At 41.4% G+C, this 144,179-nt stretch overlaps 1 protein-coding gene across 6 annotated transcripts; it reads right to left on the bottom strand.

Annotated features, from left to right (window-relative positions):
* Nucleotides 1-30,047: 30,047 nt before the first annotated feature.
* On the bottom strand, nucleotides 30,048-132,657 carry TECRL (trans-2,3-enoyl-CoA reductase like). Of its 6 annotated transcripts, XM_061589642.1 has the most exons (14): nucleotides 132,326-132,350; nucleotides 127,819-127,870; nucleotides 121,687-121,858; nucleotides 117,665-117,709; nucleotides 116,616-116,719; nucleotides 109,559-109,674; nucleotides 106,089-106,194; nucleotides 101,247-101,319; nucleotides 95,848-95,891; nucleotides 92,240-92,297; nucleotides 88,029-88,114; nucleotides 87,326-87,371; nucleotides 79,352-79,504; nucleotides 76,697-77,600 (listed from the first exon to the last, which is right to left on the bottom strand). In XM_061589642.1, the coding sequence occupies exons 3-14, from the start codon at nucleotides 121,784-121,786 to the stop codon at nucleotides 77,446-77,448; spliced, it is 1,086 nt and encodes a 361-aa protein (XP_061445626.1). In that variant the 5' UTR covers nucleotides 121,787-121,858; nucleotides 127,819-127,870; nucleotides 132,326-132,350; the 3' UTR covers nucleotides 76,697-77,445. The 6 variants fall into 6 exon arrangements, 5 of the variants coding, with proteins under 5 accessions (XP_061445626.1, XP_061445623.1, XP_061445624.1 ...); XR_009758409.1 differs by lacking the exons at nucleotides 76,697-77,600; nucleotides 79,352-79,504; nucleotides 121,687-121,858 and adding exons at nucleotides 30,048-31,282; nucleotides 32,058-32,227 and having other exon boundaries at nucleotides 132,326-132,655; XM_061589639.1 differs by lacking the exon at nucleotides 121,687-121,858 and having other exon boundaries at nucleotides 76,701-77,600; nucleotides 132,326-132,657.
* Between the last annotated feature and the right edge of the window lie 11,522 nt (nucleotides 132,658-144,179).

The raw sequence follows: 144,179 nt of genomic DNA, 5'->3' as shown, positions 1-144,179 counted from the left end.
AGGCTTTAGATCAAGCTCATTAACAGCAGACAAGGTAGTCAGACTGCTCCCGGACTATACCATTTCTGCCTGCTGGTGTACAAATGATCCTCCAGACAGATTCTTCAAATATGGAGTTCTTGCAGTATTATTAAGGGTATTTTAAGATACCGTATATGCAACTACTTTAAATATTGCAGAACAGCAAATCCATGTTCATTATATCATTTTGTTTTCTCCAGTTTCATGCAATTTTATTTCACCAAAAGTTATTACAAAATTAAACATAGTGAAAAGGTGTCTGATTGATGGAGATAATTTGACAACCCCAATCTGGTGCCCTTCAGGTATTGCTTGACTGCATCTCCCTTCATGCCTGAGCATTGGCCAGGGTACAATGGGAATTGTAGTCTAAAACATCTGGAGAATGCCAGGTTGTGACAAATTTGTAGGGCAGTCCAATATCTCAGAGAGGAGGTCAGATCTCCTGCTCCCCTGGTGCATTCACTATAGCCACCCAATTTCCCTGCTTTTTAAAGTTTGATAGAAATATCTGTGGGCTATAGGTACATTCTTAAACTGCAAGGTTTTTTGCCTATTAGTGAATTTGATCTCAAATAGCTTTATTGCTCCTGGTATATAGTGACCCCCTCTAGTGCAGATAAAATTTAATATAGCAGAAGCACTCCTTTGGGCTGTCTGAGTGACATACTCTGCATGGGCCTTCCGGCTGCCATTTGCCTGAAAAACAACACCCAGATATTTAAAGGTCTTTAACTGTTCAATCTTATGCCTGCTTATAGACCATCTGTACATCCTCTGTCTTTCAGCGAAAAGCCATGGCCTTTGTCATGTACCTATAGCCAACAGATATTTCTGTCAACCTTTAAAAAGCAGGGAAATTGGGTAGCTATAGTGAATGCACCAGGGGAGCAGGAGATCTGACGTCCTCTCAGAGATATTGTACTGCCCTACAAATTGGTCAAAATGCAAACAGAATTTCTGTTGGTCTTTCACAGTCCAATCTACTTCCTGTGTAGCTAGGAAGAATTTGGTGACATGTGCCTCTGAGCATATGGTGAGTAGTGGCAACAACTGCAATCAGCCCAAATAACAGAAACAAGACATGTACTGTGCTGATCTTGTTTTAGCAGGGAGGAAGCAATAATATTAAGAGAGTTGATATAGTTCAGATAGTCACTTTAAATACGTTTGATTTACTTTGCAATTTTGTGGAGTAATTGTAATGTTTCCAGCATTACCTTTGGGCATTACTTGCGGGGGGCAGGGGAAGTCTTCTGCTCCTCTGATTTGTGGATGAAAATCATATGCCTCAAACTGGGCTTCTGTGCAGCATCGCTCTTCTCTCATGCCCTGTGGGTGGGTAGGAGGCGAAGAGGGAGGAGGTGGAGAACGTGACAGGGGTGGAGTGGAGAAAACAATGGATGGTGGTGGAGAAGAATAGAGTGGAGGGAGAAAAGAGCTGGAGGGCAAAAATGTGGATAGAGGAGGAGAAGGCAGCAGCAGCAGAATGGAGATAAAGAACTGTGGAGGTGAAAGATGACAACGTGTATGTGTATATATATATATACTGTGTTTTCACATGGCACACGAAGTGGCCTCCACCACCCTCTCTGGCTACTGTGCTGCATTTGCAGTATTTAAACTTTTTTGCATCTCAGGGGAAAATGTTTGCTGGGATGAGTGTCCCTTAGTTGCTGGCAGGGCAGGGTCCAGGAGGTGGTTAATTGAGAGAGATTATGCTTGCTGGCTGAGAAGGGGGGTGCACTTGGTTTGACATCCAAAGATCTGAGTAGTGGCCTCTGCCTCCCTCCCCACCTCCCTTACAATGGAGAGACCACCACTGCTATCTTAAGAACATAAGAACATAAGAAGAGCCTGCTGGATCAGGCCAGTGGCCCATCTAGTCCAGCATCCTGTTCTCACAGTGGCCAACCAGGTGCCTGGGGGAAGCCCGCAAGCAGGACCCGAGTGCAAGAACACTCTCTCCTCCTGAGGCTTCCGGCAACTGGTTTTCAGAAGCATGCTGCCTCTGACTAGGGTGGCAGAGCACAGCCATCATGGCTAGTAGCCATTGATAGCCCTGTCCTCCATGAATTTGTCTAATCTTCTTTTAAAGCCATCCAAGCTGGTGGCCATTACTGCATCTTGTCGGAGCTAATTCCATAGTTTAACTATGCGCTGAGTAAAGAAGTATTTCCTTTTGTCTGTCCTGAATCTTCCAACATTCAGCTTCTTTGAATGTCCACGAGTTCTAGTATTATGAGAGAGGGAGAAGAACTTTTCTCTATCCACTTTCTCAATGCCATGCATAATTTTATACACTTCTATCATGTCTCCTCTGACCCGCCTTTTCTCTAAACTAAAAAGCCCCAAATGCTGCAACCTTTCCTCGTAAGGGAGTCGCTCCATCCCCTTGATCATTCTGGTTGCCCTCTTCTGAACCTTTTCCAACTCTATAATATCCTTTCTGAGATGAGGCGACCAGAACTGTACACAGTATTCCAAATGCGGCCGCACCATAGATTTATACAACGGCATTATGATATCGGCTGTTTTATTTTCAATACCTTTTCTAATTGCTGCTAGCATGGAATTTGCCTTTTTCACAGCTGCCGCACACTGGGTCTTTTATCTTATGGATAAAAAGAATTATTCTACTATGTCTGTATGTGTGTGTTTAATTTTAATGTTGTTTTAAGCTACTTAGGTGCACAGTAGCCAAGGCCAGCACCTTGTAGGCCTTTTAAAAAAAAGTAACTGAAATGTAATTGTAGAGATTAATTTTGAGAAAAAGTAAAGTAATCAGTTACTTTCAGAGCAATTGTAATATTTTCCTGTACCTCAAAGCAATTTCTGACTTTAATGTCATAGTAACATCAGTGCTAATTATTTTGCTCTAACTGTGGCCTCGTGCGCTTATAGAGCCAGGGCGACTACTTCTGACTGTTGTAGCTCATGTTTAACCAAACACTGCTAAAACAGTATTTTATATTGCATATATTCTATTTTTTATTTTATTATTTATTGATTGATTATTTGGTTTATATCCCGCCCTTCCTCCCAGCAGGAGCCCGGGACAGCAAACAGAAGTGCTAAAAACAGATCAAAACATCATAAAACAGACCTTAAAATACACCAAAACAAAACAACTTTAAAAACATTTTTTTAAAAAAACTTTTAAAACATCTTTAAAAAGGAGTTTAAAAACATTGTTTTTAAAAAAACATATTAAAAAGCAATTCCAACACAGACACAGACTGGGATAGGTTTCAACTTAAAAGGCTTGTTGAAAGAGGAAAGTCTTCAAAAGGCACCAAAAAGATAACAGAGATGATGCCTGCCTAATATTTAAGGGGAAGGAATTCCACAGGGTAGGTGCCGCCATACTAAAGGTCCGTTTCCTATGTTGTGTGGAATGTACCTCCTGATAAGATGGTATCTGCAGGAGGCCTCCACCTGCAGAGTGATCGACTGGGTATATCAGGGGTAAGATGGTCTTTCAGGTATCCTGGTCCCAAGCTGTATAGGCTTTGTACACCAAACTTAGAAACTTGAACTTGGCCTGGTAGCAAATGGGCAGCCAGTGCAATTCTTTCAGCAGCGGGGTGACATGTTGGCAATACCCTGCCCCAGTGAGCAGTCTTGCTGCCACATTTTGCACCAGTTGCAGCTTCCGGACCAACCTCAAGGGCAGCCCCACATAGAGCGCATTACAGTAATCCAACCTGGAGGTTATAAAGTTATTTTTTATAACTTTAAGAAATTTAATTAATTGTCTTTATTAATTTGTGTAAACCACTTTATATAAAGGATATATAACTGAAAAGTGATAAATAGATATTTAAAATAATAAAATAATAAAATAATTGATTTTGATTCCTTTTGGGGGGGGATAGCTGATACCATATCAATACTATCAACTTATGTCAAATAGTCACACCTTTTAAAGAAAGAGATTTGTTCCTTTGAGCTACTGCCTCTTAATTTGTACCACCTCATAATGTAAATAGAGTCTCACATGATTGAATGCTCCCTGTTACCACCACCTCCAGAACTTGCATTTTAAGTAGAAAGCTTGCCTAGAAGTCTTCTCCCTGACATGATAGTTTTATACATCAAGGGATATTATATAACCATTCAGTCCTGCAATATGAAGTGGTGCAGCCCAGACACAAATTTATCTCCTTGGGCTCACTGCAAAAACAGCAACAACACCAAAGAAAAGGAGTTCCAGAGGAGGAATGTTCTGAGACACAGGGATAGGCCACTCTCCCCTTTGTGGCACTCTTGTCTCACCTTTTTCCAGTTACGTCTGAAAAATGTCAGGCCACACACCATAGCAGGACAGCACACTTGCTGGCCATTGCAAGTATTTGCGTGAACAAAGATCTGTATATATGTGCTCACATAAACAAGATTTGGTACCTCTAATTACCATGTGGTTTAATGGTGAAACAATTCATTTGGTGATTAAAAGTAATCTGTCTTGTGTGGGAACCTGGGAATGTGGTGGACGCCAGGGGGATTCATTAATGAGACCCACGGCTCCATCGCCCATGTTCACACAGATCCAGTTATTGAATGAATAGTCAATGAAAATACTCTGAAATATGTTTAGCCTTAAACTTGTACAACCCTCTAGACTAACAGTTTTAAATAAGAAATTCGTAAAAAATAAACAACAACAACCGAGCAGCTGTTTTTTGCCAATTTGCTAACAGGGGAAAATCATTACAAACTGTTCATTCTGCTCTATATGAAAACCCTTATGGGATTTATTTGCCTGGGTGGGTCAATAGTCTTGCTCATGTTTTTTATTATTGTTTATATGAAGATCCCCGACCAAATCCATCTCCTGCCACCCTTTCTCCTCCCCATTTCAAGGTGATAAATAACATTTCTGGAAGTTTTTTTCAAGGGTATTTTGGTTTGGCTAGGCCTAGAATGAGGTATCAGACCAATAGAGAAGGTTTCCTGTCTTGAGTCAATCAATCAAACAGAATTTTAAAGTCAACTAACCAGTGCACTCTCTCCCTCTCACTCTCTTTGGTAAAAAAATGAGGTGCCAGTACTCATATCTTGGTAAAAGTATCATGGATGCTGGCACAAAATGGCTGCCATGAGCAGGGCTGGCTTCAGGCATGTGGGGGCCCTTGGGCATCAGCTTGCCCTGGCCCCTCGGTGGGTGGGTGGGTGTGCGCACGTGTGCATATGTGCGCACACACCCCCACGGCCCCCCTACCTGTCTAGTCTTTACCATTGCCCTTAATGAAGATAGTGCCCACGGTTTCCCTAAGAGGAATGAAGCCTCCACCGCCATCTTTGTTGATGGCACATGTGCATGCTATGCGTGCACATCTCTGCCATCAACTAAGATGGCAGCAGCTTCAGTACCTTAGGGAAGCTGCGGCCGCCATCTTCATTAAGGGCAATGCTAAAAAGCCGGCTGACAGGTAAGTGGGGGGCGTGAGGGGGCACAGATCGGGGAAGGGGAGCGAAGGGCCCCTCAGGGGCTCCTGTAGCTCCAGGGCCCTCAGGCCAGTGCCCAACCTGGCTGCCCTTTAGAACCAGCCCTGGTTTACACAGTCTCAGATTTGGGCCTGCAAGAACTTCTCTTTGCTCCCAAGCCAGGTTTGGCCAATATGAGGACTTTGCCATAAAATCCAGGCTAGAACTATTCCAGATTGTGACACTTTAAATAAGTGCAAAACAAGAAATCATAGAGTTTGAAGGGACTGCAAAGCTCCAACCCCTTGTTGGTGCAAGAAATCCACTATGACAACATCCTTGATAGGTGGCCATCATCATTTGTTGAGTGCACTTCTAAACACTGCATATCCATTTTCCCATATGGAGTTCATTATCCTCTTTTCCCTGGATTTCTGTGACTTGTTTTGTGTTTTCTGTCAAGTGCTCATTCCTAGAAGGTGTAGGACTGTTTTGCAAGGTCATTTATCAAAAAATTTCATTTGTCCACAGTGTACATAGTCTGACCTTCGTGCCTCTAACCTATAGGTTATTCAGTGCGTCACCTTTGATAAAACAACACCAAGAAGCTCCTAGAATACCATGGTGCTTGGTAAATGTCACATGTAATCTTCAGCAAATCCAGCAATCTGAAATGGTATTAAATCCACTGCCTGGCAAATGACAGATGTATGATGTGTGGCTAGAACTGGGACAGCCAGGTTACTCCTCTTTCAATGTACTGGGCTCACAGCTTTTTGTGAGGGAAAGAAGCGTTATGAATTCACAGATCCATACACTAAACATAAAAAAGATGGACACAATCTAACAAAAGTTAAATGCCATGGGTTGCAATGAGTTAAGTGATTGATTTTTAGCTGGATTGTGCCCAAGGGTGCCATTTAGGGAGGATATTCTGCCTCCCTCAGGAATATCTAGGCTTTGGAATTCCCTTCCTAGGGAGGTAAGAATGACCCCCCTCCTTGCAGTCCTTCCGCTGACAAGCAAAGACCTTCTTACTCCAACAAGCCTTTGGAATTGAAAGCTAAGGATAGGGCATGAAGGGTGCTGCATTGCTAATGTCTATTATATTATTTTTAAACTAGTTTGAACTCTTTTAGCTATATGTGTGTATGGTTTTAATATTGGAAATAGTTTAATCTTATTTTAATGTAGACTTTGTATGTTTTTAATTATATGTATTTTTTATCTGGAAGCTGCCATGAGTTCCAGTTTTGGAAAAATGGTGGGGTATAAATAAAGACAATCATCATCATCATCATCATCATCAATTTCTGGACAAGTCCCTGGCACTGCACACTGTATAAAAGCAAAGCAATGCATTTGTCATATCAAAGGCACAATCCTTGTCCTCAGAAGGAAACAGGGGAACTGTCTGACCTGTGTTGACAATATTGTTACAGTGAGATTTGAAAAAGTAAACACAACAAATTCTATTTTAAAATAGTGCTCATTTACAATTGGATCCTGAATTTGTACAAAACCAGGTCTTTAAAACTTGCTGTGAATCCACTCCAACCCCAGAGTTGTAATTGTGATAAAATGGTTGTACAGCCAAGTGATGGAAATTCCCAACAGGTTGCTAAACTTTAATGGCTAGAATTTCCCTTTTTCTCCCACTCCAAATTCCCTCACTGCTGATACATTACTTCTCCTCTTCCTGCTGCAACAGGAGCAACTATGACAAACTGCTAGTTAAGTACTCATGTACCTTTAAGCTCCTCCTATGGTTTGTACTTTCCCTTGGTCTACTCCTCTGGGATATTGTTCCCAAATTGCCGATCAGTAAAGATCCAAGACCAGAGAGTACCCAGTTGTGAAGCCAGAGGGGGTCAAATGGGTGCACTACCTCTCCCACAGCTGTGTTCTCCCTCCAGGATTTTTTTTAATTGTATTTTTAAGTTGTGACATGAACTGGAGCACATTAAAATAGGATCCTCTGAAAAAATTCAGTGAATAAGGCAGGGTGAATGCACAAAAAAAAGCCTCATCTGGAAGAGCCCTCAAAAGTCTGGTTTCTCTAGAATTCCTCTCATTGAGTGAGGATTTCTCATTATCACAATCACCCTATAATTACTTAAGTGACCCTGGGGAAAAAAGACAGCCTGTATGGTAACATAACCCTTGAAGAGTTAAATATTAGAACTTTGCGTTATAGGCTAGAGTTAGACTCCACCCATTGGAATTCCCTTTTCTCTGCTTTTCAGTTTCAGTTGTGTTCTCTACCCAGCCAGCTATAAAGAAGCATGTTTGTTTGCCTGCAGTAAGAAGTAAGAGGTTTTTTATTATTATTTTGCTGTTATCAATATTGAGCAGAGCAGGACTGGGTGCTTATTTCTAAAGGGTGAAATACTGAGATAACTGAAAGTAATCTGAAAAAAAATCTACCCCAAGTTATCCTTTACTCTTTGAAAGCATTCACTATACTTACAATCATAATGGGTACTTTTTCTTCTTTTCCTTGAGTACTTGATGGCAAAGGAAGAAAAAAGCCTTAGAGGAATAAAAGCTCTGCTGTACACAGGACAGTTATCTGGCTGTTTGGCCACCTAGGCTGCAACTCAGGCCTAATTTCTGATTTTCCCATTGTGTGCAGCTCAGCATCAGCTCTTTTCATGGTTTCTGGGTAGAAAAATCAACCCAAAAACCAGTTAAAAAAATCCAGTTGCTCTTCACAATTAATTTTCAATCACATACTTAGTACTTTCCTTCATATATCAACCAGTTAAAAGGTTTTCCCTTGATTGTCCAACAGGAAGGGAAATCTAAAGATCAGGAACAAGACTGCAAGGAGGAGTTATGGACTTTTTGTATCCCTTTGTTCACTGTATTCTAAACATCCTTTTTTCTTATGAAACAAAAAATATGCCAGTCATTTAATTCTTGGTGTTCATACTAAATTTTCTGTTAACTTGACCTTTACATAGCCCATTATGTAAATTAACACACACAGTATGTGGAGGAGAAATCCTTTCCCTTCCTCTGACTTGGCCCTCACGTATTTTCCACCAGTGTGTGTGTGTGTGTGTGTGGATCGGCTAGCACTATGCGCCTCTTCCCCCCAAATGTCCCACCTATAAATGTGGCTGCCCCACCTAACAAGGAAGGCTGGCTACACCAGTCCAGTCCCTATAGGTTACATCAATGAACCACAACAGTTTTCTACCTTCTCCAATTTTTTCAGCATCATAGTGATTAGACATGTTTAGGGAGCAGATTTTTTTAAAAAAGCTTACACAGACTAGTTTTTCCCCTTTTTTTAAAGATAAAAAGATAGATAAAACTTTACAGAGCACACACTTCTTCTAAAGCTACAAAATAAGCAAAATATGTCTATTTGCTCAAGAGCAAAATGGAAATAAAAAGCTAGATAACTGCTCTTCATTCCCTGTAATTGTATATTATTCCCTCCATATGTCAGAGAGTAGGCTTCTTTACCAGAGGATGCAGGTAACTGCCTTCCTTGTCACGTCTTGAGTTTTGGGAGTTTGGGATAGCTGCAACTCTGTGCAATATGTAGAATCTCTGTAATTACTTCACTCCTTGATGTCCTTGAGTTTTTCTTACAAAGAATCTCTCTCTGTTGTATAACCCCTGTCTTTTACTTCACTATATTCTACTGGGAGACTCTAGTAGATTGTCTCCCCAGAAAACTTTAGAAGGCACTCTGTCATCACTCACGTGTCCTCAGTCAGGGAGCATTTGAGAATGATAATGGCCAAGACATTTTCTTTCTTTATTACATTTATTTATTACATTATATGCCCTTCTTCCCAAGGAGCCCAGGGTGGCAAAAACATCAGTGTTAAAACAATACAATTAGGAATAAAGTAACAATATATTAAAGACATCTAAAAGTAATAACATACCCTCACAGATAATAACTTGACGGTTGCCAGGAACAGTATCTTTCAGCCATCAAATGCCCGGGCAAACAGGAATTCCTCCTGTTTATTTAAATTCCTCCTGAAAGTTCACGGGGGAAGGGGGACAGATGCAACTCACCAGGGAGGGCAGTCCACAAATGGAGAACCACCACTGAGTAAGCTCTTCATTTCCAAATGAAGACTCTTTTGTCTGTGCTGCCGGTTAAGCTGAAGACACCTGAAACTGAATGTTGGAGGCTGATGACATGTAAACAGAGCACAAGACAAAAATTTAGAAACAATAATAAAATTCTCCCCATTATCTGTAGGGGAAAAGATTTTACCACAGTAATCTTTTTACCCCCTACTTGAAAGCTGAAACACCACTCCTGAAACCCTGAAGAGCCGCTGCAATCCTGAGCTAGATGGACCAAAGGTCTGACTTGATTTAAGGCAGGTTCCTATGTACTGTGTTCCATATTAACTTCCTACTCCTTGCCATTCATCACTGGCAGATTAATTGCACTCAGGGAATTATATCTGCCTCCCTCCTGCCTTCCATTCCTGAGGCAATGAGTGGGTGAATTGGCCGGGACTCAAGTGAAGCTCCTGTTCCCATCCTCAAGCATGGGAGGCATTGATGAGCAGGTATGGGGAACAGAGGAAGCATAGTTTCATCTCCTTGAAGGTGCCTCAAGGTGTTTTTTTTTCTCTTCTTCCCTTCTTTCCCCCTCAGTCCCACACTGTGTCTGCCAGAGAGGGATATTGACTTGCTAAGTGCCCCTAAGCTCACCACATAGAAAAACAATGCTGAATACTCAGCTGCAGATCCTTCAGACAGAATAACCAATAGATAATGTTCTGTTGATGTCAAATTTGCCCTTAAAGCCCCGTAATAAATCAAAATCATCATGGTGAGCAGGAAGCAGATGGTATGCAGATTTGATGTCAGCAACCCTGGGAAGTGCAGGGTAGATAGTTCAATCTCACCTGCGTTGTTGACATTTTAACTCCCATGGATGCTGTGCCAGGAGGCTTTGTCATTTCCAGCATTGGTGTTGCATTTGTGGGACAGGTCATCCTTCCATGAAGTGCCCAACAAACTGATCTTTTCAAAGGGGCTGCAGGGTCATACCCCAAATATGAGAGGGAGGTCCAGGCAACCCTCGTGAAGGCCAAGTTGTCATAGGCCAGCAGCTCAACTAAGGATACAATTTGTGGAGGATAATCCCTAGATCTTGGAAGATTACTTTTAAAAAGCAATAAATTACAGTTATAATTACATGGCCCAAAAAAGTAGTGATTGCCGTTACAATTGCAATTGCTGTGAAAGTAACTGATTAACTTACTTTTTCTCAAAAGTAATCACTACAATTACATTTCAGTTACTTAAAAAAACTGCCTACAAGGTGCTGGCTTTGGCTGCTGCACATCTAAGTAGCCTAAAACAACATTAAAAATAAGCACACACATACAGACGTAGTAAAATAATTCTTTTTATCCATAAGATAACAATGGTGGCCTCTTCTGTGGTAAGGGACATGGAGAGGGAGGCAGAGGCCACTACTCAGATCTTTGCACATCAAACCAAGTGCAACCCCCCCTCAGCCAGCAAGCATAATCTCTCTCACTTAACCACCTCTCAGACCCTGCTCTGCCACCAGCTAAGAGACATTCACCCAAGCAAACATTTTCCACTGAGATGCAAAAAAGTTAAAATACTGCAAATACAGCACAATAGCCAGAGAAGGTGGTGGAGGCCACTTTGTGTGCCAAGTGCAAACACAGTATTCACACACACACACACATTGTCATCTTTCACATCCACAGTTCTTTATCTCCATTCTGCTGCTGCCTCCTTCTCCTCCTTTATCCATGTTCCTGACCTCCGGATCCTTTTTCCCTCCACTCCATTCTTCACCACCACCATCCCTTTTTTAAAACAATTGTTTTCTCCACTCCACCCCGTCTCACTGTCCACCTCCTCCCTTGTTGCCTCCTATCCACCCACAGAGCATGAGGGAAGAGCGACGCTGCACAGAAGCCCAGTTTGAGGCACATGATTTTCATCCACAAATCAGAGGAGCAGAAGACTTCCCCTGCTTCCCCCCCCAGTAACCCCCCAAAGTAATGCTGGAAACATTACAATTACTCCACAAAAATAATAAAATTACTCCTAGTTCTATTACAATCAAAATATAAAGGAATAACCCACTCGTTCCTCAAAAAGTAATGAATTACTTCCAAGCTCTGATTATCTCAATAGGGAGGCTGCAGTATATTTGGTTTAGGGTTTTGTATGGATCTTTCCAATCTCAGGTGCAACACTTCTTGATCTTGCAGAATGCACAGAAGTGCTCCCATTACACCAGACAAGACCAACATTCCAAAACCTGAAATACCACAATGACACACCACACAATAAAAATAAGGGTGTGCGTTCAAATCCTGAGTTGAAATTAATTATTTAAGAGCTAAATTGAACTGCTAATTAATTTTTTATTTACTATTAATTCAGTGTCAGATTAATTTTATTGCTAATTAAGTTTATTTATTAGCTATTAAATCTCAAAGAGATTAATTCAAATGCCAATCTAATTTCTTATTTATTATCAAATTATTATGCTATTACTTTATACTTTATGAAGATGCCCCCTTATTTAGCTCATTGACCACATCTCTATTGTTACCAGTTAAAGGGAAAGTCACATAAGGAAAAAAAATGGAAAAATAGTATTTTGGGGGGTGGGCAGGGGGGAATAGACAGACAAAAGCATCTCCAAAGACAAACTATGTGACAACCAACCCACTTTCATACAGTCACTCTCATTCCTCCCTTAAAAAATGAATTTTATTTTATTTGTTATTTATAAAAAATAACTTATGAATTTCTTAATGTTGCATTGGGAATAAATGAAAATGAACAAATAATAAAAGGAGAGAGGGAGCTGCAAAAGTCATTAGAAAAGTCACTGTGAGAAAGAGTGCATGCCAAGTCTCTCTCTCTCACACACACACACACACAGAGGGCTCCTTAGCATACTCATGTGTTGCTGCTGCACTGCGTACTGCTGAGTGCGATTCTGGGCTTTGCTCACAGGGGCCTAACTATGGCCTAGGAATCTCCACCATTAGAAGATAATACTAGAGAAGGGGGAACCCTCCATAGCTCGCCTCAAATTCACCCAGAATTTTCATAGTTTTTCCCCCCAAAATGGAAAAAGGTAATTTTTCCAAACTAATCTAAGGGGGAACTTTAACACCTTCCAAGAAACCCCCCAATGAATACTTTGTTTCTCACTTATATGAGAAACAACATAAGATCTTGGCCAGATGACAAAATTAAAATGGAGTGACCTCTTTGATCTGAAACCTCTCAGCTCTGTTTTTTTAAAAAATACTTACCCCTTAACCTTCTAAAGAGAAATTGTGTGTGCTACTAACCCATAAGCTTATATTTCTATGTTGAATTTCCCAGTGGCCTTTCAATCCCTCCCTCTTTGTTATAATCCAAGGAGCACTGAGTTCTTAAGGGCTGAAGCCCAATGAAGGCTTATTCCTCCTGGGAGCAGCCACTTACACTGGTGCCGCTCTGGCAGTGCTTGTCTTTTGAGGCTGTCCTCAATGTGCTCTTCCAGCTTCTACATGGCCCTTTCCCCACAATGGGAGCATCAGTGTGGGACCACAAAAGCTCCCCCAAGCAATAGAGATGCATGATCTCATCACTACCACTTGTAAACACTTGCCTGTTGGGGGGGAGCAATCCTCCAAAGGGGCCAATCCTGCAAAGGGGACAGGCACACTGTTATAAAACAGTGCGCCTGTTCCCTTTGCATTGGTCAGCCAGCATAATGTGACATCACTAGTTGATTCAGTCCCCTGAAGGGAGGGAAAGATTTGTCAGTTTTGGTTCTGTTTCTCATTTTTCTAATCATACATTTGGTTCTCCACTTTTCGGCAACAGTTTGCAAACTTTAAAAAAAAACAACTCATGAACATTCTTCAGCATTTTAGTGCAAATTTCTCATAATAAATGATGTCAGTTTTGACTAATGTATGCATTTTTACAAGCAAGTTATCCTCACATTTGTGTATGTTATTTTCACCAATATATGCATTTTATATGCATTTCCCCTTAATATATGCGTTTTTATAAACACTGATTCGACAACCACTTCACAAAATACAGATAAATGCGAATTTCAAAGGACGGATATATTTCAGTTCTAATATTATTTTGGAAAGTACAAATTTGATAAATTTGTCTTTAAATGCAAACTGAACCAAATTTCTCACCCATCCCTGGTCCCTTGCTCATCTCTGGAATGGGCGGGCAAAATCCATCCCTGTGGAAGCTGCGTGACGGAGGAATGACATTATGAAATTGTTTCAGTGTTGCAGATGTTCAATCAAAGGCTGGAATTGGATATGTGCCCTGGAATGAGATGATGACAAACCCAAAAATCAAAATAATTAAAGGCTCACTAATAAATAAGGTCAAAATGGAACATAAAAGATATGTACAATTAAATCTTTGCCTATGAGAGGGAAATGCTCATTAATAAAACTGAACTTGTCACATGATGATGGTCTTCAAATAAATTTCCAACTTTTACTTGACATTTTCCCTTCTTTCATGGATAATAGATGTCACTTATTTCAGAATACCATCGTCCCATAGCTTTGTTGATTTCCAAATTGCTGCTCTAATAGCCATAATAATCCATTCCTTTTATCAGTAATGAAGAGTTGGTCAGAATAGGCTAAGATACTGAGTGAAAAGCAGCTGTCAGGGAAAAAACAGAGATATCAGAGCTCGAAGTGGATTCCACTTTCAGGCAGGATTGGTTCCCTGACAAAAACTGCATTTGCAACCCTTGCATTCAGTGCTGTTTCAATGTGGTGCTGAATGGAAACTCTGCTGCTTTCAGGCAGGATGGGAACCACCTGATGTCATATAATATCAGGTGATTAACGGGTGCATGGCCCCTTTTTGATCTAGCCCACAGGACAAGAATGCTTCCCCACTTCATATATCAAAATCAAGACCTTGAATTGGTCCTGGAAGCAAATCATGATTGCTGTTCACTAAGAAAGGAACACTGGGATCTAGGTACATTTCTATTTTTTAATGTTATATTCCTGCTCTGGATACAAACAAACAAGTAGCTTATTTATGAAGAAGAGTGAAATGATTGTTAATGAATAAAATATAAAGAAGGGGAAAGAGGGTGAGATAACAAAAGGCTGCCCACGAAACAGTTTTCTGTGTAGCTCAGCTTAGCAAAACAACAATGCCACAGAGACATTTAAAAGAAAATTGAGAAAAGCAAACATACGCTTTTTTGTCCTGCATTTGTTTCAATAAGGGTCCACTTCTTTCAGTTAATTGTTTCAAATGACAGTGTGGGCAACTAATGAGTTACAGATGTCGGACTCTGTGAGCCAGTATCAGGAACAAGCGGCTTATTTATCCATTCTTTTGGAAGGGGGAGGGGATCAAGGTTTTTATCAGCAGTGTTTTAATCAGCTTAACTTGGCAAAAATCTCTAGCTCCATCTTTCGAGCTATAATGCTTGTGCCTCTCCTGAGAAAGCAAAACAATGGCCTGTTAAAGCAAGAGGCAGCAGAGTATGGAAATCTCAACCCTAGGAAGGCATTGTCTCAAAACAAGGTATAATGCTTGTCAGATAGCATGTGCTCCTGTACATTCTTAAGCCTCATGCACTCTCAACAGGAGGCAGCCAAGCTACACAAGGCAACCAGTTCTGCTAGTCTTCCCTCTGATTTTAAAAAATAAATGAATAAAAAGCAGTTATGAGAGGCTGAAATTGGGAGCAGGCGACAAGCAGGAAGGGGTGTGCATAACCTTTTCCCTTTCTGCCTGGGGATTCCCTTCAGTGGGGAATAGGGATGTGCCAGAAATACACCCAATTCAGATTTGATATTGAATTTTCCATTAATCCGCTTATTCTCTATAGTTACAGATCTAATTTTTATGTAGTGATTTTCTGTGGCTGTTTTTGAAAACAAGTTTATTTTTTTAAAAATCTGCCTCTATTGATATTAAAAATGATAATTTTACTTTCAAATATTTGCTTTCAAAATATCAATATTAATATCAATAATTTTGTGAGGGGGGAAATGGATTAGTAAAAGCATCAGCTAGCAGACAAAGTCGAATTGATATCGGCCCGTTAGGTCAATGGAATGCTTTTGAACCGGCACCAGTCAACTGATCCTAATGGGATTTCACAAGCTTGGGGCAAGGGAGAACATATGGCAAAAGGTAATACAGAACAACATGAAAAATACTGGAAAAGAAATAAACCTTTGTCATAAATTGGGCCATGAGAAAGCTACTAATGCCCTTCGAGTCATGCTCCAGTTGGAGCATTATCAGTAATCCACTCTCACAGCTCCTCATCCAGCACTGGTGTTACTGGTGTGGAAAATGGCTTAAAAGTTATAGAACTGAGTGATCTGTGCACATTTGCTGGAGAAAGGATAGGTCTGGGAGGATTACAAAAACCTACAATTTGCATAGCATAGATCCTAATTCAAGGAACTGCATGATCATTGAGTAGGCAACCAATGGAATGACCCAAGTGTAGATGCTTCAGTGTGGGCATGTTGCTTTTTCCCACCAATCAGTGCATGTCCTCCTGCTGAAATCCTGTAATTTTTATACCACAAATGTTCTGGGGAGTGGAGGGGGGATATTGCCCTGCTTTTGTTCACTGCAAAGAATGAACAACGTGCAAGAGTGTCCCTGAATTTGGTCCTGGGCCCAGTGCTCTTCAACATTTTTATTAATGATTTGGATGAGGAGGTGCAAGGAATTAGCCCATTTGCCCCTCTCTGGCCACAGGTCTGCAGAGAAAGCTGACCAAATTTGCAGATGATTCAAAATTGGAAGGAATAGCTAATATCCTGGAGGAGAGAAACAAAGTTCAAAGTGATCTTGATAGGCTAGAGCACTGGGCTGAAAACAGAATGAAATTTAACAGGAATAAGTGCTAAGTTCTACACCTAGGAAAAAGAAACCAAATGTACAGCTATAAGATGGGGGCTGCTTGGCTCAGCAATACTACATGTGAAAAGGACCTTGGAATTGTTGTTGATCAAAAGCTGAATATGAGCCAACAGCGCGATGTGGGTGCAAAAGACAAATTCTATTTTAGGCTGCATTAACAGGTGTATAGTTTCCAAATTGTGTGAAGTATTAGTTCCCCTCTATTCAGCACTGGTTAGGCCTCATTTTGAGTACTGCGTCCAGTTCTAGTCTCTGCACTTCAAGAAGGATGCAGACAAACTGGAACAGGTTCAGAGGTTTAGAGGAGGGCAACAAGAATGATCAGGGCCTGGAAACCAAGCCCTCTGAGGAGAGACTGAAAGAACTGGGCATGTGTAGCCTTAAGAAGAGAAGACTGAGGGGAGATACGATAGCACTGTTCAAGTACTTAAAAGGTTGTGACATGGAGGAGGACCAGGATCTCTTCTCAAGCATCCCAGAGTGCAAGACACGGAATAATGGGCTCAAGTTATAGGAAGCCAGATTTTGACTGAATATCAGGAAAACCTTCCTAACTGTTAGAGCAGTACGACAATGGAACCAATGACCTAGGGAGGTGATGGGCTCTCCAACACTGGAGGCATTCAAGAGGCAGGTGGACAGCCACCTGTTGGATAGGCTTTAATTACTTTCTGGCATTGAGCAGGGGGTTGAACTCGATGGCCTTGTAGGTCCCTTTCAACTCTACTCTTCTATGATTCAGGGGGGGCACACACTCACTTGCTCGCCCAACCTCCCACTCCTCCACCCACCTGGTAGGTAGGTAGGTAGGTGGGGCATGCGTGCATGCATGCGGGTGCCAGGGCCCAGGGCTGGCTGATTCCCAAGGGCTCTGGCATGCCTGGGGCCAGCCCTGAGTATTTCTCTATTTCTTTGCAACATTTGAATCAGAAGTGGCTGTGCAAGTGCTGGAACAGTGTCTAAATGCTGTGGTGGGCTGGATGAGGGCCAATAAACTGAGTTTAATCCTTGACAAGATAGAAACCCTGTGGGTGAGTGGTTCCCATGTCCCAGAGAAAAGTAATTTACCTGTTCTGAATGGGGTTTTACTCCCTCTGAAGGAAGAGGTACAGTATATCGTCTGAGGGTGCTTCTGGATCTATCTCTGTCACTTGATGACTAGGAGCACCTTTTAGCAGATTTGGTTTGTAAGACAGCTATGGACATTCTTGGGCCACAATACCTTGCCCAATATGATCCTGGCATTATTAACCTCAAGACTGCCCCACCCTCTAGATTTTCTTTTTATTGTGCATTCATGATGGTCTGTGCTCAGGATATTATCAGAGTGGTCACACACAATCACACTTTAAATACTGCTTGTACACAAAGGTTTTGGGGTGGTCACACTGCTTAATTTCCAATCAATGTGTGTCCTGTAACTTACTGCTAAAATATAAAACATCAGAACATCAAAGGGCTAACAGTAAAAACTAAACAATAAGGTAGAGGCAAGGTGTAACTTCAGATGGAAGCTCCTGGTGTAAGGCTTCCCACCCTGGCATAGAAACCAGTGTGAGTGATAGTCTGTTTGCAAGATCAAAAGTGACATCTCCTCTTGATCTTAACATCCAGCAGCTCCGACAGTGAGGAGGGCAGAATAAACAGGCCCCTCGAAGTCGAAACTAACAGGAAAGTTCTTCTCAAAGAAGCCGAGGCGAAGGAGCCTGGGTGTAAGCACAGCCAATATCAAGGCGAAGTGGACGAAGGCTAGATGGAAGGATGGCGGCAGCTGCAGGGTAGCCTCCCGGCCCTCAGAAGCTGCCGAAAGATCATCACAACAAAACGGCATCTCCCGAGGACAGGCCGCAGCACCAAGCCCGCTGAAAGGCCACAGCCCATCTCCGGCTCCAGCCCGGCTGGGCGATCTCCACCACGAGAGGTGGTGGTGGCGGTGGTCTGGTGTAGGTAGAGTATCAAGTCACATCCCTGGGTCATACCGACAGTTGGCGTCCAGGTCCAGGTCCAGGTCAGATACGAGGGAGGCAGCATAGGAAGAAGGGAGAGGGGCTCCCCCGTATTTCCCATGTGTTCCCGTGCATTGTAGCCTCCTGCCGAGGTGATGAGGCTCCATCGCCCGTAACTGTTCTTTCTTTCTTTGCATTCATACATTATTCTTCAGTGAGAATTTTGCAAACCAATATAATAGTGAAACATTAAGTACATTTAGTGTGGCCAGATTTACCGTTACAGGCTTGATAACTAAGGGAGAAATTAATGGATGTTCAAGTGGTTGATAATCTGTTTTTAGGATTTACTATTTTATGCAGAATTTTGGCATGTTTTTACTGTTTGATGCATTCATTTAAATTTTTAAACTATGCTGAATGATTAACTTTGAAAAGCAATATTTTCCTAGGTTACATGGCTCAGTGTTACTAGAACTAAAGTGTATTCTGTTTGTTAATTTTATAAAGTACACAGGTGTTAACTGCAGTAAGAAAATGGGCATATGTCTTACAGTGGATTTTTGAAAGCACATTGTAGCTATCCCATTATTTCACTTTTACAACATTCTTTTTTTTTTAGTGACACATTTTCATTTATGTACACAGACATCCCCAATTGCACTGCACAATGATTTACTCCATTAACCCATGGCTCAGAGCTGATTTACCTATTGTTCCTCTGGTGCTTAATGATGTTGACTAAGGTTTTAGCAGAGTTGCTACAAGCAACAAACCCCTACCTAGCAACTGAGTCTAGCAGATGGAAGCTTTTCCTGTGGAAAAATAATTGGTTTCTACAATCAAGAAACAATTTGCTAGCGCTTAGAAGGGTTTGATGAAATGCTAAAATGATGTCAACGAAAAAAGAAATCTTTCCACAAAATAATGAACAGATTATGCGTTTTACAAAGCAATCGTCTGAAGAAAATCCCACTGAGTTAAGCAAGACTTGCTCCCTGGTAAATGTGAATATGACTTAATGTTCAATAAATTATCTTAACATACTGGACAATGTTGTAGGAACTTAACGAAGGACAGTAATTTAGGGGGGGCTGATTTAACCGTAAGGATGACTGTGCTGCAGTGTTGAGCCTAGTCAGAAGGCACCTCTGCTGTGGTACAATTACTTGAGAGTTTTGGTGCTTGACCCTATTCCTCAGGAATTTCAAACACTACCTTAACCCAGGGGCATCACTACCGGGGTGCAGGGGATGCGGATCGCACCCGGGTGACACCATGAGGGGGGTGACACCCAGAGCCACCCCGCCCTGTGCCGTTGCCCAGCAAAGGAGCCGAGAAGCGCTCCAGGTAGGTCAGAGCAGCCAACTTCTCCTCAGAGGCACGCAGGCGGGCGGGCAAGACTGGGAGCAGCGTCAGCAGGGTGAGGGAGGTGCGCCGGCATTCCCAGGCCTGCTTCTCTGGCTGGGTGCCCCTCCGGCATGCACCCTCCCGGGGCATGGATGGGGGTGGCTGGCCTTGTGTGCACACGCACTCTCAGCACAAGATTTGGAGGCTCGTCAAGGGGCCCCTGGCACCCGGTCCAGTGCGTGCCAAAAGCAGGTGCCCGCTCGCTGGTGGTGAAGCCTAGACAGGCCTTCCACCATCAGTCTGGAGTGTGTGGTGATCCCTATCCATGCCCCTGGGAGGATGCATGCCAGAGGTCTGCACACACACCCCGCTCTCCCACTAGTGACGCCGCTGCCTTAACCAAACTCCGGAGTTGCCATTGTGATGCCTTTGAGGACTTCTCCCAATGACAGTGAAGCTTCTGCCTGGCTCCTCATTCACTAAACCCATTGTCATGATTGTCATGAGGTGTCCAGGGTGGTTACCTTCCAACCCCTTTAAGGCTACATAAACTGTGGAAAGAAGAAATTGGAAAAGCAATGTTTTTCAGGCTCAGATTGGCACCACTTGAACAGCTGAACAGAAAGCAGGGCAGCAGGAGGGGAAGAGGAGCAATCTGGGAAAGCGTGGAGATGAAAATGGAGTGACCAGGGGGAGAGAGAGAGAGAGAGAGAGAAGGTGTATGCACACACGCGCACACACACATCTGTGGTTAGGCTCTGTCTAACACACATATACACAGCTTGTTGTTGTTATGTGCCTTCAAGTCGATTACGACTTATGGCTAACCTATGAATCAATGATCTCCACTAGCATCTGTCATGAACCACCCTGTTCAGATCTTGTCAGTTCAGGTCTGTGGCTTCCTTTATGGAATCAATCCATCTCTTGTTTGGCCTTCCCCTTTTTCTATTCCCTTCTATTTTTCCCAGTATCATTGTCTTTTCTAGTGAATCATGCCTTCTCATGATGTGTCCAAAGTAGGATAACCTCAGTTTCATCATTTTAGCTTCTAGTGAAAGTTCTGGTTTAATTTGTTCTAACACCCAATTTTTGTCTTTTTCGCAGTCCATGGTATGCACAAAGCTCTCCTCCAACACCACATTTCACATGAGTTGATTTTTCTCTTACCTGCTTTTTTCACTGTCCAGCTTTCACATCCATACATTGAGACTGGGAATACCATGGTCTGAATGATCCTGACTTTAGTGTTCAGTGACACATCTTTGCATTTGAGGAACTTTTCTACTTCTCTCATAGCTGCCTTCCCCAGTCCTAGCCTTCTTCTGATTTTTTGACTATTGTCCCCATTTTGGTTAATGACTGTGTCAAGGTATGCTCCGACCTTATTTGCTATTTTCATTGCCATGATGCTACACCTTGTTGAGGGGAAACTTCCCACTGGAATGGAAATCACATATCAAACAGCTTTTTAATCTCAGTAGGCTGAAAGCAAAAAGTAAGGTAATTACAACCTCCGTCATAGAACTTCAATAAGAAGATGATAATCTCCGAATGCTGCTTCTGAATGCCAGATCGGTCCATAACAAGATCTCTCTCATTCACGATTTAATCGTGGATGAGGGGGCTGATCTGACATGTATAACCGAGACCTGGGTGGGTGAACAGGGTGGAGCTAGTCTCTCCCAGCTGTGCCCACCTGGGTATTTGGTTCAGCATCAAGGTAGGTCTGAGGGCTGGGGAGGGGGTGTTGCTGTGGTCTATAGGAGTTCCATCTCTCTCTCCAAGCACCCTGTCCATTTAGCTACTGGCCTGGAGTGTTTGCACCTTGTGTGGGGTCAATGGGACAGATTGGGAATTTTGTTGGTGTACTGCCCACCCCACTGCCCAACAGACTCCCTAACTTAGCTGACGGAGGTGGTCTCGGATGTATTGTTGAGATCCCCTAGACTTCTGGTGCTGGGGTATGTCAACATCCATGCCGAGGCCGCCTTATCCGGGGCGGCTCAGGACTTCATGGTTTCCATGACAACCATGGGGCTGTCCCAATATACTATTGGCCCAACGCATGTGGCAGGGCATACTCTGGACCTGATTTTTGCAACTGGACAGGATGAAGGTGATCTGAAGGTAGGGTGTCTTACATCAGCCCCTTTGTCATGGACAGATCACCGCTTGTTGAAGTTTAGACTTACAGTGACTCTCCCCCTCTGCAGGGATGGGGGACCTGTTAAGATGGTCCGCCCCCGGAGACTAATGAATCTGGATGGTTTTCCAGCTGATAAGGCTGGCGCTCCTGTCAAAACCCTGGTTGAACTGTGGCACACCGAAATGACCCGGGCAGTTGACATGATCGCCCCTGAGCGCCCTCTCCTGGGTAGAGCTCATACAGCTGCATGGTACACTCCAGAGCTGAGAGCGATGGAACAGCATAGGAGACGGCTTGAGGGCAGATGGAGACGAACTCCTGATGGATGCAATTTTGCACTGGTACGTGCCTACACTAAATTATATTTAGTGGGAATGCGGATGGCAAAGAAACAATATTTTGCCGCCACTATTCAATCTTCTATCTGCCGGCCGGCGGAGCTTTTAAAGATTGTCCGAGGGCTGTTACATTCTGGCCCTACGGACATGATAGATCCATCCGAAGCCCATTGTAATGAATTTGCTAGGCACTTCCAGGACAAAAATTCTTGCATCCATCAGGACTTGGACTCCAGTGTTATAGCAGTGGGTTTAAATGAGGTATCCGGAGCACAGTCTGGTCATGCTTTGTTGGATGGATTTCAGTTGGTGCAGCTCGAGGACGTTGACAAGATGCTTGGACAGGTGCGTGCAACCACTTCTACATTGGATCCTTGCCCCTCTTGGCTGATAAAAGCTAGCAGGGTTGGAACTGCCGGCTGAGCCATGGAAGTGATTAATGCCTCATTGCGAGAGGGAGTGGTCCCTGGCTGCCTGAAGGAGGTGGTGGTGAGACCACTTTGAAAAAATCTTCCTTGGACCCAGAAACTCTTAACAATTACAGGCCGGTAGCAAATGTTCCATTCTTGGGCAAGGTCCTAGAAAGAGTGGTTGCGGATCAGCTCCAGGCACTCTTGGATGAGACCAATTATCTAGATCCATTTCAATCGGGGTTCAGGCCCGGTTTTGGCACAAAGACAGCCTTGGTCGCCCTGTATGATGACCTTTGTCGGGAGAAAGACAGGGGGAGTGTAACCCTGTTGATTCTCCTTGATCTCTCAGCAGCTTTTGATACCATCGACCATGGTATCCTTCTGGGGAGACTCGCTGATCTGGGAGTTGGAGGTACTGCTTGGCAGTGGTTCTGCTCCTATTTGGCGGGTCGTCTCCAGAAGGTAGTGCTTCGGGAGTTTTGCTCGGCACCCTGGGTCCTCCAATATGGAGTCCCACAGGGGTCAGTATTATTCCCCATGCTTTTTAACATCTACATGAAGTCGCTGGGTGCGGTCATCAGGAGTTTTGGAGTGCGTTGCCACCAGTATGCTGATGACACGCAGCTCTACTTCTCCTGTTCATCTTTCTCAGGTGAGGCTGTCAAGGTACTGAACCGATGCCTGGCTGCGGTAATGGACTGGATGAGAGCGAATAAATTGAAGCTCAATCCAGATAAGACTGAGATGCTGTTGGTGGGTGGTTCTCCTGACCAGATGGGAGAACCTGTCCTGGATGGCGTTGCACTCCCCCTGAAGGAGCAGGTTCGTAGTTTGGGAGTTCTTTTAGAACCATCCCTGTCACTGGAGGCACAGGTTGCCTCGGTGGCATGGAGTGCTTTCTATCAACTTCAGTTGGTGGCCCAACTACGCCCCTATCTGGACAGGGAAAACCTTGCTTCAGTTGTCCATGCACTGGTAACCTCAAAATTGGACTACTGCAATGCTCTCTACATGGTATTGCCTTTGAAGATGGTTCGGAAGCTGCAGCTCGTGCAAAATGTGGTGGCCAGATTGTTAACAGGAACTCGGAGATGTGAACATATAACACCGATTCTGGCCCGCTTGCACTGGCTGCCTATACGCTTCCGGGCTCAATTCAAAGTGCTGGTTTTGACTTATAAAGCCTTAGATGGCTTGGGACCACAATACCTGATGGAGCGCCTCTCCCGATATGAACCTACCCATACACTACGTTCAACATCAAAGGGTCTCCTTCGGGGACCCACCCAGAGAGAAGCCCGGAAGGTGACAACAAGGAAACGGGCTTTCTCTGTGGTGGCCCCTGAATTATGGAATTCTCTCCCTGATGAGGTACGCCTGGCACCAACATTGTCATCCTTTGTAAAAACCTTCTTGTTCTCCCAGGCATTTTAACATTTTAATATCCACTTTTAACACCTACATCTATCACTCACAATCTTAATTTTAGTAATTTTAACATTAACATCTTAAACAGCTTAATATTTTAACTGATTTAATACGTTTTTATACTTAACATTTTAGGATTGTGTCTGTCGTGTCCATGTGTTTAACTATGTTTAGTTATTTTGTTATATTGTTTCCATGTGTTTGATATATGTTTTTAATTGTATACTGGATGTTTTTATGCTGTAAACCGCCCAGAGAGCTTCGGCTATTGGGCGGTATAGAAATATAATCAATCAATCAATCAATCAATCAATAAATGATAATGTAGTCTCCACACATTCAGAGGAAGATCTTCAAACTATCCTAAATGTCTTTGCAGAAGCATATAGAAAGCTTGGCCTCTTGCTTAACATCAAAAAAACCAAAGTGCTTCATCAGCAAATGCGAACCAATCCCTCTGTAGCACCATCAATCCAGCTTAATGGTGCGATGCTGGAGAATGTCAATCACTTTTCTTATCTTGGCAGCCATCTATCTGTAAAAGCTGACATCTACACTGAAATTCAGCATCGTCTGAGCTCTGCAAGTGCCGCATTCTCCTGAATGAAGTGTGGAGTGTCCAAGGATCGGGACATTCGCAGGGAGACCAAAACGCTTATTTACAAAGCCATTGTACTACCAACCTTACTGTACGCCTGTGAAACATGGACCATCTATAAACACCACTGCCAAATTCTTGAAAGATTCCACCAAAGCTGCCTCCGGAAAATTCTGCAAATTACTTGGGAAGATAGGCGGACTAATGTTAGCATATTGGAAGAAGCAAAGACCACCAGTGTTGAAACAATGATCCTCCAACATCAACTTTGCTGGACCGGCCATGTTGTTCAAATGTCCGATCACCATCTTCCAAAGCAGCTACTTTATTCCTAACTTAAGGATGGAAAACAGAATATCAGTGGACAGCAAAAGAGGTTTAAAGATGTTCTCAAAGCTAATCTAAAAAAATGTAACATGAGCATCGAGAAATGGGAAGCCTTGGCCCATGAGCATCCCAATTGGAGGTTGGCTATTATCAAAGGTGGTATGGACTTTGAAGAAGCACAAGTACAGGGCGAACGATATATGATATATAGGGCAGATCCCTGAACCTGAACTAACATTTGCAGGAAGGGATTCTGAGGAACTGAGACAAATAGTGGTAACGAGAGAGGAAGTTCTAAGCTTAATGGACAATATAAAAACTGACAAATCACTGGGCCCGGATGGCATCCACCCGAGAGTTCTCAAAGAACTCAAATGTGAAATTGCTGATCTGCTAACTAAAATATGTAACTTGTCCCTCAGGTCCTCCTCCGTGCCTGAGGACTGGAAAGTGGCAAATGTAACGCCAATCTTCAAAAAGGGATCCAGAGGGGATCCCGGAAATTACAGGCCAGTTAGCTTAACTTCTGTCCCTGGAAAACTGGTAGAAAGTATGATTAAAGCTAGATTAACTAAGCACATAGAAGAACAAGCCTTGCTGAAGCAGAGCCAGCATGGCTTCTGCAAGGGAAAGTCCTGTCTCAGTAACCTATTAGAATTCTTTGAGAGTGTCAACAAGCATATAGATAGAGGTGATCCAGTGGACATAGTGTACTTAGACTTTCAAAAAGCGTTTGACAAGGTAACTCACCAAAGGCTTCTGAGGAAGCTTAGCCGTCATGGAATAAGAGGAGAGGTCCTCTTGTGGATAAGAAATTGGTTAAGAAGCAGAAAGCAGAGAGTAGGAATAAACGGACAGTTCTCCCAATGGAGGGCTGTAGAAAGTGGAGTCCCTCAAGGATCGGTATTGGGACCTGTACTTTTCAACTTGTTCATTAATGACCTAGAATTAGGAGTGAGCAGTGAAGTGGCCAAGTTTGCTGATGACACTAAATTGTTCAGGGTTGTTAAAAGAAAAAGGGATTGTGAAGAGCTCCAAAAAGACCTCTCCAAACTGAGTGAATGGGCAGAAAAATGGCAAATGCAATTCAATATAAACAAGTGTAAAATTATGCATATTGCAGCAAAAAATCTTAATTTCACATATACGCTCATGGGGTCTGAACTGGTGGTGACCGACCAGGAGAGAGACCTCGGGGTTGTAGTGGACAGCACGATGAAAATGTCGACCCAGTGTGCGGCAGCTGTGAAAAAGGCAAATTCCATGCTAGGGATAATTAGGAAAGGTATTGAAAATAAAACAGCCGATATCATAATGCCGTTGTATAAATCTATGGTGCGGCCGCATTTGGAATACTGTGTACAGTTCTGGTCACCTCATCTCAAAAAGGATATTATAGAGTTGGAAAAGGTTCAGAAGAGGGCAACCAGAATGATCAAGGGGATGGAGCGACTCCCTTACAAGGAAAGGTTGCAGCATTTGGGGCTTTTTAGTTTAGAGAAAAGGCGGGTCAGAGGAGACATGATAGAAGTGTATAAAATTATGCATGGCACTGAGAAAGTGGATAGAGAAAAGTTCTTCTCCCTCTCTCATAATACTAGAACTCGTGGACATTCAAAGAAGCTGAATGTTGGAAGATTCAGGACAGACAAAAGGAAGTACTTCTTTACTCAGTGCATAGTTAAACTATGGAATTTGCTCCCACAAGACGCAGTAATGGCCACTAGCTTGGATGGCTTTAAAAGAAGATTAGACAAATTCATGGAGGACAGGGCTATCAATGGCTACTAGCCATGATGGCTGTGCTCTGCCACCCTAGTCAGAGGCAGCATGCTTCTGAAAACCAGTTGCCGGAAGCCTCAGGAGGGGAGAGTGTTCTTGCACTCGGGTCCTGCTTGCGGGCTTCCCCCAGGCACCTGGTTGGCCACTGTGAGAACAGGATGCTGGACTAGATGGGCCACTGGCCTGATCCAGCAGGCTCTTCTTATGTTCTTATGTTCTTATGTTCTTAACGGGATAAACGAGCTAAGCAGAAGGCATGTCAAGCAAATCCCTATTGTGACCATCTTCCATCTGGAAACCTATGTCCTCACTGTGAGAGGCTGTGTGGATCCAGAATTGGCCTCCACAGTCACTTACGGACCCACTGTTAAAGACCTTACCCTGGAAGACAATCTTACTCAGCCACAACTGATCACCAATGAACAATGAATCCTTGACAAGGTCAATGTCCTCATTGCTAACTTTAAAGTTACATGAAACTTCTGTTGTCATTACTTTAGTCTTTTTGATGTTCAGCTGTAGTCCTGCTTTTCTGCTTTCCTCTTTAACTTTCATCAGCTTTGGTTTCAAATCATTACTGGTTTCTGCTAGTAGTATGGTATTTCTCCCTCCAGTTTTCACACCACCTTCATCTTAGCCCAATCCCACTTTCCATATGATATGTTCTGTGTATAGATTAAACAAATAGGGTGATAAAATACAACCCTGTCTCAAACCCTTTCCGATTGGGAACCAATCGGTTTCTCCATATTCTGTCCTTACAATAGCCTCTTATCCAGAGTATAGTTTGCGCATCAGGACAATCAGATGCTGTGGCACCCCCATTTCTTTTAAAGCATTCCATAGTTTTATATGATCTACACAATCAAAGGCTTTGCTGTAATCTATAAAGCACAAGGTGATTTTCTTCTGAAATTCCTTGGTCCATTCCATTATCCATTGTATGTTTGCGATATGATCTCTGGTGCTTCTTCCCTTTCGAAATCCAGCTTGGACATCTGGCATTTCTCACTCCATATATAGTAAGAGGCTTTGTTGTAGAATCTTGAGCATTACTTTACTTGCATGGGATATTAAGACAATAGTTGGATAATTACTGCATTCCCTGGGATCTCCTTTCTTTGGAATTGGGATGTATATCGAATGCTTCCAGTCTGTGGGCCATTGTTTAGTTTTCCATATTTGTTGACAATTTTTTGTCAAAATTTGGACAGATTCCATCTCAGTAGCTTATAGCAACTCTATTGGTATGCCAATTGTTACTAGTGATTTGTTTCTTCCAAGGATTTTAAGAGCAGCTTTCACCTCACATTCTAAAATTTCTGTTTCTTCATCATATGGTTCCTCCATGAATGAATCTGTCATCCTAACATCTCTTTTAAAAAGTTATTTTGTGTGTTGCTTCCATCTTTCTTTCATTTCATCTCGGTGAGTCAGTGTGTTCCCCTGTTGATTATGTTCAACATCCCTACTCTTGGTTTAAATTTCCCTTTCATTTCTCTAATCTTTTGGAATGGGGCTCTTGTTCTTCCCTTTTGGTTGTCCTCTTCTATTTCTATACAATAACTATTGTAATAGTTCTCTTTGTCCCTGCGTACTAGTTGCTGTATTGTTGCATTCAGGGTTCTGAGCATGTGTCCCTCTCCCTTTGCTTTTTCTTTCCTTTTTTCCCTAACCATTTTAAGAGTTTCTTCAGTCATCCATTGAGGTCTTTCTCTCTTCTTAACTAGAGGTATTGTCTTTATGCATTCTTCCGATAATGTCTCTGACTTCACTCCATAGTTCTTCTGGTTCTCTGTCAACTAAGTTTAAAGCCTCAAATCTGTCCCTTATTTGATCTTTATATTGTTCTGGGATGTTATTTAAATTGTATTTTGGCACTATGATTGCTTTGTTGTTCTTATTTACTCTGATTTTCGATACAACCAGTTCATGATCTGTACCACAGTCTGCTCCTGGTTTTGTTTTCGCAGAAAGTATGGAACTTCTCCATCTTCTGCTACCAATTATATAATCAATTTGATTCCTATACACAGCAAATTTAGTAAAACAAATCCTCTTCAAACTGCATATTTTTCGCACAGAACTCCTCCCCCACCAAATCCACCAAGAGGTCTATGTAGCTATTGAGTCCAACCACCACTCAATACAGGAATCCAACTTAAAGCATTCCTGACAAGTGGCTATCCGTAAGTCCACCGGTGCAAAGTGTCTGCTGCTAATTGTCACAGTTTCCCACAGAGATTCCTTTACTTTGTTGTTCCTCTCATCAACATTCTCCTCTTCTACTTCGACTTGCTGTTGTTCTTCCACATCCTGTACTTCTCCAGACCTAAAGCATAGGAGAAGAAGAAAAATGCTCCATCCCCACTAAGGGAGCCTTAAGTGTATATATCTAACATGTGCATCCCAGTCCCACTGCCCAGCATCCATCAAGGTGCACATGCCAGGCCAAAAGAGCACCTTTTAAGAGCCTGCCAAGCCAAAAGCAAATGAAGAGTGCCCTTAACAAAATAATGACTCAGGGTCCCTGTCCTTGATATTCTTAAATCCATTCATCTGCCCACACTAAATGCCAACCAAGGGGGAAAAAAACAATATATGAATCAACACTCCCAGAAAGCCAATTGGAATTCAAGGCAGTGTGGGGTAGGCAAAAAAGGGGAACACCAAAGGCCAATCAAGGATGTCCCCAATTCCTACCCCGTCTTCCCCCCAGGGTGACCAACATGGCCCAAACTGCTGAGGGCGGGTGCTGAAGGAGAAGAGAAACAGCTAACTGCCTGCCCCTCTATGATTGGCCCAAAGGACCTGCAAGGTCCCATTCCACCCCCTTCCTTTGGAAGGAAGTCTCTCAAGACTTCCTCTCAATCAGAGCGAAGTAAATTTGTCCCCGCTTTAGAGCGGACCAGCACATTTGGGATTTCTATGGGATGCACATTTGGCTATGAACATCCCCAGTTCTAAGCCCTTCTCATTGGGTGTGGGCCACTAGGTAAACTGGCATGCAGACTGAAAGTTCCTAGTTCAAATCCCTACCAACCATGATGTTTACTGCTCTTATGAATAAATCAACAATGGTTGCTGATGAAGTGTCTTGCCACCTCCGTGATAATAACATAGTCAACAGTCTACCGCTTGCTGTTTCACATGCCCCTCACATGTTCTGTTGATAAGTCTGCACTGTTGGCAGAAGAATGAATGGTTGTATTCAAAGTGCAGGATGCAAGACAAAAATGGATGAGCAAGTTAATTGGAAAAAATTGACACCAACACCTTTGTTAAGGTCACATCACAACATGTAATTATCCAAATACATCCAATTGAAATGCAAGACAAGGCATCGCAGAAGTAATCAGCAGAATACAATAAGCTATAAGTGGCTGGTCTAAATGCATACTTCCCTCTCACATGCTACTGTGCATATTTCTTGAAATTAGCATTGCAACCACATAATGGATTTTTATTAGAAGGGGAAAAATGCTTAAGCTATTGACAGCAAGGTCTTTGGGAAATGAATCCCAATCATGGCATCTGTTTGAATGGGGTTTTTTTTCCTGGTGTGTTATTAAGTTGCTATAGTGATTATCCATCTGTTTTTGCATCAACTCAATGAATTCTGTCGAAAGCCAACCTGTTTGCCAGCAGCTCTCAGCCTGTGAATATAAAACTATTGAATTCAAGTGGGTGTTGTATAGGATTTCCAGTTCATTGCAACTTCTTTCCTTGTCAAAACAGAGACTATATAATTTTGATCCATGGGGCTCTTATGGATAATAAATTAAAGCTTGCTGTAGTTAGAAAAGGCAAAGAAGTCACTTCTACCAAAAAAAAAAAAAAAGAAGACACAGCAGACATTTCTTGTGTGTGACTGGAGCATCTGGGTGGCTTTTCTATCTGCTGGATTGTTCCCAACATATGGAAAGCGGCAGTATACACAATACAGTATGTACATTTGGAATCGTGTCTATGAGTCAGATGAGTTAGAATAGGCTAAAAAGCATCTGGAATTGCAACACACTTCAGTTACAGGCACATCTGAGTAGTCCAGTAGGAAGAACAGCCCCTTTCAGGCAATCTAATCGCCATGTGATTGTGGAAACAGGTTCTGTCCCTCACCTATACATGCCAACCACTAAAGAAAGCCTGGGCTCTTTTGGGAGGAAGGGTGGAATATAAATGGAATAAATAAATACAAGTATATGTCTGCAGATCAAGGCAAATCCAAAAAGGGCTAGTGTTGTCTTGAGATTTCTTTAGTCCCTGGTGCTGTGACTTAATATTTATCTAGTTCCAACTGGTGAGCATTGCTACTAGGTGATTTTTTCCTGTTTATATAAGTACCTAAGAATAAACCTTATGCATGGTTGAACTTGGTTAGACAACAAATAATCTGAATAGTTGGGAGCTCAATGTGTGGAATCAGTTATCTGCACTCATATGGGTCTGCAGATGCATCTCTAGGTGCACATACTCATCAGGTCTCTGCTGAACTAACAGTTGTCTTGTCCATGACGACAGCTGGATTGGAGCCCATGCATTTTCATCTCTCTCTTTTTCTGAAATAAAGAAAAGAAAATCTACTGTTTTTTTTAAAAAAAAGTTAATGTCAGAGAGACAGGTAGAAGTAAAAATTACTATGTATTGGAGTGTCACATACAAAAGGTTTGATTTAAAAATTAGAGAGAAAAGGCAACATCTGAAAATGAAAAATATATTTAAATAGGGAATTAAATTATGGCTGATGATCGGACTGCATTCACAGTCTCCTTTAATTTATCTTCTCGCTTCTTCCATTGGCCTGCACTTTGATTTGAGTTGCAGATGGTATACATTTTTCCCTAATAATGCTAATTCAATAATATGTGTAAAGCATTGAAATAATATTGAAGGCTAATGCACTTTGGAAAGATGTTCTACTGCAGGTGTGGGGAACGTTTGACCCTCCAGATGTGGCTGATCTAAAACTCCCATCATCGTCATCCATTGGCCATGCTTGCGGGGCTGATGGGAGCTGTCGTTCAGCTACATCTAGAGAGCCAAAGGTTTCCCACACCTGCTCCACTGGACCTCATGTAGTTCATGGGCTGCAAAACCATTTGGAATGTTGTGGCCTCAGAAATGCTTTAAGGACTGGATCCCCAACATGAGTTGAGCTCTGAAGCCACCACCTGTTTTTCACAACCAGGAGAGAGAAGACATCTCAAGGAAGGAGACCTGGACTTGGGTGGTGACTGACACAGTAAACATTTGAAAGCTAGAAAAGAAGTCCAAGAAATGATCTGGGAAGGAGAAAAGAGGAGGAGGTGGGACTTCATGCAAACACATACATACCATTTGTGTTTCTGAGCTTCAGGCCATTGGGACCTACTGATAGCTTGATTTGACCAGCAGAGGAGAACAGCCAGCTCATTTCAGGGAGATGGTCCATGCAGTGTGAGGAAGCAGCTGCCCATCCTAAAACCATCCAGAGGTTAGGTCTAATGCTGCCAGAAAATTACACCCTGGAGATATGAAAGTACATGTTAACCACGACTAAAGAAGGTAAGCTGAAAATCCTAAACAACTCAAGTTACCAAAAGGGGCAGGGTCACATCAGGAGTTATGGAATGCAGATGTCCAGAAGAATATTCATTATCGATTGCAAACAAAAACCAACCCCTCATGTACCAGTCTCAGGTCAACATCTGAAGGACCAGACAACTCACCATCATCCTGATCCTCCCAAGCTTGGATTCTATTAGGAAGGTCACATGAAAGATTTGTGAAAACAGCCCATCCACAAGTTTGGGGGACACATGGACTCACTTTCCATGAGAGTCCAATGATAACCAAACAAATCTCACTGCCATTAGACAGCATGAGACAGAACCATGTAATTGTTAATATCTTGCCTTTCTTCCATGAGGAAACTGTCGAGGTGTGTCATGAGTCCCAGAGTTTCAAAAGGGTCTGGACTGGGATGGCAGTGTTTGACAGAGGGAGGCAGAGAGGATGAATGAGCTGGAGCCAATGGGGATAGGGGAGGAGGACCCAGCCCCCTTGACTCAGAACATTGGGAATGGTGTGACGGAGTCTCTGGCATTTGCCCCCACCTTGCCCCAGAGCAGAATGCATCACTGGGTACCAAGGAAGCTGTTGACTTGACAGGAAGGGTGGGAGAGCAGGAGGAGGAGAATGAGACTTGGAGGCAGGTCACTGTTCTGTTACCTAGGGCTCAACATCACCTCCACTGGTGCTAGCAGTTGCAGCCTCCTTACAGAAGTGTGCATCTCCAAGAGCAGTCTTCCCGTGTGAGGCAAGAATCCCATGAGTGAGCTCACCATGCTTAGTTATTTTAAAGCTAGGTGGGAAGAAAATGGAGACTGCTCCACTCAAAATTGGGACCCACTCTGAAATCTCTTCTTAAAGCAAAGAGCTTCATAAACTGAATGAAGGCAATCCACTCAGCAGTAATTTTGAACACTGCCAGTAATGCAGAAGCTGTAACAAAGGGTGGCTAACCCTCAGTCCAAGGGCTACACTGACTCACAGCCAACCCTCTGAGGGCCTCATGGAAAAGTGGGCACAGCTGAGATGGAAAAGAGGGCTTGATCAAATCAGAAAATTAATAACATGTTAAAACCTTTCCCACAATTGCCACCAAATATATTTATTCTACTTCTTCCTTCTTCATGTTTAATTCTCAGAGGGTTTTGTTTGTATGTTAGTTTATGTAAGAAGACTAATGCTAAATAGGGATTCATAATGGAATACAGAGAAGGCTTGTCTCTCAACAGTGTTATGAACCAAATGCTTTCCATATAGGGTTGCCAGGTCAGAAGCATCGCAAACCCTGAGATTTCAGGGGCATGCCCTGTTGATGTCATAGGGATGTGTGTCCTAGTGATGTCATGGGGTGGGCCCTAGTAATGTCATTAAGCATGATACATTCAGCATTAACCACACTAGCTTGGAGCATACCACTCAAACAAAAAAACAACTCTTACTGGAAATTAAGATAGAAATCTTAGCTAAATGAGGGTGTTTCCAGGTCCAGCTGAAGTGAAGGGACCATTCCTTCTTACCTGCTTAGAGATCCTGAGTAAGGAACATTTAATCTAGCGTACTTGCTTCTTGCAATATGGGTTTAAGTGCCCTTAAGCCAGTCCAGTAACCAGAAGCCATTGTAGGAAGAAAGCCTAGTGTTGTGGACATGTTAGATGGGAGCACTCAGGAGTAAAGATGGATGCCCCTGAATGCTGCAATTCTAAACACTCTTACAAATGGACTAAGCCCCATAGAACTCAACAGGACTTACTTCTGTGTAGATATTGTTAGGATTGTGCTGTTGGTAAGGCTTCACTAGGAATCCTCTGCAACAATCCATATCAAAACAGGGTTGGCAACCCCCTGCCTGGAATGCCCTGCCTGCCTTTTAACATGGCTGCTCCAAATGTCTTTACAGACTTGACCCTTCACTGCAGAGAGAGGTTTGAGAAATGAGTAAGGTTCTCTACGCTTTCCTGCCTACTGTGTGGGTTACTATAAACTCACTTTGACAGCCAACCCAATTCCAGTGAGTAATAATTGACAGAGTAATAATTGGTCTACCTTCACAGGCAGTAGATGGGGAACAACAGCAATTGAAGCCACACTTCCCAGTGTGTGAATTCTCTTTTACCACTATTGGGCAAGAAACAAGCCATCATGCAAATAACAAGGTGCATCATGAGTGAGTTTAAGGGGGTTGAGCTGACCACATGGAACCACTGTTGTTGCTTCTATGGATGTAAGGTCAGAGGTAAATGAAATGCCAATTGAAAAAGAAAAACAAAAGACAGTGACAATTTCCTAAATGCAATACCATAGCAATCACAACAAGATTCCTATGAGTAAGACAGAAAACTCAGCATCCCACAACCAGTCTGGGTCCTAACCAAAACTAAAAAAAAAATCCTGGCAGCCAGTCAGCCAACATCAGAGAAATCCCCATGCAGCACAACCTGACCCCAGGGCTGCAGTTAGTGCAGAATGCTGTGGCACAATTGCTGATATGAGTGAGATCCTATCAGCACATAATATCTCTGGTCTGAAATCTGCACTGGTTGCTGATTTACTACCAGGCCAAGTTCAAGATGTGCTTTACGGGTTCCACATAGTACTTGTTCTGCTCTTGTAAGAAATCAATCCTTTAGTGTGGCAGTAGCTATGCTTTGGAGCTCCCTGCCTATTTCCATTAGGCAGGCACCTTCATTGTATTCTTTTTGGCACCTGCTAAAAACATTTTTGTTTATGCAAGCCTATCCAGGCATGTAGAAGCTATTTATTTTTTCCCTGTTTTTAACTCATTGTTGGGTTTTATTATTTTGAATGTTTTTAAATACCTGTCTTTAATTGTTTTTGCCAATAATTTTATTGTTTTAATTCCTTCTATAAACTGCTTTGAGGGGTTTTTTTAACAATAAAACAGTATGTAAATGTAAATATATAAATAAATTTGACCTTGGGTCTCTTTCCTCTTTTATACTGAGACAGGACCTTTGGTACCATCTAGCTCAGACCTGCTGACATGGATTAGCATTGGCTTTCCAGGATTCCAGGCAATAATCTCTTCCAGAGATTGAATTTTGAACTTTGGCATGCAAAGAATGTGCCGTACCACTGAGCTACAGCCGTTTAAAAAAGTATCTTTTAAAATTGTTCATTTCACTAATGAATACACAGCATACTAGGGCAGATCCACATAATACATTTAAAGCACATTAATCCCACTACAGAATCCTGGGAACTGTAGTTAGTTAAAGGTGGTGGAAACTATAAGTGTAAGGGGGAAACTTTCCCCAGGATTCTTTGGGGGAAGTCATGCACTTTATATGCAGGTTGTATATGCTTTAAATGTATTATGTGGATCTGCATTACTTCATAAACTTTGCCTGCATGTAGATCGTTTCTATCATAGCCCTGGGCTCCTACTGGGAGGAAGGGCGGGATATAAATCAAATAATAAATAAACAAACAAATAAATAATAATTAAATTTTAAAATGGAAATAAGATACAAAGTTTCCTGGGTGAGCATGGGCTATGCACCATCTCTCAGTCTAATCTGCCCCTCCGGGTGAAAACAACAGAGGGGGAGCATGACCACCCCAAGATGCAATCCTATGCATGTTTACTCAGAAGCAAGTCCCAATGTATTCAATGGGGCTTACCCAGACAGGGAAGCATGCACAGGACTGCAATTCAGTGATAAGTAACTTTACTCACCCAATCCAAAATTCAGAATCATGCCACGTTAAGCTGTTTTGTTACTGTTTTATACTTGCTTTATGGTTATTGGATTTTAAATGGCTCTACTTCTTCTTGTGTGCTGCCTTGGTTTCCAACCCTACCTCACAGGGTTGTTAGAAAGACTCCATACACACACACACTGGAGATGTACAAATCCATACAGCCCATATAATAGGTTATTGTCAAAACCAGTTAGCCATTGCAGAACATTTTTTTAAAAATAAATAAATATTAGTTTCCTTCTAAATAAAAGCAGTGACACCTAAGTAAGCCCTGCCTAACTGCTTTAAAAAAAACAAAGGATCAGAGGGGGAAAGATTTACAACACAATCCTTTTCTATGTTCACTCAAAAGTCCCATTGATTTCCAGCACAATCCTAACCACATCTACTCAAAAGTAAGTCCTACTCAATTCAATGGGGTTAGCTCCCAGGTATGTGGAATTAGCATTGCAGCTTTACTCCCAGAGAAGCTTCATATTGGGACTGTTTTAAAAACAGATTACGAATAAGACAAATGAACTGCCCTCTTCCAGTAAAATTTAAACTTGTTTGACCCCTTAATTAGAAAAGTATAACACTGCAGCATTTACACTTTTTAAAACTTCTGTTCAAATATTAATTGAAAGATAAAATGTATAGTATGCCATTTTTGCAAGTAATTTTTAAAAAACCCTGCATGTATACTTTTATCGCTACCAAGATCCTGCTGTGATCTTCTATTGCAGTGCAATCCTATGCATGCTTACTCAGAAGCAAGTCCCAATCCTGTACAGAGAAAGTACTCTTTATGCTGCTGAAAGCTATATATTTACTGAATTCCTGATGTGAGACAAGCAGGATAAGGAAACTGTGAGTTTAGCTATTGCCTGGGGTCAACAAATCTTGTCAATCACAACCCTGACTTCACTTATTGGCTAAAAACCTTAAAGAGCAGGGATTAGAGCAGCCGGTAGTAACAGAAGTAGTGGGAGGCAGAGGCTGACATTTTGGTTTATATCTTTTGAACCAGACCACCTAGAAACTTAATTTTTTTTAAAATGAAAGCTAAGAGTCCAGAGATTAAGGTGAGTCACCCGGAGACCCAGAGAGGACCCCCCAAAACCAGAGTCTCCGTGGAAAACTGGACACCTGGTAATCCTATTTCCATAGCAAAGAAAGGAAAAGAAGCGGTGGCAGCTGCATTACTATTACTGTGGGTCTGGTCCAGAGAATGTCAGATACTTCACAGAATTATACAGAGCAATCCAATTGGGAGCCACATCCAAAACCCTGCCAGCTCCTGCTGACCACATCTCCCATTTTTCTGTGCCAGCTCCAGGCTGGTGCAGAGCTCCCCCTCTAAACTGAGCCCCTCTCAGAGGGATGGAACAACTCTAGTGGATCCATCCAGACCTGGCTCTGCTCCATCCAAGCTATAACATCCCATTTTGGAGCTCAGCACTGGCAACCCACAGATTAAACACTGCCAATGGCAGCTTTTCCTCAACCCACACTTTTGACAGGCACAGCACAAGCCTCAAGAGCAGCGGAGCCCCCTCCCCTGCTAGGACTTGGATGAGACACCACTAATCCCAACCCCCTTTAGCAGGGCTGAGCGGGCAGCTGAGATTGTATTGACTAGGAATGCTTAAGAAATTCTTATCTAAATATCTTGCTAGGATTTGGGGGTTCCAAGTAAGTTAATCCAAATGAATTCCACATGAGCTGCTTTTGGAGACAGTTTCCAGAATGGTGGCTGTGTTAGTCTGTTGCAGCAAAAACAGAGTCTTGTGGGACCTTAAAGACAAACACATTATTATGACTTAAGAGCTTCCATCGATTAGAGTCCACTTCATCAGATCCATGTAGCAAACTCTTCGATAGTACACTTATGTCTTTTTAAAGAACTTTTACAGTTCTTGAGGAACTGATAATTCTCCATAGGGGCAACTCTGGAGATATCTACAGATATCCTACAGATATCCTTGGACTTGTATGTATCAAAACTAGAAGTTTTAGTTTTAAGAGAAAAGATTGTTAAAACATCCAATTAAGGATGTGTATACTTTTATAAAATATAAAATAAAATATTCATTTGAAATGTGTGTTTTGTTAAATTTTGTAATAATTATACAGCCACAAGAGTGGCTATATACTACAGTCAGCATGGATTTTTCACATTCCACAACATTAAATTGAAAATATCCCCCATGCCATTCTGATGCTTCCCATAACCTCATCTCAAAACAAAACCTTACAAAACTTATAGTCCTGAACTCAGAAACCCTTGCTTAACAACCATCTAATTTTTCTTGGTGATACACAAAACAGAGCGAATCAAGAATTCAAAGTGTAAAAAGAGAGGGAGGGAAAACAGATCCCTTTTAGACTTTTTTCTGTCAGAGTTCTCATAATCTGTTGAAATTAATTAAAAATCAGCTATGTTCACAGAGTAGCTGTAATCCTATTCCTGACCTTGCCTTGTACTCTTACCATCTTCTTGTAGTTTAAAAGTTTAAAAAATGTCTGGCTGATTTTTGTTTAATTTAAGAAATTTTAAATTGAATTTAATGATAAGGCTGGGCATACTCAATAAGAACAACCTGTCAGTATTCTAAAAGCCAGACTCACAGCTGCTTGGCTCGCCTAATCAGGGGGCCACACCCACACCAGACCTTTATTTCACTTTAGACAGTGATGGTTTCCCACAAAGAATCCTGGGAAGTGAAGTTTGTGAAGGGTGCCATTCCCCTGACAAAGCTCCAGCGGCCAAATTGGTTTAACAGTCAGCCGCTCTGACTGAAGCTCTGTGAGGGGAGGAAGGCATTTCCAAGCAACTCTGAGCACCTTCACTAACTACACTTCCCAGGATTGTTTGGGAGAAGCCATGACTGTCTAAAGTGAAATAAAGGACTGGTGTGGATGTGGCCAGGGACAACTTTGGTTTAAATTTGGGTGGGAGGCTATATGTGTCTGCTGTGGAATAAAAAGGTGGGGAAAATGCTCAAAAAGAATGATACTGTTCACAGTGTTTTCCTTTTGGAAAGGAAAGGGGCTTCCCCTCTTCCCAGTGCCTACCCACCCAATCTCCTCTCCTCCCCCTTCCCCTCCCCTTCCTCCCTCCTCCTCCCCACCCTGCCCCTCCCCCAGGTCAGTTTCACCTATCCTAAGTATGATTGCACAGGAGTAAATCCCACTGAACTCAAAAAGCATGCAAATGATCAAACCTTCCCTCCCCTTCTCCTCCTCCTCCCTCCCATCACCTCCCCTCCCATTGTCTCCATTTTGCCCCCAAAATGTTACCAAATTCTTCCAAGCTACACAGGAAGTGGATTGGACTGTGGAAGACCAACCCAAATTGTTTTCATTTTGACAAATTTGTAGGGTAGTACAATATCTCAGAGAGGAGGTCAGGTCTCCTGCTAACCTGGTGCATTCACTATAGCTGCCCAATTTCCCTGCTTTTTAAAGTTTGATAGAAATATCCTTTGGCTATAGGTACGTTCTTAAACTGCAAGGGTTTTTGCCTATTAGTGAATTTTAACAAGAGGTTTGTTCTGTTTCTCCCGTAAGTAAAGCTTTTATAACCCAAAATTCTTTGAGACGTTGAATACTTTTACTTCCTTCAATAAATCTACTTTGCACTATCTAGTTATGCAACAATGATCTAGCGGAGGTCTAAGAAATGAATAACAACAAGAAGCCCAACATACTATCAGTTTTTCACTCTATTGAAATCAGGTTAAGAAATGAAATTTGCCAAACCAGTAACAGAAAATGATTTGCCTCACAAAACTGATCCATAAATAGTGTTATTTTATGTAGAAAAGTACTGCACTTTTAATCCGCCTTAATAAATATCCTAGAGCTATGAAGCTCGGCCCAAGGCAATATGTGAAATTTTTATATTAGAGACTGTGATAGAATCACAATGAATTCTTCTTGCTGGTTGCTTCATTTTATATACAGACTGCACAAATTCTAGATGGTACTAGCTTTACAACTATGCAAAGCTATTTAAGATACTTGCAAAATTCTTTCCATCTGAATTTCTCCCTGGTTTGAGGGATTCATAATGACCTGGTCTTGTCTGTGAAGTATTCCTCCATTTTTTAACAAAATGGATTTAACCAAAATTTACTACACAATGACACAGTGTTCCTCCATTTTCTAAAATTTCAAAATTTTGTACAGAATGCTAAGCATGTGTAGTTTGTCACAGCATCAGTTCTTTCAGTTTACCTGCAACTTTTTTGCCACTCTAAATTAATTGTGTGCACATTAATTAGAATACTGCAAATAATACTGGTATGTTTTTACATCTGATTGCATCAAGATGAATTTTGTGTAGTGCTTTACCAACGTGTCTGCATAGTTGGGTGTATTAGAGAGCACAAAATGCAGTCTCCTTGGTGTTATTGTATGATTTGTCGTATCAAGATTGTTTTTGCATCTTGTGTTTACTAATGTGCAGGAGACATGTGTGCTTCAATCAGATATCACACAAAAGATGATTCTGACCTTTGGATTCCACTGAATCATATAAAAGCTGAACTCTATAACCAACTGTCACAAATGAAAACTTACAAATTACATGGTCATTTCTTCAGCAACAGTATAATCTCAACTGCTTCTTGGCAGACTGTCAACTGAACCACAATGCAATGCATTTCTCTTAGAAATGTATGAAGTAAGCAATGCCCATTCTGACCTGTATTTGTCATAACCAATGCTCATTACGTCCTGCTGCACTTTGGTTTCCACCAAATACTATATTGCTTGTCTGACTGTTCCTTATAGTGGAATTTTATGTATGTTTTGCCATAATTATTGTTGCTGCCATCACATGATTTCATGCTATTTATTTCAGTGTAATAATTCTGATGTAATTCCTGTAGTGGTGAGTTAAGACCTACCTAATCCTCTTTGTAGGTGATATCACAGTCTAAGTATTTAAATGTCCTTAGTGGGTTGCCATTCCCTGCACTTCCCCTCCCCTCCCCTGCTACTTTCCCTAAGCATCCCTTCTCATCCAAGGGCCTAATCCCATGTGGACAATTGAAATGCATTATGGCCTTTGCTGCCTTTGCAAGTGATTTGTGCTTCTGGAATTTGCTTCTTCATTTGTGTGTGGGTGTGTGTGTGTTTTAAAACTTCAATTTAAATACCCATCTGCTCACTCAAATTATTTTTCTAATCAACTCAATAGAAGAGTCACACATTCCTTTGAGCTTCATAGATTGGCAGCCTCTCTCTCAAATAAATACCATCCATTTTGCTCTTGCTTCCATTCCTACTTGGGTGGCTGGCTCCAGAAGGATGTTTCTGGAGACCATTGTTCGATTCTGTGGGTTCTCCAGTATCGGGTCCCCCGGGGTCAGTTGTTTCCCCATGCTGTTTAACATCTACTGTAGATGAAACCTCTGAGTGGGATCATACAGAGTTTTGGAGTGTGTTCTCATCATGCATCTCTATTTCTCCTTTTCATGTTCTGCAGGCAAGGTAGTGGATGTACTAAATCAGTGCTTGGTTGCCATAATGGAATGGATGAAGGCCAATAAACTGATGGCCAGTTAATCTAGACAAGACTGAGATGCTGTTGGTGGATGGTTCCTCTAACCAGATGAGTGGTGTGCAGCTTGCTGTACATGTGGTTACACTCCGTCTGAAGGAGCAGGTTCATAGTTTGGAGGTTCTCTTGGATCCACTGCTGTCACTTGAGACACAGGTGTCCTCAGTGGTGTGGAGTGCCTTCCATCAGCCTAGGTTGGTGGCACAACTATGACTGTCACTGGGCAGGGATAACCTGGCTACAATAACCTATGCACCGGTACCCACAAGGTTGGATTATTGCAATGTGCTTGATGTGGGACTGCCTATGAAAACAGTTCAGAAGCTTCAGTTTATGAAGGATACAACTGTCCGACTGACAAGTTTGAGGCAAACAGATCACAATTCTGTTCCAATTATACTGGCTGCCTTTACACTTCTGAGCCCAAATCACAGTGCTGATTTTGACCTTTAAAGATCTTTATGGCTCAGGACACCAATATCTTTTGAAACACCTCTCCTGCTATGAACCTTCCTGGACCCTTAGATCTTCATCTGAGGCTCTTCTCCAGGTGCTTCTTCTGAAGGCAGCTCGTAGGGTGGTGACAAGGGAGAGGGCCTTCTCAGTTCTGGCTCCCCATCTGTGGTATGAGCTCCCCAGTGAGGTCTGCCTGGTGCCTTCGCTGACATCTTTTTGGCACCAAGTAAAGATTATCTTTTCCCCCAGACTTTTGATAAACTAAGATGATGCTGTTTGTTATTAGTGTGCTGTGAAAACTTCCTGTGACTGTTGGGGAAGGGGGTTGTTGTTGTTCTTTTCTTTTATGGTATAATATATTTATTTTCATTTTAATAGTATTGGAGAACTTCGGATAACAAGTGACAAGCAAATCTAATAAGCAATAACAACTTTCCTCTTTCAAAGTAAATAAAGGAGCTAATGGCCCATCAATTAGCTGGCTCCACACAGGGTACTAAACCTGTGTTATTTTGATCGATACCTGTATTGATAACTGTTAGTAAAAATCAAACAAAGTGACACGTAAAGAACAGCACATATACTCTGCAGATTACATTCACATTATTATTTATTTATTTATTTATTAAATTTATATACCGCCCGACTAGCAATAGCTCTCTGGGCGGTGAACATAAGGAATTCCATTCCCGACTACTGAAAGAGCTCTTGAACCCAGAGAATTTCCATATCTGTGTCCGCTTAGAGCAGAATTCTCCAACACCCTTCATCTCACTGGCTTCAGGAAGGAGTAAAAGATCAATTGTTTCCCCTTCAGAATATTAACTACCTATAGTCCAACAGGGTTTAGGGCAAAACAACAAATTTCTCCTCATAAAGATAACAATAAAGTTTATTATTTATTATACAGCCACAAGAGTGGCTGTATACTATAGCCAGCATGGATTTTTCGCATTCCACAATGTTAAATTGAAAATACCCCCATGCCATTCTGATGCCTCATCTCTAAACAAAACCTTACAAAACTTATAGTCCTGAACTCAGTAACGCTTGCTTAACAACCCTCTAAATTTTCATGTTGATATACAAAGCAGTCAGAGAGAATCAAGAGTTCAAAGTGCAAAACAAGAGGGGGGGAAAACCAGACTCCTGTTGGACTTTTTTCTGTCAGAGTTCTCATAATTTTAAATTATTTAATTTATTTAAAATCAGCCATGTTCACAGAGTACCTGTAATCCTATTACTGACCTTGCCCCATACTCTGACCTTCATCTTCTGCAGTTGAAAAGTTGAAAAAAGTGCCTGGCTGATTTTTAATTAATTTAAGAAATTTAGCATTGAACTCAATGATAAGGCCGGGCATGCTCAGTAAGAATCAACTGTCAGTGTTCTAAATGCAGACTCACAGCTGCTTGGCTTGGCTAATCAGGTGGCCACACCCACACCAGACCTTTTCTTCACTTTAGACAGTTATGGCTTCCCTCAAAGAATCCTGGAAGTGTAGCTTGTGAAGGGTGCATGTTCAGTTTTACCTAACCTAAGCATGATCTCGCAGGAGTAAATCCCACTGAACTCAATAAACATGCAAATGATCAAGCCTGCCCTCCTCCTCCCCCTCCTGCCTGCTCCCCTCCTCCTCCCCCATGTTCGGTTTCACCTATCCTAAGCATGATTATACGGGAGTAAATCCCATTGAACTCAATAATCATGCAAATGATCAATCCATTCTCAGCAAACTTGCACAGGATTCCATTTCTTACCTCCTGAATTAAAAAGCAGAGAAATTCACTAATACGCAAAAATCCTTGCGGTTTAAGAATGTACCTATAGCCAACAGATATTTCTATCAAACTTTAAAAAACAGGAAAATTGTGCAGCTATATAGTGAATGCACCAGGGGAGCAGGAGACCTTACCTCCTCTCTGAGATATTGGACTGCCTTACAAATTTGTCAAAATGCAAACACCATTTGGGTTGGTCTTTCACAGTCCAATCTACTTCCTATGGAGCTTGGAAGAATTTGGTAACATGTGCCTCTGAGCATATGGTGATGGGTGGAATATGCCCAAATAACAGAAACAAGACATGTGCTGTGCTGATTTTGTTTTAGTAGGGAGGAAGCAACCACACTACAACAATTGTTAACGTTCAGATAGTCACTTTAAATATTTTTAATTTACTTTGCAATTTTAGTGAAGTTTCCTATAGTAAATAGTTTTCTTTTGCTTCTGTTTCTGTGAATATGTGAAGTACAGCAACACTCTGCAACACTAAAAAAAAGCTCCAAAAACAATTGTGGAATAATGGCGCTGACGTTCCTACAGAATAGTTTCCATTGGACATACGGAGTGTCTCAGTTTTCACAAGATGAAACGGTGGGAGGTGAAATACGTTCTAGCAAAATTCTAGGTGTGCTCTATGTTTTTAATTGATCATGCCCACCTTTCCTTAAGTGAAGTAGTTTAAGCATAGCAGGCTGAAAACATGTATGCTTGTCTCCTTGGGCTCCTGCAGGGAGGAAAGGTGGGATATAAATAAAATAATAAATAAATAAAATAATACATCTTGGGCAGGCCAAGTTTGTTTTTTCCAACAGCTAGAGTAATTGCTTAAATAGAAACATATTGTAATCAGTCTAATTTTACATCAAACTGCAGTTTCAGATTCAACAGTTAATTCACCTAAAATAAAAAAGAGCATAACCTCCAGTTTGAAACACAAAAGGCTGTCTTCACCATCATATGACATTGACCAATAAAAAGGCTTTCAAATTAATAAAAATAAATTTGACACAGATTTCTAGGATGAATAATGAGAGAAATATAAATTTCTAGGTCAGATTCTCTGTAGAAACAGTAGTAGGACAGAAAAACAAAGTAAGAAGAACATCATCAAACATACAAAGATGTAATTCTCCATCTTTGGAGATGGGACATGTTGCCACCACTCACCATATGCTCAGAGGCACATGTTACCAAATTTTTCCAAGCTACACAGGAAGTGGATTGGACTCTGAAAGACCAACCCTAATTGTGTTTGTATTTTTACAAACGTGTATGGCATTACAATATCTCAGAGAGGACGTCAGGTCTCTTGCTCCCCTGGTGCATTCACTATAGCTGCCCAATTTTCCTGCTTTTTAAAGTTTGATAGAAATATCTGTTGGCTGTTGGTCCTAGGGTTGCCAGGTTCAGGGCCCGAGACTGATCCTGTATCTTTATGGTCTATGGTTTGTCTTCAAGTCGATTCTGACTTATGGGCGACCCTATGAATAGGGTTTTCATGGTAAGTGGTATTCAGAGGGGGTTTACCATTGCCTTCGTCTGAGGCTGAGAGGCAGTGACTGCCCCATGGTCACCCAGTGAGCTTCATGGCTGTGTGGGGATTCGAACCCTGGTCTCCCAGGTTGTAGTCCAACACCTTAGGAGAAGAGAAAGTCAGCCAAGTGCAGGTGTTCTTTCAACACTGTAATGGGAAAAACCACAAGGTGGAATTCTCCCTCCCCCCTGCACAACTTTTAAAGATACAGAAGACCTCTTGGTTGCCAGGTCCAGCCTCCAAGAGGTCTTCTGTATCTTTAAAAGTTGTGCAGGAAGAAGGGAGAATTCCACCTTGTGGTTTTTCCCATTACAGTGTTGAAAGAACACCTGCACTTGGCTGGCTTTCTCTTCTCCTAAAGATACAGGATCAGTCTCAGGCTCTGAACCTGGCAACCCTAATTGGTACGTTCTTATACTGCAAGGTTTTTTGCCTAATAGTGAATTACATTTATATATTTATTACATTTATTTCCCAAAAGAGCCCAAGGTGGCAAGCAAGATAATATACAGTATTAGCCTGCTGTGGGCTCACAGACGAGGAATGGAGAGTTCCCTTTCTATACTTGGTGCAGAGAAGGGGTCTTTCCTTCTTTAGCAGCCAACTTGTTTTCTATTCTGGGTGCAAAGGAGGATCAATGCACCCCTCCTCTGGCCACGCAATCATTTGCCTGTATGCAGTTGCTGCCTGCCTATGGCTGCCAGGCTAGTGCTAAAATATTAGGTTAGAAACAGGGGTGCGCAACATCAGCCCCTGCAAGGCAGTATGAAGCCTCTATATTGAGCAAGCTTGGTATAAATACCCAATGTCTAGACTTCTGCTCTTGTCTCTTTAAGAGAGCAATACCTTCTTCTTGCTGCACTTCTGGCTTCTTATTTTCCAGGTCAAGCACTGACCCCTGGGAGCCTGAATTAAAGAAACCATCCAGGTCTAGATTCAGGTATGGCTGCCTGCAGTCCTGCCCTTAACCTCACAGTGTGTCTCAGTTCAAGTTACACACTATTAATCATTCTCTTCCCCCCTCCCCAAAAAACCCAGCAACAACAACAACCGGATTTCTCTTCACAGATGAAAGTGCTTTGTGATGTTCAGCTATGTAGGAAAGTGGTAAAGAAAGTGGGAGTTGGTACTCTGCAGCGCAGGCTCTGCATATCTGACAGGAAAAATCTTTTAAAAATAATTCACTGTAATACATGAAAATCTAATCACTGTACTGATGCTACACAATTGAACTGTATTCAGTTAATCACTGAAGATCTGTACTTGACAATGATGTACAACTATTTAAGTACAATTTATTAAATCCATATTTTGCACTCAGTCAGATTATTTATCTTTCTGACTATATTAGTAACTCAAAGTTTAATTTTTTAAAAATAAAAGAACTCCTTAACCTTGTTATCCATAGAAGTCAGAAGGAAGTAAAAAACATTAATCTTCTACATTGTTTTTCCAGTTGGACAAAGTTATTATTTCTCCAAGTTAACAATATCTGTATTAATCACAGTGAAACTTTCAGTGTAATGAAACTCTTGGATGCCTCTGCAGCTTGATCGATCTAGCTGAAATTTTATAATACTCTCTGCATTGTCTCCTGAAATGGTAATGTTCTTTAAAGTAATACTGAATAAAAATCTAACTCCATCCATGTATGAGGAAAGGCTATATTGAAATCGAAACACTGACTGAAAGGCAGAGTACAGTGGCTGTGAGAGAAGCAGGCCTGAGGAGTCTAAAGGTAATAGAAATCAGAGAAATTGTGGAGGAGAACAATGGTGTGCCCAGCTGAGAGCAGGACCAAGGGACTTTTTTTCTATCAAGGGCTGCATTTACCACATGCTGATAGTGGGCAAGGCCAGAGCAAAACGTATACAGGACACCTCCCGCTCTCTCTCTGTCACCCCTCCTCATTCTTCCACTCTTTGCCACGAAGGCTGAAAGGATCTGTCAGTTTCAGTTCTTTCAGTTTCTCATTTTTCCAGTCTTAAATTCAATTCTCCACATTTCTGCAACAATTTGCAATTTTTTTAAAAAAATCCACATGAAAATTCTTCAGCATTTTAGTGTGAATTTCTCCTAATAAACACATTTTGTATGTAGTTTTGACTAATGTACACATTTGTGCAAGCAATTGCATAATGCATGTTGTGTGTTATTTCCACAAATGTATTCATTTTAATGCACACTTTTACCTAATATGTACGTTTTTGTAAACCTTGTAAACTGCATTGTAAAATTCCAATAAGTGCCAATTTTGAAGGATGGCTTTGTTTCAGTTCTCATATTGTTTCAAAAAGTCTCAACTTGACAGAATTCTTGTTGCTGTCAAGTGAGCCTCGCCAACTTGAGGGATGACCAGCAACGCTCCTGCAGATGATCTCAGTGACTGAGCTGGGATATAAGGATTCAGGAAGTCCCTAAGGTACCCTGGACCCAAGTTATTCAAGGCTTTGTAAATTAATACAAGGATCTTGAACCTAGCTCTGTAGCAAGTTCAGATGTTTTAGCAATGGTGTCGCATTCTTGGTCCCAGTACTTCCAAATCAGAAACTTTCTGGTGGAAGTGCTGGGACCAAGGCTTGTTTTGAGGGATACCACCTGGGAGAAAGCAATGGAAAGAGGCATGGGGTTGTTAACATCCAATTAGGGATGGGATCTGTTGGCCTGTTTCACTTTGAAAGCATTCCATCAACCTAACAGGCAGTATTAATTCGAGTTTGTTCTTTGTCCACTATCCGCTGCGTTTACCAGTCCAATTTTTCCTGTCCCCAAAAATATTGATATTAATATTGGTATTTTCCTTTTTGAAAGAAAAATATCAATAAATGAAAGAAAATATCAATATTTGGAAATAATGTTTTTCAAGCAAAAAGAAGCAAACCAAGTCTCACCCATGTTAAAGACTCTAAAAGCTGCTTTCCTTTCCTTTATCCATATTTTCTTTCAAAATACCAAGATTTCTTTCTTCACCAACACCTCTTCATCTACTGTGAGCTTAGATCATTCGAGGGGGGTGGCAGAGAGAGAGAGAGAGAGAGAGAGAGAGAGATGTACTGCTGTGCTGTGAGTAAAATCAATTTAAAGAATATGTTCAAGGAAATATTCAAGGGGGGAATCTGGTGTTGGGGGGGAGCTGCTGAAGTCTGGAACAAACAGGATCGCTTTGCACAGATGGCAAATATGCAGACCATTGAAAAATCTGGTGCTAAATCCGAATTCAGCAGAATTCTTGCCCATCCCTACATCCAATTATAAAATATGAATGGACTTAAAGTCAAAAGAATCTATTTTGAGAAGATGGGAGAATGACATAGGTAGCCCAATTTCTGATACAATCTAGAATAAGATATGGAGTTCTATTAATAAAAGCTTCTATTCTTTATTAATTTGAGAATCCCAGCATAAATGAGAAGGTGGTATTTTACTCCTGAAAGATTGAATAAAATGTTTGCTGGAAACCACTTTAAATGTTGGAAATGTCAGTTGTCAATTCTAACCTTATACAAATGTGGTGAGATTGCCCCATAGCTACACTGTATTGGACACAGACTTTACAAAACATACACAATATAACTGACTATCCTCTAAGACCTAATGTCATGCTTGTCATATTCCAAATTGTCCTGGATGAGATACCAGAAGTTGTTGATTCATGAGCATTGATCATGATAGCAGTGGCTAAGAATGTTTGGGCTTGAAGATGGAAGCCCTCAGAAGATATTCAGCTGTATATGGATGAACATACTAAGCACCTAAACAATGCCATCATGATTTTAAAAAATGGAGCACAAGGTACAGAGCAATTCTGAATATTAGAACAATTGCTTCAACATAAAGGATGTTGGTTTGGAGACAATTGCAACACCTGTTCCTGATATCCTGATAATTTTAATATTTTAACATCTCAACTTATTTTTAGCATCTTAGTATAACAGTATATTTGTATTTTATTATGTTTAAATTGTTCTATAAATGGTTTTAATTGTATTTTGCTGTCTTGCTTGTTGTGAACCGCCCAGAGAGCTTCGGCTATGGGGCGGTATAGAAATTTAATTTAATAAATAAATAAATAATAAATAAGATGAATGGCTGTGCATATGCCTAGAATTAGCAGTTTGGGACAAGTTATCAGACTGTATTCAGAGGAGAGAGGGGAAAGCTACCATCTCAGATTGTGTGGAGAAATGGTCACGTTTTCTTCAGTTTTGGAAAACTGGGCATGGACATATAAGATTAGGAAGGGTTTTATTTCAATACACAATTTTATTTAGATAATTGTAAGCTGAATCTTTTAGCTGAATTTTTGTATTTTGTATTTCTATTATCCGTATCTTTGTATTTTGTATTATGCTCTTTCTTCTGTTTTCATTAAATTAAAAAATGGTGTCACATGTTGTTGGCCATGTGCCCCTATCAGCAGTCTGGCCATCACACTCCACACCAGCTTGAAGTTTTGAAGCTGACCCAAGGGCAGCCCCACATAGAGTGTGTTGCAGTAATCCTACCTTGCGGTTACCAAAGCATGGACTACAGTAGTCTGTGGTTTGATTTTAAACTGATTAAAAGCTTCTATAAGCACAAAATACTCATCCACAAAGAAGATGTCTAAATAATGTCATGTCATCCATAAACTTGGCCACCCCAGTGCTCACCCTTACCTCCTGATCATTTATGAAGAAGTTTAAAGTACTGGTCCAAACAGTGTTTGTTTGTATGTTTAATGAATTTTTACCAGGGGCTAATCCACATGGGAGCCTAACTTCGTACTAAAGACACTGTTTTTACCAGCATAATAGATTTCCATGGTCCACACTTCTTGGTCAATGGTAGCTTCTAATCTGCTATTTTCCATTCACACAAGTAGGATGCAGTTGTTCCAGCTTCAAGGCTGAAGCTGGGAGAGCGCCTCAGTGTGCAATTGACAGGAAACAATGAAATTGACTAGATTCCACTCCCCTTCTCTCAATGAAAGCATCCCAGGGAAAAGGGAGAAGGGGGGACTAGATACTCTGGAAATAGAGCCCATCACTTACAAATAATAAACTCACTTGATCAAAAATAATAACATGGAGACAGAGAGGGAGGTGGTGGTTGTTGTTGTTTAAAGTAGCTCCTGTTGTGAGAGATTTATTTTAATTTTTTCCCCCAGACCTTCTCTCTCCATCCTCCCTTTCTTGTCCAAGGCTTACTTTGAAAATGGGAGAGAGCAGTGGAAGTTGCTCTTCAGCCCAGAGGATATGAAATGAATGAAGGGAGGAGGAGGGAGTGGGTGTGGAAAGGGGAACGATTGACACATCCACCTAAGAGCATCGAAGCAAAGTGTCTGCAAGCCCTAGAGATACGAAGTGGAGACATTTTTCCCTTCCCTTTTCGGATTATATCAGAATTGGATTAATACGGATTTAAAGGGGAAAACTACGTGATAGCTTCTACTTGCCTGTAACACCATGTGAACCATGCAAATTAAAAGAGGAAGCAAGTAGCACTAGATACATAGTAAATCACCGTATGGATAAGCCCCAGGAGAGGTGGCATGAACTCAAAAGGGCACTTTTAACCATGCAAAGAGGTACATTTTTCAACTGTTCATTTTTCAACTGTTCATTTTAATAAAACAATATTTCAAAATCCACAGCAGGGCAAGATCTTATTAAACCAGCCAAAATGTCATGAAACACTAAGCACCCAGAACTCTTCACCAGCCTGGATGTTAAGCAAAACCTGTAAGGGGAGGGGAGGGAGGAGGTAGCTGGCTTGGTGTTCATGCTATAAAGTTTGCATTGGTCATAGTTTTAAGGTGGAGTGTAGGAAGAGATGGCAGACTTAAGTTGCAATCCTAACCTGCCATGGTGCTGGTTGTGTGTGTGTATGTTAGAATGACACACCTTTCACCTTTCCGCCAGCCTCCACCAGCAGAGAGGAGCACCTCTGCTTGTGGCAGAGCCCTGTTGCGGTGGAGGCTACAGCTGCACTCGGGGGGGGCAGGAAGGTACTGCTAGTGGTTCTTGCACCATTGGTAGGCAGCACAAAACTCCAAAATGGGACATTTGGGGGCAGGGTGCTGGAGGCTTTGGATCTGCAGGAGTCAAAGCCCCATAAATATCTGAGGCTCCTCCAGCTCCAATCTTTCCTGGCCCCAATTAAGATTGCTTTGCCCATTGGATTGGGATCTCATAGGAGCTATGCAGGTTTTAGATGAAAACTAGGGATGCTGGGCAAAGAAATAATAAAGCAATACTATGAATCAGGATAAATGTATTCTAACATAAAATGTAAGGGCTAGATTTCTTTAAATCACATTAACAGTCTTTCTCCCACTGCAACTCTCTGCTTTATGAAGTTATGACTGATTTTTTTTTAAAAAAATGATCCTCTCCATCAGCTCTTTAGCAATTGGAACTGTCCCATTCTTTGAGTACTTTTCTGCTGCTTTTATATATTCTCAACATAGTTTAAGGCAACAAGCACACTCCTACCCCCCATTCTTAACAGCCTAAACAAGTATTCCCCTCACAGAGATGCAATTACCAGTGTTCTCTGGGAAAAGGGATTGATTGTTAAACCACTCTGGGAATTGTAGTTCTCTGAGGGGAATAGGACTCTCCTAACAGTTTTCAGCACCCTTAGAAAACTGCAGTTTCCAGGATTATTTGGGGGGAGCCATGACTGTTATGTATCGTGCAGGTGTGGCCTTATTCTATTTTCCAGATGAGTTGCAGAAAAGAGAATAACCTATCCTTTGGGCTCTGCTGCAAGAGCCTTCAAGCTATTGAAAACTACTTGATTAGTAACTGTGAGGAGGGGCAGAGAGGAGGAAAGACTGATATTTAGGTAATCGCTAGAAAGAATCTGAGGTTCTTTTGTTTACAAATTATAAGGGAGAAATTGCAGACTATTGCAGTGAAAGGTGACAATCAGTTTACAAAATGCCCTTGCAACTTAGCATGTTTGGACCATGTATGCCTGGCTTCCTGCAATGGAGTGTCTCTTGAAACCTCTCCAGGCCTTCCTTCTAAAGTGCAGGTTATCATAGCAAAAGCGGGTGGCGGCAGCATTAGCAGTGCTTAGGAAAACAATACTAGATAGGCAGCCCACTCCTTGAATTCAGGTGTGCTTAACAGACTAGGAGGTAAATCTTTGTTCTCTGTCTTGGATTATGGGAAGGCTTATAATCAAGGCTACATTTCTGAACAGTCATCAACTGTTTTTATCTTTGGAGACTTTATGAATGAGTTACAATCACATTTGGACTGACAAATAAATGCCTCTGTAGTCTTGAAGAATGCAGGCCCCATCTGAATAATATTCTAGTTTAAAGTAAAATCTCTCAGGAACATTCGGAACATGTGAGTGTTGGGAGTAAAGCACCAACACTTGTAAACAAGTATCTTGAACCTGGGAGGTAGGGGGATAGACAGAAAGGCAACATTTCCTTGCTGATTCCTACTTTTTTTAAAAAAATTATTCAAGATAAAATAAAAGTACAAAATGTTCCAATTCAATTACATAGAAGCATTACAAAATAAAGCAACAACAACAACAGCAAAAACAAAATATGAAATGAACAAAAGTAATAATAGGTAATTATTAAGGTTAACTTCTTACCCCTTCATATTTAAGCGTAATAATATAATACAACAGTTTCCTATATTGAGGTAAATAAATTAAATGGAGCTATTTTATCTATCACTTCATCGTTCCAGAATTGTATAAATAAAGTCCATTTCTCTACAAATTTACTTTGATGGTTATAATTCATCGCATTTCTATTATAAGTCCTTTTTATCATTAATACTGTCTCCCAAGTTTTTTTCAACCAATCTATCAATGTTGGGGGTTTGTTATTTTTCCATTTTTGCGCCATACATATTTTTGCCACTGTGAGCAAAGTAGCTACTAATTGAAAATCTACATTAATAATTTCTTCACGAAATAAGCACAAAAGAATTGTTTTAGGATTTCTAGATAATGTTTGACCTGTAATATTCTGTATTATATCTAAAATTTCTTTCCAAAAAGGTTTTATTTTAACACAGCTCCAAAAAAGATGTATAAAATCCACGTTACTTCTTCTACATCTCCAACAGTACATATTTTTATTAAATATTTTGCTTAATCTATGTGGTGTTAAGTACTATTGATAAACTGCTTAAAAAAAATTTCTTTCAAATTACTATTTGATAATGTGGTTGGGATATACTTAAACAACCAAATCCACTCTTCTTCCGATATTGATAAATTAAATTTCTCTAAATCTCTGCTCCATTTCTTTTTATATGTTGAATGTAATTGTTGCATACTTAATGAGGAGAGGATTTGATATATTTTAGCAATAGCATTCTTTTTCTCTGATTGTAGTAAAAAAGTCTCAAAAGCCGTAGGAGGATGTGGGTTTCCGTGTTTTGTTTTTATTTGTTCTACTATGCCTTAATTGAAAAAATTGAAATAGTGGAGGCCTCTTATTATTCAAAAATTCAGCTCCATTTTCATAAGAAATAATAAATCCTTGTTTAAACCAATCACTATACTTGAACAGTTTTCCCCATGTATGGTAATTAATAGTTTGTTGTAGTTGATTGTTTACAAATTCGTTTCTCAAAATTGAAGTCAGAAGGGAGAAACCTGGGGCCAGCTTTTTTACGCAATAAATCCATACTTTAAAAACTGTGTTTGTAGATGTAAGAAAATTCTGTTTAGTTATTATTGTTTTTGGCGTAACCCATAGTAGTTCCTGTAATCTTCTCCTATACATTTCTTGCTCCACTTTTAATAAGATACTATCGCAATCTTCAAACCATTCCGTAATTAACGATAATTTGACTGCTTGGTAGTACCTAAAAATGTTGGGTACTCCTCCATTACTAATTTTTTGATATAGATGTTCACTTGCTGTTCTACTTGGCTTGTATGACCAGATAAATTTCAATATTTTTTCTGTATTTGAATAAGTTTGTAGTTTTCTATTTCTAACGGTAAGGTCATAAAAATAAATAAAATCTTAGGTAGGATCATCATGGATATAGCTGCTATTTTTCCTAGCCATGACAGTTGTAGTTTTCCCCATTTATTTAAATCTTCCTCAATTTGTTTAAGCAATCTTTTATAATTATAATCTTTGATTATTTGAAGATTAGTATGTAGCCAAATACCTAAGTATCTTATTGGTTTATCTTCCCATTGTAAACCCGTGTCCTTTAACTGTTTTTCTATTTGCCTTTTGTATATATTAACTCCAAAGCACTCAGATTTATCTATATTAATATTATATCCAGATGCTTCACTATATAGTTGTAAGACCTTAAAAGTGTTTTCAATAGACTTCCGGGAAGGGTGACTTAGCCTGTGCCTGCTTTTGAGACGGGCTCCTGCCTCAAAAGAAGCTTATTCAGATATATCAGTCAGTTTTTTCTTTTTTTTTTTTTGACTGATTAAACTTCTCCCGGGTAGGGAGAAACGAAGAGATTAACCTCAAAGCCTATTTTTGTTGGGACGACCAGATCTCATTAATTTATGGGACGAGGTCCAGCCGACGAAGGTGGGACGGATTTTCAACAGCAAGCTCTATCTGTTAAAGCGAACGTTCATCTTATCTTCTAAGAGAGAACGCACTAACAGGCAAGCACCCTTCTTTCTATATTTTTCTTTTACTTGACTTAAATTGTTGCTGTTTAAAAGAGATTTGCCAGATTGATCGGTTTTTGACATCTCACTGGGGAGCCGTAACTTCTCTCTGCTACGCACTAATTAATAGCTTATCTCTGTTTTTGTTGCAAAAAGCTGTCCTGGATTTGCATTCTAAAGATATACACAGAAGAGGGATTTCTATTCCAGATTTTTATTTTATTTTGAAAAATATTATACTGTTTTGAGACTACTGTCTTTTTGGTCTATTTTATTTTGACGAATCTGTTTCTTGACGATTGCCATTAATTGTTTCGATCCTGGGAACTGCATTTTGTTTACTTAACTATTGGAGAGATAAGGCTGTCTGCTCTGTTTATACTGTGATGTCACCAAGTTTGGAGTATTAACCCAATTGTTGCTGAAATAAGAAGTGGTTTTCCTATATTTTTCTTTTAAAATGGCAATTAAGAAAGTGGCTGAGAATCTGGAAATAACTATGTTTCAGAAAATAATGGATGAGATTGAGATAACGAAAATTGAATTGAGTAAAATGAAGCAGGAGATTAAAGATATAAGGGTCCCTGTGAGAGAGGTGACCCTGGAAGGGGTCCCTGTGAGAGAGGAGACCCCGGAGATTGGAACAGGGGTCCCTGTGAGAGAGGAGACCCTGGAGACTGGAATAGGGGTCCCTGTGAGAGAGGAGATCCCGGAGATTGGAACAAACGTGGAACAGGAACAAGATTTGGAGTCTATGGACTTTAGAAATAAAATCTATTGTTTGGAACTCAATGTTATCTCTGAAGAAATTAATGAAGATTCTAGAGATAAAGTTATCAATGGCATGGACTATCTTCTGGACTGGAATGATGTGATGGAGCCCAATATAGAGAAAATCTATGGAATTAACTGCAGCCATGTGACAATGGAAAAACTTTTAAGAGATGACCCAGTGTATTTTGAAAAAAAGAACAGAGATATGATTTTACAGCAGTATTTCAGCAACCTATTCAGAATGGATGGCAAGAAAATATTTGGGATAGAGGTAATTCCCATCAGACTCTTACTATATGACTATGGCTTTGACAGCAAGATTATTATGGAATACTGATAATGGAAGATTGGATATTGAAATTACTGGACTTAACAAGACTACTGAAGATGGAAGATGGAAAATGGAATTACTAGAGATAATAGAACAATGGCTACTGAAATTACTGAACCTAACAGATTCTGATGTGATGGATTAATTGAAATGTTTATTTTGACTATGGTTATGACAATAAGATTATCATAATTAGTAATGAGATGGATTAATCGATATGCTTATCTGGAAAAAAAAATTGATAGATATATTTCTTAAAGAATTGAAACCTCTCTTTGACTTTTTGTGGAAAGAATAAAGTAATGTTTATGAGATTTGATGATTAAGTAAGATAACTACTGGAGGAAAGTGATTTTATAATATGACTTAAGAGACAGGATTGTTATATATTATAGACTTATAACTGATTTGATCTTTGACAAATGGGAAGTCAATATTTTACTCTTTATTTTTTATTTTTGTTTTTTTTTTTCTTTTTTTCTTTTTGTTTAACTATTTTTGATTTTGTTTTTTGTCTTTGAATGTTTTATGATTTTGTCTTGTATGTTTTATGAAAATCTGAATAAAAATTATTGAAAAAAAAAAAAAGTGTTTTCAATAGATATTTCTGGGTGTGTTAAAGTTAAAGCTATATCATCTGCATATAAGTTTATTTTAAATTCCTCCATACCATATTTGACACCTGTTATTTGTTGGTTATTTCTTACTAGTGTTGCTAATGGTTCCAAAAAAATAGCAAATAATAATGGCGAGAGTGGGCATCCCTGACAAGTTCCACGTTTGAGCCAAATAGGTTTTGATACTTGATTATTAACATATACTTTTGCTGTGGGTTTCTGATATATTAATTCTATCCAGGATTTAAATATCCCTCCCAAGTTCATTTCTTGTAGGGTTCTAATCAGAAATGACCATTCCACCCTGTCAAATGCTTTCTCTGCATCTAAGAACAAAAATAACGCTTGTAAATTTTGCTTTTGACTTATTTCTATGCAATCAACAATTTTTTTACCGTTATGTTGTAGTTTCCTATTTTTTATGAATCCTGTTTGGTCATGCTTAATGTAGCTTGGTATTATTAAGCCTTTTTGCTATAATGAAGGTCCATATTTTTGCATCTTGATTTAATAATGAAATTGGCCTATATGATTCTGGCAAGGTGGGATCTTTGTTTGGTTTTAATAACTTTAATAATGGCTTCTGACCATGATGCTGGTAGTTTTCTTTGTTGCATTGATTCATTTATCATTGTTAGATAATGAGGCATTAATGTATCCACAAATATTTTATAAAAATTGCTTGTTAACCCATCTGGTCCAGGAGCTTTATTATTTCCCAATGCTTTAATTGTAGTGATTATTTCTTCTTCTAACACATTTATCTCTAAGGTTATTAAATCTTGTTTGGTTACTTTAGGCAAGTTGATATATAAAAATATTTTATCCATTTGTTCCCGTAATGGTTTCTGCGAAGAGTACATTTGTTGATAAAATTGTTGAAAACATTCTGCTATTTCTGTTGAATTCATTGTTTTTCTGTCTTTATATTTAATAGATGGAACTAGAGGTTTTGTTTGTTTATCTTTTAAAAATTTAGATAGCGCTCTAGATGGTTTATTAGCATATTCATGCCATCTTTGCTTCATACTGTTAGTGTATTTCTCTAGTTTTTCAGTTTGCATATTTTGATATAGCTGTCTCAATATATTTAATTGTTCTAATACTTCTGATGATTCAGTTAGTTTGTTCAGTTTCTTTTTCGATGATCAATGAGATCAATTCTTCTTTTTGCTTGCATTTTCTCCTTTGCTCAATTGTTTTTTGTATTAAGATCCCTCTTATGTATGCTTTAGCTCCATCCCATATTGTTGACCAGTTTACATCTGGAGTTATGTTTTGTTCAAAATATAATTCCAAATGTTGTTCGATTGTTTCTCTAATATCCTCATTTTGCAAAATAGTATTGTCTAATCGCCATAATCTATTATCTTGACATTGTTGTAATTTTAGTTTTATCTTTATTGGGGCATGATCTGCATACGTCATAGGTTGAATCTTAATTTCTTCTATTTGAGTGAGTAAATTCGGAGTTGTCAGAAAGTAATCTATTCTTGAATATAAGTTATGTACATGGGAGAAATATGTATAATCTTTATCATCTGGATGATAGAATCTCCAAGCATCTGCTAAGTTGTTCTGCTTCATCATTTCTATAAACGTTTTAGGTAATTTTTCTTGAAATGCTTTTTTTTTTAGATCTATCCATTGTAGATGATATTACTCCATTTAAATCTCCTCCAAGAATGATTTCTCCTTGAGCATGATTTTTTATTAAATTGTTTATTGTTCTATAAAAAAAATTGTCTGATTAATGGCGCATATACACAGATTAAGCTGTAATTCTGATTAGATATCTGTACATTCAAAAGTATGTAATGCCCATTTTCATCTTTTTCAGAGTTTATTACATTAATATTTGGATTTTTAATCATTATTGCAACTCCTTTTCTTTTAGTTTTTTCACTTGCTGGATATGTTTTGCCCAATTTTAGTTGCTCCAAATAAACTTCTTGTCGTTGTTTTATATGAGTCTCTTGTAAGAAGATTATATCTGCTTGTTCTTGTTTCAATTGTCTGGCATATCTTTTACGTTTTGCTGGAGAATTTAAGCCTTTAACATTAAGTGATATTAATTTTAATGAATTCATTTTAAAATATAAACAATTTACACAAATAAACAATAAAAAAGGAAAGAAAAAAGAAAGTAGTAAATAACAAACTTAATTTAATATTTAAATTGAGAATCTATTTTTACTTTGTTGGAGAAAATTGAGTAAAATTTGGATCTTCTAATGCCATAGCTAACTGTTTTGCATCGTAAGTGTTCTAATCCAGACCCATTCGTTCTTTATCAGGATATTTAACTTGAAAGGAATGCTCCAGTTGTATCATATCCCCAATAATTGTAATTTTTCTGTTAGAAATTTAAATTCCCTTCTTCTTGACAAAATTTCCGGGTGAATATCATTAAATATCTGAGTTTCTGAACCTTGGATTATTAACTTTTTCTTGGCCCACATATTTTGTTGTATTGTGTCTTTAACTTTTAAAGTGATAAATGTAACTAGAATATCTCGAGATTTATTCATTCTTTTTGCTGTTCTTGCACCAATTCTTATAGCTGTCTCAATGCCAATTGCTGCAGGATTGTCTAAGTTTAAATAATCCTTCAGTTTGGTTGAAAGGAAACCTATAAGGTCTTCTTGCTCTATTTTCTCTGGCAGACGTCTAAATTTAAGATTATGTTTCCTTGATTCAAATTGTAGTTCTTGTATTTTATATTCTATCTTGTTTAGATCTGTTTTTAAATGTTCATCCATGGTTTTCAATTCTTTAATTTCTTTACTTGTTACATCATTTAGCACTTGCTCTGATTCTTGTTTTCTCTGTAAGTCTTCTATAATTTTATCCTGTTTTTCCAGCTTTTGTTCCTAGTACTTCATTTTGTCTGTTATTATATCCAGTTGTTCTTCTAGTTTTTTATCACCTTCTTCCCACTTTTTCTTAAATTCAGAGTCTCTTGTAATAATTCTAAGAATTTTTCATCCCTTTGCTCCAGAATTTTATTAATTCTTGCTTCTGAGTTTTTCTGTTCTTCTATTAGCAAAGATTTTAAAGATAACACCAGATCTAAGTTTTTTTCTGCAAGTCCTTGCTCTGTTGTTAACAAGTTTTCCTCTGTAATTTGCTCTTCTATCTCTGTTTCTTGTGGAGGTTCTTTATTTGTGTTCATTTCCTCTTGGTTTAATTTTAAGTCTTTTATTAATAAACTTTGTTTTAAGTCCTTGGTTTTAGTTGTTTTCTTTCCCATTTTCTTAATTGTGATCAGAAGAGAAAACTCAGATGTCACAGTTCTATCTTTACTCCTTTCTGTTGTTGTTATTCCTTTGAAACACTCTCTTCAAACGTTGTTGTAAATGTTGAGTCCAAAATGAATTAGCATCTCAGCTTCTAATCGGTGCAAACAGTATTCAAACAGTACTTCAGGGAAGGTGGGGCGTTTAAACTACAGCACTCTGGAAAGGCAAACTAGATGAAATATGTGTTGCTCAATTCCTTCATGTTCCCACTCTCCTCTCCAGCTGTTACTAATAGGCGCAATATCCACGGTAAGTTGGCATCTCGGAAAGTGAGGCATTTGAGCTGCAGCAGTTCTGGAAGGGCAAGTAGTTAGATAAGTGTACGTTACTCAGCTCCTTCACATTTACGCTCTCTTCTCTAGCTGCTGTCGATGCTTTCAATGCAGCGCCCCGTACGGGTGCTCTGCTCAAGTGCTTCGGGTTGTTACTGAGTGCGGGAGGCATAAAGGGTGGGTGGAATTCTTCTGCCTTTCTTCTCTCCCTTCCCCTGTGGAGGGATGGCAAGGCGTTTTAGCTACAGCACTTAGTAATGGCGAGCAATTAAATATAAATTGCTCAGCTCCTTGCTGGGGATGGTAGGTGTGAATGATGAATGAGATTATACTGCCTTTCTTATTCCCCCTTCCCATAGGGAAGAAAGTGAGGCGTTTGAGCTGCAGCAGTTCTAGAAGGGCAAGTAATCAGATAAGATTAAATATACATTACTCAACTCCTTCACATTTATGCTCTCTTCTCTAGCCGCTGCCGCTGCTTTCAACACAGCCCTGTATGGGTACTCTGCTCAGCTGTTTTGGGTTGTTACTGGGCGTGGCAGGTGTAAAGGGTGGATGGATGAAAATCTTCGGCCTTTCTTCTCTCCCTGCCCCTGTGGAGGGATGGCAAGGCATTTTAGCCACAGCACTTTGTAAGGGCAAGCAATTAAATATAAATTGCTCAGCTCCTTCTCTCCTACTTGTTCAGACTTTCTTCTTTAGCTGCTCAACATAATTAATTTATATTTATCTTAATCTCGAAGCGGAGCAGCCTCCCCCGTCACCATCTCCATCACCATCTTTTCAGAACTGCCTGATTCCTACTTTTGTAACCCCTTGTTGATTATGCAGATTGTTTTTCTCAGACTTTATTTCCTTCCTCTTTCTGCCACATAGTGTGTGAGTGATAACCCAATGATTCTATAATGGCCACATTTATGCCTATACTCAGAATGGCTTTATTACCCAGTAGTAATAAATCGTTCTTTATTCTTTCAATCTCCAGTCTTACCAGTCTACTCATTTCTGCACCCTGCTGCAATGTATTCCAAACTCTAATAGTGAGGAGGGTGCAGGAGCACTAGATTGGCTCTGCCAGTGCGCTGGAACCTCCCCAACCAAGCCACTGCCCTGCCTTGTCCCACTCAGATACATCATGGCAGCGACACCACTGCCAAGAAACCAGGAATGCTGCACCATCCCCCTTAACCAGCCATTCCTGGGCGACACACCCTCCAAACAACAGTAACTTGATGACCTGATTGAGCTGATTAACCAACTAACATCACCACCAGTAATGGCATGACCAGAAATGCCATTGCCCTTTATCCTACATGTAGATGCCTCCAACAAGACAGAAAGTTATTTGAGTGGCCTATTAAGATCTCATCAGGTTGTCATCACATTTACTATTCAAGAGTCAAGGTGCGCAGAAGAGCAAAGAGACCCTGCTCAGAGCCAAGAAAGAGGCAGGAATAGCAGCTTTGTTTCTAGTTTGCTTCCCAAATATCAGAGCCCTTTTTGACACTATGCGTGCGGATGCCTGCCATCAACCAAGATGGCGGCAGGGGCATCAGTCCTTTAGGGAAGCCTTGGTTGCCATCTTGGTTGATGGCATGCATGCACCCGCAGTGCAGCCACCATCTACTTCAAAGGAAAGGTAGGTGGGGCATGCAGGTGGGCGTTGTTGGCTTGCACAGTGGTAGGGGGGTGCCTGGGAGCGCCCTCTCTGTGATCCGTGGCAGGTTCGGGAGCTGACACTGCCATGGATCATGAACGGGAGCACTAGTCACCCACCCTAAGGAGGGGCCTTTCAGGGGGCCCTCAGGCCCCAGGGGCCCTTGGCCAGGGCCTGACCTGGCCACCCTCTGATGCCAGCCCTTTGTAACAGATTAGTGAGGTTGGAATAACCTTTGCAGAAGCATTTTGATTATTTTACAGCAGGACTTGTACTTCTAAATGCTTGATAATTCTGTCTTTAATAATATTTCCCCACCAGTTTACTTAAAAGAGATGTTCAGCTAACCAGCCTGTAATTTCCTAGATTCACCTGGATCCCTTTTTAAAAACTAATGTTGCCTTGGCTGCTTTCCAGTCCTCTTTTATGGAAGCTGGTCTTAAAGACAAGTTACACAATTCTTATCAGAGTCTCTGTCTATAATTTTTTTTAAAAAAAATCTTGAAAAATAGGTGAGGTGTTTCAAGCCTGGAGGAAGGCAAAAACAATGAAAAAATCACCCCTGCCTCCAAAGATAATTACAATCTTTCTGCGTGCTTTTTTGCATGCTCTGAGCTCTTTTTGCATGTTACCCTGAAATGCCAAAAAAAAAAAAAAAAAAGCTCGGCTGAATACTTTGGCCTAGCATTAGTGTAGACATCACACTAGAGGTCACTGGGTATGTGAGGCAATGTCCTTTGTGACTAAGGAGCATTTCCACCAGTCCATGCAAGAACCCCATCTCACATAACTGTGCCATTACAAAAATGAAAACACCTACCTCATATTATTCAGGATGGTGGTTTTTTTAATAGGCCCTGGTTTTGTTCAGAAAATCCCTCACCCATGAACAGCACCAGGACTGTGGTATGAGATTTCAGCTGAGGTGGAGTTCAGTGGCATATTTCAGGCTTACATGTATGTAAAGACTGGTAGATGCATTGTTAAAGACACCATACTTATATTGTTCATCCTGGCACCGGTTTCTTTGTTCCTAAAGGCTGGCAAGCTTTTTTCAGCCTTGTGACAGATAAGCCACAAGAATTCCTTCCCACATACATTGTTGTCAGTATCAAATGCCAACTGAAACCAATTATGAGATGTTAAAAAGATACAATAAAAGGACAGGCCTAACTCTACAACCATCTGTTTTCTGCTGGGAGAACTTGTCATGCAATGACACTATAGAATTAACACCCTGGGTATGTTTTTTGTTATAACCTCCAATGACAAAAAAAAACTGCTATGAGAATGGCTTTTGTGGGCAAATTTACATCATCAAGTGACTCCAGAGGATGAATCTGTTGATGAGGACAAAACGAAGCTTCATCCAAACAAGTCAGAAGTATTGACAGGTGGGGAAAGGCATATCTGAACAGACGTGTTCAATCTGTCCTTGATGGATTGTATTCCTCTTGAAAAACAGATAAACAATTTGGGAGTGTACATGGACCCAGCTTTGTTCCTGGATACATACAGGTGGCTGCTTTGGCCAACAGTGTTTTGGCCCAGTTTCATCTGGTGCTCCAAGTGTGGCCTTTTCTAGGAAAAACTCATCTTGACATAGTTATGTACACCTTGGTCACTTCAAGGCTAGATTACTGTAGGCAGGGCTGCCCTTAAACAGTGTGTGGAAGCTTCAGTTGATGCCAAATGCAATGGGAGCTTGTTCTTGTGACCATACAACTCCAGTATTATATCTGCTGCATTGGCCCCTTATTTACTTCTAAGCCCAATTTAAAGGACTGGTTATCATCTTTAAAGCCTTCAGTGGTTTGGGGCCAGGCTATGTGAACCAGCTCCATTTACACATACCTCACCACACTGTACAGTATTTGGAGGCGGTCTACAATGTGCCCTGTGACCTCATGACATGGAATTGAGACTTTTCTGTAGCACCACCCAAATGATGGAAGGAATTGCCCCAGGAGGGCCAGCCAGGTCTCTCCCCACACACACTTTCAGACTGCAAGTTAAAATGGTTTTCTTTAAGTGAACTTTCTCAAGTATTGTTTCTGTCTCTCTAGAGGCTTTGCTTTTCATGGTTTCTGTTTGATATTGTTACCACTAAATAAGTTGTATTGTTTTAATATGAATTGTTGTTTGAGCATATTTTTGTTAGCTACACTGAGGGCCCGTGTCAGAACCAATCATGCATGTACATCACCATGAACAAATGATTACAATGCTTAAATATTAAGATACACGGTCTCCTATTAGCCCAATAACCAGCTATGAAGCAAACCATAATGTAGACATCAGCCACTGGAGGCTCTGTGGACAAGTCCAGACAGCTGAGCAGTACCATTCCATCACCTCTCCTACTGTCAACTTGGGGATAGGGATGGAACCCTCTCTTTTTTTACATTTCGTTTTTGTGGACCCCTGATGGCCTTTAATGATCCAATTCCTTATTCCTCTGATGTGCCTGTTTACATTCCTTTTCAAGTGCACTGCAGACACATGGTAGATAATAAAGTCAGTGTCTTCTCCCCTCCTGCTTTCTGTCTGTCAGTTACAATCAACATCTCATTGACATCAGTGAAAGGGAATACACATTTGAAGAGCTCAGATAGAAAGTAGATCAATAAAAGCTATCACACTATCACACTCACACTATCAATGATTTCAAAGCAAATTTTAAAAATGAATTGGAAAAGAAGAAGAAGAATGAATCGGAAACTAGGCACAGAGAGTTGCTACTTCAACATTCTCTCACAAAGACAGAGAAAATCAGAAATAATTAATCCAATGGCAAATCCAATTGCTGCAGAAATGGAGCCCATCACTACTCAGAGGTAAGAGGAGTGGTAACAAGTTCAGCTGTCAACCATCTGGATGGAGGATAGGATCTAACACATTATCCACTGTTCAATATTAAATAGTATCTCTCCAGGAACATGAAAAAAATGGTTGAAATGAATTCGAGATTGGTTATCCCAGGGTAATCAATTGTGTAAACAAGTCCTTATGCATGAACAGATGATTCAGCATCAATCCAGTTGCAATTGGTTTACTTTTCTGACCAGTGGTGTACTGGTACAGTGTCCCTTCATGATAGTCATGCCATGCCCTCTCACAGCCACACCCCCTCACTCGCATGCTTGCTTTCCATCTCCACACTCCTCAATCCTTCCTGTGCAAGCATTCTCCCACAACAACAGACATCCCTAGGAGCCAATCAGCATGAAAGGGGAGTGTGTTAGCTACTGAGAATTGTCTTCTCAGTGGCTGACTCACCTCCTTTCACTCTGATTGGTTCCAATCCACAGGAAAGGACAAGGAAGCATGTTAGAAGATTCTCAGTGGCTAACACACTTCCCTTTCATGCTGATTGGCTTGTAGGATGCTGGAGACATAGGGACCTGGCTAGGACCCTGCTCCCCAAAATATCAGGGTCTAAGACCCCCTGAAACCCTGGACAACTACACCCCTGTTCCTGACTGGTGTGGACCTCCCCATTTCTAAGAATTCTGTGCACAGATTACTTCTTTTAATGCACTACAATTGATGCCAAAGGTAATATTTTGTAAAAAGTGAATTGTGTCTTTCGTCTTTGACCTACTGATTTTCTTTTAATCTCTGGTCTCTGCCTTCTCCCTCAGGAAAGCTCATTGTTTTATTACCAGACCTTTCCCTGATTTATTAATGTTGTTCCAATTTCTCTTTCATTACCTACTTTCCTATAAACTGATTTTAATATCTAGTTTTTAAACTAACCTTTAAATTTTTCTCACAGCCGATGGCACTTTGCAATTATATATTGCTTTTAATCTTGTGGGGGTTTTAAAAAGAAAAAATCATTAATTATAAGGTGAATGTAAGTTTTCCAGATGCTTAAAAAGTGAACATGGGATTCTCCAATATTTGCAGAGTTTCTTGTGTAATGAAATTGCAGCTGTTCTAGCAGACACAGTAATTTGTTGAGAGCAACATACTGTTATTCTGGTTCTTTAAATATTTAAAATCACTTTGCAACTATTTCCACAAAGTACACAAGCAAAAAGCAATTGAGCAAAAATAGCAATCATTAAGTCTGGAGATGTGCTAAGCACAGCAGGTAACATATAGGATTCAAATTCAGACTTCTACTCTTCAGGAAGCAAAGTCTAGGGTTACAGTTATGGCAATCAACAGATTTTAAAGGAAGAGCAGAAACAAAAAAAAATAGGATTGTGTGAACAAACTGTTATAAAATCAGAGAAAATGAACTAATGAAAGTTCTTGCAGTACAGTATTATGGAAAAGCCCTCTGCCCTTTCAATGGTTCTTTGGCAATGCATGAAAAAACATTCACTTCATCATTTATGTTGCCTGTTCTTGCTCTTAATAGGCTTCATTTGCCCTTAGTGACATTACCCCCTTCAGGAGTTCATCCCTTTCCTTTGAGCAGGTTTTCCAAAGTTCTAAAATGCACAGGGAGCTTCCAGGAGTGCATAGATGCCATCCAGTTCATGGAGGACAATGAGAACAATGACAAGGGGACAAATTTTAAATTGTTTTTATATTGTTTTAAATTTTAAAGTTGTGTTTTAAATTGTTTTTAAAATACGTGTTTTAAATTGTATATTTGTTTTAATATTTTTGATTGCTGTAAACCACCCAGAGAGCTTCGGCTATGGGGTGGTATACAAGTGCAATAAATAAATAAATAAAGCTAGCACACACTCCCACAGCCCCCCTTGCCTGTTTGTGGTGCATGGCATTGTGCTGAAACATCATGAATGAATGAATGAATGAATCTTTATTTTTACCCCACCCTTTTTCCACAGCTGGAACTCAGGGCGGCTTACAGATAAAAACTACATATGGTTAAAAGCATACAGAAATATGCAATTAAAATACAATTAAACTATTCACGACATTAAAACCATGAAGCATACACCTAAAATACAAAAAAAACCAATTTAAAATAATACAGGTAAAACCATGGGACAATACAACTGACCTTATAGAGTCCTATCTTAAATACCTTCTATACTAAAAGCCTGTCGGAATAAAAAAGTCTTTGTCTGCCGATGAAAGGATAGCAAGGAAGGGGCCATTCGTACCTCCCTAGGAAGGGAGTTCCAGAACCTAGGGGCAGCCACTGAAAAGGCCCTATCTCGTATCCCCACCAAATGTGCTTGCGAAGGTGTTGGGACTGATAGAAGGGCCTCTCCTGAAGATCTCAGGGCCCGGGCAGGCTCCTATAGGGAGATACAGTCTGACAAATAGCCTGGACCTAAGCCGTTGAGGGCTTTATAGGTCAAAACCAGCACTTTGAATTGTGCCCGGAAACAAACTAGCAGCCAGTGGAGCTGTTGTAACAAGGGAGTCGTATGGTCCCTATAACCAGCCTCAGTTAGCACTCTGGCTGTGGCTCTTTGTACCAGTTTAAGTTTCCGAACAGTCTCCAAAGGCAGTCCCACGTAGAGCGTGTTACAGTAATCTAAACGGGATGTAATTAAGGCACGCATCACCATAGTCAAATCATGTAGTTTGCTGTGTCATTTCTGGCTAGCTGGACTCACCCATAACACTTCTAGGAAACATTGTTCTCACTCCCAGCTCTGGATAGAGAAATCAGCCTAACCCTGTCCCATTTCATTTTCCCTGGCAAACAGTCATAGGGCTGTTCCATCCTGTTTTATCTGAATTTCTTGAAACAATGCAGTTCCCATTTAAACTGTACACATTATTATAGTAAAAAAAATTCCCCAAATACTTATTTTTCAATGCTTTTCAATGTACTTTTCTTGAAAACAAATATTGATTTTACTAGGGGGAAAGAGACCACCTGCTCACTTTGCTTGCCAACCCCCACCCCCAAATATACAAATACCCCAGACATCCCAGGCATTCCCAAACACAAACACACACAGAGAGGGACTCTTTCTGTGTGTGTCTCTCTCACACACAAACACACACACCCTCACTCCACCCCAGACACCAACACTCCCCAACCCAACCCACTTGGCTTTGCTGTTGGGCTGCATCTACTTCTGCCACCAGCTTCCTACATGCCCAGGCCCAGGCCACAGCACTCCCATCCCACCATGATGTGTGTGGCCTCCTCTGCTGCCACCACTGCAGCCTGCATGGCCTCCTTTGCTGCTGCCATGCTACTGTGACCTGCACAGCTACCTCTGCTGCCACTGCAGCTTGTGTGGCCTCTTCTGGTGCCACCACCATGGTGGTCTGTGCGGCCTCCTCTGGCACGGCCTCCTTCTCCATCAGGTAGCCCACCTACTCAGCCAGCAGTCTTTGCTGTCATGCCCCACCCTCAACGTCACGCTGCACAATGTCGTGACAGTGTGAGGGCTTGCATTTTTATTATATAGGAAGATACACATTTTATTATATAGGAAGATACACATTTTAACCATATAGTATGTACTGTATATTTGTGCATAATTTTTGCACATTGAAACTTCATTGGAAAATCCTGAGAAGTGTACAATCTGATCTGGAGTTTTATTCCAATCCACTAGCAAGTTCAGGGCTGTCAAAATGGGTCAATGCGCTGCAAAAAGTGAATTAATTCCTCCTCCATCCCTAATCCCAACTAGGGTTGCCAGGTCCATGGCCTGAGACTGGTGCTGTATCTTTAGGAGAAGAGAAAGTCAGCCAAGTGCAGGTGTTCTTGCAACTCTGTAATGGGAAAAACCACAAGGTGGAATTCTCCCTTCCCCCTGCACAACTTTGAAAGATACAGAAGACCTCTTGGTTGCCAGGCCCGGCCTCCAAGAGGTCTTCTGTATCTTCAAAAGTTGTGGAGCAGGGAGGGAGGATTCCACCTTGTGGTTTTTCCCATTAAAGTGTTGCAAGAGCACCTGCACTTGGCTGACTTTCTCTTCTCCTAAAGATACAGGATCAGTCTCAGGCCCTGAGCCTGGCAACCCTAATCCCAACTGACTGGTGTCCGTTTGTAGCCAACTTTGGCTACATGGTGTCATCATGGCTTCACCTCCTTCAGTATATGCTTCCTGGCTGGCTGCAATCAACTACATGATGACTAATCCAAGAAGAAAGGAACAGTAACAGGCAAAAAGGTTTGGCTGATTTCAGTGAGAAAGTTTTATGCATATGCTTAAGAAACACATTGAAATCATTTTTAACCCATATTTCAGGAAATAGAAAGGTGAATAAACAGCAGGAGAACAGGATTTTAAAGTACTAATTTCTCTTAACTCAGGACTTCTCTCTGGGAATCTTCCAGTAAAGACATTTCTTTGCCAGGCCAAATGTGTATCGCCTACATTTCAAAGCCAAAGAGGGAAATGGATTTGACAACATAATGGGTGAAATATCTCATATACAAAATACAATTAAAAGCCTAGCATATGGCCTTCCTATTTCTTGGGATGCCTCCCTTTGTTTTTTAATGAACAGTTTCTCTCTGGGGGGTTTTACGGACATAGGAAGCTTTCTCATGTATTGTTTTGATTTTGAACCTCAACATCCTCCTTATGAAGGGAAGAAAGGATTTAAAAGATACACCGATTTCTTCTCCCTAAGCCCACTGTTATTTCCAAACTGAATATTTTCTTTCTTCACAGCTGCATCTTCTGACCAATAAGCTCTTCTCCCTAAGCCCACAGTTAGAGGGGGCAGGGGGGAGAGAGAAGGGACAAGTAGCTTCCGCATGTTGCAGCAAAAGGGAGGGTCCTCATGTCCATGTGGCACAACACTGAAGGGAGGAGAGAGTGCCTGTGCTGTGTCATGCATAAGCAGCTTCAGCATTACCCTGCAGAAAGATGGCAGCCGCTGTTGCAGCTCGAGGGTGTGGAAAGAAAACATGAGCAAGCTGGGCGTTGGAGCCACTGACAGGACCCACAAAAACAGCAAAAAAAAAGGAAGGAAGTGGTGGTGGTGGTAGAAGAGATAAGGCCAGCATTTCTGTGAGTGAGAGGAAATATGTGCAAACTGTTATTGGAAGGAGGCCTGTCAATCTGTTACAGCTACTGCTGCCTTTGTGAGGCCCTCAGACCACCCTATGCCTACCCTGCCTCTCCTTTCCTTTGGGTGAGAATTTCAGTTCAGTTTGCACCTGAAGCCGTATCTATCAAATGTGCACTTTCCGAAACAATGTGGGAACTGAAACACAGCCAGACTTTGACATTTGCACTTATCTGAATTTTTTCAATGCACGTTTGCCAACCAAACAGTGTTTACAAAAACGCATACATTAGGGGCAAGCATGCATATCAGTGAATATACGAGTGAAAATAACATACCAAAAAAGTATTGTATGACAAGAAATGGCTTGCAAAAATGTGTACAGTAGTCAAACCTGCCTATAACAATGTGTGTGTTAGGAGAAGTTAGCACTAAGATGCTGGAGAATTTTTATGAGGATTTTAAAAATAAAATCCATAAATTGCTGCAGAATGTGAAGAACAGAAGACTGGAAACATGGGAAACAGAGAACTGAAGCTGTCAGAACTTCCCATCCCTCCTTTGAGCTGGACAGGGATGCTGGTGTGGGCTTGAGGGTCTCCCTGTCTTTCTCTCTCACCCTCTTCACTTGCTTCTGCATACAAGCACAGATGGAAGGAGGAGGGTGATTTCCTCCTCTTTGCTGGGTTCTGTCACTCCCCCTCTTCCTAAATGACCCTACTTTTTTAGCCTTCCTTTCCTCTTGCTGTGGAAGCCTTCACTCCTTTGCCAGGTGAAAGCAGCAAAGAGTCTTGGGGCACCGTAAGGAATTGTGCTCCTTCCAGAAGAAAGGGCGGGCAGGGGAGCATCTTTGTACCTGGCCTCAAGTAATGATGGGGAAGAAATTCAATTAAGTTCACATTTAAAGGCAAACCTACCTAATGCACAATTTTGGAAACAAACGGCAAACTGAAATGACCATCCTTCAAAATTGGAATGTCTCTGAATTCTGCAATGCAGTTCTCCAGCCAAGGAGTGTGCACAAAATGCACAGACTAGGGTAAAGTATGCATTAAAATTCATATATTAGTGAAAACCGCATGCAAAGAATGCATTGGATTAGGGGAAATTGCTTTGTATTCTGTCTCTGAGCACAGAGGTTGCATTCAGCCACCACGCCTAATAACTGTTGCTGGACCTGTTGTGCAGTGCTTGAGGAAGGAGAAGACTGTCTCTAGGCAGTGACTTGGCCTACTTTTTCACATCATTCTGACAATCTCCTTGCAAAACTTGTCTTAAGCTGCAGAATAAAATATTTATATAAAAGCATAGCTGAAATGATCTGAACACTGTAAGACAATATATACATGGTCGTTTACAGAGGTAAAATTATAACACCCTCCTGCAACAGGGGGGGGGGAGAAAGGAGAATGCTCATATAATTCCATGATTTACACTTTGTAAAAAAGCTGGCAAATTCCATAGTAAAAAAGAAAAATAAAGTTCAGCATTAGACAAGAGTTAAGGCACTTATTTCCAGCTGTGTTCCAAAAATGAGAAAATTGGATGTTAAAGAAATGCACCCTAACTTTTGTTCCATGCAAGCAGTAAAGACGTCAGCCAGACTGGCATATTATGCTCACAAATTAAGGTAGAGACACACTTACTGTTCTGCCGGTTCCAGGAAATTTATATTTAAATATGTATTTTTGAGCATATCTTCTCAATACATAGTATTTATAAATACATTTTATCCTAATCTATGCATTTTAAAATGCACTTGGTATGGATTTTTTTAAGCCATGGACTCAATCACAAAATTGGGAGAAGGATGAAAGCCGAAAGATGACTCTTCTCTGTTTTGCACATTAGTCCAAGAGTTGCAGATCAGGTTAATTCACATCAGAATTTGAAAAGACCAAATTCCTAAAAGACTGAATTCCTCATGCATCCCTAAGATATTGATCTGTGGAACTCACTGACATTGGAGGTATTAGTCTCATTTCTTTGGATTATCCTCAAGAGCAAAGCAAAGCCAGGTGGTATATCTGAATGAAAGTCCTAAATAGCTGTTCTAATTGGAGCTAACCCAAAATGGGGAAGGGGGTGTTGGCTTGCAAAAATAAAGAAGAGTGTAGCTCAAGCCACCCTTATTTCCTGTTGTTATCAGGGGAACTTGAAACTAATTTCAGGGTGGGAGATGTGTCCAGTTGTGATGAGGAAATCAGACAATGTTCTGCATCTTTTTCTGCTGTACTGGGAGGTAATGAGGTGCATTGAAATGCAGGGCAAGAAGTTGGGGAATGCTGGAACCAGACAATCCCTCCTCCCTCGTCCATTCAGACTCTCTCTCTCTCCCTCTCTTTCCCAGACAGGTTTTGCTTTTCCAGTACCGACTCCCTGAGTCCTTGAAGTATTGGCATATATAGGATGCATGCATTTCTGCCTAGGCATTTACTATAGTACAGAGATAAGAAATCTGTGTCCCTCCAGATGTCTACAACTCCAACCATCCCTGATCATGGGCCATGCTGGCTGACGTTGATAGGAGTTGTTGTAGTCAAATAGTGTCTGAAGCGCCACAGGTTCCCCATTCCTCCTGTGGTAGGTAGAATTTGAGGGAGGCACTGTGCCTTGTATGATGCATCATGCAGATTTTCAACACAATTTGTTTTATATAGGACACATTAAGTAATCCCTAGCTTCCTTCAAATTAATGAAGGAATCTGACAATGTTTTCCTATCTCCTTTTTCATGTCTCCAGTTAGGGGTTTCAGTGGTAAATAATTCTTTTCTTTTCTTTTTGCAAATTCACTTAATTAAATCCATGTCTTAAACTAAGCCTTTTGATCAGTTCAAAAGCATGTTGAAGATTAGAAAGTATCCTATGATGCATTTGAGAATTGGTTCCATCAGCACAAATCATATGGCCTTACTAAACATTAGTTTAGCCACACCAAAATATAGGGAGGTATAGGAAGGAGCAATTTCCGTGAGGACCATAGGGTGTGGCTAGGAAAGTTTAACTCTGTCCTCCCCAGCTGTGATCCTGTGAAAAATCACCCCCATGCTTCAATTAGCAATAGAAAAAATTAAAAGTCCCTTTGGAGCCAATGGGATATTTTTATCTCTCATTAATTGCAGCATGGAGGGGGAGCAATTTAATCAGAATCATGGTTTGGGAAGGAAGCATTAAACATCCTCTCCCCGTGTGCTGTGGTCCAATAGAAATCCCCCTTCCTCCCATACCTAAGATTAAGTCTTAAAAACCTTGATGTGGCTTCAAGCTACACAACGTATTATTCGGACCACAAATTCACCTGAATTCTAGAGCATATTACGGGTGAAATAGCAAATGTGGTTGAAAGGAACGACCTGGAGTATAGGTGGTTAACAAAGTGGCTATTGAAATGAAGGCTCTTCTAAAACTAATTTGATATATACATTATTAGGACTGAGTGGCTTTTTAAAAAATGTTCCTTACTATTATATATTTATATATTGTTTCAGAGGGTGTTGTCTGTCTGAATGATTTCAGCTGTATCCATGCATGATGGTTTCTTTATACAATTGTATTGTCATCTTCATACAACTAGAGTTCTGTGTTTTGTCTTTGTGGTCCCCCGTGGGTCTCCCTTCCCCTCTGCTTTTGGGTTGTGTGAAGAAGCATTTCCTCCAAAGTGAGAAAAATGGAGTGCCTCTTCCAAGATGGTATCTGTCTGCCATCTGCTGCCACTATGTGATTATGCAGAACCAAGCACTGATCTCTGTTTTGTTGTGTCATCATTCCACTGGTGTTTGAGATCAGTGATAAAATGAATGGAATAAACTGAGATAAGATGGAGATGTTGTTGGTCAGAAATATGGCAGATCTGGGAGTATGTGGATAGAGTTTCAGTCCCTTTTATGACTAAGGCTTGTAGTCTGGGAGTATTCCTAGATCTGGTGTTGTTCCTTGATGTGTAAGTTGCAGTGGTGGTCAGGAATGTTTTCTACCTGGTTTGGCTGGTATGCCAGCTGTGTCCATTCCTAGAGAGAAGGGAACTGGCCATGGTTATTCATATCACACTATATTACTCAATTAGATTACTGTAATGTGCTCAGTGGAACTGCCTTTAAGGAGCATTTGGAAACTTCAAATGGCACAGAATGCAGTTGCCAGAGCATTGACAAGGTAGGGCTGTCTAGAGCATTGAATCATAGAGTCAGAATAGGAGAGTTGGAAGGGGCCTATAAGGCCATCGAGTCCAACCCCATAGTCTGCAGGAATCTGAGTTAAAGCATACCCAACAGGTGGCTGTCCAGCTGCCTCTTGAATGCCTCCAGTGTTGGAGAGCCCACCACTTCCCTAGGTAATTGATTCCATTGTCATACTACTCTTAACAGTTGGGAAGTTTTTCCTGATGTTCAGCTAAAATCTGGCTTCCTATAACTTGAGCAGATTATTCCGTGTCCTGCACTCTGGGATGATTGAAAAAAGATCCTGGCCCACCTCTGTGTGACAAGCTTTCAAGTACTTGAAGCGCTATATTCCCCTCAATCTTGTCTTCTGAAGGCTAAACATGCCCGGTTCTTTCAGTCTCTCCTCATAGGGCTTTGTTTCCAGTTTCTGATCATCCTTGTTGCCCTCCTCTGAACCTGTTCCAATTTGTCTGCATCCTTCTTAGAGTGCAATGTCCAGAACAGGATACAGTACTCAAGAAGAGGATTAACCAGTGTCAAATATAACCCAAATGTTATACCAACTGTTTAACTTGGTTTCCAAGCCCAATTCAAAGTGTTGTGGTTTTTACTTCTAAGGCCCTAAATCAGGGATAGCTATTGTCATGACTTCAAGATATTGTTGGACCCCAAGTCCCATGAGCCCTAGCCAGCATGGCCAATGGTCAGAGATGATGAGAATTAAAGTCCAATAATATATGGATGGGAACTACGATGGCCACTTCTGTCCCCTAAATTGTCAAGGACCAGAATAGCTCAAGGACTACCCTATCTCAGTATCAGTTTACCTAAAGACTTTGAAGGTTACCTAAGAATCTTCTGCGTATCTCTTCACCATTTGAAGTGCACTTCATGGCTTTCAATAGCAGTGCCAAGATGTTCTGAACAAAATCCACTTTAACCTGACTGTTTGTTGGCTTTGTGACACAAGGCTGACAGTGTTTTTAGAAGATACGTAGCCTAGCTGTTCCTTCACATACCAATCAGATACTTTGTTCTGCCAAATATAGATACTGTTTATCTTAAAACCTAGCAGCAAATTAAATGTATTCCATAAGGTGTCATGCAATTGTAATGAAATATCTTCTTTCAGTTTGCCCTAGCCCCATATAATTATTGCATGCTTATTTATAATGTTAATGTTAAATACCTTAATTGATCTGTATGTCAGTATTTCCAGGAGAAAACTTTTCCAAGAATTTAATCAGATTCTTGCAAGATTTTCCTACATGCCCTATAGCAACTATGTTCAGATAGTGACACCCAGTGGCTACCAGCTTCTATGACACTAAACACAGATCTAATTTATTGAAACTGCATCGTAATTCATCATTTTCCTTTCTAATTAAACCTACTGAATGTTTTTCATCATTAATATTATACATAGCCTCAACATTGGGAGAATTCCTTAGGACTAACCAGGGAGACAGCACTTTCATCCTGCCGTTTAGTTATTATTTTACACATTTAAGAACATAAGGACATAAGAAGAGCCTGCTGGATCAGGCCAGTGGCCCATCTAGTCCAGCATCCTGTTCTCACAGTGGCCAACCAGGTGCCTGGGGGAAGCCCGCAAGCAGGACCTGAGTGCAAGAACACTCTCCCCTCCTGAGGCTTCCGGCAACTGGTTTTCAGAAGCATGCTGCCTCTGACTAGGGTGGCAGAGCACAGCCATCATGGCTAGTAGCCATTGATAGCCCTGTCCTCCATGAACTTGTCTAATCTTCTTTTAAAGCCGTCCAAGCTGGTGGCCATTACTGCATCTTGTGGGAGCAAATTCCATAGTTTAACTATGCGCTGAGTAAAGAAGTACTTCCTTTTGTCTGTCCTGAATCTTCCAACATTCAGCTTCTTTGAATGTCCACGAGTTCTAGTATTATGAGAGAGGGAGAAGAACTTTTCTCTATCCACTTTCTCAATGCCATGCATAATTTTATACACTTCTATCATGTCTTCTCTGACCCGCCTTTTCTCTAAAGTAAAAAGCCCCAAATGCTGCAACCTTTCCTCGTAAGGGAGTCGCTCCATCCCCTTGATCATTCTGGTTGCCCTCTTCTGAACCTTTTCCAACTCTATAATATCCTTTTTGAGATGAGGCGACCAGAACTGTACACAGTATTCCAAATGCGGCCGCACCATAGATTTATACAACGGCATTATGATATCGGCTGTTTTATTTTATTTTTATTTTTTTACAATAATTTTTATTCAAATTTTCATAAAACATACAAAACAAAATCATAAAACATTCAAAGACAAAAAACAAAACAAAACAAAAATGATTAAACAAAAAAATAAAATATTGACTTCCCATTTGTCACAGATCAAATCAGTTATAGGTCTACAATATATAACAATCCTGTCTCTTAAATTATATTATAAAATCACTTTCCTCCAGTAGTTATCTTAATTAATCATCAAATCTCATAAACATTACTTTATTCTTTCCACAAAAAGTCAAAGAGAGGTTTCAATTCTTTAAGAAATATATCTATCAATTTTTCTCCAAATAAACATTTCGATTAATCCATCTCATCAAAATCTGTTAGGTCCAATAATTTCAATAGCCATTATTCCATTATCCCTATTAATTTCATCTTCCATCTTCAATAGTCCTGTTAAGTCCAGTAATTTCAGTGTCCAATCTTCCATTATCAGTATTCCATAATAATCTTGCTGTCATAGCCATAGTCATATAATAAGAGTCTGATGGGAATTTCCTCTATCCCAAATATTTTCTTGCCATCCATTCTGAACAAGTTGCTGAAGTACTGTTGTAAAGTCATATCTCTGTTCTTCTTTTTTACAAAATGCACTGGCTCATCTCTTGAGAGTTTTTCCATTGTCACATGGCTGCAGTTAATTCCATAGATTTTCACTATATCAAACTCCATCACGTCATTCCAGTCCAGAAGATTATCCAAGCCATTGATAACTTTATCTCTAATATCTTCATTAATTTCTTCAGAGATAACGTTAAATTCCAAACAGTAGATTTTATTTCTAATATCCATAAACTCCAGATCTTTTTCCAATTCCACATTTGTTCCAATCTCCAGGGCTTGTATCTTCCCTTTATTTTTTCTTTTCTCATCTCTGATCTCATTCTCCTCTCTCACAGGATCCCGTATTTCTTTAAGCTCCTGTGTCATTTTGCTCAGTTCAATTTTCAGCTCCTTACTGCCCTGTCGCAGGGTTTGTTTCGTTATCTCAATCTCATCCATTATTTTCTGAAACATAATTATTTCCAGATTCTCAGCCACTTTCTTGATTGCCATTTTAAAAACCACGAAAACAAAGCAAAACAGAAGTAAAGAAGAACCACTTCTTATTTCAGCAACAATTGGGTTAATATTCCAGGCTTGATGACATCACAGTATAAACAGAGCAACCTGCCTTATCTCTCTATGTTCAAGAATTCAAAACAAATTTAGTTCCCAGCATCAAAACAGTTAGTGGCGTCGTGAAGAAGCAGATTCGTTGAAATAAAATAGACCAAAAAGAGAATAGTCCCAGACAATATAACATTCCTCGGAATAGAAATCCCTCTTCTGTTAATATCTTTAGAATGCACTTCCAGGACAGCTTTTTGCAACAGAAACAGAGATAAGCTGTTAATTTCGTGAATAACAGAGAAGAGTTATAGCTCACCCAGAAGTACTTCAAAGCCGATCAATCTGACAAATCTCCTTTTGCTGCAACAATTTAAACCAAGTAAGAAAAATAATAGAAAGAAGGGTGCTTGCCTGTTAGTCGGTTTTCTCTTTGAAGAAAAGATAAATGTATCGCATTAAACAGATAGAGCAAAAGTTTGGAAGTCCGTCCGGCATTGTTGGCTGGACCTTTTCTCATAAATTAATGAAATCCAGTCCTCCCAACAAAAACAGGCTTTTGAGGTTGATCTCTACGTTTCTCCCTGCCCGGGAGAAATTTCATCAGTCAAAAAAAAAATGTTCTGACTGATTTATATCTGAATAAGCTTCTTTTGAGGCGGGAGCCCGTCTCAAAAGCAGGCACAAGCGAAGTCACCCTTCCCGGAAGTCTCACCCTTCCCGGAAGTCGATATCGGCTGTTTTATTTTCAATACCTTTCCTAATTATCGCTAGCATGGAATTTGCCTTTTTCACAGCTGCCGCACACTGGGTCGACATTTTCATCGTGCTGTCCACTACAGCCCCGAGGTGTCTCTCCTGGTCGGTCACTGCCAGTTCAGACCCCATGAGCATATATGTGAAATTAAGATTTTTTGCTCCAATATGCATAATTTTACACTTGTGTATATTGAATTGCATTTGCCATTTTTCTGCCCATTCACTCAGTTTGGAGAGGTCTTTTTGGAGCTCTTCACAATCCCTTTTTGTTTTAACAACCCTGAACAATTTAGTATCGTCAGCAAACTTGGCCACTTCACTGCTCACTCCTAACTCTAGGTCGTTAATGAACAAGTTGAAAAGTACAGGTCCCAATACCGATCCTTGAGGGACTCCACTTTCTACAGCCCTCCATTGGGAGAACTGTCCGTTTATTCCTACTCTCTGCTTTCTGCTTCTTAACCAATTCCTTATCCACAAGAGGACCTCTCCTCTTATTCCATGACTGCTAAGCTTCCTCAGAAGCCTTTGGTCGCTTGTCAATATATCTATTTCCCGGGGTAACTTACAGAATTAGAATCAAACAATAAAATCAAAAGTCAAAATTATAATTAAATGGCAGAGAATAAAACAGCACATGGCAGCATAAAAAAAACAGAGGAGTCTTCATCTGGTAATTCAGAGAGCATGACAGCATTCATAAATAGGGGATCAGAACCAAGAAGTTCCTCTTCTTCAGCGTAGATGGTGGGGCACATAGAGAGGAGACAGCAAAACTGACCTCAGTGCACAGGTTGGTTAAATAGAAATAGTCATTTCTTCAGGTATCCAGGTACCAAGCCATGCAGAGTTTTAAAGGTAAGATATGTCCCCAATGACAGGTCCCATTTAACAGCCTAGCAGCTGGAGTTTGAGCTAAATGCAGTTTTTGAACAGTCTCCAAAGGTAGCTCCATGTGCAATGCATTACAGTAGTCTGGTTTAAGGCTACCAGGGCAATGATAACCATGGTCACACTGCCTTTGGCCAGTAGGAGCCACAGCTGGCAAGCTGCCATAGGCACCTTTTGGGCCTCCAGTGACAGTGCTGGATCTCTAAGTCCTCCTGTGCTATGAATGAACCTGATCCTTTCAGCAGACTACAACCCTGTCGCTACTACTCATTCCCTTTGCCCACATGTGTATATCACTTTAACCTAAGGTGCTTCCAGACTATTGCTATTTTCAGGTGGGATTCAATCACATACCAGCAAATTCGGGTTGCACAGTTATAGTTGATTGAAGCTCTTGTGCAACAAACCCACTTCCCCAAAAGATCAATTTTCTGTGATAAGGAAAATGATGGGGAAGTGTGATGGAAAGTGTGGAATAGCACTTTGTTGCAACATCCTCTAACCTCCCTGCAAAGAAATCAGAATGAATACTCATTAAATAGCCAACATTGACTAATCTTCCTGTAAATAAATCAGGGTGAATGCTCAGCAAACAGGTCACCTGGAAGCATCCCTAGAGCCACTGTGCACCAAGACAGAATGGATGCTCACAGAAGGTGAAAGGAATAAAGAGACAACCGACCAATGGATATGATACTTCAATACATGGTTTATTACAGAGATGGGCAAGGAAAATACATGTGCATATAGGTTAGGCTGGTTGCAAGTGGGCCAAAACCACAGGAAAGGCAGACCAGTCAAGAGGAATGAGCAAGCGGGGAGTGTAACAACAGTTGTAGGCAGTTAAAACTGATTGCCCAAGAACTAACTCAGAAAGTAGCAAAGGAAAGGGAAGCCAGACGGACAAGCACAGAGCCAAATTGGATCAAGAGATAGTCCCTCTCCTAAAGCAGCACAAGTAACTTCTTGGAAATCAGATAGCAAAGAGGAAACACCAGGCTGGATGAAGGACCCACAATATTGTTGCGCACCTCCCCAATCTCCAAGCAGTGAGATTCCAGGGGTCCCTGGGCTAGTCCTGGGCTTGGTTTCCTTGGGAAGAAGGTCAGCAGAGATTGTGGTGTCTTTATGAAATATGGTTTGTTTATTTACACACATTCCAACCTGAGCTTTGGATGGAGGGGTTCAAGGCATCAGCAGTCCAATATCCAGCTTTTCCATTGGGGTTACAGGAAGTATCTTAAAGCCATGGTGCAAATAGCCAGCCTCTCTGCCTGCCTCCAGTCCCCAGCCATTCTCAGACACACTCTGCACACACTGAAAACACAAACCTCTCCTAGCCACCAGGAAGTGGGGGGCTCTCCTGAAGAGTTTCAATGACAGAAGGATCTTCCTGGCCCATTCACCAGTTGCTGGGCACCTGATAGACCCATTAACAACCTGGCCACTCTATTAGCTTAACAAAAGAAACTCATCTGGCCAGCAGAGGCAGCCCCTCACCCCAAGGCACAGGGTTCCAAATCAGAGGCTGTTAGGGGACCCACGGGAATCATCCATTCCAACCCCAAACTCACAACAACACAGATATTACCTTCTCCAAGACTGAGGTGTGCATGCTTACCCTCACTAGTTTACCATAAGCTAGGATAACCATGCAGATGGTGAAACACAGCAGCTTCATACTGTCATTGATTAGCAGGCTATACTTCTTCCAGCAATGGGTTCTCTAGAGAGGGAGTGTGCTGGTGAAGGACAAGCAAGCATTACCAAGCTCCTGGACTCTCTCTGAGTCCCTCCCCAATTCAGGTGCACAAAACAAAGTACAAAGATAGGATACAAACAGCTAGCTATTCAAAATGAAATTCATTCTTAATGTCTCATTGGGGTGGGGGGGAATCTCATCCCGAAGAGAAATCAAAGGGGTGGAGAATGGGATCAAAGGTTGTCATTGCGGATGTGGGTGCGGACTAGGGTTGCCAGGTCCATGGCCTGAGACTGATACTGTATCTTTAGGAGAAGAGAAAGTCAGCCAAGTGCAGGTGTTCTTGCAACTCTGTAATGGGAAAAACCACAAGGTGGAATTCTCCCTCCCCCCTGCACAACTTTTAAAGATACAGAAGACCTCTTGGAGGCTGACCAAGATCCACAGCCACTCCCAGCACCCCCAACATGTCCCCAGAACCAGAGCTTGGAAAAGTTCCTTTTTTGAACTACAACTCCCATCAGTCCCAGCCAGCATGGCCAGTGGATTGGGCTGATGGGAGTTATAGTTCAAAAAAGTAACTTTTCCAAGCTCTGCTTTGGACTTCCCGCAGCCTGATGGAGGCAGCTCTGATGAATCCTATGAGCCCTTGGGATGCCCTCCCAGGGACCATAAAATCACAGCCTTTTTCATGAAAATAGATGGCAGGAAGGCATCTGTGGACTTTATAGAATTTCCACCACAAGGATGGCTGTAATTCCTGAATTTTACTGAAATCTTTGAACACTGTGGAAATGGACAAATAGTAGAAAAACTTGACACTTTTAGATAAGAACAGACATTCTACAAAAGTTTGGGAAGAAATTTATTTATGTGAACAGATTTTTTTGGTTTCAACTTCTGTAAAGAATGTAAATGTACTGCCTTCAAGTCGATTCCAACTTATGGTGACCCTATGAATAGGGTTTTCATGAGGCTGAGAGGCAATGGCTAGCCCAAGGTCACCCAGTGAGCTTCATGGCTATGTGGGGATTCGAACCCTGGTCTCCCAGCTTGTAGTCCAACACCTTACACTACACTGGCTCTCTCAACTTCTGTAGTATAATAAAACTATATACCTATCATAAGATGTTGTGCAGTTCAGCCACTAGAGGGTGCAGCTGACTTGTAGAACATATTAAAATGATAAAATCAGACAGCAGCATAATTTGTAAGAAGGCCTCGTGTGATTTCTCCTGCCATTTTTGGCAGGGTAGTCTAAAAGACCCACAGTTTATTGTTCTTTTCACCAAGAACTGCTTGCCAGTGCTTTCAAGTGCTGGAGGATCACCCTCTTGACTAGTACTGCATCTCTCTATAGCCACAGTCCTCCCCGTTAGTCAATCTAGGAGGAACACCCTCTAGAAATAATACTTTTCCACAAGCAAACTCCTTGACTTCAATCCAACTGAAGTCATTTTGACAGCTATTCACACACAACAGTTGGGAGAGAGGAGAGGGGATATTGATATGCATCAACAGTGCACATCAAGAGATATACAGGCAGCTGGATGAACATCATAATGTGCATATGAACAGTAGTGTAGGGGCAAATTCTGAAGTGCAGGGTCCCTTCATGATAGTCACAGTCACACACACTCTTTTCTCTGCTGCTGGATTGAGAATGAGATCCTTGTGAATGCCTTCTCCCACAACAACAGATGTCCCTAGGAGCAAATAAGCATGAAAGGGGAGAGTGTTAGCTACTAAAAAGAGTCTTCTCAGTGGCTGACTGTCCTCCTTTCTCTCTAATTGTCTCCAGCAAAGGACAAGGAAGCATGTTAGACAGTTCTTTTCAGTGGCTAACACACACCCCTTTCATGATGATTGGCTCATAGGATGTTGGCGATATAAGGACCAAGGTAAGGGGACTAAGACCCCCTGAGACCCTGTACGCCTACACCCTTGCATATGAAGACATCTTCTTCCATGTATCATCACCCTTGCTGGATCAGAGCACTTATTTATGTTATCTGGTAAACAACCACACACACACCTCTTTAAAATTTAAGGATGTAGACTGCACACTGTTTTCAAAAAATAGTATTTTTATTAAACAACATCCATACAATTTAAATAATAGGTATTGTAAGAAAAAATGAATCTGGCTGAAAATTATCATTGCAATTGTTCTATGTTAAATCAGTTGTCAACAAAATGTTTACTTATACTACTCAGGATACACTAATTTTAATCCATCGATTTCCTATCATCTTTCCATAATAATTTAGCACAGAGGCATATTTAATCATAATTACTATTTAATAACTACTTCAGACAATGGTCTTCATATTTACTCATTCATTTAAAGGTTACCTAGTCAGAAGAGGCAATTAATTCTAAGCCCCGGAAGAATAAGATGTCCATAATCCATTCAAGCAAGATTCTTACCTGAACCTTAGCTTGTTTCTGGTGGACAGTAAACAAAATAGTTGTACAAGTGCATTGTAATGTTTAGAACACGAAAAAAAATGTATTTGCAATCCAGTGATTACACTTTAAAGTTATGTGTAGCCTGATTCAATGAATGCTACAAGTTCAATGGGACTTCCCCCAGTTTTCAAAAGCTTAGTGATATGACATGGGGCGGGGGTTTCTGCTGTTCACATGAATAAAAAATAATTCTGGGTGTCAAAAAACTCTATGCAGATCTGGTTCACATAACGAATAAGCCTCCCTCACCCCCCTTTGGGGCTTACACACACACACACACACACACACACACATGGGTGCCGTGTGTGGTACAAGCAAGCCAGACCCTGATTTTCCATGTCATGCAAACCTGGCTGCATCCTTGGCTTATTTCTGTTTTAGTATGATCATCGTTTGTTTAGCATTGAATGACAGGCTCTGGCTTATTTGTGCCTGACATGGCACCTGCAGACAGAGAAGCTCACAGGTCATGGGTGTTCATAATTGCATCATAATTTAAAGCAAACTATAGTTTAATGTGACCTGCAAACAGGCCCACAGAGTCAGACCATTACTATATTGCATCCAACATCATATACTCTTACTAGCAGAAGCTCTGTGATCTCAGGCAGAGAACTATATTTCCCAGTACCTACAACCACGGATCCTTTTGAGATGGAGCTAGGGAGGGCAAGGATTGAACTTATGGCCATCTGTACGGAAAGCCTGTGCTGCTCTCTCCCTCAGCTATAGCTGCTCTGTTTACCTAAAATCTCTCTTTGAAGCCTAGCCCTGATACTTTCATTCAATTTTTTAAAAAAGACCTAAATGTGGGTGTGTTTGAAAGCAAGTTTCCTGTATTGCTCTGGCACAACTAAATCCATCCATCCATCTGATTGCCTCCTTTCTCTTTTTCACGCTGGATCATCATCACAGACCACCTGTCACTGCATTTACAGTATCAATGGAATCATGGCTGTTTTTCTCCACCCAGATGTAGTGCCCTTCTTCAGGTAGAGTTGGTGCTTCTTTCGGGCCCACTGGGCCATCTGGATTGCCATCAGTAATGCAAAAATCCCAACTGGAGAGAGGGGGGAAAACATGGCTGATCTCTGGGTATGAACTGTGGTATGTCAGAACAATTATCTCTTCTTCATACACACCCCGCCCCTGCACATATAATGGAGAGACAGCATAATGCAAAGCAGAGCACACTTATTTTAATGATGTGGCAGAGGTTTTCCCCACACTGGGCAAGAACAACAGCTTCTGGAGGAGTGTCAGCATTTTTTGAAGTGGGCCCAGAAGCTGCTGCTTTACTTCCTTCTTCCTCCCAAGTGGAACTCAGATACAGAAGGAAGCCTCATACTGCCAGACATGACCTCCATGTGCTCTTTGGGATTCCACTCAAGTTCATGGCCATCTCTGCTCCTTGGGGTATACCATAATCTCTAGAGCTGGGATGTGGCCAGTCTTGGTTAGGGTATCTTCCAAAGAGGCAACACGGGGGTGACTATTAACGTATGCCAACTCCCCCTGGTCCTAGTACGTGCTGGGGTCAGCAATGGAGTTCTTCCAAGAAGGAAATTTCTCCCAGTTCTATCCACCAAAAATATAGCAGAGCAGAACTTGGTGGCTCTACCCACCTCTAATTAATTTACAAAAGGGGTAGCCAGTGTAATGTTATCCAGATGTTGTGAACTCCAACTCTCATCAGCCCCAGCCAGCATGGCCGATGGTCAGGAATAATGGAAGCTGTAGTTCAACAACATCTGAAGGGCAGGTGTTGATTACTCCTGATTGACTCTAGGGACATTGGGGACATCCAAGCGCATTGAATATATTCCAGTCAAAGGTAAGTATTTTGGAGTCCCAGTTATTTAGATGGGACAAAGTTAAGCTCATACTTAACCCTCTACAATTGAAATTAATAAATGTTCTTAATTGGCTAGGTCGGGTACATTATTAGTGCAGGAAATGGAATTTTAACACAAGGGAACTAGAGGGAGACATTTTAAATTGCAGTGTTTGCAGGGGTGAGCTGTTTTGTAATATACAGTGGAGAAACGCATTTCATAACAGGGGTGTGGCACAACATTTTAAACGGATTTAATTCGTAGATTAACAAATGAAAGTTTCAGTGATTAGTCAGTGGTGGCAAATTTTAATCAGAGAGGCTGCAAGTTAACACGTTTGTTTCTTTTTCTTTCTGGTACATAATCATAATAGAGAATGAAAAAGGGAATATTAAACAGGTCCATTCCTTCATACAATGTGTGGGTGCAAACATCTCTTTATTACAAGTCAACTTACCTTACCTGATATTCTTTCCAATGTCTCAAAGGATAGAGGCATGCATTTTAAGCATGGGCAAAGTGAATTGAACACAGAACCCCTGGCCAATAAACAAATGCACTAAAATGCAGCAAACGTATTGTTGAAGAACTTGCATCACACTTAAAATACATATGTGTTTACCCTGTATTGAGATTTTGGGAATATATAAGTTTATTTAAGCTCAATACTGAACAGATTATTGATCAACTAACAACCCTTGACACAGTTGGCAACCCTATTTATACAACCACAAGAGTGGCTGTATACTATAGCCAGCATGAATTTTTTGCTTTCTGCAATGTTAAATTAAAAATACCCCCGTGCCATTCCGCTGCTTCCCATAAGTGCATCTCAAAACAAAACTTTACAAAACTTATAGTCCTGAACTCAGAAATGCTTGCTGAACAACCCTGTAAATTTTCATGGTGATATACAAAACAGTCAGAGAAAATTGAGAGTTCAACGTGTAAAAAGAGGGGGGGAAACCCAGATCCCTTTTGGATGTTTTTCTGTCAGAGCTCTCATAATTTACTGAAATTAATTAAAAATCAGCCATGTTCACAGAGTACCTGTAATCCTATTGCTAACCTTGCCCCATACTCTGACCTTCATCTTCTGCAGTTTAAAAGTTTAAAAAAATGCCTAGCTGATTTTTAATTAATTTAAGAAATTTAGCATTGAGGTCAATGATAAGCTGGGGCATGCTCAGTAAGAACCAACTGTCAGTATTCTAAAAGCCAGACTCACAGCTGCTGGGCTTGCCTAATCAGGTGGCCACACCCACACCAGACCTTTATTTCACTTTAGACAGTCATGGCTTTCACCAAAGGATCCTGGGCCAAGAAACTGAAGGGTCTGATTTATGAACATGGAGCTCAAAGCTTCACTCAAGAAACCAGAATGTTGTTCTGCTTGGCATCTTTGTGGGGCCACAGATTATGGAGGGAAGTGAAGTTTGTGAAGAGTGCTGAGAGGAAACTCCTATCCCCCTGACAGAGCTCCAGTGGCCAGAGTGGTTTAACAGTCAGCCACTCTGACTGAAGCTCTCTGAGGGGAACAGGGAGTCTCCTAGCAACTCTCAGCACCCTTCACTAACTACACTTCCCAGGATTCTTTGAGAGAAGCCATGACTGTCCAAAGTGAAATAAAGGCCTGGTGTGGATGTGGCCAGGGACAGCTTTGGTTTAAATTTGGGTGGGAGGCTACATATGCCTGCTGTAGAATAAAAAGGTGGGGGAAAGGCTGAAAAAGGATACTGTTCACAATGTTTTCCTTTTGGACAGGAAAGCGGCTTCACCTCTCCCCAGTGCCCACCCACTCAGTCTCTTCCCCTCTCACTTCATTCCTTCCCCTCCCCTTCCTGCCCTCCTCCTCCCCTCCCTACCCCTCCTCCATGGCCAGTTTTACCTATCTTAAGCATGATTGTACAGGAGTAAATCCCACTGAACTCAAAAAGCATGCAAATGATCAAACCTGCCCTCCCCTCCTCCTCCCTCCCATCACCTCCCTTTTGCCCCTTCCCCCCTTCATTCACCCCTCTCCTCCCCCTCCAATCCCCTCCTTCCCCATCCCCTCTCCCCCTCCTTCCACTGCCCTCTCCTCCCTTCTTCCCTCTCCTCTCCCCTCCCCCTCCTCCTCCCCCAGGCTCCTGCTGAGAGGAAGGGCAGGATATAAAACAAATAACAAATACATAAATATTTAAAATTTCTACTTTTATCACAATGACAGAAGGTAATTCTAAACCATGCTGATCATATTTCTCATGCAGGGTTTTTTTAGGGGGGGGCATAAGGGAGCTTGTTCAAAAATCCCACCTAGAATGATATTTTTGCTCTTACCTGGCAGTGTCTGGGTCATCACAGTAAAGCTCATCCAAGAGCCAATCTGTTGCAAAGAGAAAACAGGCAACACACTTAAATATAAACAGCTGTTAATTTTATACAATGTCTTGCCAAACAGCCTGATCAAACTACTACAGACAAATGGACTCAAAACCAACTCTCTAACAGCCCTTGACAGATGCCTCTCCACCTGCGCCAGACCTGCCATTCAGTGTACACAGGCATTGTGCCTAGGCAGCAAAGTATCAGCAGGCAAGCAACCAAAAAGATGGGAAGTGGATGTTACAAGGGCAGAGCCAAGAAACTGAAGGGTCTGATTTATGAACATGGAGCTCAAAGCTTCACTCAAGAAACCAGAATGTGGTTCTGCTTGGCATCTTTGTGGGGCCACAAATTGTGGAGGGAAGTCATGCACATTACTACAAAGCTTTTAAAAAATCCTTTTGCAAAATAAACTCCTTTTAGAAGCAAACACCTTTTAAAAGGCAGCTCCTCTGGAAACCACGAGGGGCCTCCTAGATCAAAGCAGAATGCACTTTAAGCTATCTGTGAGTGAATTTAAGTACTGTTAAATTCAGATCTGTTCATGAGCTCAGATCTAAAGTTCTCCAAAAAGACCTTGCGAGAATTTTGCATGCTGGCATCACTTGCTTAGCCAGCTGACAAAGATGGAAAGTGAGAAGGAAAAAAATAGTAATACCTCATATGTATAGTTTGGACAGGAAACAAATATAAACAGCCATGTGAAAGGGTTGATTGATGGACTTGGAAAAGAGCTTTTATTGCCTATAGGAAAAGAGAAAAGGCCAAAATTTCATTATAACAGTTTGAAGATTGAGAGGTTCATTCTAGCCTATGAATTTCTATTACCATTCATGGAGAAGCTATTCTCAGTAGCCACCTGCTCATAGATACTGGTGAAAACCAGCTTCCAACTCGCTTTAACGAGTTTGACTCCCCAACCAAGAATTCCTGAGAACAAATTCCATGGAAAGACTAACAAAGGATTCTCCTCACATCCACACAATTACCAGGATTCTGTGGGGGAAACGTTATTTTAAACCTGTTGCAAAGTGTTTTAAATTGTATAGTGTAGATGTAGAGTGCACTCTAATGCAACAATACTATCACCCCAGACAGTGAATTAATTATACAATTCACATCACAAAGTGTTACTGCTGTGAGAGCTTAATTAATTCAACATAGGGATTCCGGGGTTAGGCATTATGCAAAAGATAAAGTGCCATTTGGAGGAGGGATGGCACCTGAAATTCACTTGAGATATCAGGCTCCAATTCAGGCAGAATCCTTTCTGAACCAGAACCTTGCCTTACTGGGGATCTAGAGGGGAAGAGCGTTGTGGCATTCCCAGCATGGCTCCAGGCCTGACCATGGACATAAAACCACAGAGTTGGAGGGGTCCTAGTACACCATCTAGTCCAACCCCTGCTTCATGCAGGATGCCCAGAATGAAGAGCATCCCCAAGAGATGGCTGTCTACCAAAAGTCTCCTCACCATGGTAGTTGGTTTCATGGTTGAAGTTATGACATTTCTCTTCCTGTTCGACCAAGGTACTTTAGCACTTTGGATAGCTCCTTGAAAGTTTGGACTAAAACCTGGAGCGGATTCCACTGCCCCACTGACATGGAGCCAGCACTGCCACTGCTATTGTGTATCCCCCAGTCTTCTTTTCTCTAAGCTAAACATACCCAGTTTCTTCAACCTTTCCTCAAAGGACAATTTCCATACCATCTTCCTCCTGAACCTATTCCAATTTGTTTATGTCCTTCTTAAAGTGCAGTGCCCACAACTGGGCACAGAACTCAAGACGAGATTTAACTCGTATGGAATAAAATGGAAGTATTACTTCTTGGAGACGATAGTTAATGTAGCCAAATATTGCATTAGATTTTTTAGCAACAATATCATTCTGATGACTCAGGTTCAGCTTGTGCTCAGCTGCAAGCCTGAGAAACTCTTCTTCATTACTGCCAAGTCAGGTATCTCCCATCTTATACCTAGGGACTTGATTTTATATGTATATATATTCACTAATAGGCCAAAAAACCTTGCAGTTTAAGAATGTACCTATAGCCAACAGATATTTCTATCAAACTTTAAAAAGCAGGGAAACTGGGCAGCTATAGTGAATGCATCAGGGGAGCAGGAGACCTGACCTCCTCTCTGAGATATTGGACTGCTCTACAAATTTGTCAAAATGCAAACACAATTTGGGTTGGTCTTTCACAGTCCAATCCACTTGCTGTGTAGCTTGCAAGAATTTGTTTACATGTGCCTCTGAGCATATGGCGAGTGGTGGCAACACCTGCAATCAGCCCAAATAACAGAAAGAAGGCATGTGCTGTGCTGATCTTGTTTTAGCAGGGAGAAAGCAACATTATAGTTGATATAGTTCAGTTGGTCACTTTAAATATGTCTGATTTCCTTTGCAATTTTAGTGAAGTTTCCTATAGGAAATCATTTTCTTTTGTTTCTGTTTCTGTGAGTATGTGAAGTACAGCAACACTGCAAAATTTACACTAAAAAAACTCCAAACATAATTGTGGAATAATGGCACTGACTTCTGCAGAATAGTCTCCAGTGGACCTCAGGAGTGTCTCAATTTGCACAAGATAAAACAGTGGGAGCTGAAATATATTCTAGCAAAATTCTAGGTGTGCTGTATGTTTTTGACCATACCCACTTTGCATTAAATGAAGTGGTTTAAACATAGCAGGCTGAAAACATGCATCCTCTTTTTTCAAACAGCTAGAGTCATTGCTGAAGTAGCAACATATTGTAATCAGTCTGTTTTTACATCAAACTGCAGTTTCAAATTCAACTGTTAATGCACTCAAAATAGAAATAGAACATAACCAACAATTTGAATTACAAAAGGCTGTCTTCACCATCATATGACACTGACCAATAAAAAGGCGTTGAAATTAATAAAAGTAAATTTGATCAGCCTGCCCTGGGCCCTGGCACCTACATGCATGCACGCCCTACCTACCTACCTACCGAGTGGGTGGGTGGGTGGGCAGGGGGGACAGGACGGCAGGCAAGCAGGCGGGTGGGCGGGCAGGGGGGACAGGACGGCAGGCAAGCAGGTGGGTGGGTGAGCAGGGGCGGGAAGGCAGGTAAGCAAAGGGGTGACTGGGTGGGGCGGGAGGGTGAGCAAGCAGGCACAGGGAGGGCGAGCAAGCAGGCACAGGCAGGCCGGCAAGCAAGCAGGTGGGCAGCTTCCTCCCTATGATCCATGGCAGGGACCCTGCTGCAGATTGTGGAAGAAGAGCGCTACTTCTCCACCTTAATGAGGGGCCCTTCAGGGGTCCCTGTGGTCCACGGGGCCCCTGGCCAGGGCCTGACCTCTCCACCCTTTGGCGCCGGCCCTGCTTGGGACCTCCCAAAATGTGTATATGACTCCTCCACCCAGTTCCAATCTAATTAAGCCTCACAGCACACTTACTGACTGGGTCCCTGGAGCCTGAATGAAGAAAGGCACTGTTCCAATCAAGTATTAGACCCACTTGAAAATCTAAGGAAAAGCCACTATACCCACCACCCCATCCCCTTGTTAATCAAGCTAAGTGGTGTATTTACACTAGAAGGGCAGGACAGAAATGTTCTAATAAGTAAGTAATTAGGTAAGTAAAAAAAAACCTATCCCCCTTTTTGTTTGCTGCTGGGAGGCAACCTCCCACAACCACCCCATTCTTTTGCAAGCTTTTTATACATCAAATGTATAGCTAGCCTAACATGCCAGAATTCCTTTGAGTTTCCCTACAGCCCTCCAAATGTGCACATTGTTCTTTTTTCTGGCAGATCTCCTGACTTCCTCACATTTGGAGCTCCTGGTTGAGCCATGCCGTCTTGAGCCATGGTCCCATTCTTCAAATCCCAGGCAGAACAATAAGAAAGGGTTAGCAGTCTTCTCTTATGCCCTCTTTTTCTGCCTTATACTGCAATCCCTGTTCTTTCTCTCTGATCTCCTCACCTAAGGCCATACTGTGCAGACACAGCCCTTGCCCCATGACTACTCCTTCTTTTGCTTCCTCCCTGTTGCTGGAAAGTCTAATAGTTTATTTCTCAACTGCTATGTTGTCATATTGATCTCCATAAAGGCACTATTTCTGGTCTCCTATACTGCATACTTCCTGCCTACTTTTCATTCCTGCCTGGTCTACTGAAGCACACACTTTCTCTGTGATTTAGAATCAATCATTACTTGTCTAATCCAAAGGCTTCACACGTATTTCCTTTATAAATACTTGTAATAAATCATGTGCCCAAGTATCCAAACTCTGGCTTGTTGTCCCATTTGCCCATTCCTCCTCCAGTAAGTTGCCGCTATCCCAAACCATGACTCTTGGTTAAAGATCATGGTGTTGGGACACACATACTTTGGGTGTACATGTGCAATCATATGCACATGTAAATGACACATGAGGAGCCTTCAGGCAAGTGTGTGGATGGAGTCAGAGGCATACACGCAAGCCCTGCCCCTAATTTTATCAGACACGTTGTGTGTATCCCCCACCCCAATTCATTCCTCAACTTTCGCCATGTTACACAGGGAAGGTTTACGGAGCACTTCTACTTATGTTCACTTGAACACAAGAAGATCTTTTCATGTAACTGGGGAACTTACAATATCAGGGTCCCTTCCTGCTTATACAGTTATACTTGCTTTCACACCGTGTTCTCCCCTGCAGATCTTCCCCATACAGCACAAGGAAAGTGAGAGGTTGAGGTGGAGTGTGACATGCCCACAAACATTGCAGGTGGAGTTTACCCACTGATCTCATCCACAGTTTGAGCCTTCACATATTCAGATGAGGACTTGAACAGACAGAATGTTTTGGAAAAGATCATAGTTAAGCAATTGAAAAAAAAATAGAACTACAAACCTGATTGATTTTGATGAACTAAAGCCACATTAATAAAATGGTTCCCAGCTTCACACATCTGCAAAATATTGTCAAAACACTAGAGTTAGATTTTCAGGATGTAATTGTACAATAATACATTTAGCTGGGTGACTCCACTATGGTGGAGAATATTAAGATATTTTGTGTACACCCTGAGATTCCTCAAGATGAAAGGCAGTGTAGAAAAAGGAATCATAAAAAAAATAAGAGCAGCCAGTAAAAATTACAGCAAATCTGCCATTCACACCCACTGGTAAAGAAACAGGAACCCTTACAGAGCTTCCTCAATGAACATGGATATCAAGAAAGAAACAGATGTTCCTCCCCAAAAGCAGAGCCCTGGTAACATCAACAACATGATGCCTCATGTAAACTACGTTACCTACTTCTTGAATCTATGTCCTAATCCTCAGCATATTGTTGCATGCAACCCAGTCTCCAACCAGTGAGAAACTGTAGGAGCTTACCCAGAGTTAGGTTTCCTTGGCACCAAGGTGACTTGAGACTATGCATGCCTTTAGGATATATGGTTTTATTTACACATATATACAACCTCGTCATAAGATGGAAGGGCTCACAGAATTAACATTCAAACAGATCTTCCTTCCCCATTGGGTTCTTAGGGGAGTCCTAAAGCTATAGCTTGGGATTCAGCACAGTCTCTTTCCAGCTTTCAGATCTGACCAGCCAAGGTTAATTTCTGGGCTATTGTTCTACCTACAACATTATCTCCAGACAGGTGACATTAACCCCCCTCCTGAAGAACATCACCAGCCAGTTGTCCCATTGGCAACATAGTCAAAGCTGTTGTCATGCTGATGGGATACTTGACAGACTTGGCCAGACCTATTAGCTTAACAAAGAGAACAGGTTTCTTCCATTACAGATTCCATCTTACAGATACAGAACTATAGGTTTGGAGGGGATCCAAATAATCATCTAGACCAACCCCCCAGTCCTATAACACTACTTACTTTTATTTATTAGATTTATTAGTCGCCCATCTGGCTGGTTGTCCAGCCACTCTGGGCGACGTACAAAACAGAACATACAAACACATCAGGACATTAAAATCTAAACAATAAAATAGAACCTAATTCTGTCCTTGTCCAGAGCCTCCTTACTCTTGCCCGGCAACGACAGAGTAGAATCGGTAATGGTGTTAGTGGTGGATGGCGATGATGTACGGGCTGGGGGCCAGTATGGCCCGGAGCGTGTAGTTCTTTCTAACTGTCTGGAAAGGGGAAGAGCCATTTTTGCGAGGCTGGCTCCTAGATCTTTTGTCTGTGGTGGCGGCTGCCATTGGGGGAGGTCCTGGCTCAGGAAGTTGTGGCAGCGGTTCTCGAAACTTGCGTTTCTCTCTCCGCAGCTCCCGGCAGTTCTTCCTGCACAACGCCAACGGGGGCTGTACTAGAACATGCCGGACGGATGCCCCCGAGCAGGGAACAGCCCCACCGGCTTTGAAGTATAACCCTCAGATTTCAATGGCATTTACTTCCAAGTACATGCATTTAGGATTAGAGCCTTAAAACTAGGCTTACACAACTTGTGAGTAACCACTGCAGGCCACAAGCCAACAATATTTGTTGCCTGCCAGATGCTTCACACACATACATACTATTTTTACAGTCCTAGGCAGCAGAGCCAAGAAATTTATGAAGACCTTAATGTGCTGCTAGACATAGCTGGTAGGCTATGTTTAGCTTTGTGAGTCATAGGCTGTGCAGGCCTGATCTAGAGTTGGAGTTATGGAAGTCATGTTTTAATATTGAAAGTGCAACTAGGTTTGTCATCTTTTTCCAGGTAGTTATGTAGCCAAATTTCATTATTACCTGCTTTGGAATACAAATTTGTTCAGCTCATGTTGGATGTATTCTGAATCAATCCCACTTCCTTCAGAAGTTCTTCTCTGGCTCAGAACACAAAAGGAGATCCTACAAAGCAGTATTCAGGCTGCTTTGTAGGTGCAAATGCAAAACTATGTTCAGTGAGAGAGAACCTTTCATTGAACAACCAAGGAAACTGCGCGAAATCTGGAAGTGTCTCTCTTCTTAGTTTTTCTATTTTTTGTTCAAGTCCTGGACGCTAGTCACAATCCAAACAGCACCTTGCAAAAGCACATAAAGGCTGACTGTTAAGGCTGAGAAGACTGTCTTAAATCCAAGGAAACACACAAGGAACAAGAGAGGCATGCAATCCCTGAGATTAGCTGATCAAACATAGGTAAACTCCTCAGCTAGGGATGGATGGATCAGCCTGTTCCTATTCCATGTCAGTTTTGCATGCATCCATAAATCCCTTCTGCAGATTTTGTAAAATGTACAAAAAAATACTGCATTTAAATTGTACAGTTTTCTCTCAAGTGTGCATTTTGTATGCCTTTCCTCCCAAAATACACATTTTTGTATGCTTTTCAATGCATTTTCCTAAAATAAACATGTGCATATATTTTTTCCATAAAATATGAATTTTTGAACAAAGCTGGCTTTGGGAAGGGTGTAATCTGGGATTGGCAAATTAAATCAGTTCACTTTAAAATATGGACCAGACGAATTTTCTCTCCATCCCTATCTTCAGCCTAAATAGCTACAAATTAGCACAAACTCTTTATATACTGCAGTCCACTAGCCTCCTCTACCTTTTGGAGGTTTTGTTCTGTTCTTTATAGTGATGCTAAATTAGACAATTAGAGCCCATTATTATTAAAGTTATAGTAAAAGCATCTAACTGAAACTTTGGGGTAGAAGGATATTGATATGCCATGTATGTGCGTGTGCGTGTGTGTGTGTGTGTGTGTGTGTGTGCGCGCGCGCGCACATGCACACACATACGCACACACACATATAGTGATGGAGAAGAAATTCCACTCAGTTTGAAACAATGAAAACTAAAACACACCTGAATTCTGTGATGCAGTTTTCCAACCATTGTTTACAAAAATACATATATTAGGGAGAAATGTGCATAAAAATGAATATATTAGTGAAAATAACATACAACAATGCACTATATTAGGAGAAATTGCTTGCAAAAATGTGTACATTAGTCAAAATTAGATAAAAAAAATGTGTGTTAGGAGAAAATCACACTAAAATGCTGAAGAAATTTCATACGGAATAATTTTTTAAAATCCACACATTTCTTCAGAAATGTGGAGAACTGAATTTGAGACTGGAAAAATGAGAAATGGAGTGAAGCAAAACTGACAGATCCTTCCCTCCCTAAACTGAAACCCAAGAGAAATTCAGATGGGAAGGATTTTAAGAGCATCTCAAGTAAGGAGGCTATCTTGCAGGCATGTTTACTACGCCCAAGACATTTGGAGTTTGCACTTTTCCATGCAAGTAACCACCAGGCCTTTGCAATGTTCAAGATTTATAGAGAAATTCCATGTTGACTATTCCATCCATTTCACATCTTCATACAGGAGCCTGGAATTTGCATACCTTCCCCCAAGAAGCATGATAGCAGCCTGTCGAATGACTTTTTTACTACCATCTTGGTATACTTTTTAGGATATGCAAAATTAAATGTACTATATGTTTTCTATAGTCATTTGCTTACCACTGCTTACCACTCATACGTACCAGAAACACAAGGGCAGCAAAAGTAACTTGCTTATTCCCAAATGCTAGAAAACAGAATGAAATCATAGGTTAGTTTTATGTATGATGTGAAGTCTGTGGTTTCTCTAGGTAATATAATGTATGGGGCTTTTTCTCCTTGGAAGCCTCACTTTTAGACATCTCTGTAACTTTTTATGTGTGCCTCTACTTCACAACCTATGAAACGATGTGTCTCAAACTCAGCTATGAGGCTAGTACATTTCTACATGTTGTCTAATGCAGAAGACCTCCATTACTATGTGCTTACAGATAGGATTATTATAACACCACAGGTTTCCCTAAGTAGATTGGACGTTTCAGAAATACTAAAAATACTAATTTAGAGCAACCAGATCAATTTGTTAGAAGTCTGGCAGATCCTCCAGCCATCCCCCCCAAAATTAATTAGACTCCGGATTGGATCAGGTCCCTAGAACCTGGGAACATTGTGATGACATCATTAAACTTGCCAGGGCTAGAAGGTCTTGCTTTTCCTTGTCAAGTGTGCCTCACTATTACTGTCCTTCCTCAATTGTGCAACTATGGCTGCATACACACAAAGTTTTATTCTAAAATCAATGGAGATTCAGTACTTGGGGGTTTTTTCCATGCACAGTCTAGATCAATTGCATGTTTTTTGCCCCTGAAAAGTGCTTCTTGTGAAATTGGTTTCATTCTGAAAATAAAATCTCATTGCAGATTGGTTCTGCATTACCCTGCAGTGTGTCTATTTGAAAACAGATGTAAACAGATGTAGGCAGTCCTAGCAATGGGGGGGGGCTGTATCCACACCTGCCCAATAACTTTGTGAGCTGGCATGTACCTAGTAGGGCTTCCAGGTCCCTGGTTTTCACCCCAAGACTCTGGTTTGGGGGGTTCTCTGAAGGTTCCAAATGAGTTGCCCCAATTTCTGGACTCTTAGCTTTCATTTTAAAAAAAAGTTACTGTGCAGGAGATCTAGAACAGAAAATCACAGCAGGATCTTGGTAGACATGCACAGTAAACAATTTCAGTTATGATTATAATAAAAGTGTACATGCAGGTATCTTTAATTACTTGCAAAAATAGAATATTATACACTTTATCTTCCAAATAAGTTTTGAACAGAAATTTGAAAAAGTATACATATTGTAGCTTATGATGTCATTACAATGTGTAATACTTTTCTAATTATAAGGAGACAAAAAAGTTTAAATTTTCCTTGCCTGTTGAAGATGGTAGTTTATTTGTGTAATTCATAATCTGTTTTGAAAACCTTCTCAATATGAAGCTTTAAGCCTATACTCACTTTTCTGGGAGTAAAGCTATAAATCCCACATACCTGGGAGTAAGTCCCATTGAATTCAGTAGGACTTATATTTGAGTAGACATGGTTAGGATTGTACTGTAAATCAATAGGACGTTTGAGTGAACATAGCCAAGGATCATGTTGTAAATCTTTCTCTCCCCCTCCAATCCTTTTTTTAAAGCAATTAGGCATACCTTACGTAGGTGTCATTGCTTTTATTTGGTAGGAAACTCATGCTGTGTTTTTTTTTAAATGTTATGCAATGACCAATTGGTTTTGACAACAAACTATTACATGGGGTGCAAGTATGTTTACATCTCCAGTGTGTATATATGGAATCTTTCCAATGATCCTGTGAGGTAGGGTTAGAAACCAAGGCAGCTCACAACAAGAAATAAATCAATATAAAATCCAATAACCATATAAACTGTATAAAACAGTTCCAAAACAGCTAGAAGTGGCATGATTCTGAATTTTGGGTTGGATAAGTTCCTTATCACTTGAGGTTGCAGTCCTGTGCATGCTTCCCTGTTTGAGTAATCTCCACTGAATATATTGGGATTTGGTTCTGAATAAACAGGGAAAATTTATGAAATAATGCAGATCCACACAATACATATAAAGCATATACAACTCCCAGTTAGAGCACATGATTTCCCAAAAAAATACTGGGAAGTGTAGTTTCCCCATCACATTTATAGTTCCTGTGATTCTGTGGTGGGATTCATGTGCTTCAAATGTATGTTGAATGTGCTTTAAATGCATGGTCTGGATCTGTCCTAGGTATGCTGTGCATTCATTAGTGAATTGAACAATTTTAAAAGGTACTTTTTAAAACAGGGGAAGGGCTCAGTGGTAGGGCACATGCAAAGGTCCAAAATTCAATCTCTGGAAAAAAACTGTTGCCTGGAATTTGGAGAGCCAATGCTAGTCCATGTGATTAATCCTGAGCTAGATAGTACCAAATGGCCTGACTCGGTATAAGGCATATTCCTTTATTCCTAAAAGAGGAAAGAGACCCAAGGGCTACAGTGACTCTGAAATCTATTTATGCATTTTACTTACACCATTTATATACTGTTTTATTGTGAAAAAAAACCTCAAAGCGGTTTACAGAAGGAATTAAAACAATAAAATTATTGGCAAAACAGTTAAAAACAAGTATTTTAAAACATTCAAATTAATAAAACTAACAATGAGTTTAAAAAGATAAAAAACATAATAGGTTCTATACGCCTGGGTAGGCTTGCCTAAACAAAAAATGTTTTGAACAGGTGCCAAAAAGAGTACAATGAAGGCACCTGCCTACTATCAATCAGCAGGGAGTTCCAAAGTGTAGGTACTGCCACACTAAAGGATCGATTTCTTACAACAGCAGAACAAACACTATGTGGCACCCATAACATGGAAAGGACACCTTGAACTTGGCTTGGTAGAAAATCGGCAACCAGTGCAGACTTCAGAGCAGAGGTATTATGTGCTGATAGGGTCTCACTCATGTCAGCAATTGTGCCACAATATTCTGCACTAACTGCAGCCCCCGGGTCAGGTTGTGCTGCATGGGGATTTCTGTGACCTTGGCTGACTGATTGCAGGGTTTTTTTTTTAGTTTTGGTTTTTGGTTAGGAATCCTGAGATGCTGCATTTTCTGCCTTACTCATAGGAATCATGTTGTGGTTGGTATGGTATTGCATTTAGGAAATTATCACTGTCCTTTTTTTTTTCTATTTGCATATCATTTACCTCTGACCTCACCCCTTTACATCCACAGAAGCAGCAACAGTGGTTCCATGTGCTCAGCTCAACCCCCTTAAACCCACTGATGGTGATGCACCTTGCTGGCTGCATGATGGTTTGTTTCTTGCCCAATAGTGGTAAAAGAGAAGTCACGTACTGGGAAGGGTGGCTTCAATTGCTGTTTTTCCCAAGCTACTGTCTGTGCAGGTAGACCAAAACATGTGTGTTTTTATCGATTGTTACTCACTGGAATTGGGTTGGCTGTCAAAGTGAGTTTATAGCAGCCCACAAGTTAGCCAGGAAAGGGTAGAGCATCTTCATAATTCCTACTCATTTCTCAAACCTGCAGTGAAGGGTCAAGTCTGTAAAGGAGTTCAGAGCAGCCACATTAAAAGGCAGGGGCAGGGCATTCCAGGCAGGGGGTTGCCAACCCTGTTTTGAGATGGATATCTTTGCAGATGATCCCTAGTGAAGCCTTACCAACAGTACAATCCTAACCATATCTACTCAGAAGTAAGTCCTGTTTAGTTCTTTGGAGCTTAGTCCCTTAGTAAGTATGTTTAGAATTGCAACCTTCAGTGACATACATCTTTACTCCTGAGTGCTCATTTAACATCTGCATAACACTAGGCTTCCTTTTTCCTACAATGGCCTGAGGGCATTTAAACCCTCTTGCCAGAAGCAAGTAGGCTTGATTAAATGTTCCCTACCCAGGCTCTGTAAGTAGGTGAGAAGGAATGATCCCGTCACTCAAATGGATCTGGGAACACCTTTATTTAGCTAAGATTTCTACCTTAATTTCCAATCAGAGATTATTTTTTGTTTGAGTGGTACACTCCAAGCAGCTGTGGTTAATGCTTAATGTGTCATACTTAATGGCATCACTAGGGCCCACCCCTGTGACATTATTAGGGCCCACTCCATCACATTACTAGGGCCCACCCCTGAAATCTTAGGGTTTGGGATGCTTCTGACCTGGCAATCCTAATACCAAGATCATAATCACCCCTCTTCATTCACATGAGAGGGAGGAAAAAGCATGGATCCAGAATCAAGAGGAGTGTTGTCAAATTCATATCAAGTAACTACACCCACCCTTGTGGAAGGCAGGATCTAGAATCAATCTAGATTGAAAGCAGCATGTTGAGTACAAGCACACATGATTCTGGATTTTAAAAAACTACATCTATTTTGCTACAAACAGGGAAGTGTCTATGCAGCCTTAATAAATAGGGAGAGATTCAAGGAATGTAACAGCAGAGACTGGAGTCCTGGATGCTGCAACAAAGCTCCGATTGCAATGGTACATGCTCAGTTTTTAGCAGAGCTGGGAACCATGGGAATTAGAGCTCCTTTTGTTTCTAGTGTCTTTGGAATCTGTGGTGTGCCTGTGTGGAAGTGTCTGTAACATATTTTGGCAGTGTCTGCTCTGGACTCCTAATTATACAGCCACAAGAGTGGCTGTATACTATAGCCACCACGGATTTTTTGCATTCTGCTATGTTAAATTGAAAATACCCGCCATGTCATTCCGCTGCTTCCCATATGCTCAGTTCAAACCAAAACCTTACAAAGCTTATCCAGCTGTGCCCCCCATAGGGAAGAGGGGTACTTTAAAACCCTTATCTCTGCTGTGTTACCTTATTATATGCAAGCAATATGTGAGTGAACAGTCAAAAGTATGGACCAGCTCCTCCATACTTGCATATTAAAGTGGTACAATCCAGAATGTCTTAGGATATTAATGAAATGTCTCTCTAGCAGCTACAATTAATTCCATGGTCTGTATTTTTTCCTTGGTACAAAACACAGCTTTGGTGGGGGTCAGTTAGGAAAATAGCACCCCCAGCACTGTGGTCCCATCATAACGGGGGGGGGGCAGCAGCTGTTAATATTATTTTTAATTATTGATATCTGTGTACAGGATCTCCTAGTTTACAACTTATTTGACCCTTAGGGGCTTGTAGGGAGGAGGCAAAATTATGTCCCAACCACATTATAATCTAGAATCATTCTCCTCTGCCAGTACTCCAGAGTGGGTAATTGAAGCCAGTAGGATTCACTCCTCAGTGAGGGAACAGTATCTTTTACTGACCCTGCACTGGTTTGGAGGGCCTTTGTGATGTGAAGCTGGAGATAGGCCTCTGCCTTGCATTCCCAAGAGCCTGGTTTGGTACAATGTGGGAATTGTGCTTTCCTTCCATCCCTTCCCTGCTGTTATCTACAAACCTCGATAGAAATTGTCATTCTATTTTGAAATGCTGACTTAGCAAACAAATCCTGATTGAAATATGCTGGTCAGTTCTTGAGCATGAGGAAAGTTTTCGATACAACACGTGCCCTTTGCTCTACTTACATGGAGGAGTGTACTGTGGGTGATTGATGTAGTAAGCAATCCAAGACGTGAACCCCCAGTAAAAAGTACAACCCTATAATGAAAATTCAGACAGAATGAAAGAATATGTTACCAAATCAGCTACTGCCTCCAAAGTATTTGGCACAATGGGGAAAATGTATCATCATCATCATCATCATCATTTACTACCCACCTTTCACCCAAAGGTCCCAGGGTGGATTATAACAATTTTAAAACACAGCATTAAAAACAATTAAAAACAACCTAAAATCCCCAAATAGGGTGGGTACTAAAATATATGTCTCAGATGTCAAAGGCTGGGGTAAAGAGGTGTGCCTTCAGCATTTGCCTAAAACTGTACAATGAAGTTGCCAGACAAACCTCAGTGGGGAAGGAGTTCCACAACTTAGGGACCGCCACAGAGAATGCCCTCTCCCACACCAACACCACCCCTGAGCTTCCAAGTGTGGTGGAACTACCAAAAGGGCCCCCTCCGCTGATCTCAACACCCAAGAGGGTCTGTAGGAAAGGAGGCGGTCTTTCAGGTATTCCTACCATATGCACGCACATCCATTTATTAGATGCTGGCGCTCTGGTAACTAGTAGCCTCTTCTCACCCTACTCCCCTGACTTGGTGACTTGTCCTTTCCAACAAAGAGGTCTTCATTCCCACACCTTGCATGCCAAGCCTAGATCCCTCTGTGTGTTTCAGTGAGTCAGGCCTACCTCCTTGTGTCTGTCTATTTACTATTCCAGACTTCCCCAACCTGTGGCCCTCCAGATATTTCAGACCGCAACTCTCATCAGCCCCAGGCAGCAAGGCTAATTGGTAGGGGGCAATGGGAGTGGTAGCCCAGCAACATCTGGCGGGCACCAGGTTGCAGAAAGCTGCACTATTCGTACAATCTCAGTGGATTTCTCCTCTACCCCATCACACTGCTGCTGAGTTTCCCCACGGGTTATCTTGCTCTCCCCTGGCCTCCTACAGCAGGAGTGTCAAATATAACCCACTGCAGTATTCTCCACTATGCGCTGCTCACTGAACACACAATTTCTCCTAATTCTCAGATATCAGTATCGGCCCATAAATGCATTCAACTACATACTAAATAGAATTGTTGAAACTATTATTATTTTCAGGAAAATTTTGCCTAGCAACAGCAGAACAAAAAGCAGCCCCTACTGTGATGTCATAATCCAGCCACCAACTCAGCTCCCCCTGTCACTGCTGAACAACACTCAGTTATTCACCTGGATCTCCACTCTCTTTGACACCTCTGCTGCCACCTATCAGGCCACAAAATCAAAGTTGAAGTCTTTTATGAAAATGGACTGCCTTCAGTCGATTCCGACTTATGGGGACCCTACACATAGGGCTTTCATGGTAAGCGGTATTCAGAGGTGGTTTCCCATTGCCTTCCTCTGAGGCTGAGAGGCAGTGACTGGCTCAAAGTCACCCAGTGGGCTTCATGACTGTGTGGGGATTCGAACCCTGGTCTTCCAGGTTGTAGTGCAACACCTTAACCCAGCCTTTCCCAACCAGTGTGCCTCCAAATGTTGTTGGACCACAACTCCCATCAGCCTCAGCCAGCATTGCCAATGGCTGAGGCTGATGCGAGTTGTGGTCCAACAACATCTGGAGGCACACCAGTTGGGAAAGGCTGCCTTAACCACTACACCACTCTGGCTCTCGAAGTCTTTTATAGATGAAGAAAATGAAGACTTGTTTCTCCAGCTACTGAGGTGGGCTTTCACTCTGTCTCTGTGTTACTTTTCTGTAGGCCACAAAATCTTGTCTTGACAGTTGACACTGCAGACCTTTTGAGGACGAAAAGTTTTCAGGCCTCATTTGGATGGGAAATGGAGGAGGCAATTCTTTAGGCTGTCTCCAAAGGGGATGAAGTGGTGAAGAGCAGGAAGCAGGGAACAGTATCCAGAGAGAAGGAAGGAGTGAAAGGAGGAGCCATAGAAGGTATGTAGTCTGGATTGCTTCCCATGTTGCAGAAGGAAACCCCTTGGGTTGGGAGTGGGGGCAAAGGATTTGGGAGCAAAGCGCAAGAGCTGTCTATGCACTGTCGGGAGAGGGTGGGTTGAAGCTCCTTTCACTTGCTGACTCAACCCTAGTGGGGGAGAAAATCCTCAAAGCATTTCAGTTGGGTGCCAGATAAGTCTTGAGCATTGAATCAAAGACTGCCTCCTTCCCTACAGACCCTCTCCAGTGTTAAGATCAACAGAAGGAGCCCTTTTGGTAGTTCCACCACCCTTGGAAGCTCAGGGGGTGGCCTGGCAGAGGGCATTCTCTGTGGCAGCCCCTGAGTTGTGGAACTCCCTCCCCACAAAGATGCATCTGGCAACTCGCTATACAGTTTTCGGTGAATGCTGAAGATGCACTCTGGCTTTGGACACCTAAGACATGTATTTTTAGGACCCACTCTATTTTGGGATTTTAAGTTGTTTTTAAATTGCTTTTAATGCCATATTTTAAAAATTGTTGTAACCCTCCCTGGGACCTTTGGGTGAAGGGCAGGTAATAAATTATGATGATGATGATGATGATAAATGAGTTTCGGTAGTGATTCTCAACACCACACACACACCACACAAGCAAAGGAAAATACCATCTGTCCTGGAATTCCTCCTCTTGAATTCTAAGGCTGTGTACTCGCCATACAATTAAAGCCCATAGTGCCCCCCCAAAAATCCTAGAGACTGTAGTTTACCCCTCACAGGGCTACAGTTCCCAGCACCCTTTACAAACTACAGTTCCCAGGGTTCTTTGGGGGAAGTCATGTACTTGAAATGTCTAGTGTATACACAGCCTAACTGTGTGGGGGACAGGCTGAAGTCACTGGTGAAGGAAAGGCACTTTTCACATGTGTTGGCACTATTATGAATACCTTAGGCAAGCCCACATTTATCAACTACACCCCTTCCAACTGTAATAAGTGGGAATAGTAATGGTGGCCTACTTTTATGGTTGTTGTGACCATTACTAAGATAATGTTTGTAAAGCAATGGAGTGACAGCAGATTGAACAGAAAAGAGGAAAGAAACCTGAGCGAGAGCAGGCTTACAGTGTCAACTTTTCTCACATCAGGCAGGTGAGTTAGGCAAACATCAGGCAGTAAAGGGCTGGGGAACTGGTGGCACCCAGATGTTGTTGGGCTGTAACTTCCACCAGTCCCAGCCAGCATGGCCAATGGTCAAGCATGCTGGAGAGCTGTAGTCTGGCAACATCTGGAGGGCCACAGATTCCCCAACCCTTGAGGTAGTTAAATGGCATAGGATCCCCTTTCAAAGCCACCTCTCTTCCTTGCCCTTGTTTCCTTGCTTGAGGTATATTATAATCTGAGAAAGTGCATGGTACTAGACAACATGAAAAGGATTCTGGAGAATTGATGGTCATCAAATTGAAGTTGAATTGAAAAAACATTTGTCAAAAAAAATATGGATGCAGCCCATGGTCATCCCCTATGTGGGTATTTTGAGCCTCCAACTCACTTGGCTTATATACCTCTAGCCTACAGTATTGGGCCCTCCATCATTTCATCCCTAAATAGAAAAAAGAAATTATACATGAGATGGTTATAGCAAAGTAAAGTCTCTTATATGGATAGTGCATTATATTGTTTAGTCACTATGTAGCACTGGACTTAGTTATATCTGGGTGGAGTCAGAAATTTCTGGTGGCTGCCCTTTGTTTGTTGGTTTATGAGCGACTATACTCCAGCTTCCTGACTGGTGTATCCTTTAAGTTTTCCACGACAGATCTTTATCAAAACCAATTCTTCCCCGGAGTTAATTTATAAGGTTGCCAATTTTCTATATACCTTTCCTCAAGCTCCATGGAGGAAAGGTAAGATATCAATCAATAAAAAAATACATATAAAAATATCTTTGTTGGACCAATTTTGACATTTTCTGGGTTTCCAACCACATACTGCCTTCTTGCCAGAATGTGGTTTGATCAGCTTAAGCAGTAAAACAATGGATGGTTGGCAAATGGAAACAACTATGATTTTCCATTAGCTACCAGTGTTTATATATTACTGTTTTAACAGTTATTAAAAACCACAGTCTGGTGACACATAACCCCCCCATTGATCTTAGCACCTGTCTAAGGCTGCCCAATAGCATAGATATTATTAACTCTCCCTCTCCCCGGACTCCTACCCAACCCTTGGTTTCAAAGAACATTTCTAAAACTGAAATACAAATGCTTTATGTCTGATGATATCAGATTAGCCAAATATAATTTTTAGAAAATCCATCAGCTGTAATGATATTTGTTCATTTGTTACTTAACACCTCTTGCCATCCCTGTAACGTAGGCCTCTCAACAGTGACTTTCAGGAGAGGCTACGTCTGTCCAGTCAAATCTGTGGCAAGAGTCACCTGTGCAACATAAATAGTAGTTGCTTCAAGCAGATGGAACTGTGTTTATTTACCTCTGCTGAGCTTTTGGAACATGTGTTCTTAGCACACTATATGGTGTCCTGAGCTGAGGAATCGTTACCAAATCAGGCATGGTGAAGTGGTTAGATTAAGAATGGGAAGATGCAGGTTCATTGATTTTTTCATTTGCTTGGAGTATTTATAGGTCACTCTAAGTTCTCAGAGCGGTACATATCAAATTCCCACTTAGTAATGCAGCTCATGGGGTGATTTTGGAACAATCATTTTCTCTCACTGTAACCTACCTCACAGGCTTGTTGTGAAAATAAAATGAGTGGAAGAACCTCAGCATCTTGGATGGGCAGGATATAAATGCAACAAATAAAAAACCTCCTTTATTTTCTCTTTCAAATTGACAGTATATTATTTTATATATATGAAAATCACCTTGATCATATTTTTCAGGGGTGTGTGCCCTTCCGAAATCTTATGCACAAACAGCGTCTCCAGAAGGTGTCTGATATAGTGTAAACAATGACAGAAGCAGGCCAAGCTGGAGAAATTACAAAGAAAGGGAATCAAAGTTTTTTATTATGTTTTAAAATACACTATAGCATTTGACACAACCATGTTTAAATCTCACCTGCTACAATGAAGTAGTTAAGAAGAGGCTTGCTTCTTCCATTATCTCATTAGGTTACCTGAAGCAAGCCATCCACAGTCTGCATTGTGGGGATGAAACAGTCTTCAGATCAAGTTTTAGGAACAGCAGGCAAAGAGGTGTAGAGTGGTGGAGTGGGGAGGGTTCAGGTATATTTTTCATCCCTTGGTGTGCAAAGGGGGATTCACAGATGAAAGTGCCATGGACACTGATGGTGCTTTATAAATAAGAAATAACAGTTCTCCTCTAAAGGGAATTAGTCCAATATATTCCACTGTATCACAATGTCAAATGGAAAAAAGAGCTCTCACAACTGGGTACTTACACTACAAATGTAAGTGGGCCTCCCAGTCACTTCCTTTCCCCATGCACTATAGTCCTGTGAGGGAGGCCAGAGGGCTGCAAACAGAGTCCTCTGCACTCTTTCCAAATTATAGTCCTTGGGATTTGGGGGAGAAGGGGGAACCAGGACCTCTAAAATGAAATAAAAGCAATCCACTTGTGGCGCAGATAGTACCTCAGCTACAATCTGCCCCTTATGCTGTTCTTGTACATCTTGGCTCCGCTTTTTGTGACTTTTCACTTAATAACAGCCTTATCTCGTCCTATAATGTAAGCACAAGGAATGGAGTAGGATAGCGCCCACTGCCTTTCATCTATGTAGCCCTGCATGAGTTAATGAACTCAAGGTTTTCATTTACAAATACTATCCAGCATAGAAATAATACAGATTTGGAGACTGTGGGGGAGGAGTGTTTGACCACTAAATACTTTTCATGTGCCCTGTGTGCCCTTTTACCTTGTCCTGTGACCACCCCAGATTCTGGGATGCTTCAAGGTTCAGGATGGCAGTTGGGGCAAGTGTTCGGCACATCAGCTTTTCTACCTGCAGTCTACCTGCAGAGTTTGAGAACCTGTGCATTGGCAATCTGCGTGCCAGTGTGCTATGCTATAAATGGGGATAGTGATGTTAACATACACTGATGTGTTAATGTGATGTTCCGTGCTAGCTTACGATGCTAGAAAATCTGACAGCTGTGACAGCATATCAGTGGGGTGGCTGTTACACCTCATCTAAGGCATGTATATACTAGCCCACTGGGTCTTAGGATGGGGCTGCATGTAGCTTTCACTGTCAATGAAAAAGACTAAAATGAATCCCGGCAAGATGTTTCATTAAATAACACTTAATGTGGCAGCCCGGTTGCACAATAGCCACTCTGTTAGCAAATTAACCGCTTCAGAAGACACCAGATCACTAGAGAAAAAATCAACATCTCCCATAACTCCTAATGTATTTGCTGAGCAAATAAGAACTTGATCCCATTCTTGCAAGATCAGAGAATGCAAGAACCTTAGATCTTCTTTAGATGTGACAGCAGCATGTGCATGGAGGTGCTATAATGAGCATTGATGCCTCTGTGTGCCAGTTATTTGCACAGTTACTGTGATTTGGAGGTTTGTGCTAGGTGTGCTTGTCTGCAGAAATCTGAAGGAAGGTGAACGATTTTCACTAAACCTAGAAATACTTTTCAATGGTGTTTCATGCATCCCTACATACACACTATGGAGAAAGTGGGCAAAAAAGACCCAGACCTTACTAGTGGCTTGCCCAGTTATACCTTTGTCACAACACTGGTCCAGGAATGCTGGTAGACCACATACACCTTGTTCTGGCAGCACATACAAGAACTATCACCACTCCATATGATGCTGCTGAGACTTGTACAGTTTTAGCAACTATTATTATTTATTTATTAGATTTATATCCTGCCCTTCTTCCCAGTAGGAGCCCAGGGCGGCCACTAGAAGACAGGGTATCGCAATCTTACTGATGGACCTTCATATGGAGGTGCTGGTTCTCACAAGCAGCGCCTCAGTGTGACGGAGACTAGATAAGAAGCCCAGCATCTCCATGCATTCCCAATGCACTTCTGAGGGGACCACCGTTGAACCTGAGCCAGGTCGTAGTGCAGTGAGAAGGGGATAAATGTGGCATTCCGCTGGCTCCTGAAGACACACCTCTTTAGGCAAGCATATTCCCCTGCCCTTGAATGTCTGGCTTTATTAACTGGTTGGATTGTTTGCTTGTTCTTAACTTTTAATTGTCCTGTTTTTAACTGGTTTGTTTTATTGTATATTTTAATTAAGGATGTTTTAATGTTCTAATTGAATTGCAAATTAGCATTTTAATTATGTTTGTATTTTATAATTGATTTTATGTTGAAAACCACTTAGAAGCCAATTTGGCATATAAATTGTAATTATATTATTGTTGTTGATGATGATGATAATTAACAACAACAACAACAACAACAACAACAACAACAACAACAACAACAATAATAAAATTAATAATATTAATAATAATAATAATAATAATAATAATAATAATAATAATAATAATAATAATAATAATAATAATAATAATAATAATAATAATAAAGTGGTAAGCTTGACAGACTTGGCCAGAGACATTACCTTAATCTTTTGCCCAATTGATCTGGCAGGCACTCAGATCAGGATTTACAAAGGGATGTATGAAACTCACTTGGAAAATGTTTCTAGTCTTATCAAAACACAAACTTCCTCAGATGTTTGGAGCCACTGGAGACTTCAAATTTGCTTTGAATTGCAAGTAAGTGACAGCTCTAGGAACCAAACTAGTTACATGCAGACATGTATAATACTACTGTAATGGCATTTTTAAATAGGAAAATGCCTTTCTGGAGAGGCAATCAGAACTAGACTAGCAGGGTGGTATGTATACCCTGATTCAAATCGCATCCAGAAGTGTTCCCACCCACCCATTGAGGAAGGCTGGTGAGGGGTGTGTGCCCTGGGGAGGTGGAGTTCTCCAGCCCTGCTACAGAGTCTGCCACCCAACACACTGTAACATCTGCCCAAGGGCTTATGCACAAACAGCCCAATACACATAGCTTGTGAACATCAAATGATACCATGCAAATTGGAGGAAATGCATATCACATTTCAATGCCCACTATGCACTGAAGTTTATTCATGGAAGCCCTTGTGCAGAAGTTATGACTGATGAATGAAGTTTGGGGGTGGGAGCAATAAGTGTGACCCAATCCCAACTCTATTCTGACAGCCAGTAGATACCAAACCATGCCTAGAATGGAAAGGAAATGTGTGCTCTGTGTGTTGTCAGAGCTTACAACAGGACAGAATACTGTAGCTGCCTTTTCAGGGCATCACATGGTATTATTCTTGAACGCAGACCATTCTTACTCACTGAACTACAGGATGACGTAAACTCCTTGCACTCTCCTTTGCATCATAAATACTTGAGAGACGAAGGTAAAAGAGCAGATAAATTAGAAGAGGGCCAGTATATTCGGTTAGAAAAACCTGGAAAAGAAAAAGACACAAAGCTAATGGAATTGGTAGAGTAATATCTTCCTGGGCAGCCTTAAGATCATCAGAGCCCTTTCAGCAAATGCCAGAAGGCAATGAGATAAAGCAAAACTCAAATACTTGTGAAGTTAGAATTATAAGAATCCTTACAGTAAAGCCTACTGTTGTAAAGATTACTTCTAATATATGCCAGATGCATACTTTGTGCTATATAAATTGTTATTGTTGGATTGGGGAGGGGTTTGGTCTGGATGATGTCTTTGGATCCCCTCAAAGTGTGATTTTGTAGCTGTTAGGTTGGAATTTGTAGCAGAAGGGACCACTGAAGTGGCTGAGTCAGTTCCTTTGTTAAGGTAATGGCTCTGGCCAAGTCTGTCAAGCACCCTATCTACACGACAAAAGAATTGACCATGTTGCCATAGGAACAACTAGCTGGTGATGTTCTTTCAGGAGGGGATAGGCCTTCCCCCTCCCTCCCCTGGCTGGAGTGAATCTTGTAGGTAGAAAAAAGCCAAAAATAAAAAACAGAACTATCTGTAGTAAATCTAAAGCTATGGCTTTGGGAGACCTCTGTGGAAACCTAATGGAGAAGCAGTATCTATTGGAGTGTTAATATTGTGAGCCTTTCCTCTTGTGCTCAGGTTGTATATTTGTGTAAATAAAACCATATATCCTAAAGAACCACAGTCTCCAATGACCTTCATTCCAAGAAAACCGAAACCTGGATAATTGCTTGAATCCTTGGAGTCTCTCACTGCTCGGATATTGGGAGGTGTGCAAATATGTTGTTGTTGTTGTTGTTATAGCTGTAGTCATTTTGTAGCTGGGCCATTTTGAATGTGTAGGCAGCCAGCTCTGTACCCCTTCTTCTTCCCTTCTTCTAAATGCTTTAAAAAGAAAAAGAAAAAATGTTTTGCCATTCCCTTGAAAGACAATGGAGCTGATCTGATAGACTTCACTGGGTAGAAGTTCCATACTGAAGACACTAATTCTGAGAAGGCTTTGTGTTTTAAGCTTTATTCTTAATAAGAACTGACGAAGTATCTCCCAGCAGAGAATTTGGGTGTTTGTGAGATGCAAAATCCCCTTCAATTTTGCATATAGATTCATTTATCCTTTTGCTGTTCACAGCTCCAAAGATCACCACCACTTGATGCAGGAAGATCATGAGAATGGCCTGGTTGCAGAGGTAATGCAACAATGCACTCACATCAGCAGAACATGGGGAAACACTCCTATCTTTCTTAAGCAAACAAGAAACGCTCCCAGTCTTAAGCACAGGACTGGAAGAACAAAATTGTGATGATCATGGCTATGAAAAAACTACAGAAGAAAGTAAATGTGCAGGGGGGGTTGGGGGGGACAGACAACACAATGGTATGAGCTAAATACCCTTGAATCAATGAAAGTGGGGTGCAGCTTTACAGCCTGTGAACAAGACTGTGAGGTCAACAAGTTTAGGCTCCCATTTAGTAGTTAGGTAAATTCAAGGTGTTACTATCAGTGTATAAAGCCCTCAACCACTTGAGACCATCAACCACATCAGTCTGTGAAACAGGAACTTTTACAAGTGCCATATAATATCCCTTTCTGCATTTGCAAGCAATCTCCTCTTCACAGTGGCAGCATTTACTCTTTGGACTCCTTGCCCTTCACTGTACCGTTTTCAGTGCCTGCTAAACACTTTTTTTGTTTAGACAAGCCTGCCCAGATATATGGTTTTAACATGCAATTTTAACATGTAATTTTATTATGTATATATCTGTTTTAAAACTGCTTTTATCTATATGTTGATAAATTTTATGTCCATTTGTTTTTAAGCATTTGATCTTATTGGTATTTTTAATGAATAGATGGTTTTATACAAACTGCTTATTGTCAGTTAAGTGATATATAAATCTTGTCAAATAAAGTAAGTAAATCAATAAAACTACTGCAATAAGAACATGGTTCTGAGAACACATAAATTAGTAAAATCTGGTAACATCATTGGACATCTTTGGCATCAGTCAGCAACACAGTCAAGTTACTATGATGTAAAGAGCAGAAAAAATTAAAATTGCTTCTTGACTTTGGTTGGGAGAGGAGAGAAGTACATTGAGGGGAAAATGAGTAGCAACAATGATAAAAACAGCTGCACGCTATATTAACTAAAGCTTTGGCTTTAGTTTCTTAACCACTGAAATTGGAGCACGATGGGTATTCACAAAAGAGTCCAGATCTAACTGATACAAAATGTACTGAATGCTTAGTATGCTGCTGTGTGTCATCTATTTATATATGGCAAAAGGAGAGAAGAGGCAAATGTGTCTCTTAATTCCTGCTTCCATGAATACCAGAGATAATCTTCAATTCAGATTATAAGCATTGTCTGCTTAGATCATTAACTTGAGCCCCTCACCTTATAGCGGTGGTGGTGATTCAGCATTTCTGGCTATATGAAAGACACATCCTAAGTTCTGAGTTGTCAGAAGAGTTCTGGATAACTCATCCAGAATGGATCTTTCTTAACATTTTAAGATATTTTCTTCTCTTACTCTAGCAAATGCTACTTGATGCAAAAATTGAAAATTTTTAATTATGTTTTATTGTGTATTGTATTTACATCCACTTGTATTTTAACCTGTCTTATTATGCTGTACACCGCCCTGGGAGCTTATTGCTATAGGGCGGTCTAAAAATGTAATAAAATAAATAATAAATAATAAATAAATAATACTGTTAGTGGCAACTTGGTTTTTAAAATGATCAATTGTATTGAGTTAAAAACAAACAAACACATATATGTGGTCTGGCTAGGAAGCATTTGTAAACTGGAAGAGCTGGTTGTTTTCTTAATTTTCTTGCAGGCTATTAAGCCACATAGACATGTGAGACAGAAGGGCCAGCAGAAATGTTCACAGACTACTAATTTCTTTGCCCATTAGCAAGGCTAATAGCAGCTTTAAGGGAAAGGGACACCGCTTAGTGATAGAACATCTGTTTTGCATGCAGAAGGTCCCAGGTTTAATCCCCGGCATTTCCAGGTAGGACTGGGAGAGAATCCTGTCTGATATCCTGAAGAGCTGCTGCCAGTCAGTGTAGACAATACTGAACTAGATGGACCAATGGTCTGACTCAGTATAAGGCAACCTCCTTCATAGATCAATTCAAGCATGACAGGCCTGCATTCTGACCAACAAAATGCACTTTCATCATGGTAGTGCTCAACATGGTAGGAGTAAGGTTTGGAAGCTACTTACCATATGTATGGCATGCACAAATTGTATGCAATACCTCCATACATCCTGGATGGTAGCTGGAGAAGTTGGAGGATTTAATTTGGTCTCATTTAATTTGACCTAATTCACACTTTGCAAATTACGGCTGTTGGAGACTTCCTATGAAACCGGAAATTTGTCCCATATCTAGAACAACTACAATTGGTTTTTGCTGCTGCTGTTGTTTTCGGTCCACAAATGATATATAACAATATGTAACTGATTGCATTCTTTTTTCCAATTTGCATTGTATTTCCTTTTCATTGAAATGAGTAGTGTGGAATAACATAGTGATAATGCAATTAATTACAAAATTAATAATGTAATTAATTACATAACATTTCATCACAGCAGACAGGAAGACATATAATGTAGTTTGGTCAGAAGCTGAACTGCAGTGGAATGGAAACAGCGCTGCAGAATGGAAATCATCCCTATCCCAGACCTTAGGTACAATCCAAACCCTAAATCCATCTGGGTGGAGGATTAGAATTAGGATATGGGGCATCCAGTCCCCAACACCTCAGCAGAGGACAGCCCTCACCAGCAGAAATACCCCCTTCTGGTAGAAATCTCTCCTTGCTGGGGGAAGCCCATCCATCCACCAACTGGCAGTCTGACTGGTGGAACTCATGCCCACTGGAGTTCCAGATAGTTTAACTCCCCCAAAAAGAGATGTGCTGGGGACAGAGGGAGCAGACCACAATGAAGACACCTGGTTGCCACATCCAAACCCCACTCAGACTGTGGCTACACCCTCACCACTGAGCAGAACTTAGGGTTAGGGTACAGGAAATAATGGACAGGGAACCAATCCAGGCCCTCACCTGCTGGCCATGCCCACGCTAACACAACAGTGCTCTCTGTATGTGGCAGAGACATGTAGCCAATAGCCATGTAGCAGGATATATACCCTGTATATGTCAGCTATGGATCATATGAGACATCTCATGGTGTGGGAGTATGCTATATGTGCCCCTCATGTAGGGACTTTGTGTTGAGGAGGGGCCTCAAGGACACCATGGTGGAAAGGCACTTTGTACTATGGGGAGCACTGCAGACAAAAGAGTGGGGACTTGGTAAAAAAAAAGAATGCCACACTTGAAGCAAAGTTTGTCTCCCCAGCAGAGGGAAGGAAAGTATACTATTGCTAACACGTCTCCCTCCAGCTTCTCTCCCAACAGGAACTTGGCAGCACCCCTTCAGACAACAAGGAAAATTCCCCAAAGCACCTATAGAATGGCCAGAGCAGAGCCCACCCACAAAGTCAGTCTGGGAAAGGGGGAAGACACTCTGTGGGGAACCCCCAAGCCAACCCTCTCCTCCACATGGAGGGCTGGTGGCAGTAGCAAATAACCCTCCCCAGTGAACTGCCAGCCCTCCACACAACCATGTCCTCCCAGAACTACACTCCAGCTCTGACGCTCAGCTCACAGCACACATGCAAAGACACTGCTGGCCCCCAAAAGCTTTGCATGTTGACACAGATCACCCAACACAAAGGCCAGAGCAGCAGCAGTGCCACCCCTACACAGGAGACTGGGCACCACACAGAAGTAAGGGCAACTAGGCGGCTGACTGTCCCCCCAACCCCTATAACAGTGAGCCTTTACTAGTGTGTGTGGTGCTTTACAGGATCCCAGCCAGTCACCCAGGTACCCGGATGGGAGACCAGATACCTCATACGGGTAAGGGGCTGTTAGGACACCAAGCCAACAAGCCACGTATAGCCACCAGTCCTCCTCATTAGTGCTTAATTTTCTTTGCAGAATCACCCAGGCCCCAGCGGCATCAGGAGCTGCACAGCATTAGTACAGGAGACCAGGCTCCAAGAGGAGCAAGGGGCTGCTTGGCCACTAGCTGTCCCTGCACCTCCCACAACAAGCCAATCCTTATGTGTGTCAGTACTTTTGATTGCTATGCCAGCCTACCCATCACATAGCCCTCACTCCTTACCAAGAGCACTCTGCTCTGTACACTCAGTATTACACTCGGGCACACTCGAACAGTGTACGATTGTTTCCATGCGGTTGCTTGTCTCTCCCCTCAAGTGTATATAGGCTACTGTGCAACAGATGCTGACCTTATCATGGAATCCCTTTCTTCAATGTAGCCATGCTAGTACCCCACCACCTGTGGAAGAGCCAAGGCATCCCCAAAAAACTTTTCAGTAAAAATCAAACATGACAGGGCTGGATCATGTCACTTCCCAAAGGGGGCATCGGTGGTGTGATCAGCAGGAGTCCATGGGAACCCCTGGTGTTGTTTGCTGGGCCCCAGGATGCATATTAGAACTGTCCTGGGTGCCAGCTCACAGGCCAGTGAGGGTCCCCTGGGCCTTGGTGCCCATCCAGAGGTCCAGAAGGGGTTCAAGCTGAACTGGCACCTCAAGGAGAAGGGCATCCTGTAGCAGCTCATGGTGGACGACCCCTGAGATGATCCTGTGCACTTTTGATGGAGGCTCTGTGGAGAAGCATCTTCAGAAGTGGTTTGTGAGAGCTGCTGAGAAGAGCCGCACCTTTAATTACCACCATCACACAGCCAATTCCTCCGGCAAGTGATAGAATGACACCTGTGTTGCCATCCGCAAGCATGCCCAGGAGCTGTTCCACATAGGGGTGCCCTTTGAGGAGTTTTTGGACAGAGCCCTGGGCCCAGACAAGAAGGTGCTCCATCCAGAACATGGTCCATAAGGTGGTGTGTTTGACTGGTATGGATTTGCTCACAGATGAGCTGCTGGGATGGGGCAGGGCACCTGGGTGGTATGTGCTGGTGTTCCACATGTGTATTGATCCACCCATTTTGCAGGCAGGTCCTCTCCTTTCAGGAAATGGATGACATCCAAGGGAGCACTGTTGACCCACCAGCTTCCATGGGGAAGGTGCACGTGAAGATAGCCAGAGGTGGCAGTGTGACAGTAGAGCTGCCTGCAGAGGAGGCCGTGGCTGAAGGGGCAGAGGTGATCCCCTCCCTGTCATTTTCATGGAGCCCCAGATGTTATTCTTGTTTTCCCTGGGTGGCTCTCCCAAGTGGCTTCCCAGGTGACTCCCTTAACTCCATCCTGTGCTCCAGGGTGGCTTCTGCGGACATGGCCGGACACTTTGCTGGACACAGAGCTTATTGTTCTCCTCCCCCTCCCATGATCTCTTCCATCTCTGGGCATGTGTCCCACACCCCTTGCAGAGTACAGGCTCTGCAAGAGCATGGAAGTGTGGAGGCTGGCCTTTTGTGGCAGGAGGAGGCAGCTGCCTTGAACCTGGCTTTGATGAGATTCTGGGAAGATGTTTGGGAGGTGGCACTGTAGCTGCAGTCTTTAAGGTAGGTCAGTACACTTCTCCTCATATTGCAGATGAAAGGCACTGAAGAGAGAGTAGCTTGCCTGATAAGGACATGGCAGATGTGAAATGTGAACCAGGTACTTCCTGATTTTCAGCTCAGGCTCTTAGCTATTATGGGTGGAATGATCAACTCTGCTCCTTGGTGGATCTTTTGATAAGCCAGTTCCAATCCACCAAAAACCTTTCGGTTCTGTCCAAATGAGCTCCAGGAATGTTCAATAAGGCCTAATATGGTGTAAGCATGTGTGGCAGTTTAACTAGAAAATGATGAAGAAAGAAGCCACCTCATGTTAATGCACAACTTTCTATGTATGCCTCTTACAAAAGTTATACTTACCGTTATCCAGCTGACTTGCTGACCCATGTCTGTGAAATATAGTGTAATGATAGAAGAAGCTGCAAGGGCCTTTATGTTGACAGAGTCTTTCAAATAGGGCCCATCTACAACAACAAAGAAATGCAAATAGCTGGCACGACGTCTGAACTGCAACAATGCTTGGCCAAAGTCTATGAGATGTCCTCTAACAAAGGGAAATCATAGTGATTCCTTCTCATAACACATAGCCACTGAAATGCCAAATCTGCTATTCCAAACCTATCGTAGAGTTCAATGGTCACATTTCACATTAGCTCTCTGCCAGGAGTCCACAAACTACTTTTGAATGTGAGTATAGCAATACAGCAAATCTGCAACAAGTACAGGGCAGTTAGTGTGTATAGTATAGTAACCAAATCTTATGTGGGCAGTGTTTGATCCAATACCAAGCTATCTTCTTCACAGAGAATTTGCTTGATATTTGCTCAAGGATGCAACATGTGAATATTTGCCCAGATTTTTTTATGTTCGTCAGATGGTAGACTTGCAAAACCGTGAGCTGTTCACACTTCTTATTCTGTCTTCTGCTGCAATATTAGCTGAATTTGTGTGCATCTCACCCATAGTGAGTTGTTACAGCTCCAGGTGATCCCATGCCCTCTGATGCGTTCTACTTAATTGTCTTTTCCTAGTTTGAGTAAACTAGGAAAAGACAATTAAGTTGGAAGCATTACTGACCATTCATTCTGGTCCGTAAAGAGGACAGGCAAGCACCCTCCTCTCTGGCCAGCATGAAAGAGCAGACTGGCAAAACTAGTAATTGGCCATGGCAATATATACATAAAAGATAAGATGATTCTTACATTTGCTTCTTGGGGAAAATATACACTTTGCACAGTCAATCCCTCAAAACATCTGTTTGTTTATTTAGCAACTTATAAAGGAGGGGGGAAACATGCATTGGTATCTATGGAAGGTGACTCTCACATACAAAAGCTGATGTGGGAATCTATTCTTTCCATTTGAAAAAAAATGTTTTAGAATATCTTGGCAGGAAAATGAATACTTACTGCGTTCTAGTCGCAAGCCTATCCGAGATGGGGACCACTGGGGACCTGCATCAAGTAATTGAAAAATGTACCTTTCACTCTGAGACATTTCTTAAAAGGATTAGAGCGTAAATCCTGTCACTTTGGCACACAGTATGCCTGTTGGTCTGAAACCTGCTTTATATATTACAAGATCCTGAAAGGGGGTTAATTGTCATATAGAAAATAATGTTCAAGTTTTTTGCCATCAGTGTACAAGATTGCCCAGCCCAGAGCTTACCCAACCATACTCAAGTGGTCTTGGGCAACAGCTTAATTCAGACCAACTCCCAGATCATGATTTGAAGAATTGGGAATGAGCCAAGGGTTCATGGGCTTCCTCATCTCGCTGGCTTCTCTCTGTCTCCTGTGTACTTCTAGTCACAATTTGGGATGACATATGAAGAATCTGCAAATTATGGTTAGCACTTGCCCTCCAAACCGGAGGCAGAAGCCATACTTTGAAGCTGAATTTTGATTTTGAGAACAAATGTGAAATCACATTTGCTGGTTTAGATGTCAAACTACTGTTGGGGCTACAGAGGAGGAGGAGAAAGCCACGTATGAGTGGGTACAGTCTTTCTACTGTGGATCATCTGCAGTGAGTCAATGTACTTAATACCAGACCTCAATTATTATTTGTTTTATGAAAACACAGTCTGTGGAGCTGATTAAAAATGTCTTATTTCAGAATTTAGCCAGTTTCTGTAATCAAACTGATTACACCTCGATTCCGAGTCTCTGGATTTCCACATTTCAAAATCCCAACTCTAATCTTGTATTCTGGAATGCAAAAGTCCAAAACAGAAGTTTGGTTCAGCTGTAATGGAACTGGTGTCTGTCACTGTCCAGAGGGCCAGTGGTCATGTGGAGTTTGCATCTCCTCTCTCTGTAAAAAGACCAGCATAGTCCCAGCCACAAGCTACAGAATGAATAAGTGCTGGGGAGATTGCTTCCCCATCCCCACAACAAGAACACAATTTGAGCCATCTGTTGTCCTGTGATTGTGGAGATGAGTGATAGGGCATTCTGGCTGCTGTCACCACCCAGAGAATCGAGGGGGCTGTTGGACCACTGCACAACCTCCATGCCAGACAGCAGGGTCTATTCTGAGCTTTTTTTCCTACTGCACAACAGGCCAGCACACTGCCCACCCCCAAACTAGTGAAGTAATTTGTCCCATAATATACTATTAGCAGGGCTTTTTTGTGACACTACTCACCAGTGCAGAGTACCTACACCTCTTTTTTTGCTGCCTACGCCAGCCATTTTGTGCTAGCACCCACAGTACTCGTATCAATATATGAGTGCTGGCACCTTCTTTTTTGCTGAAAGAGCACTGACTAGTAGTATAAGGTTATGAAGATTTGAAAGGACCCAGTATTTATCTTCATTTTCTATTTCTTTTTATCTTTTCTCATCTATATCTTTTTCAGAAACTGCCTAGCTCCTTATTAAATCCCAGACACTCAACTGTACAAAAACTTATATCACACTGAAGACATTTTTTGACACTGCACGAAATGTGTCTAGCTGCACATTAGCTGCCAGAGAAAAGAGCAGAGGTAAGGGAGGATCTGCCTAACTGGATATAAATGTTTGCTAAATACACCTCACCTCTTTCTTCAAGTATTGTCAAGCTGTTGTCCCACTAAACCTTTTCCTTATGTATATTGCCTTTACAACACGTAGACAAGGCCAGCTCACGGGCATTCATCAACATTGGAGGGCAAAGGGGACCATTGCCCCCACTTCAGATGAGCCATACCCTCCAGATTCCCAGCTTTCTTCCTTTCTTCCTTTCTTCCTTCCTTCCTTCCTTCCTTCCTTCCTTCCTTCCTTCTTTCTTTCTTTCTTTCTTTCTTTCTTTCTTTCTTTCTTTCTTTCTTTCTTTCTTTCTTTCTTTCTTTCTTTCTTTAAATATGTTTCTAGCATTTGCAGAATCTGAGATATGGGGCAAAACATGCAGTCCCTGTTCCCCTCATTTGAAACTAGCCTACTTTCACCTTTCAGTATTTTTAGCCGAAGAATGAAGTCACAGCAGTAACTGACACAATTAGACAAAAAGAAGGCCAGAGGGAAACACCCATTGTGTAGACTCTAGGGAAGAAACTTGTTTGTTTTTAAGCCTTTTTTTTCTTTTTTGCTGGTCTTTTCTGGTGAGGAAGTGATTGCTGCCTCACAGAAAACAATTCAGGTTTCCAGGATTTTGGTACAGCTGTTGTTGGGGAGTGGTGTGCCTGCCAACTCCAAGCACATGGCAGGAGTTTCTTACTTAGGTTGCCCTGTATGATGACCTCTGTCGGGAGAGAGACAGGGGGAGTGTGCCTGTGTTGATTCTCCTTGATCTCTCAGCAGCTTTCAATACTCAGCAGCTTCAGCTATGGGGTGGTATACAAATGCAATAAATAAATAGTACACAGGGACAAAGAGAACTATCACAATAGTTACTGTATAGAAATAGAAGAGGACAACCAAAAGGGAAGAACAAGAGCCTTATTCCAAAAGATTAGAGAAATTAAAGGGAAATTTAAACCAAGAGTAGGGATGTTGAATAATCAACAGGAGAACACACTGACTGACTGAGATGAAATAAAACGAAGATGGAAGCAATACAATGAAGAACTCTATAAAAGAGATGCAAGGATGACAGATTCATTCATGGAGGAACTGTATGATGCGGAACCAGAAATTTTAGAATGTGAGGTGAAAGCTGCTCTTAAAATACTTGGAAGAAACAAATTACCAGGAATAGATGGCATACCAATAGAGTTGCTACAAGCTAGTGAGACTGAATCTGTCCAAATATTGACAAAAAATTGTCAAGAAATATGGAAAACTAAACAATGGCCCACAGACTGGAAGTGTTCAATATTCATCCAAATTCCAAAGAAAGGGGATCCCAGGGAATGCAGTCATTGTCCAGCTATTGCCTTAATATCCCATGCAAGGAATGCTCAAGATTCTACAACAAAGGCTCTTACCATACATAGAGAGAGAAATGCCAGACGTTCACGCTGGATTTGCAAAGGGAAGAGGCACCATAGATCATATTGCAAACATATGTTGGATAATGGAACAGACCAAGGAATTTCAGAAGAAAATCACACTGTGCTCTATAGATTACAGCAAAGCCTTTGATTGTGTAGATCACAAAAAACTATGGAATACGTTAAAAGAAATGGGAGTGCCACAGCATCTAATTGTCCTGATACACAACCTATACTCTGGACAAGAGGCTACTGTAAGGACAGAATATGGAGAAACCATTTGGTTGCCAATTGGGTTGGACCAAGATGAAGGAGGTGTGAAAATTGGAGGGAAAAATATCAATAATTTAAGATATGCAGACGATACCATACTACTAGCAGAAACCAGTAATGATTTGAAATGAATGCTGATGAAAGTTAAACAAGAAAGCACAAAAGCAGGACTACAGCTGAAAGTCAAGAAGAATACAGTAATGACAACAGATGTAACTTTAAAGTTGACGAGAACATTGAACTTGTCAAGGATTATCAATACCTTGACACAGTCATTAACCAAAATGGAGATAATAGTCAGGAAATCAGAAGAAGGCTAGGACTGGGGAGGGCAGCTATGAGAGAATTAGAAAAGGTCCTCAAATGCAAAGATGTATCACTGAACACTAAGGTCAGGATAATTCAGACCATGGTATTCCCGATCTCTATATATGGATATGGAAGTTGGACAGTGAAAAAAGTGGATAAGAGAAAAATCAACTCCTTTGAAATGTGGTGTTGGAGGAGAGCTTTGCGCATACCACGGACTGCGAAAAAGACAAATAATTGGGTGTTAGAACAATTAAACCAGAACTGTCACTAGAAGCTAAAATGATGAAACTGAGGTTATCCTACTTTGGACACATCATGAGAAGACATGATTCCCTAGAAAAGACAATAATGCTGGGAAAAACAGAAAGGAGTAGAAAAAGAGGAAAGCCAAACAAGAGATGGATTTATTCCATAAAAGAAGCCACAGACCTGAACTGACAAGATCTGAACAGGGTGGTTCATGACAGATGCTCTTGGAGGTCACTGGTTCATAGGGTCGCCATAAGTTGTAATCGACTTGAAGGCACATCACAACAACAACAACTGATGATAATGATGGTGCTTCTGTCCCAGTTTCTTACATTGCTTTCATACTGCATACCTGTTGCATTAAGGAAGTATGGTTTTTTGATCAATATAGTACCATGGCATTAAATTTCATTCACATTGCAATGACAAATAATGGACTTGTTGCCATTGGCCATCCATTATGCACATGCACAGTGCAGTTCCCTATATGCTGAAATGCTATAACAATTTCTGTCAGGTGAATTGGTGTGAGCCTAAAGGGCTGGAATGTGTTGCACGCCAGGATGCTGCATCGCCATCTGTACGCAAAACTCCCACAATTTTTTGGGTTTCAACATTTACAAACAGGTTATTTCTGTAGTCGTATTTCATGGAAATGTTAAAATTTCACTATATTCCATTAGATTTCTGGAACTGGTTTTTACATCAGGTGAAAGATCAAATAAAATGTGGAAATTATGAGGTAAGGAATCATCAGGGAAAGAGAATAAAGTGCAGTGTGAATGCAGTCGGAGCCAGGGAAAAAAATCAGGGTTTTAGTGGAGGTAAGTGGAATGACATCATCTAGGCTATTCTCACAGTGCATTTTACTCCATTATTCCAACTATTTCTTACCTGGTAATTTGCACATTTTATTTTATCTTTCACACAACGTAAAAGCTAGTTCCAGATATCTAGTGGAATATAGTGGAAGTTTAGTGCTCATTTCCTTGATAAATGATTACAGAAACAATCCGTTTGCAGGCTTGGGAATCCAGAAAATCATGGAAGTTTTGCACTAGCTGCTGTCACTCACATGATACTCATCCTGGCATGCAATGTGTTCCCACCCTTTAGGCTTACATTTTTTTCCCTGACAAAAATTGTACTGGTATTGCAGCCTAGGTGCAGGTAGCTTCCTTTTTCCCACACACACTCCTGTGTCCAGACACTAGCTCACGCAGTAAATTATGGGGAAACTACAGTGCGCATATGTTTTACAGGTGAAGGACATTTTACAGGTGAACAAGACATTGTTCGTTGCATCAGTATGAAAGATATTTGCACAAAATGTCAGTATATCAGTCAAAAAAGCCACAGTTCCTTAATGCAACATGTACTGTGGGGTGAAAGGAAGTTTAGAAATCAAGTAAGAAGCACTATGATTTTAATCTGCAAAACTGACACAATAAGCCCATGTGTGAAAGCAGCCCTTGATGCCAGGTCTACCAATAACTGGACAGCAGATCTTTCAGTTGAGAAACAATGGAGGGGTAGGCCTAGAATACAGGTTTCTCACAGGCCTGGTTCATCTGGACCTCACCACTGCTCAGTCACCAGATCTATCAGAAATGGTAGACCTGTTCTCTAATGTTAGCAATGTTTTCTTGTGTGGAATATTTATTATTCCCCTTCCACCACTGAAAATTCCTGTGGACACACAGGACCCATGGGGTCTATGCCTTGTTTTGATTTGTTTACAGCCCTCCTTCCCCATAGCAGCACTGCACTGTGTAATGCATTTTAATTGGTGTGAGCCACTGTAGGAGACAATATTTGGGTGCATGGATAGATATTGCCAGAATTATGAGGTTAAACATAGTTAGAATCTGATTTACCCAAAGAATGTTGATCTGAGAAGGAATTTTTATTCAGCCTATGTCTCAGAAACAACAACAGCATGAGAGCATAATGCACAAAATGTTGGAAGGTTGGAAATAGAGATTTAAAGACCTCAGCACAACCCCTGGGAACAGAAGGTAGCCCAACACAGAGATATTTAAAACCCCTCCTTTGTGTCTTTCATATCAACCAGGGCACATCAGGAAGTTTGATGTCGAGGTTGTACAGGCCTTAAATAGCAAAGGTCATCATGAATGTCATTTAAGGTGGATGGGACTCGAGTGTCTGAGAATTCTCAAGAACACTTCTGAGTAACTGTAAAGAGATAATGATATCGTTTTGACAACCCTGCATTTCATTCCCCCATAGACTGGAAAATGTTCCTGGAAAGGAGCTAAAGCATCTGGATGATATTTCTTCTGAAAAGAAAAAGTACAGGGAGCATATTTCACTTTGGCTGGATGGTGCCTGCTCAGACTTGTTTTGCTCGTAGTAGTAAAACTGAAGGGCAGTCACACTTAAAAGGTTATAAAAGAAGAAAAATAGATATATGAACAAGATATCAGTGATGTTCAGATAGGAGTGCAAAAGGAAAACATTTTTTTTCTTCCCAGAAATGACCTGGCCCCACTGCAATGGAAAACAATGAATTCATTGAGGATTATAATAGTTAGGATGGCAAGCTTATAACTGGCAGATTAATCAACTCAAACCTTAGGACAAATTTTAATTGATGGGACTGAGAATCAAAGACACACCTATTTATGTATTGAGGCTACTGTGGTTGTCATGAATTACTGTAAGAGCAAATGAGAAAGGCAGTATTAAGGTTTTTTCCCCCTGCCTAACCATGTGTTCATTAAATTGCACAACTTATTTCACACATCCATCAGTATCTAAAATTTATTTACCATTATTTATTTCAAATACAGCTCCATGAGCTAGAGGGAGCCACAGCTGATGAAGAGTGTCTACTCCAGTGACAAAGGGTCCAGCTAGCAGGTGAGTTCCACTGCAGGGCAAGGAAGCCACGGCAGATTACTCTGCCCTTTAACTGAACAGATTCCAAGCTCCCAAGTCAACTAATGTAGTAAACTGCAGGGAGTAAGGACAGGAAAGTAGCCAATCTAACACTAACTAGTAAAATGGGATCCAGGGGGATCAAGGAAATCACAGCCTGGTTAGTTTAACATCTGTTCCATCTATTCCAGGAAAACTGGTGGAAAGTATTGTGAAACACAGAATTACCAAGCACATAGAAGAACAAGTCTTGATGGAGCAGAATCCGCTTCTGCAAATGGTAAGTCCTGTCTCACTAAACTTTTAGGGTACTTTGAGAGTGTCAGCAAGTATATAGATAAAGGTGATCCAGGTGACACTGTGTACTTGGACTTTCAAAAAGCTTTTGACAAAGTACCTCAACAAGGCTGCATTCAGACATGGGGTTTATTGCATCATTTTTCCCAATTATAATTTTAATGCTTCTGCCTTGACTTCTGATGTTCCTTTCTCACTACGTACCTGTTACATTATGGAACTGTGTTTTTTTTCATCAGTATACCACCATGTCATGCTAAATTTCATTCACACTAGTGGGCATGATGTGACACAACAGCAGACATCATCGAACATATTGCCATCCCCCACTCTTTATGTGCATGCATGCCTCTGTGTGCCAGAATACCACGCCAAATATCATTACCTGAGTGGCAATGAAATAATCCCAAGAAAATTGTGGGGAAAATAAAACACCGAACTCCTGCAATTTTCCAGGTTAACAGGGTTGCAAACAGATTTTTTTTTTTCTGGTAGCGATTAACACAGAAATAAGCACTGAACTTCCACTTGATTCCACTAGATTTCCAGAAGTGGCTTTTACGTCATGCAAGAGATCATCTAAAATGTGAAAATTAACAAGCAAGGAAATGTCAACACTGTTATCTTTTTGGCGCCAGGTCAAGACTTTCCTCTTCTCCCAGGCGTTTTAGCATGTGTTTTTAAATTGTTTTTTTTAAAAAATGTGTTTTTAAATTTGCATATTTGTATATTTGTTTTTAATGTTTTTAATTGTTGTAAACTGCCCAGAGAGCTTTGGCTATGGGGCGGTATACAAATGTAAATAACAACAACAACAACAACAATAATAATAACAATAATAATAATAATAATAATAATAATAATGTCAAAAATGGAAGAAAGTGATGTCTGAATGCTGATTCCTCAGTAACCTTAGTAAGGAATTAGAGAAGATGATCTCTTGTGGATGGGTAACTAGTTAAGAAACAAAAAGCAGAGAGTAGGGATATGGCCAGTTCTCCCAATGGAAGTATATAGGAAATACAGTCCCCCAAGGATTGGTAGTAGGACTTGTGCTTTTCAACATTTATAATCTAGAGTTAGGGGTGAGCAATGAGGTAGCCAAGTTTGATGATACCAAATTGTTCAGAGTGATTAAACAACAATGGATTGCGACGAGCTCCAAAACGATCTCTACGAACTGGATGAATGGGCAGCAAAATGGCAAATGCCGTTCAGTGTAAGCAAAAGTAAAAGTGATGCACATCAGGGCAAAAATTCCTAATTTCACAAATACACTCATGGGATGGTGAATGACCAGGAATGAGACCTTAGGGTTGTAGTGAATAGCTTGATGAAGATGTTGACTCATTTTGTGGCAGTGGTGAAAAAAGTGAATCCCATGCTCAAGATTATTACAAAAAAGGTTAAAAATAAAACTGCCAGTATCTCAATGCTATTATATATCACTATGGTACAACCTCACTTGGTATACTGTGTACCGTTCTGACTCCCTCACCTCAAAAGGATATTGTAGAGTTGGAAAAGGTTCAGAAAAGGGCAATCAAAATGATCAAGGGGCTAGAGCAACTCCTCTATGAAGAAAGGTTGCAGCAGTTGGGGTGTTTTTGTTTAAAGAAAAGGTGAGTAAGAGGGAACATGATAGAAGTGTACAACATTATGCATGGTTCAGCTGTGGAACCAATTCACCCCCACAAGAGGTAGTGACGGCCACCAACTTGGATGGCTTCAAAAGAGGATTAGACAAATTCATGGAGGATAAATCTATCAATGGCTATTAGCCATGATGGCTCTGTTCTTCCTCCACTGTCAAAGGCAGTATGCTTCTGTATACCAGTTGATGGGTATCACAAGTGGAAAGAGTGTTGCACTCACATCATGCTTGTGGGCTTCCCATCTGGTTGGCCACCGTGAGAACACAATGTAGACTCTAGGACCACATATGTGATCATGTTGGCTTATCCAGAAGTATGCTTCTGTTCTGTATTGTGGAATGTGTGTTATTTTCTTTAATGTACTAAAGCTTTTAAATTACAATTGTTTCTCATAAATGACATATATGAGATGTAAGCAAAGGAAGTGGTGTGTGTTTTTAATCCTACAATATCCCATCTACATCATTCCATATACAAATAGCAAACTCATTCTCCATGTGTGGATCCTTGCATCACCAAAATGGCACCACATAAGAGGGAGGTCTCAGCAAGCTTGAGGGGACCCCAAGGTTTGCAGAAATACAAAAAGACTTTGGGGGGAGAAATCTATGAGGAAATCTATGAGCATTCTCTGTGGGCATGGAATTTTGACTGCTAGGAGGAAGAAACAGGGGAGGGGATAGAGTATTCTGGGAACGGGCATGGTGACTAGCTGAAACCCTGAACAAGAACTCCCAACTGCAACATTTTGTTGCCGGTACCACTTGTAATGCTAATCATGAACTCAGTTCTTGAGTGCTAATGCTTATCCAAAACACAAGAGGAGACGTCAGCAGGCTTGGGGAAACCCAAATGTTTGCAGAAGTACAAAAAACTATGGGGGGGAGGGAACGCACCACCACCACCACCCCAGAAATCCCAGTGTGGTCTAAACTTGCTCAGTATGTACAAAAGTGTTTATTTAGTGTCTGTTATGAAGGAAAAGAAAGCCAGGAGGGAGAGGGACTAGAGTATCCTGAAAAAAGGTGTGGCGGCTGGTTGGAACATTGAACAGGACCACTCTGCACAGCATCCTTTTGTTACTGCTCCCTCTTGTTATCAGCCAAATCTACTGAACTCTGTGTGTGAACAAGTGGTGATTAAAGTTATATTATCTGCACTGCCACCACCAGAATATGGGTATAGCTGCTGCACACATTTCTATTTCAGCACTGCATATTGCTGATTAAGCCACTTTTTGTCTAATTGATAAAATGTGTGAAACTGGATTGTACTGATGAAAATACATAACCATTGACGTTTGTGATAAGAGCTGATCAACATGTCCTTATGTTCTAATATTTGCACCCTCTGTCTAAAGCACTCACACAGTGTGGCAGCATTTCCCACACACAGCTTATTCAGAGCTCTTGAGTGACTGGAGCTAGCTTTTCTCTAAACAAAGCAGCCAGGTACTTACATACTTTGTGAAACTTATGTTTTACATCGAGAAGCGTTGATGATGGTGGTATCTGAAAAGGGGAGGGGAAGAAAGAAAATGATTTGTACTATTTTTCCTTTTTAATTTTCCTTTGCTTTTGAGTTTTTAAGTGACCCCAAAGGGGTATTAAAAATAGTAAACATTTCCCTCTCAACCTGAACCACTTCATACTCCATAAGCAAGCACTTTTAAGTCCCATTGGTCTCAATGTGATATATTTCAGTATTTGCTTAATGCTTCCATTAAAACCAATTGGGCTTGAATGTGCATAGCACCGATTGGGTTGCGTTAAATATATTCTACTATTTTCTACTGTTCCGCAATGTTTCAATCTCCCACACACTATTGCATTTGTTTGCTTAAATGCTTATTTAATGGTAGGGTTTCTTTACAATGGTGGTTTATGACATGAAACAACAGCATGCCCGGGGTACTACTGTGGGAATCCAAATAACTCCAGCATAATGAAAACTCTTATTTGACACCACTGTCCCTACTTTATGTTGATGCACCAGTTAAGCATCATGGAATAGAAGCTGCACACTCCAACAATTCTGTTGGCACTTTCAGAAGACTTTGAGCTGAAGAGGAAAGTGCCCTTGAGTAGGAAATGAGGGGTCTGTGGGACTCCATGGGTATCAACATGGAAGGGGGTATCATTACAGATACCAATGCCATTCCTATATAGTTGTATCCTCTATTATAAACAGCGATCTTTAATACAATGGAATTCTTGTTACGTTGAATTTGTGTCACTGAGTCAGTGTATCTTGTTTTTCAACTATGAATAAATTGGTGTCAACAGCCCTCTTTGGGTGGTCAGTTTGAATGTGTGTAGAAGAGGGAAACAAGAATGTGTGAAATGAGCCCCACCCTCTTTACTAAAATGTATTATTATGAATATTATTATTTATTCAATTTATATCCCACCCTTAATCCCAAAGGAGCCCGTGATGTTGCCGTACTTGCACTCAGGGCTTCCAGCACAGGGACGGGCACCCTGATTGACCAAAATAGCTGGAAATTTGAGAATGGGGATGCACATCTCACTGAAAGCAATGGGCAGCATCCACGTTTGGATGCATATATGAATTATGCATGTAATTCCTAACAGCAATGATGTCCAAGATAGTCAGCAGCGTTTCTATGGATCTCTGGGAGCATATGGTAAAAAAGAGGGGGGGACTGTGGAAATTTTTGAAACAGGCTTCACACATCTTTAACTTTTGTCCCTTCCTTTCTTAAAAGGCTGGAGCTTATGCAAAATATAAAAACACAACCCCCAAATGCCAAAGGTAGGGTGTATTTAAAGTAGGGATGGGTGAGAAATACTATTCCGTTTGCATTTAAAGCTGAATTTATCAAATTTGCACTTTCCAAAATAATGAGAACTGAAATATAGCCATCGTTTGAAATTTGCACTTATCTGAATTTTGCGATGTGGTTCTCCAACCAGGCAGTGTTTATAAATATGCATATATTAAGGGGAAATGCGTATACAATACATATACTGGTGAAAGTAATATACAAAAATGCATTATATTAGGATAAACCTGCTTGCAAAAAATGAGTACATAGTGAAAACTGCATACAAAACATGTATTTATTAGGAGAAATTTGCACTAAAATCCTGAAGAATTTTCATGAGGATTTTTTTTAAAGTTCACAGATTGCAGCAGAAATGTGGAGAACCAAATTTAACATCAGAAGAATGAGAAACTGACAGAAGCAAAACTGTCAGATCTTTCCATCCCTAGTTTAAAATGATCAGCACACTAACAATCAGGAAAATGTTTGCATTTTTAACCAAGTCAGCTCACTATATTTCTGAAAATTAGCTACCTTTTCATCCTGCACGCTGTAAAGAAACTCAAGAGATTTCCAATTCATATGACATAGAAGTTGTTAAAAATATAAGAGCACACAGCAATCAAGGGTGAATCTGTCTAGTGACCCAGCTTTCTGTCTCCCACAGTAGCCTAGAGGAAGATCACGACGGCAACAGCATAGTCCACTGTTGGCTGCCTAAGCAATTGGCGTTCTAAAGTACAGTGCCTCTGGAGTGGACATGGATGTATCTTAGCTATAGAGTTGGGAGAGCTTTACAAAGCTCCTCCCTCAGATTAACTTGGAACTTGTCTCAATTTGTCCACATGCACTCATTGAAGAATCTGGGCATATTTCCCCTCTCAGACAATCCAAGGGGTCAGAAAAATTACAGCCTCCCCCCAAGCCTGTCTGAGAAAGTGGAAGTCTCTTTCTACCTACCTCTATACAAATTAAAGGGGGAAATCACATCATAGTTTATAGAGAGTTAAGTAAAAAATACTGTTCTGGCAGAGGGAGTGACCTTCCATTCTTGGATTTTGTCCACCCACGTACAAACTACATGAATCCCCCTTCATGATGCACACAAAACATACACACATCTTGTTCAGAGAGCTGGTATGGTATAGTGACCAAGCAATGTGCAGCCACTGTGATGTAGTAGTGAGAGTGTTGGACTAGAACCTGGGAAGCCAGGGTTCAAATCTCCACTCAGCTATGAAACTCACTGGGTTCCTTTGAACCAGTCAGTTTCACAACCTAATGTACCTCACAAACTTGTTGTGAGGATAAGATGGGGAGGAAGAGAAGCACCTTGAGCTCGGGGGGGAGGGGAGGGGGATCTAAATGTAATCACAAATAAATAAATAAGCCACTGAGCTATGAATCAGGAGGTTCCTGGTTTGAATGTTGCCTCTGCCATGAACTTTCTAGGTGACCTTAAGCAGGCCAGTTTCTCTCAGCCTCAGTCCCATCCATCTGTAATATGGGATCTAATATTTACTTACCTTGCAGGGTTGTTGTAAGGATTGCAGCTAGATAAGACATGTGAAGCATTTCTGAGCTATACAATGTTAAGTAGTAGTAGTAATAGCAATCTGATTGGCTTCTGAAATTTCAGCAGGCCTTGCCCACAAACTTTCAAGCATGTCTTCACAACCATTATAGGTTATGCTTATTTTAATTTAAATGAAAACTGGTAGTCTAAATCAGTTAAATCCTTCATTTCTGCAAAAATGGGTCATAAACACACCCCTGTCAATAAGGCCTAGTTCATGCATTCATCCATCTGAAAGTAGGATATATACATGGCACAGATACAGGCCCACGTAAATTATGTAATATGGTACACATTATGCCAGCCATACACGTATATGTTCAGCTCCTGTGATCCCGTGAAGCTAGTGTCAAAGTGGTTGAGCTACAAATGAGAAAGGTAAATTTAATCTCTGCCCTGCATTCACAAGGTTGCTTGAGGCGAGCCATTCTGTCAACCCTTTGCAACACGGGGATAATAATACTGAGCTACTTTACAGGGTTGCTGTTAGGATTATAACAAGGTAGTGTATGTGAAATATTTTTGAACATCCTAAAGTGCAATGCAAATGCATTAATATTACCCTTGAACCACAAAAATGGCAGACCATCATTTATGGGGGCATAAGTGTATCCAAAGAACACTGTTTTTAAATAAGAATGTAAAATGCAACCTATTATGGAAATGGAATACCAGCTATCAAATAATTAATGTAGTGAATATAGACGACACAGGCTGCAATTGTATACACACTTATTATTTGGAGTTAGTCCTACTGATTTACTTTTTGAGGAACCATGCATAAGATTGTGCATCCTGAAAGTCAAATATTAAAATACTATCATCTATAAAATACCACTTCCTATCATAATATTCAATGTTAAATATAATCAGATATCAACCACTGGCATTGAATGGTAGACAGTGAATATTCAGCATACATTTAATGTTGAAATCTACAGTGAAGCACTTGTGTTCAGATTAGTTCTATTTCCTTTGAACACCAACAGGTACAATCTTGCTGATGATCCTATGGCAGTTGATACCAGCCAAATATTGTGGAAAAAATATAGTTCATAACCCATATTAAAATAACAGTCTTAATTTGGGGTATAGGTAGAATGGGAATGGGGAGCCTACAGCAAAATGCATCCCATCTTCAAAAACAAGGTTCTCCACTCAGGTCTGTTTGATTTTCAACCCTATCGAAAAGTTACAGTTCCACATTAAAACAGACTTTTCATCAGTGCCACAAGGAAAAATGAAAATCTGTTTTATCTAACATGGAAAGTTAAATATAAGCTACAGTATGAACATCACATAAAAATGGTCCAATTTGATTCTGCCAATCAACCAGTAGAATGAGTTAGAATCATTTACAATTTGCAGGGGGATAAACATCCTTGCAGCAAGAATACGTTCCATGTAGCAGGGATCCTGTATTTTTTCACAGGCAAGAAAGCAAGACTCTAACAGTACAATCATAATCATGTCTATTCAGTAATACGTCCTATTGTATTTAATTGGGCTTACTTCCAGGAAATTGGAGTTAGGATTACAGCCTGTCATGCAATTAGATCATAAATTCCACAGGGACGGAAATCATGCACAGCACATACTTACCTTGTCCACTACGCAGATCTGCTTTTTGCTTTGGGCATCAAGAATCTCCACTTCAAAGTAAGTTATTTTTGAATGCCTTAAGACTGGTGGCGGTCTCAGATGGCCTGCAGAGAGTACAAGCTGAGACAAGTTGAAGAAAGTTTTCATGTCATTATGGGACATGGGGTGTGCAGGTCCATGAATGGGAAGGTCTCTCTGGTGCTCCACAGAGCTGTGCTTATGTCTCTTGAACATAGTCGGGACAAAATACTATGGCCTGTCATGTCAGCACTGGACACCTCTGAGGGGCAATCTGTTGTCCCGGCATCAGTTAAATACAAGCACAGGCTGAAGGAACAAGAAAGGTCAAGTGGCATTCCATTTGAAGAGACTAAGTTTTATATAGCAGGATTGGAAACAATGGCTCTCTAATCCATGCCTATATTTAGCAGTCTATTGTAATGTGCTATATTACCATTTTTTATTTTAAACACAATGTTTGAAACAATGTGTCCTGTTCAGTTCCTTATCTTCATTCTCTAATAATTACAAGCCAGTCCCTTAAAAAAAAAACCCAGAGCTATAAAGGAACCAGAAGTGATATGGAACGGAATGTCATCATTATCTATAGAAGCTGCTGGGTGTGTAAACAGGTCCATTTATGAAAATGCAAGTCAAATGTCACCCATGTGGGATATGTTTCTTAATGCAGAGCATATCTATACTAAGCTTGGGATGCTGGTCAATTAACCAGTCAAATATTGTCAAATGACTGTCAAATAGTCCTGGAAGCCCAGAATGCCCTTGCGTAGGTGGTAGATCTCCATTTTAATTGCATTGTGCTGTCATCTGATAGCAAAAGCAAAGGAGGAAAGGCTTCCTGATTCCCAGCCTTGGCAGGAATTGAGATACTCATATACACATAGACCCCTGCATACACACTCACATTTCATTTAGGATCAAGTGCACCCAATTCAGGCATCAACCTAGAGGCTGCCACATTCCTGGCCTTGTGTAGTGACCCAGTTGCAGGGAAAAGGGGGAGAAAAACCAGGATGTCAAGAGACAAATGTGGGTGAATCAAAGTCTGGAGATTTATTGTAAAAATATTTTTTAAAAGTTATGCCCAATGCGTTTCAGCTGGAAAAACTCCTGCCTTCATCAGGGGCTAAAATACATAAATGAACACACTCATTAATAAACCAGACACAAAAGGTAAAGGTTAAACAAGCATGAACTACAAAGAACCATCTGTGTACTTACATACCAAATATTGTGGAAAGTCAGATCACGTACAACGATATGCACAAGTTGCTAATTAGAACAATGCATACACAATAAAGTTCTCTTGTTTGAAACATTCTAGTACAGTATAAATAGTAAAAAACCGAATGACCCTGTCAGTGACCCAGTTGCAACCTGGAGAATGTGGACTCCGTGCTTCTTCCCACTGACATCCATGTCCTGAACTGATACATGATTCCAAGTAGAATTTTCAGAGCCAAAACACAATACAAACTTAAGTACACTAATGATGTCAAGGACAAGTTAAATAAATGACAGCTTTGTTACCAATACTGTCACAGTGAATAGCATAAAATTGTCAAAAGGATTAGCAAAAGAAGTCATGTTAGACCCCATCTGCACTATACATTTAAACCAGTACCATACTACTTTAAATAGTCATGACTTCCCCCAAAGAATCCTGGGAACTAGAGTTACAATTCTTAGAGTGCCTTAACAATCAATCCCTCTTCCCAGGGAACTCTGGGAACTGTAGCTCTGTAAGTGGAATAGGGGCCTCCAGAAACTCTCAGCACTCTTCAGGTGAGGCTGTCAATGTGCTGAACCGGTGCCTGGCTGCGACAATGGACTGGATGAGGGCTAATAAACTGAGGCTCAATCCAGATAAGACTGAGATGCTGCTAGTGGGTGGTTCTTCTGACCGGATGGTGGATGTCCAACCTGTTCTGGATGGGGTTGCACTCACCCTGAAGGAGCAGTTTCATAGCTTGGGGGTTCTCCTAGAATCATCTCTGTCACTTGAGGCTCAGGTAGTCTCAGTGGCACAGAGTGCCTTCTACCAGCTTCGGTTGGTGGCCCAACTACGTCCCTATCTGGACAGGGGTAACCTGGCTTCAGTGGTCCATGCTCTGGTAACCTCCAAATTAGATTACTGCAATGCACTCTACGTGGGGCTGCATTTGAAGACGGTTCGGAAACTGCAGCTTGTGCAAAATGCAGCGGCCAGATTGGTAACAGGGACCAGACGGTCCAAACATATAAAACCGATTCTGGCCCGCTTGCATTGGCTGCCTGTATGTTTCCAAGCTTGATTCAAGGTGCTGGTTTTGACCTATAAAGCCTTACATGGCTTGGGACCGCAATACCTGATGGAACATCTCTCCCGATACGAACCCGCCCGTACACTACGTTCAAGATCAAAGGCCCTCCTCCGGGTGCCTACTCCAAGGGAAGCTCAGAGGGTGGCAACAAGGGAGAGGGCCTTCTCAGTGGTGGCCCCCAAATTATGGAATGACCTTTTTGACAAGGTGTGCCTGGCGCCAACACTATTATCTTTTCGGCGCCAGGTCAAGGCTTTCCTCTTCTCCCAGGCATTTTAGCATGTGTTTTTAAATTGTTTTTATATTGTTTTGAATTTTAAAATTGTGTTTTAAATTGTTTTTAAAATATGTTTTTAAATTGTGTATTTGTTTTAATGTTTTTGATTGCTGTAAACTGCCCAGAGAGCTTCAGCTATGGGGGCGGTATACAAGTGCAATAAATAAATAAATAAATAAATATAAACTACAGTTCCCAGGATGCTTTGATGAAACTCATGAATGTTTAAAGTGATATGATACAGCTTTACTGTATAGTCCAAATGGGGCCTTAGACTAGTATAAGTAGTAATATTTTGCATCAATGCAGAACCCTTTGAATGATCCAATACAACATAGACCGCAAACCCATGGCAAGTTTATTGCACATTGCACGCGCACAAACACCACCTTCTATCAAGCAGAACTTCTTGGCATTTTCACAAGAGTAGCTTGATCTGTTTTGTAGTTAAATTTCTTCTGTAATGAAAATGTAAAACATACCTTTGCTTTTTCTTCTCCATGCTACCCTGGATTAGCCACATTCACGTGGGACACAAATAGGTACAAGTGAAATTCAACCAGAAAGAACAGAAATGTAACAGTTACGGGTAGCCAATGTGGTGCCCTTCAGCTGTTGTTGGACTACAACTCCCATCATCTCTAATCATTTGCCTCCTGGCTAGGGCAAATGGGAATCAGGGGTGTCACTACCGGGGTGTGGAGGGTGTGGACCACACCCGGGTGACACCCTGAGGGGGGTGACACCCAGAGCCGCCCTGCCCCATGCCGTTGCCCGGCAAAGGAGCCGAGAAGTGCTCTGGGTCGGCACAGCAAACTCCTCCTCAGAGGCGGGCGGGCGAGACTGAAAGCAGGTGCCCGCTCGCTGGCAGTGAAGCTGGGACGGGCCTTCCACAACCAGCCTGGAGCGCGTGGTGAGTGCGCGCACACACACAAAACCAGCCACCCCCATCCATGCACCTGGGAGGGCGTGCGCCGGAGGTCCGCACCCCTCCGCACTCCCGCTAGTGATGCCGCTGATGGGAATTGTAATCCACAACATAGGGACTGCATCATGTTGGCTACCCCTGGGCTAGAGAGACCTAGATTTAAATCTCCTCGGCCATGAAGCTCCTGGATTACGTTGGGCTAACCTCTGCCTCAGCCTAGTCTACTCTACCTGGCTGCTTATTTATTACATTTTTTAAACTTTCCCTCTTCCACAAAGCTGAAAGGCTCTTCTCTATCCTCACTCCTTGTTTTATGCAAGCTGTGAAGGTTAGGCTGAGATGGAGAATATATGTGTATTGGCAAAAATCACCCAGTGATAAGCTATAAATCTGAACCGCGATCAGCGCAAGGGTCTCCCCATTCTAAATCCAACTTTCTAGCCGCTACACCACATTGGCTCTCACTGTTGTGAGGATAAAATGGGGAAATTCCTATCATGTTCACCGACCTCCTGTCCTTGGAGGAAGGGCAGAAGGAATGGGCTGAAATTTCACAGAAAATAATTGTCTGCAAGTGTTAGCTTTTGGGCTTCCCTTGAACTGCTGGAAAATATAAGCTGCATCCTCCTCCATAATGCAGTGCAATAGCCCAGGTTCACCACCTGAGAATGAGGAGAATTTTGGGTGGAACTGTGGATCCTGTTTGGATATTGCTGAATATTATTTTCATATTTGATCAGTACCGTTTCCTTCAGTATTAACAAGCCAAAAAAAACATTTTCTGGTAATCCCACCCCCAAAAAACAATCACACACCCCAATGAAGAGTAGTCAGCAAAATCCCTCCTCCCCACTTTTGCTACCAACAAAAAGGATGGATAATTTTGAGAGGTCATTTTCACTCAACCCTAGAAAAACACAATTAAAAAGTTCAGTGCCACGTGAAAATAAGTATTGGATCCCTCTTTGCCTAGTCATCTCAGAGGGGCAGGGATCTTCTTTTGCCTACTGCTTAGTTGTGTAGAGTAGATTCTTTTCTCTTTTTCCTTTTTTAGGAGAAATGGTGTTCTGCTTTTGATCTATGGCGCTTTTGACTACGCAAACAGTCTTGTCATTCACTGCTCCTGTCAATGGGAAATCACCCATCACTATGCATCCCACACATTCCAAGCTTCTTCTTGGATGCAGAATGCTTCCTACTGTACAGGAACCTTGATAGGGGAAATCTCTGAATGAATGCTAGCTTCTGATACTGGGAAACAGATCTATTATGACTGATCCAGGGTTTAAGTGTATGTCTATCCCCAGATAAACACTTTGAACAATCTTTAGGCGCCAGAGTAGATGTCCAGTTTCAGAGGTGGTGAGTCCAAATAGCTGCCATTGGTCTCACAGTGGGTTGAATGGTTTCCTATATAAATGGTACCTCCAGTAAAATAAAGCTATGGCCAAGATCCAATTAACCACACAGCTAGTTCTATGTGCCCCAAAGGGGCTTTCGGCTTATTTCTCAAGCAAGAGCTTTCCATGCTACTTGAAGGGAAAAGTTGAAATCCTGCAAGGCATGCCCAAACCCCTCAGTGCCCAGCAATTCAAAACTTGAGTGAACAGTTAAGACTAATCTGAAATATTAGTCTACTCAGGTGGTTAGCATTGGAGCTAAATTGGGAGCCAGGGAGAAACAAGAGTGAGGTATGAGCATGCTCTCAGTTCAGGAACAAAATATAATGGCTGAGTTGCTAACCAGGGCTGGTCTCGGAGGTATTGCTGAGATCCCCTAGACTATTAGTACTGGGGGATCTCAACATCCATGCCGAGGCTACTTTAGCTGGGGCGGCTCAGGACTTTATGGACTCCATGACAACCATGGGGCTGTCCCAATATGTTACTGGCCCAACACATACATCAGGGCATACTCTAGATCTTATTTTTGCTACTGGACATGGGGATGGTGATCTGGATGTGGGGAGTTTTACATCTCTCCCTTTGTCATGGACAGATCACCGCTTGCTGAGGTTTAGACTTTCAGTAGCTTTTCCCCTCTGCAAGGGTGGGGGACCTATTAAATTGGTCCACCCACGGAGACTAATGGATCCTCAAGGTTTCCAAAGGGTTCTTGGGGCTTTTCCGGCTGAGAAGACTGACGCTCCTGTCAAAGCCCTGGTCGAACTGTGGAATGCAGAGATGACCAGAGCTGTTGACACGATCGCTCCTGTGCGCCCTCTCCCCTGTAGAGTTCATACAGCTCCATGGTATACCCCGGAGCTGAGAACGATGAAACAAGATAGGAGACGGCTTGAGCGGAAGTGGAGGTGAACTCCCGATAGATGCAATTATGATTTGGTAAGTGCTTCCACCAGACTGTATTCAAAGGCGGTGCAGGCGGCAAAAAAACAACATTATGCAGCCATTATTAGGTCATCTCTCTGCCAACCAGCGGAACTTTTCAGAATTGTCCGAGGGCTACTGTATCCTGTCCCTCAGGACATGTCTGAGTCATCGGTGGCCCGCTGTGAAGAGTTTGCTGGACACTTCCAAAATAAGATCTCTTGCATCCGTCGGGACTTAGACTCCCAGTTTATAGCAGCTGATCCAAATGAGGTGTCTGGAGCACAGTCTTGTCATGTTTTATTGGATGAGTTTCAGCTTGTTCAGCTCGAGGACGTGGACAAGGTGCTTGGACAGGTACGGGCAACCACTTCAATACTGGATCCTTGCCCCTCTTGGCTAATAAAATCTAGCAGGGATGGAACAGCTAGTTGGGACAAGGAGGTGATAAATGCCTCTTTACGAGAGGGAGTGGTCCCTGGCCCTCTGAAAGAGGCGGCAGTGAGACCACTCCTGAAAAAACCTTCCTTGGACCCAGATAATTTCAACAGCTACAGACCAGTAGCGTATGTTCCATTCCTGGGCAAGATCTTGGAACGAGTGGTTGCTGGCCAGCTCCAGGCACTGTTGGATGAAACCGATTTTCTAGATCCATTTCAATCGGGTTTCAGGCCTGGTTTCGGCACCGAGACAGCCTTGGTCGCCCTGTACGATGACCTATGTCGGGAGAGAGACGGAGGGAGTGTAACTCTGTTGATTCTCCTAGATCTCTCAGCGGCTTTTGATACCATCGACCATGGTATCCTTCTGGAGAGGCTCACGGAGTTGGGAGTTGGGGTACTGCTTGGCAGTGGTTCCGCTCCTACTTGGCGGGTCGTCTCCAGAAGGTAGTGCTTGGGGAACATTGCTCGACACCGTGGGCTCTCCAATGTGGAGTCCCGCAGGGGTCAGTCTTGTCTCCAATGCTTTTCAACATCTACATGAAGCCGTTGGGTGCGGTCATCAGGAGTTTTGGAGTGCGTTGTCATCAGTATGCTGATGACACGCAACTCTACTTCTCCTTTTCATCTTCTGCAGGTGAGGCTGTCGATGTGCTAAACCGTTGCCTGACCTCGATAATGGACTGGATGAGAGCTAACAAACTCAGACTCAATCCTGACAAGACTGAGATGCTGTTGGTGAGGGGTTTCTCTGATCAGATGGTGGATATATACCCTGTCCTGGACAGGGTTACACTCCCCCTAAAGGAGCGGGTTCGTAGCTTGGGAGTTCTTTTAGATCCTTCCTTGTCACTAGAGGATCAAGTAGCCTCGGTGGCACGGAATGCGTTCTACCATCTTCAGTTGGTAGCCCAGCTACGTCCCTATCTGAGCAGGGAGGACCTTACATCAGTGGTACATGCTCTGGTAACCTCGCGACTGGACTACTGCAATGTGCTCTACGTAGGGCTGCCTTTGAAGACAGTTCGGAAGCTTCAGCTAGTGCAAAATGCGGCTGCCAGACTGATAACAAGAACTAAGCAGTCCGAACACATAACACCTGTTCTGGCCCGCTTGCACTGGCTTCCAATTTGCTTCTGGGCTAAATTCAAAGTGCTGGTTTTGACCTATAAAGCCTTATATGGCGTGGGACCACAATACCTGTTGGAACGCCTCTCCCAATATGAACCTGCCCGTACACTGCGCTCTTCATCGAAGGCCCTCCTCCGAGCTCCGTCCCACAGGGAGGCTCGGAGGGTGGTTACAAGAACTAGGGCCTTTTCGGTGGTGGCCCCCGAACTGTGGAACAGTCTCCCCGATGAGGTACGCCTGGTGCCGACGCTGCTGTCTTTTCAGCGCCAGGTTAAAACCTTCCTCTTTTCCAGGGCTTTTAATCTAACTTAATTCTGTTTTAAATTGTATTGTAATTGTTTTTAGATCTCCCATTCTCTGTACTTTGTGGTTCGTTTTATTGGATTTTATTGTATTTGCTATTAATCTGTTGTTTACTGCCCAGAGAGCTATGCTAGTCAGGCGGTATATAAATTTAATAAATAATAAAATAAATAATAATAATAATAATAAAAAAGGGAACTGCGCTGCCTCCCAGTCTGTTTCTGGGCACAGTTCAAGGTGCTGTGCTTACCTTCAAAGCTCCTGCAGGGTGTCTGCAGGAATGTCTACCCATCATTGCCACCACTCTTCTGTATGCTGCAATCTGTGTTGGGGGCCCTTCTCAGGGTGCCCCCACTGAAGAAGGTCAGGGGATTACCAATTATTTTCCCAGGCTTCTAACATCTAAAAAGATTTCTTTTTTTAATGTTTGGAATTCCCTAGGGTCTTATAAATGCTAACAGTCAAGGAAGGGACCATGACCTGACATTATATGGATCTTCTCTAGGGCAACAACCCTCTAGAGCAGCCTTTCCCAACCAGTGTGCCTCCAGATGTTGTTGGACCACAACTCCCATCAGCCTCAGCCAGCATTGCCAATGGTCAGGAAAGATGGGAATTGTGGTCCAACAACATCTGGAGGCACACTGGTTGGGAAAGGCTGCTCTAGAGGAAGTGTAATGGCTGAAAAATAATGCCTTTGTTCATTTAGTTTTGGAATCAGGGCCAGCCCAAGACATTTTGAAGCCTGAGACAAAAGAAGCAAATGGTGCTAAATCCCTCCCCCTCCCAAGTCAAAGTGCATCGTACTTAAGGCTGATGTCGTTATTTTGCCCCTCAGGAAGAAAATCCCACATGCCTCTTTGTAGGAGTGAAAACACAATGAAAATAAATGTTTCATGACACACAAAATCAGCTGCCAATTTATTCATCTTTGATATTCCATCCTATTCCAGGTATTCTTTTACACAATAACGGCTGAGTCCAATATAAAATAAACCAGGGATGGTAAACCTGTGGCCATCCAAGTATTGCTGGGTTTCAGCTACCATCATCCCTGACCAGATTGACTTTTTTTTTTAAAAAAAGAATCAATACAGTATTGCTCATACATCACTAATAAGACACCCAAATATACAGTGATGTATAGAAACATGCATTAATCGAGGGAAGTATCAAGATACAAACAATTAAGGGGACAGCAAAGAGAGAGATCATTATAAAACATAAATTACAATTAATTCCAAACAAATGCACAATGTTTAGCTAAAAGAGCATTATATGGCCCATTGAACAAACAAGAAATGAATGGCCATCATATGGAAGTAAAACCTTCAGCGTCGGCTCTGCCCCTCTGCATTTTTAAGTGGTGTGTCCATTTCTCTGAAACGGTAATAAATAAAAGTCTTCTATGCTATGCCTTTACACTCAGATTATATGCATCCTTCCAATTCTGAGATATCACTAATCTGGTTAAAGTTGATGGGAGTTGGAGTCCGACAACATCTGGAGGACACTAGGTTCTCCACCCTGACATAAATGGACCCAGGAAGAGAGAAGAGGAGGGCGAGGGGAGCAGAAATAAAAACAGTTTTAAAATGTTGAACTCAATAATTAAAACATGTCTTGCAATCGCAGTGCTATGCATTTCAAGTCCCTTATCACAATTCCACAAGGTATCGTGTACATCAGCTCTGTTTTGGTGAAAGGTTGCACAGGCTGAAAGACAAGGGTTGTTGGGCAGCAGTTTGTGCTGAGTGTGCCTCGTTCTGTTCGCAACCCCTGCCACCAAATTAAAGTGTTAAAGCCTCAGTTGAGAGATGGGGAGGAGAAATAGGAAGGAATTGCTGATAACTCCTCCCCAATCCTATGCATGTTTACTTAGAAGTAAAAATCCCATTGCCTAAGTAAGTATGCATAGTTCTGCATCTGTAGTCCCTGAAGTTTGAAAGCAAGATTCTCTATGGCCCTGTTTGGGAATGATAAACCTGAAGGTAAATTGTAGAGTCAGAAGTTGGAAGTGACTAAATTGGAATGTGAATACTGCCACCCCCTTGCACGCGCGCACACACACGCTTTCTTGATAATATTATTGAGAACAAACATTTGGTATGTGGGAGGTGGGGAGGAATTAGGTGATTCCTGATCCTGAGCTTTCAGCAAGTTAGTATCAGCCTCTTCAGCAATGTCTACGTTATACTTGATAATGTTACACCGGGTTCACTGCATCTTATTAGCCACGTATTGTGGCCTACCAAGAGCTTGACAAGCTTCCTGTTTTTACAGTTCCTGGCGAACAGTACACAAAGGAGCTTTATCAAGTCCCTCTCTGGGCACCACTCATGGCTGTAGGGCTGTGTTTGTCCCGGTGGATCACACAAGTTGTGCACGCGTGGGCATTACACCCTCCATTCCTTCTCAAATGAGAGATACCGTGTCACTTCGTAACAATTTTTCAGTGCTGCACTGTGAGAAACATGTAATGGGAGACAGCACTTGAGGCCAAATGCTGCAACCACAGCATCTGATCTCATTGTGAAGTGGCATTCTCATATTTCAAAAGTCGAGGAGGGAGGATTCTGAAATCATCCACTCACATTAAATACATGGATAGAGGAAGATATGCAGCAAATGGTCACTAAACAACAAACTTTATTAAATTAGTGGAACTGTTCTTAAATCTATTTAAGCAGAAGATATATATATTCCACATTGCAACATTTTGTTGCTGGTCCCACTTGTAGGAATACTGGACTTTACTAAGGCTTTTTCCTCCTTATCCTGTGGCTTTAAGAATTTATCTAGGCTCAGTAGAGCTCTAACCACCCTGTGAACTCGGATGACTACAGATAAGCCATTAGTATCTAAAATTATGACTATGTTCTAAACGTTAAGATACAAAATATAATGGGTGCAAAATACAAACTATGATGCCAAATATACATGGGGTATGAAATGGCAGAGGTTGGGGGCACTGGGTTTCAAAATGTGGAACAATCCTGGATGGGGTTACAAAATTTCAAGGAAGAACCTGATCATATAGCAGACAGAGCCAGGCACATTATTCTGGGATGCAAACCCACCAGCTATACTACCCATGGAAACTTCATGGAGGCAGGGAATATACTGGACTTCTCTGCTCTTCCTGCCTCCTTCCATGTTTAGCTGGGTTTAGGAGAGAGTTGGAGACACCCTGTTTGAATTCTTTTCTAATGACAGTGCTGAATGAAAGTCCCAAGCCGCAGATCCTGACGCACAAAGCATGCTGAAGGAGGTTGGGGAGCTCAGAAAGCAGAGCAAATTTAGAAGGGGTTCAAAATGTTGTGAGACACACTGGGTTAGGGTTTATGATTACTGCAAATACATAGGGAGAAAAAAATGATTACCTGTCTCTGGCCTTTATTAAAACATGTCCATCTGTTGCCAACAACCCCTTTCTTGGTCTGTAATGTTTACAGGATGCAGAACAATTATGACAAACTATCTGTGCTATAAAAGAGAGAATTCATCCTAATGAAGAAGATGGCCTTTGCCTGCTAACATAATGGACAAGGGAGTCTCCTAATTGATGCTGGTGAACATGTGACAAGGCAGACCGCTGCAACAGTGGAGACTGAAAACTTGGCAGGACATAGATATAATCTCACACTGCCAACAGAGACCACTCGTCACTTGACACATTCGGGTGGCAGAATGTCACTCACTCACAGCCTCCACAGCTCAAATTGAAACTGAAGAACTCCCCACAATGCACATGACTTTAGAATGGATTTGACATCGCCACATGGTTTGCATAAACCTGTTACATGATAACCCTTAAAAGGAGAGAGAGAGAAGGAAGAAATTATTTTGGATTAAAATGGGTGACAGCTCCATAACACAGCTATAAACATGATTTAATTGTTTTATTTATTATTTGTACTTACGCCACACCCTTCACAAAATGGTTGGGTTATGAGCGTGTCACAATTTACATTAAAATAATAAAACAACAAAACAACAAATGACAACACAATTGAACATCAATACACAGTGATGCAACACTAGCCATTAGAAAAGCATTTGCCAGTTTCTTCATTATGATTTCTTGTCAATGCAGAGCATTACTGTAGTGTCCTGATTTCATT

Source organism: Rhineura floridana, chromosome 11 (assembly GCF_030035675.1).
Source record: "Rhineura floridana isolate rRhiFlo1 chromosome 11, rRhiFlo1.hap2, whole genome shotgun sequence".
Lineage (NCBI taxonomy): Eukaryota > Metazoa > Chordata > Lepidosauria > Squamata > Rhineuridae > Rhineura > Rhineura floridana.
Note: the sequence above shows the minus strand (reverse complement) of the source record. Positions and strands in the feature narration are given on the sequence as shown.

Excerpts from the sequence above, each read along its gene's own strand:
- TECRL (XM_061589639.1), bottom strand. The coding sequence starts at position 132,559 with ATGTTCAAGAGACATAAGCACAGCTCTGTGGAGCACCAGAGAGACCTT. Across the intron at positions 101,320-106,088 it reads CCCTGAAAAATATGATCAAG|GGTTGTACTTTTTACTGGGG; the intron begins GTGATTTTCATA and ends TTTTCATTATAG. Across the intron at positions 87,372-88,028 it reads GTCCAAACTATACATATGAG|ATTGGCTCTTGGATGAGCTT; the intron begins GTATTACTATTT and ends TCTTTGCAACAG.